At 43.9% G+C, this 144,179-nt stretch overlaps 2 protein-coding genes across 13 annotated transcripts; one reads left to right on the top strand and one right to left on the bottom strand.

Moving 5' to 3' along the window:
- Nucleotides 1-7,596: 7,596 nt before the first annotated feature.
- On the bottom strand, nt 7,597-19,762 carry DRD1 (dopamine receptor D1). 4 transcript variants are annotated; one of them, XM_077327017.1, is made up of 3 exons: nt 19,676-19,762; nt 11,954-12,777; nt 7,597-11,856 (listed from the first exon to the last, which is right to left on the bottom strand). In XM_077327017.1, the coding sequence occupies exon 3, from the start codon at nt 11,224-11,226 to the stop codon at nt 9,883-9,885; it is 1,344 nt and encodes a 447-aa protein (XP_077183132.1). In that variant the 5' UTR covers nt 11,227-11,856; nt 11,954-12,777; nt 19,676-19,762; the 3' UTR covers nt 7,597-9,882. The 4 variants fall into 4 exon arrangements, with proteins under 4 accessions (XP_077183132.1, XP_077183131.1, XP_077183130.1 ...); XM_077327016.1 differs by having other exon boundaries at nt 19,651-19,738; XM_077327015.1 differs by lacking the exon at nt 19,676-19,762 and adding an exon at nt 13,446-13,577.
- Nucleotides 19,763-64,183: 44,421 nt separating this feature from the next.
- Nucleotides 64,184-127,764, top strand: SFXN1 (sideroflexin 1). 9 transcript variants are annotated; one of them, XM_077327008.1, is made up of 13 exons: nt 64,190-64,338; nt 76,794-76,907; nt 78,181-78,225; nt 80,166-80,343; nt 87,169-87,339; nt 90,508-90,606; nt 97,864-97,939; nt 98,210-98,295; nt 99,923-100,050; nt 101,066-101,115; nt 117,106-117,155; nt 119,809-119,856; nt 122,335-126,299. In XM_077327008.1, exons 4-13 carry the CDS (start codon nt 80,180-80,182, stop codon nt 122,429-122,431), a joined length of 969 nt encoding a protein of 322 aa, XP_077183123.1. In that variant the 5' UTR covers nt 64,190-64,338; nt 76,794-76,907; nt 78,181-78,225; nt 80,166-80,179; the 3' UTR covers nt 122,432-126,299. The 9 variants fall into 9 exon arrangements, 8 of the variants coding, with proteins under 8 accessions (XP_077183129.1, XP_077183128.1, XP_077183121.1 ...); XR_013229287.1 differs by lacking the exons at nt 76,794-76,907; nt 78,181-78,225 and adding an exon at nt 121,769-121,844 and having other exon boundaries at nt 64,184-64,338; XM_077327014.1 differs by lacking the exons at nt 76,794-76,907; nt 78,181-78,225 and adding an exon at nt 127,662-127,764 and having other exon boundaries at nt 64,184-64,338; nt 122,335-122,463.
- Nucleotides 127,765-144,179: the final 16,415 nt, after the last annotated feature.

Here is a 144,179-nt window from a genome sequence, read left to right as displayed (position 1 = left end):
AATACTCTGCACTTGACTTCAGTCATATATCTGCTCTTGAAGGCTGAAGCCAAGGTTTGTTGTTGCTCTTCCACTTCCACTTGTAGCCCAGCATCATCTGTCACTAATTACATGAATAGTAGTTACTCAGAAACTGCTTTGAGGAATGCAGCTGCATTCTGGATTAGAAAAAACATCAGTTATCACTGGCCCATAAAGGCAACATTCTGCTTTTTTTGGTTCATTGTTACCAGTCATACAATTGACAGAAGACTTGTGTTATTTTCATAATTAAAGATCATGTGTTTATGGAACAATATCATGCATTTAAATTCTTCTTCTTAACTAAGTAGACTAAAATTATTATATGCCGGAACCCTGGCAGTGCATTGCTATTATAATCAGATAAATATTCTGGCATAACATATATAAACCTAACTTGACAAAAGGCTGTTAACACCTGCTCGTGCTTGTGTTTTATGTGTTTCCATATTCTCATTAGGCCCCACAAGGATATCCAGTAACAATTTAATATGAAGCTATTTTTGTGCTCGGAAGAAGGAATTGAAGGGCTGATTATTTCTAACACTATTTTTCTTTGTTACATATTTTCTCCATTCCACATCAAGGGAGTCTATTTCTCCCTTACAAAATGTTCATTGGTAACCGAGCAAATATCACATATGATTCTGTACTTTCTCTGCAGCTGTGTGAACTCAAGAGTTTTTATTTTCCGCTTCTGCAACTGTAATAATAACTAGAGGACTCTGCAATTTTCGTTTACCTAGAATTCATATTTTTGTTATTATAGGGTACAGGAAGGGTGGGGACATGCACTGTGGCTTGTTTGGTTTTGACAGCAGCGGTCTGCAAGCCCATTCAAATGGACAGGGGATGTATAATCTTCTCTAAGGATGGTATTTTGGAGGAAAGTTCGGAATACGGTACCCTGTTTTCCCACTGAATATTTAAACTAGTCTTCATTCTGCCTAAGAGAACAGAATAGTGATGATCCTAAGTAGCTAGTGCTGCCAAAACATATAAGGGAAATTGCTTGTAAACACCAAGAGATATTTATTGTGGTGTATGGGATGGCAAGAGAGCCAAGGATGGCGAAAGAATGTCAGCTTCACTGCCGGGCAATAGGAACAATAAGTTCTACAATGTTACTGGAGACAGACATTCAAAACATATTGGTGAGAAAACAGAAAATAAGCATCACCCAGGGAGGAACTGAAAAGTAGGTGTTGAGAAGTTACATTTAAGGTCTAGAGACGCTCTGGCCAACTCAGCTGAATGCTTAATGGTGGATCCAGGAAGAAGGAAAAACAAGCTAACTCTATTCCCTCAAGTTGAAATCCTAGGGCCATGAGCCAGTCTAAGAACAAAAGAAAGCAAGAAGGGGCAGATTATTAGTAGCACCTTCGTGAAGATTCAAAATAGAATAGAGCTAAAACCAACAAACATCCTAAAGTATTTATCATTGGAAGATTTAGAAAATGGCTTCTGTCCATGAGGTATTCTGCATAGAGCCAAATAAAACAGTTTAGACCGCTTCATTATATTACAATCCTTGTTCTGCACTGAATATAGTCTGTTGAAAAACTATGCTGCAATGTTATCTGCATGAAACAATTCATAGCCCTGCCCCCTGTAGTTTTGCCAACTCCGCTTTGTTCTCTAAAGCAGTCACTAATCTGCATAACTAAAGAACTTCTCTGCATGGCTAATAGTACGTCTCAGGCAGGCAGGAGAAAAATGAATCAGTGAAAAGCCTCTTTCAGAAACAATGCTTAAAAGACGCCAAAGCGCTTTAAAGCGCCAAAGAGGCAGTTCACCATGCAGAGCAAAATCAGTTTTGTGGAGTAAATTAACTCTTCTGTGCAGAGATCAGAAAAACAACAATGTATTTAGTGGGTTTTCATCAGCTTATCCATCATGCAGAAGAGGAGCATGTCTTGCATCTCCGTGTATAATATGTTGAATGTTTGGACCATGCCACAATGATGGGACCCAGGGAAAAGGTAAATACATGCAACACAGATAATAATCCAGGTGGGGGGCAGGGGAAAGAAACCCAGACACTACACCCAAGCCACTAACCTATATTATAGAATCATAGAATTATCTGTCCCTCTTAAACAGTAAGAAGGGTTGGGGTGGGCTCAGTCTGGGATGGGGGGGGGGCAACAATTGGCCCCTTGGCCCCGGACTGACAAGCACAAAGCGCCTTCCAATTAGGCCCTCACCAGGACAGACCAGAGTTCCAGGGCAATCTGGAGACATGGCTACCAGTCTGCTCCTGACCACCGCAGGGAGAGGAGGTCAGTAGGGCTGCCAAGGGGAATGATAACAGAGGCTTGGACAGGCTGTGCCAGCCCTTTTTGCCCCAAGGCTGTTCTAACTGTGATGTCCAACTGCAAATGGCCTCAGAACCCTGACAGAGCTGGCCGGAGGCTGCAGAGTGCTCCCCCCCTCTCCCTTCAGGCCTGCTATGAAGGAGCCTCTGACAGCCCCTGACTGAGGGAAGGAGGCATTTCCAAGAGTAACGCAGGGGAGACTGAGGGCCTTCCTTTTGAGGGGGGGGGGGCTTTCCCCTTCTGCCAAACAGTTGCCTGACAGGGAGGCCACAGAAAAGCCCCTTCTCACTTAAAATACTGCTCTGGCCGGAGGTTAGACACAGCCAAGCCATGTGTCTTTCTTCTTTGCAACTCTGCAGATTTGAAGCCTACCGCACAGCATTATTCTGCAGACAAAACCAGATGCTGTTGCCGAGTTTTTTTGTCTCCTGTTTCATCTGCACAACAACCCTGTGCAGTAGGCCTCAAGTCTTTCAATTCCACAACAACCTGTGTGGGAGGCCTTAAATGTTTCTTCTCTACCACAACCCTGTCCAAAGTAGCCCTTTCTGCCTGGGGAGCTGATCTTTATACTCTGCAGGTGAGCTGTAATCCCAGGAGCTCTCCAGGCCCCACCTGGAGGTTGGCTACCCCCGGGGTTGGAAATATTCCTGGAGGTTTGGAGGTGGGACTTCAAAATCGTACAATGCCTCAGAGTCCAGCCTTCAAATGAGCCATTTTTGCCTGCAGTTGGGAGGGAGTGGTGCAGGTGTGTCCCTCCTGGGCTATGGGCTATGGCCAGCCCTTACCAGCAACTGTTTGTATTCTGGGGCGCAGACAGGCAGACCAGCATCAGTACTGTGAATCTGGAACTTGCAGGAAGATCTAAATAAATATTTACTGTAAATTTACTGTAGAAACTGTAAATAGTGAATAATGGCTGGAGACACATGGGAACGAACTTGACTTTTTCCAACCTTGGCCTGGCAAAAAAAAAAAAAAAACCAGTATAAAAAACCTTACTAAGGTCAAGATTGCTGTGCACAGTATTCCTCTTAGTGTTTTCAGTTTCCATGTGAGGCTCTCTACCCCACCTCCCTCATGGGGAGTCTGCTATGGGGAGAGGAATGGAAGACAACTGGAAAAAGCTTTGAGACACCTGAGGCCTGCTGGGTCACTGCGGCCCATTTCCAGTTCCCTCAGACCTCTCACAGACCCACATCCCTCACAGGTTGACTATTGTGGGGAGACGAAGGAAAAAGATGTTTTAAAACCGCTTTGAGACTCCTTTGGGTAGTAAACAACAGGGTACAAAAATCCATTCTTCTTCTAAGGAGCAATCATGAAAGAAGCATGTGGACACATAACATATTATCAACAGTGAAAAAATGGAGAAGAATGAACAGGGTGGACACATGTGTACTGTGATTACCCCATGTGTAATAGGGCAGAGGGGCATTTTGGTGTCTGTGGCTTAATTCACACAAGAAAGGAAATGACGCAGAACTGGGAAGAATTGGTTGCCTTGTTATCTTCCCCTAAGAATAAGATAACCAGATTTTAACATTGGTAAAACGGGACACCATTGACCTGGGGGGAGGGGTCTTGATTAAAATTTGGTCTATATGGAGCAACAAAAATTTTCATAGAACACATAGAATGCAAAAATACTATTGTAATATATATTTTTTAATTTCAACATAAGTACAATTTGCCAGGTGCCCCCAGATGTTCCTCCAACAGTGGGGCAATCTGGTCATTTTACCTAAGAAGAGACTCCAGTCTGATTTTCCTTCACATATCTGAAGACATGGCTCTGGAAAGCTCATCTGTAACCACTATACCACAATTCCCAAAGATCAGTCCTCTCCCACACTCAACGAACATTCCATTGACACCCATATCTCCACACCCATGCCCTCATTTGCCACCATGCCACCACAATCTCCCACACAATACACACATTCAATCCCATGCCCTTACAGACTGGACAACTCCTCCCCTTCCTCTTCCTACTGCCAAGCTCTAGCGCCCATTGTATTTTTGGATAGAATCATAAAGTTGGAGGGTACCTCCAGGGTCATCTAGTCTAATCCCATGCACAATGCAGGAACTCACAACTAACTTCAAGTCTCCCCAGTGCTCAGTTGACATTGGAGGGAAATACATCATAAAGAACTGGTTCAGGTTGTATATTCTCCACTTCCTGCTGTAATGTAAGCTCCTCTATAATTGTCACACTATGGACTAATACACACAGTATGCTTTTAACTGTTCTCCTAAAAATACAATGTGTAAATGCCTTAACTGTGTGTTCACAAGCATATTTATCCTGTAGGTACACTCTGCTGTGTAAGTATCTGTGTTAAATATCAGCATGCAATGGGGCAATAAGAAGACAATTCAATTTTACCCATATGATTAGTGTTTTTGTTTATGGAGTCTCATGCATATGGCCCTTAGTTCTCTGTGTTTCAAGGCAAGTGAGAGAAACAAAGGTGGTTGGCCACTGCCTTCCTCTGCAGAATTTCTAACACAGAGGTGTAGAACTCATTTATTACAAGAGCCAGATCTGACAGAAATGTCCGTTTGTCAGGCTGGGTCATGTGTGCCATCAAATGTAATGTCAAGTACTAGAGATATAAACTTTAGAAAGGACACGGGTTAACCCAATTAACAACATTATTTTTATTCCAATTACAAACATGCTTAACACATTAGCACACAGTATCTCCCTGATGCCCACACTCCCACTTTCACCGTCAGTTACGAATTACCACTGGGATAGTATACAGGGACATAATACACAGCCTCTGTCATCTAGCAAGACAGCAGGTTATGAAAACTCACAGGCCAGATAAGAGCCCTGGACAGGCTGTTTCCAGCCATAGGCTGTATGTTTGACACCACCATTCTCTGTGCAGTGTAGCCTGACTTGGACTCTAACAGGAACTCTCTTCACCATAGCGAGATAGACAGGAACAATGACTCTCACCTTTGATCTCACTGACCTGTCCCTAGAGGGTAATTTCCTGTTTTCTGATTCATCTCTCCATTCCTCATGCCTGCAACATGATGGATCCAGAGATGCCTCCAGCATCTCTTCCCTTCCAGCTATTTAGATTAGTAATCTTTTTACCTCTAAGTGTGTAGGATTAAGTTCACTAATAAATAGTTACTGTATTAATTAAGTAGAACCTTGGAGAATGTGCTTTTTCTTGTTATTTTCTGACTGCGTACAGACAGCAGCCCGCTGCGCTTACCAGCCTAAACAGGTACTCTGCTAACTTTCAGGATATTAAGATTTTACCACAAGTCTTCCAAAAGTTAATATCCTTCAGTTCTAAGAATAAAACACGTGAAAGCATCCATGTAATGCCATGGTTTCCAGCTTTTACAAAAGGGCCAATGGGTTCTTACCCATGTAAATTCACATTACAGTATTTTTTGTCAAAGGAGCTCAGTGGCAAACCTGAGTTTACCTCTGTGTGATGAGATGGTCCTTTCTTATTGCTCCCATTCAAAAATGTTTCACATCTACTTGCAGTTTCCCCCTTCCTCCTCTTAAATCCAAAAGCTCCTTAATAAGGACTATGGACGGATCACTCAGAGTAGTATGTGGCTGCTCATTTTGAAGAAGATACCAGCTATATAAGGACTATTCCCCAGAACTGCCACAATTTATTTACTCTCTTACAAAGAATCCAGACTACATCCTTGACCAACCAATGTGCTTACGTTTTCCTAGTCCATTTCTGAAAAGCTCTGTTCATGGTCTACCCTACCCGCACCATGTTTGAATGTAATTGCTGCTACACCCTGTCAACAGGCATTGCAATGCACTCTTTATTTACATGGTAACAAAATGAATAACAGTCTCCTTCCAGTCCCCTCCCTCTTCCAAATATTTTCTCTCTGTAAAATAAAGAATTATAGTAAAAAGGAATTTAAAAAACACAATTTAGAACAGAGACAACAACTGAGGCCTCCCCTCTAGCTTAGCATTAGCCTCTCTACTCCCACACGCTCATTCTGGCCATACTGCCTACCTTCCCTCCTTCCCTCGCATTTTGCTTCTGATTTCTAGCAAGCTATGCTGCGTATAGAGCTGAACTCCACTTATAATTGTACTTCCATTTGATGATACAATGATAATCTTTCAGATACACAAGAGGCTTCTCAAGTGGAAGGAACAAAAGTCTGGAAGGAAAATGTCTCTTCCCCCACCCCCTTTGTTCCCATTTCAAACTGCCAGCAGATGCAGTACTGAGACTCCTAAAGGGTTTAAAAAGACTGGGTTCATGGCTAAAATGCCACCACACACTAAGTCGAGGTGCAGGAGGAGAGGGAAGAAATGCTTGAATGAAGTGTGCTCAGAGCAGAGAAACCCAAAATTTCCCCACGATGGATGGTAACTACTTTGGTACACTTCACTCAGGTTACGTGTATGCCCAATTAAATAAAACCTGAAGAGTTTCAAGTTTCCAGAAGAGGGTTATCATACTAATATTTGGGGATATGATTTGTAGGAATAAGAGAGTGTAACTGATGTGCAGACAGAATCCACTGAGAAAAAATAAAGTCTATAGCAGGAGGATTGAAAGAACAGAATATTTCCACACAACTCTAGGGATAAAATTTTACTCTGTGGTCTCTGGTATTAGGCACATAGCCTGCAGCTCTAGTGGTCTGAATACCAAGGAATGTAAATTGAAAAGACATGAGGAGTGGGGATGGAGTTCATACAATCTATTGATCTTTGAATTGTCAAAGATCTGTGATATGTTTGAACTACTTTTTACACTCAGTGAACTCCAGAAAAACTAAGTATAATGTACTCTGGATTTCTAAGAAAAGCTGCATGCAACATATTTGCAAGCCGTGCACCATATTAATGAGAAATATATTAGACTACAGACTGGTTAAAATCCACTCTTCCATCATCTCTTTTACACATTCATTAACTTCATGATTATTTTTACAAGGTTTCAACCTACAGCTTGTTCACTTTTTGCTCAAACCAAAATGTTTCATATGTTTCCAATAGACATAATTACTCAAATGTAAATGTTGGAAATGAGGAACAAAATAAACAATTGAAAATAAGACCCAGTGTAAGATTGAAGCTTGATTGTGATAATATAATTATAGACAACGATCCACACTTGATCATTTTTGATCCCTGTGATAAGACAAACCAGAATTCATACAAAATGGGGAAAACTTCAGATTCACAAGAGAAAGCAGTGGTGGCAATTCTTCACTCAGGATAAACCTATGAAAGCATCTTTACTCACCCAATATAAAGTTTCCTCAATCCTTTATTGATCTTTGTACAGTTTGTGAAGAAAAAAATCAAAAACAGAGGGACCTTATGCCAGAATCCCCACTATAGGTCATACTCAAATAATTTATTTTTTCTGCCTGGGTGTTTCAACAAGGGAAGAAATCAATTAGATCACTCTGCAATCCAGTTTAAAGGAGAGACAGATGGATGTTCTAGTGGGACATGTTCTCTGTTGGCAAAGGCCTAAGGAAAAATAATAACAATTGTTGCAACTAGACACTCCAAAGCAAAACAAAAATGGGAAAAATGGGGAAACACTATGGCTCTTATTAAAACAATATAGCAAAGCAAAAACAGATTAATAAATGCAATGGAAATTGCTTTATTTGACCTTATATTCACAAAATAATTTTATTATACATATATGAAAGCAGCTTACAGGCAATAAAATTATGAAAACATTCACAAGACTTGAATAACACAGACCTGATTCAGGATGAATATCTTTATTAGGCTTCTATGTTTTCTCTCTTGACTTTCTCCTGACTACATGTCTTGATTAATTTTATTGATGGTTTCTCGGAAGTTTTGAATTTTGCCAACATTATCCCCACACATACACTGACCAAATGACTCTCCTGGAATGTTCTTTGTATATTAAATGCTGGTGACTGTTTCTAGAATTAGCAACTTTCATTCATTTTATTTTAGATTACCAAGGAAGGTGGCAGGAATTTGTGTTTCAATTTTTGGACATTATCTCGGCAATTTTTTTCAAAGCTGTAATGTGGGTGGGGTTTTGCTGCACCATTCACTGTCTGAATCCAAAGTAGGATTGAGGCACTATTTATCCTGCAACAAACAAAAAACTAAACTTAATTTCAGCACCACAGTACCCCATAGGTGACTTTCTGAATGAGAGACTGTAGCAAGAACACAAATGCTTTGAAAGAAGTATAGCTTCACTGAAACAGGTGGTGTAAGTTTTTTTTTCCATTTTTTAAAACATAATTTTCATGAAAACATAAGAAAAACCACACTGGAGCCTTCCAGCATCTTATTCCCCACTGTGGCCAACTAGTTGCCTCTGGGAAGTGCAGAGATAAAGATGACGAAGACATAAGGGCAATAGCCCTCCCCATTGTTTTGTCTCCAGCATCTGTCAAAATGGAAGTTGTATTTAGCTATCATAAATGTATGTAGGAGGGAGTTTTCCCCAGAATAAAACCCCAAGCTTTGAAATAAGAAAAGTCATAGATAGGGTGGTTTTATTGTACAAAATGGCAAATACTTTTCTGAGGTGAACTAAGGTGGTATTCTGGTCAAATTAATTCATCTTTAAAATTGTATTCGTATGAAAAGTAAACTATATACGGTTTCACATGCTGACAGTCAAGCAAAGTCAACATAATATGAAACTTCCAAACAAATAGCTGTAATTAGTTTTGCTTTGTTAAGGGTACAACAACGACAAGTTGTCACTCAGTCAACTCTGGTCCTATATTTTTGCAGTGCATCTCTCATTACATTGCTTTTTTAAAAAATTCACTCTGTTTGCTGTGCCTTTCTACAACTACAAGTTTTTAGATATCCCAGCAGAGCTGACTTTCCAAATACTCATTTTATAAAGTGCTGACTAGTAAACTGGTCAAAATGGATTGTTGTGAGACCCTGGAAATATCTCACTATTTTGACATATTAAAATAAGATAAATAGATTTGTTGTAACATGTGAAAAAATAGCAATTTTAAATAATAAATAAATAAAGCCAGTATTGACACATTTGTCTGCTATTAAAAAATATTCCACTCTTGTTATAAGGCTTGATGTTCAGAAATCATTTATAAAGGCATTACCTACTCTGCCAATGCACTCAACTTTTCTCACAACCCAGAAACACCCATGAACAACCATGTTAGTCAAATGGAAACCTTATGTTTAACTTAATACATTTTAGCCATAGAGTAAACTTTATTTGCTTCCACCAGTTCAGTTTCAGCATATATAGATACAGCTGAAATTGTTTTCTTTGCAACTATACTGTGTCTATATCTTAGATCCATTTCCATTCAGGATGAACAACACAGAACAACTTTGGAATACAATGTTATGTAAACTGGAAATCCTTGTTTTAAATTTTATGGTTTATATCAAACAGTAGTTAATTTGAGCTCTGGCTTTTCACGTGATGGCTTTAATTCTTAAAATAACATACTTTCTCAAGTCAAACACCATGATTATCTTTCATATATTATTACAATTTGATAGTTTTACCATTTAGGTTTTGTGTTGACCATTTTGCGTGATGGGAGTGATCTTTTCCAAAGAAACATCAGCCTCAAAATCCAAGAAACCTGATAAGGCTGGAGACATTTTCTCCCCCATCTCCTCTTCTTTTTTCATAATGTCATCATCTTCTGGACATATAACAGCATGAGGGATCAGATAAACCAAATTACAATCTTTGGGACTAGATCCTCTGGGTTCAAACTGGCTGGAAAAGGCTACGCCCCCATTATTGTTTATACTAACTGTCTCTATGGCATTACTGGAAGCAGGACAGAGTCTGTAGCATCCCAAGAGGGTGGAAAATGCCTTGCGGAAGTCTGCATTAAAGGCATAAATGATGGGGTTCAGTGAAGAGTTGGCCCATCCAAACCAAACAAAAACATCAAAAGTGGTCGAACTAATACAAAAAGGTTCGGCTCCCCTGGATGGTATACCAGGCTCACAGAAGGGGACCATGCAGTTCAGTATGAAAAAAGGTAACCAGCAGCACACAAACACCCCCATTATCACTGACAACGTCTTTAAGACTTTTGTCTCTCTCTTGAAGGACATTTTGAAGGAACTTTCTGGTTGCTGACTGTCCATGCTGTTCCCATTGCCAGTGGTCGTCTGGCAGTTCTTCGCATGCACGGCGGCTCTTTCCAAGGCTGAAATGCGCCTTATTTGTTTCTGAGCAATCCGGTATATCCTTGTGTAGGTGACTATCATGATGGCCACTGGGATGTAAAAGCTAATGAGAGAGGAAGAGATGGCATACATCCGGTTTAAACTGGAGTCGCAGTTGCCCATGGCTACACCTGGGAAGCTAGCATTGGAGTCTAAAAAGCTTGCAGTCTTAGCCTTGTGCCAGTTCAGTTGCACTGGAATGAAGGAGATCAGCACAGACAAGGTCCACGCCACGCTGATCATGATGAATGCTGCCTTGGGGGTCATTTTCCTCTCATACCTAAATGGACTGGAGATGGCCCAGTATCTGTCCACGCTAATGACACAGAGATTTAAGATAGAGGCTGTAGAGCACATGATATCAAATGCTACCCAGATGTTACAGAATGATCCAAAAGGCCAGAAGCCAGCTATCTCTGCGACAGCTTTCCAGGGCATGACCAGGACTGCTACTAAAAGGTCTGAGACAGCCAAAGAGATCACAAAGAAGTTGGTCACCTTCGACCTCAGATGGCGAAACCTAATTACCGCTGCACAAACCAGGGTGTTCCCTAGGAGCGTGGAGAGAATTAGCAAAGAGAGGAAGCAGCCAGTGAGGATTCGGAAGCAAGAATCCCTTTTCACAAGCAACCCTGCCCCATCCATAGTGGTGTTGTTCCAAGTCATATTTTCTCCTGAGGCAATATCATATCATGGGGTTTTGTGATGACATCAGCTCTTGTCCTTGCAGAGCTCACAAAGTAGACATCAGGTGTCCGTTAATTACTCACCACCAGGCAGATCGCTAAGACTGGTGCTATAGTCTCTTCACCCTGGGGAGAGATCCCATCATCCTCAGGAATCTCATTAAGATACATCAGCTGCTCTGTGGCAAGTAGCTAGAACTGACTATCACAGTCATGTTTTTGCAGTGAGCCCTTCTGAATTTCAACCTAAAATAGAATATTCTAATGGGAACAGGCCAACAGGGAAGTCCTCAGAGAATCCTGTATGAATAAACTCAGCTGACCAGGGGCACAATCACTTTGCTGCATTCACGTATTCCCAGTCAAGCTATTGATTCAGCTTGTCCAGTGTCCATTTAACTAGCCCTTCAGATCTATCGAAGCATAACACATTAAGTCCTTTTGTTTCTAATTTAATTTTCCATCCCTCTAATTGGCAGGACATTTTTTAAATACCCTTCCAGCCTTCGTACCTTTCTGCTATGAAATTAAAACGTCAGGGCTCTCTCTTTAAAGGTAGCCTCAGGAATCAACTCCTCATATTGTTCCACACTGTTTAAGATTCACAGTCCTAGAGGCAAAGAAAATAAATTTACATTTTAAGACATTTCATGCAAAAGAAACCACAAGTTCACTTGTCTTTTTAAAGGGGAAATTCTGAGTCCTACCTTTTTATGACTGATGCTGTGTTCCAGTCCGGGAAAGAGCCTTTTTCTGTTCACTTGATTTAGAGTTTGGATTGCATAGCACAGCATAAAGATACACTCACAGCAGGCAGGTGGCATCACCTCTGGTGTAATCTTCTGTTGCCGTGAAGGGTAGAGAGAGACACGTGGGCCAGCAGGTGTTAATTTTTCAGCAAAAACCACCAGACCTGACTTTTCAAGATTGCTTCTGCAAAACTCGTCTTCCAAGTGCAAGGGCAAGCGCCTTCAATTTCCAGCCATCCCTTTATGATTCATGTGCAAACTCATCACCCAAGTCACACTTTGTACATCCCATTGAAGTGGCCCATCAGGATGTAATCACCCCAAAGCAAAGGCACAATATTCCCAGCTCTCTGGCAAAGATCATGGAGATGCTTTGGTCGCTTCTTAGTCTTCATTGGAAGAAAGAAATAAAAAGGACCTGAGCACAAATCCCTTTGGCCCCTGATGTAGACTTCCCACTGGTATGAGTGCAGTGCTAAGTTAGCTTCGGTTCTTTGTTGTCAAGCTACTTTTCCATGGCTCTCTGAGAAGAATCCACATTCCAGCTACATCTCATGGGATTAGGTCAGACTCATAATCCCTCTGCCTTTACAAATGCCCAGATACAGCAGTCGCTTCAGGGTCTCCTGCTCTGAACCCTAGGATTTATATCTCTGCTTTTAGGCACTCTCTCTTCATCCTGCTGAGCCAGGAACCTGGGCAGCACAGGCTTCTTTCTTCCCAAGAGAGGAGATAACGACATCACCTTGCTCTGAAAGGTCGCTTTGCTTTGGGTCTCTTTCCTGCATCGCCAAAGAGAAGACAAATCGTGATATGAGACTGTGACGCTAATAACAGAAGGCACGCAAGTAAACATCCTTAAAATCCAAGAAGCACAGCACGTGCAATCTTTTTTGTTACTCTTCTGTAGTATGTAAACATATGCTGTATTCCATTTATTCTAAACCCATGCAAAGGAGAAGCTGGGAGATCATCCAAGCATTCAGACTTCAAGCATGCCTTATTACCTGCAACTATCTACAATTTTATCGGCCTCCATGGGATTTTCTCACCCTTCCAAAATAGTCAGGGTGTGTTTGGCTATCCCGGTAGTCAATGAGCATGGACAACAATTACATTGCTTTGCCCAAAACATAAGACATACAGGAGACCCAGGAGGTATTCAGTACACATAAGCACTCCATTTGTAGTTATATTTTATATATGTGTGCTTAATATGCATAAATGTGTAAAGATACTTACAACACGCCCTGACAAAAATATAAGTACCAGCATAATAAATCTCCTAAGCAGCAATCTGCTAAAAACAAATGCTACAGAAATATACACACATCAGTGGAATTGAGCTCCCGCATCTAGCCCCGAACCCCAACTCCCACAAATAAAACACACATAATTTGAACTGACACCAAGGTTTGAGCTTTGTCTCTGCCCTCTGGCGTGAACTTACCAACAGAGAGACGTCATTTGTCCCACAGTACATCTGTTGCGGGATGCTGATGTTACAGGCACCCAGCCGAAAGAACAACACTCACCTCATCTTTTTGCTGCTGGTTTATTTCTGGTTTCCCTTCTCTCCCCCTCCTTCCCTACACACATACACAACCACTTTATTTCTTTGAAATTCATTGTTCACTAACTTCCAGCCACTCAGGCTTCTGTGTGGGCTTGGCTCCCTCTACTGGCAAAATGAGCTCTACTTCCTAACATTAATGGACAGTTTTTTTCACAATTTACAATTTAGGCATTTACAATATACCTTTTTGCAGCTAAAGCACCCACCCAATGAGGTCAAGAAACAGATCAACAAAGCCAGAAGGATACCTAGAGAAAGCCTGTTAGAAGATAGACCAAAAAGAGACAATAACAGAACACCACTAGTGGTTATATATAGTTCTCAACTCAAAACAATTCAGTGCATCATCAGTGACTTACAACCTCTACTGGAAAATGACAGTTCTCTTTCCCAAGCACTGGCAGGCCATTCTTTTTTGGAACACAGAACTCCCCCCCCCCCAAATCTCAAACAATTCCCCACCCACAATACATCTAATTTGAAAATGGGCATTGGCACCAGAGGTTGCAACAAACCCAGATGCCAAGTTATACAATGACACAATAACTGGACCTAACAATATCACCTACACCATCAAAGGCTTATTCACATGCTCATCTTCTAACATGGTATATGCCTTTAAATGCCAACAATGCCCCTGTGTTCCCTACATAGGGCAAACAGGTCAAACCCTCTGCCAAACAATAAATGGGCACAAGTCTGACATCAAAAATCACAGGACTGAGAAACCTATAGGGGAACACCTCAACCTTCCAGGACAATCAGTGAGGGTCCTCACAGTAGCTGTTTTATTGCAAAGGAACTTCAAGAACAGACTGGAAAGGGAGATTGCAGAGATGCCAGTTATTACAACACTCAAAACAATGGAATCTCCTGGACTCAAAAGGGATGTTGGTTTCTTATCTCACTACATATGCTAACCTCATTCAACTCTTATATCTCTATTATTTACAATCCCCTCTTCATTTCATTTCGGATAATGGGACTGTATGTAATGTAATTTAGAATCTAATTCCCTGATCTTCGGACAGGAGAACAAACGCAGCAGGGCTTGTCACTTGTGGGGATGCTTCCATGCTTGGGTGGAGACAGATGGGTTTAGCAACAAGTCTCTTTTAATTACTCCTTTCCACAACTGGGAAAGCATCTGCCATTAATCACTAACCTTAACCCCTATGTTTTTGTGAATGACAATTGAAACCAAAGGACAGATTTTGTTATTCTAGCAGGAAACTATCCAATCTTCATCATCATGCTGCATGTTTGTTGTGATGCTGTTTACTAATTTACTCTCTCCTTATATGTATACTCTTATGATTTTGTTCCATTGTCTGAGGAAGTGTTCCTGCGCACAAAAGCTTACGCCTTGAATAAAATTTGGTGGTCTGAAAGGTGCCACTTGACTCACATTTTGTTCTGCTGCTTCAGACCAACATGGCTACCCACCTTAATCTATATTAATGGATATTGTGTTTCATTTTGTATTCCTTGTATTACTATATATTGGGGTGGAAAGGATGAGAGTGAGAGAAAAGAAGAAAGTACACATTACTCCCAGCATACTTACAGTGCCATTCAATGCACACTTAACTGGGAGTAAGCCCCACTGAATAAAACGTGACATAGTCCTGAGTAAAACTGAACTGGTGGTAACTTTGATCAACAGAAAATCATCTTTTTCTCTATACAGCTTTAGCCCTGCACTTTCATGGCTTGAAGTAAGGAGGTGTAAATCTGCCAGTTTGCTACCTCTCTTTGGTAGATGACATCTAATATTATATTTATGCAAGTCTGTGATGCTTGTCTCTTGAAACAGAGAATTTCTACATATGGGAGGAGGTTCATAAAATTGTAACCACTGGTCTTGTGCATGACCTTAATGTTTTCAGAGTCATATCTACATGCACTTTCTATGCACTCACCCCTAATTTTTTAGGCTCTTTAATATACACATAATGTGTTCAGAGCCTTTGATCTCTGGGGACCTTGAAGGCATGAAAAGGAGGCACAGCCAGAAAGCAGTGCCAGTAATCCTGGCATCATATCAATCATGCAGAAAACAATGTCCACACAGGGCTTGCAACATGTATCCAAAGGAAAGAGACAGCGAGTATAATACTGCCATTAGACATAATCCCAGCCTCATTCCTTATCATGTATTGAAAATGTGTACATACAGGACTACAGTTAATTAAGAAAGGCTATGCACTCATTTAATCATTTATGCACCCATTTGGTTGCCAGAGTTTCCCCAACCCCCAAGTTTTCTGGGCCCTGCAATGGATGCATGTTTGGCCACCCATAACTGGCAACTGAAGCACAGGTTAGAGCACATTGCTTAAGATCCCTGTGATTAGAAAGTAATGTCAGGATTTAGAAACCCTAAATACAATTAGAAGAAGCAGTGCCACCTCTTTTAACCTCTGAAGCAGAAGGAAAAATGATCCTTCTTATGTCTAGCATGGGGTAGTAGTTAAGAATGTTGGCCAAAAGGCCAGATTAGATATGACTTCCAAATGCATGAGAGTCAGCATATGACAGAGTGGCAGGAGTGTTGGACTTGCCCAGGAAGACCTCAGTTGAGGGGCTTGCCTAGCCATGAAGTTCCATTGAGCTTGCTGACAGGGCTGTTGTGAGCATAAAGTAGGAGCAACCTATATAGAGGTCTCTGAGCTCCTTAAAGTATAGATGGACTAAAAATGTGATTGAATAACAGATATATTAACCCAATGGGCTAGATCCAGACTACAGTTTTCATTAATGGATGTGGTGTGGTACTTCCTATCAATTCCGCCTTCTTGCTTCAAATTCCATATTTGACTCTCATACTGTTCCTGAGGGTCTCTTATTCCCCCTGGGCCAGGCTTGATTACAACATTGGTTGGGGGGGGAATACTTGAAGCCCATTTGTGCACATGGAACTAATTGTCAGGTTCAATGGATCCCAATCCTTATGCCAAATATGTGAACCATGCATGACAATAATATGTTGAAAATGCCACTGATTCTGTGCTGAACAGGATCCTGTATCAAAGCAGTTAATGCAGAAATCCATCTTCCCCCACTCAGCCAAAAAAAATCCTAGGGCATTAATCAATCCTCAGTCTCATATTTTAGAGCATCTCTCTTTTAATTCCAGAGTTTTTCTGAAAATCAGTGTTTCATTCCAGTAGACTTTAAATGACTAAACTTTCAAGCCGCTTCAAACAGCAAGCCTTCAGAATTCCAACATGGAGTGATATTGACTTTTTAAACACTCTTCAAAAACCTAATAGAAAAATAAAAATTCTAAACAGACTTTTGAGCAGAAGAGATCCTTGCGATCTAATGAAGGGGGTAGCACAGCCACTCAACTGTCCATGTGGTGATAGGGAAACCAGCACATAGATCCACTCACCCAGAGGACAGTGGGAGAATGGCCAATGGCCAGAGAATGCTAAAGCTAAAGCTCCTGGGTAGAATTTGCGCTCACATTTTTTCCCACTGTAAATCTTGCCAAATTCTTGTCAATTTGAACCTGTATTTACAGCCTTCCTTTCCCCCAGTTTTCAACACATCACCCTTCTGTATTTGCATTGTCCCAATTTTCTGTCTCCTTCTGCTTGATAGTCGGGGGAGGGGGTTGGGTGAAGCTCCAGCTGGCATTAAAGGAGCGCAAGGCTGGAGAGTGCTTTATTTCCTGCCTTTTGACTCCTGAATCTACAGCCAGAGCAAACTGGGGGAAGGGCAAGTCTTTATTTTCCTCCAGGAGTGACGGAGGTGGGGGGAGGCAGCAGAGAAGGGAAATTAAATCCAAGCGGTAAATCTCTGCTCATATTTTACCCTATTATAGTTGTACCTTGCTTGGCTGTATTTGCTTCTTATTGTTTTATGCCAATAAAGGTTTATTATTATTATTATTATTATTATTATTATTATTATTATTATTATTATTATAAGTGTGGGTTTTTGGAGCACTATCACTTTAAAACAGATCCCAAAATGAGGGCAAAAATAATTCCTGCGAGGGAATGGCACTTGGGAACCAGGCAATCTTTGAACTGATGCCCTGACCAATCAGCAACAGACCACTTTGCTATGTCAACATTGGAGGTGCTGGGAAGAAAGTTCATATGGCAAAATGCAGTAATCTACACTTAATACTGGGGCTTTCAGAGCAGCTTTCTCAAAGGTAGTGAGTTATATCCACTCCTGGATATCACAGGGGAAAGGTAGTGTCACCACAGATTAATCATAGATGTTGCAGAGGGAAAATTTAAAGAACTAAATATCAAAATGGAAAATCGAATAACATGCAGATTAATTTACAAATCAAAGTTTAAGTTGTCACATCCCATAATTGCTGGCTGGTCACAGAAATGGCAGTAAAGGAAATATGCCCTCCTGCTTGTAGTCAAACGGGTAAAAAGCAAACATATTGGGGTTAACACACAAACTAGAATGTGGTGCTAGAGCTTGATAAACTAAACAGAGACAATTACTCAAACCATGGTTTATAACACTATCTGAAGGCAACCTCTGTCTCTGTGTGACTCACACCTGAGAATTCAGAGAACAAAGCTTTCAAAAACACATTCATTGATAATATATATAATCCTGATATGCAGAAGTATTCTGCAGGATCTGGGGATATTTCAGAATCAAAACCTGTGATTTTCTTTTGTTTTGCTCCCTGGCAGTCAAGTTAGTTTTAACCAAAATGTATACATATATACTACATAAGTAAGTAGACAGTTAAAAGTAAATCTCCTGTGCCTGCATCACAACCTTGCTCCAGCGAGGCTCATAAATAAAGACTTAAGAAACCACAGATAGGGTGTAGGAGGGGGGGTTAACTGTCATGAAAGAACAAATAAACTCACTGAACTGTCATGCACAATCAGAGATTAATTCCCCAGGGTTTAGCATTGGTACAGTTGCTTTTATGCCATCCATAATTTTTCTTAATGTCAGTTAGAACAGATAATGCCCAGCTAACCTTGAGGAGCTAACAGCAATGCTTGTTTCAATCTGTTGTTTAAAATGCAAAAAATAGTCCCATAGCATATGTTTTTTCTTCCTACAGCTTATGAATTGGTCCTTTCAGCATAATGCACATCATCCCTGAATAAAGAACATGGTATCAGGCAGTGAGAAAACATAATTACTAATCTCCATTAAATTCTTTATGGGCTATTTGGTGGGATAACATGCATATAATAAAATACATATTAGGCATCTTCCCCTTTGCAGCTGTAAACTACATTCATTTTCCAAAATGCAATAGTAAGTCTTCAACACGGCTCTGTTTAGACATTAAGCAAAATTGTGATTTAATTCCATTAACAGTTTAGTGTGATCAACTGAACACAGCCCATATTATTAACTATATTAACTGGGATTGGAAGTCAAGGTGTGCTGTTGATTTATTTAACCACAGTTAGTCAATTAAGATCTTGTCACAGTTAGACAACTATGATTCTTTACAATATACAGAAGCAGCAATCTTGGCTTGTTTGCCACAGTCCTCACCATAATATAGGTAGTGGGGAGGAGAGGGGAAATGGCAGAGTAGAGGAGGGAACTTCCAAGAAATAGCCTATTGGAAACTGAATATGTTATGAAATGTTAAGAGCAGGCAAGAATCGGTTAAAGAAATAAAGGAGAAGGATAAATCCGATGCTCAAGTCCTTGAGAATTAATAAAATCCAGACGATAGAGGAATTAGGGAGATGCATGTAGGAGTTCCAATTCTTTTCCCCTCCCATGATTCATTGCAGTTCCCCTAATGCTAAACTGGCCAAGTCCTATTCAGGTAGCAAAAGCAGCACAATGGTACTAGGTACAAAGATGAAAAGGGGTTCTGCATATCGGAGGGAATGCCCCAGTATACCGAAAAATACAAATATCCCCATCAATGGCAGTAAAGAGTATTGAGCTTGTGCAATATAACCACACAGGCATGAAAGTAAAACAATGAGAAAAAGTGCAGTCTCAACCCCACAGTGCCCATTATCACAATGAAGCGGTTATAAATAAGGGCACAGAGTAGTCGAACATTATAAACATTACAAAATAAACAGTATGCAAAACAACACACCTCCCAACCTATTCAGACACCTTACTCTGCAGCTGTCTTCTTACAAGAGCCAGAAGATCGGCCATCTCCTGCTCAGTCAGCCAGCCTGCATGTAACACTTTTTCTATATGCCCCCTTTTGCTTGCTTTGCCTGAGCTCCGTGTCCTCCCAGATGAATAGCAGGGTCCCTGCTATTAATCCCATAATGGAGCTCACTGGGGGTGGGCCCAGCGGCTTACCCTGCTCCTTGTTAGCTCTATCCCTTGCTGAATTGGGTCACATCTGCCCAGGCTCGCTCTCAGTCATTCTCTCTCTCTCTCTCTCTCTCTCTCTCTCTCTCTCTCTCTCTCTCTCTCTCTCTCTCTCTCTCTCTCTCTGGCAAATTAAAATAAGAGAAGGGACAGAGCACCAGCCTGGTGGGGAGCTGAGCAGCACAATTCTATCATATATCTAATTCCAAACCAGGCTATAGAGGAGCTGATCAATCTACAGTGATGCTGGGAACAAATAGAGAGACTTCTCTACGAACCTGAAGTAAGTCCTAGGTTTGCAGAATTATCTAATATGTAAGAGTGGCAATGGGGGAAGAATTGTGGGGTGCCGCAGGGGGTGATACTCTCCCCATGTTTTTTGACATCTATATGCACCCTCTTGCAAAGTTGATCTAGAGTTTTGGGCTGAGCTGTTACCAATATGCAGATGACACCCAGCTCTATCTCCTCATAAATGCTGTTATGTGTGACTGGACCCCACTCAATAGACTGGAATACTCTCCCCAATAACCAGTGGCACCCCTCAACAGTCTAGGCTTATGCCAAAGCCAGACACTGTGTTCATAGTCTGCCAAGACCCAGATGGGCCAGACTCAATCTTCTCTTCAGCTTGCTTGGCCCGGGAATGGCAGTCTCTAATTATAAACAAATAAAATAAATATAAGAAAAGATCATTTGTGGGTTAAATATCCCTCAAATAATAGAAAGAAGGCCTAAAGAATAAAGTCTGAGTCTGGCGGCACCTTTAAGACTGGAACCATAACAATCCAACTGATGACATTTAAGACCTTCAAAGGTTGAATGTCTGTATAAATGTTAAAATTATAAAACTTGGATTGTGCACAATTTTAAAACCCTTAGAAATTAAAACAGCCCATAGGCTATTGCAAAACAGTGTTCTATGCATTATCAGTGGTCCCCAACCTTTTTATCACCGGGGACCACTCAACGCTGGGGACCACTCACCTGGGACCACTCAACGCCTTTTACTGAGGCCCGGGGGGGGGGTAGTTTACTCCTCTACTCTCAACCACTGCCCTAGCGCTCTCTGATCACTATGGTAATGTTTAAACATCCCTTCAAAATAAGATACAGACACGCCACAACAATGAAGTGTGTTGTAAAGGGCTGGGGGGGGATGAAGTAAAGGGCCGGGGGGGGAGTGAGAAGGCATCCTTCAGGGCCCACCTCCAATTAGTCAAAGGACCACATGTGGTCCGAAGCCCACAGGTTGGGGATCGCTACATTATATGAACCAATAGAAAGATGCATTTTGGCCTTTAGAGGGCCTTCTTCAAAGGCCTGGTTTTAACACACACGTTCATTACATATGCATGTATAGCAGCCAATAAAAGCTCCAAAGTAAGAGCTATAAAGTATTAGTCAATGAATGAAGATATCTATTTATCAGTCATCAGGAGAGGCTGCCATAAATGTTAATGGTATGTTCTCTTATTAGTGCATGTATTGTATTGAGTACTGTAATGAGTGAAGTGCTTAGTTTCCATTTGTTTGGGTTGAATTCCAAGGGGAAACATAGTGAAGGAATAAAAGAGGTCAAAACTGAATATTAATAGTATTCTTAATTGTGGAATGCTGAGAATAATTAATTCTCCATCCAGTTTGGTGTAGTGGTTAGGAGTGCGGACTTCTAATCTGTCATGCCAGGTTCGATTCTGCACTCCCCCACATGCGCTAGCTGGGTGACCTTGGGCTCGCCACAGCACTGATAAAACTGTTCTGACTGAGCAGTGATATCAGGGCTCTCTCAGCCTCACCCACCTCATAGGGTGTCTGTTGTGGGGAGAGGAAAGGGAAGGCGACTGTAAGCTACTTTGAGCCTCCTTCAAGTAGAGAAAAGCAGCATATCATAACCAACTCTTCTTCCTTCTTCATCTCATCTCAAGCATGGAGGTGACCTTACAACAGCTTCTTCTTTGAACTGGGGTGATGGGCTATGTAGAGGTAACTCTCTTGTTAACTCAATTTTTCCCTTGTCCACAGACCAGAGAAAAATATTCTAAATTACTTTATATTCTACTATGCATTATATTACATTAAAACCTATTATCTCAAAGGTCAACTCCTTCCCCTGCTAATTCACTCCACTCCCTATATGGCCCATTATGTATGGAGGGGAAGGTCTACATTCGGGGTGAAATGGTGTTGCCTAAAATCACCGATAATGCACGGCGCCGGCTGCAACTGGCCGCAGATTCGGTGCATGCTGCCAAAAAAGCCGCGTTAGCACAAAGCGGAAGAAAGCAGAGCTTCCGAGTGACCAAGGCACAACCAGAAGCGGCACCGGGGTTGCCGCATGCATAATCGGTTACTCGGGTTGTGCTGCCATTGCGTCCAGTCCCGTGCGTAAGCGGTTTGCTTCGCATCTTCCCCCTCCACATTTTCCATGTGACCCGAAATCGCCGTTTCGGTGGCCGTGCATAATAGGCCTAAGCGAGGCTAAAATGGACACCAGCTCTTCAAGATTTAGTCAATGGGCGATTTCAGTTCAGGCTCAAACTAAAACAAGCCTTGTCCCACAAAGACTCTCCTTCAAAGATCATATATCTATATAAAATGATTTTATCAGCTCTTGAGTTCCGTCAAAATCTACTGGTAATTCTTCATCAACGTACTCTTGGTTTGATGCAAATTGCTACGCTCAGAAAAACATATATGTTAACTTTTTCATAAATTGCATTCTAGATACTCCATCAAGCTAGCATCTAGGTATTTTGAGATCAGAAGAGAATGCCAACTTCTCTGATCCCAAAAAGAATATGAGCATTCCACGACTGTTGATGGTGGTCAGATCAAGAAATATAAAAGATTTCTGGGCTGTGATCTTTGATCTAAATGCTACAATTAATATGACCCAATCCACTTCCATTCCTGCTGCAAATTGGGTTGAACACTACTCTTCAATGAATTCAGAATCACATGATTGCTGCCATGATTCTGCAAACCAAAGTGTAACCATCTTGGATTTTATTTAACTAGCTTTCCTGCTTTGGCCTTCTGTAAACTGTATTTCTGTAATGCTTTGTTCTTCTTTGCAACATTATCAGGCAGTCTTATCTTTTTAAGTGGCGGTAGCTAGTGGAACCAAGGTCAAGGAGGTTTGGGTTATCATCTTGGCTGTTTTCCCGGACGGCACCTGGACATGGGAGGAGGAACCCTCACTGGGAGTGAAAACATTTTTGGGCGGGAAACTTTGGGGTAAAAATATTGTAATTTGAAAGTGCAAGCCAGTTTCAGCTTTGAATGTCTAAGGTATTGATCTGCTTGGAAAATAAAACACTTTCTTTTAAAGAAGTAGTTGTTTCCAGTCTGTCAACCTGACAAATGAGCTGCCACTGATGGAAGTCTCAAAGGATCTTCCAATTCCCACTAATATTCCTGTCTGGCCTCCTGTGATCCAAGAAGAGATTTTGAACCTTATTACCTCTCGGAAGTCAAGTAAGGCACCTGGCGATGATGGCGTTCCTGCTGAGTGAATTAAAAAAATACCCTAAATGGTGGTCTGAACCACTGGCACACTTGTTTATCCTGACTGATAAATTTGGAATTCTCCCGAACTCATGGCTAAACTCCATCATTGTTCCAATATTTAAGAAAGGTAATCCTAACTTACCCAGTAACTATCACCCCATAAGCTTGCTGTCTGTTTGGGGGAAACTTTATTTCAAACACCTTCAGGGACGATTACTAGAGTGGATGGCTACCCACAATCTACTGGGAAAGGCTTTAAACCTGGCCACACTTCTCTTGATCATTGCCTTAAACTGCTCTTCTTGGTGGAGATGTACTTCCATCATCTAAGTGTCAAATTATACATAGCCTTCACTGCTTTATGGGGAGCCTTTGACTCCATCAACAGACCATTACTATGGAATAAACTAGCCCACCTTGGAATGGAGAAGCATCTGCTTTTCTTGATTCACAAATTGTATTAATCAAACAGCTGCCAAGTAAGATTCCCTAACTTCTAAGATACCTCTTCTTAAAGGGGTGAAACAAGGCTGTCTTTTAGCTCCATCTTTACTTCATCTATTTCTAGCAGACCTCCTTACTCATCTAGCAAATTTGGAGGGACATGCTCCTAAGCTAAATTCCCAATCTGTTCCCTTACTGCTTCATGTTGATGGTACCATGTTGCTTTCCTCCAAGATTAGCCTCCAGTGTCTACTATCAGCCTTCAACAGTCTGGTGTAGTGGCTAGAAGTAGGATGTGTCTCTATAATGATTTCCCCTCTAGTTAATTTTATTAGCCACTAACTTTTAATTCTTATTTTAAATGTCCTATAAATGCTTCATTTAGTTTAATTCATATTCTAAGTTTGTTATATCCCTCGTTCCATGTTTAGATTTTATTACTACTTTTACAAATACATATTTAAGAGGGCAAAATCACTGGGCAATTGTTCTCTGTGCAGGGCCTGTTCCAGATTTGGGAAGGCCTTTGGCACACAGTACCTAGGGACCATCTTTCCTCCTCAGGCTACCACCATGACCTCTGCTTTTGCTTTCCTTCTAGCCGACTCCCATCCCCACCTGCCTGTGTGTCCTTTGTTCCCCTGCCTGCTTGTGAGTCTCCACACTGACTGTATGTTAATGGTACTGGATGGTGAATACACATCTCTGATGGTGCTGGATGGTGGATACACATCTCTGGTCATGCTGGATGGTGGGTACAGATGGGAACTCCACCATTGCGCCTGCCAGGAGTACATTACCCACACCCTGCATCTCCTTCCCTGGCATTATAAGAACAGGGGGCTCTGTAAAAGTGGGTCTTGCCAGAAGCCATGGGCCCTGACAGTGACCCCATCTCAAGGTATGCTAAGGCAGCTTTGTTACGTGCTTCTTTTCCCATCAGGTATCACCCCCCCCCCCCAATGAAGCAACAGTCCCGGTGTTACCCGAGAGGTAGCCCATAATGGAAGGGTGCCTCACACAGAGATATCTTCATGCACAGAAGCCCATGACTGGACTCTGAGCAGGTTGGCACACACAGAAACCAGCCTGGCAGAGACTGACTATGGAGTCAGTAGGGCCCCTTAAGAAACCTAGGAAGCCAGGCTAAGGCTCCATCTTGTTTGGGCTTCACTAGATTTCTTACATTTCCTCCTTGCCCAACTGACTGAGCTAAATGTGCACGTTATCTAAATCACCCCCCCCCCCAGCCAAAGACCATTAGACTATCTACAGGAAAGGAATATCCCTTCAAGGTACTAACTGCAACTTGGTTTGTCTCTCTTGCCCAGTGTAATTTCTGTCTAGCACCATCTCTTATCCCCAAATGTCTTCCCCCAGTCCTTCCTGATAAAACAAAGACAAGGCCATTAGCCACACATTACACCTAGCCAAGGTATTATTCTACTTGATGAGATTACTCCACACCTCCCACTCTAGTGACCTCACAGTTCAAACTCACCTATCAGGTACTCATAATATCAGAGACCAATCATGGACCTCCCAGTGGGCAGTCTCTGGGGCTGGCCCGGGAATTTCAAACACTATATCAAGCCTTGTGCACACCCTGTGTGTGTGTGTGTGTGTGTGCTGTTCCTTCCACACCCGGCATCCTGTCCACCCCTGATGTCGTCAACCCTGTATTTTGGCTGCTTGGATCCAAGAAAGGTGCAGTATCTTGAACTTGTCCCCCTGTAGAACTTAGTGTAACTTGTCCTCCTGTAGAACTTAGTGTAACTTGTCCTCCTGTAGAACTTAGTGTATGTATGGTTTTTGCTTCTGTGTGTGTTTTGAATGTAACCCTGATATTTTCCCCAAATAAATCCCCTGAGTGTAAGCTTAATTGTCTTCTTCATTTAAAAAGGGTTTCTTCCAGGGAAAGGACCCCGTAAAAATTGGTAGTAAAGATCCTGTGTTACCCAGCCTCTTGCTATCCCCAGCAATTTGGGTAACACCGGAATCATCACACATACTATATTTGTGTGACATTACAAGTTTTATTTGGTCATGCTTTCTTTATGTTCATTGTGTGTGTGTTTAATATAATTAGTTCTTTTGAAAGTATTTATGGTAGCAAATACAAATAAACCTGAATTTGCAATTAAATGACACACAGCAGTCTGTTTTGCAACACGGTACCTGGCTGTTTCTTTCACTTTTCTGAAAAATCACTTTGCCTGTCAGCAGCCAGTGTGTGGCTATGTGTATAGTTAGTTCACTACTGGTTGGGATGGCTGGGAAACATCAGTAAAGCTTATGTAAACCTCTCAACAGGTTTTAAATTCTAGCATTTTATGCACTGTGAGTCCTGTGATATTAATAAAACTCTCTGAGGCATTTTCCCACTGAAAGAACCTCTGTGATTTAGTACTGATTTATCCCTTGTGAGTAATAATATGAAAGCCGTTAAAGCCCCATTGTTATTATTTAAGTGACTTTAGAGCCGGGGAACTGTGTCAGATTGATGAAACCCTGGAAATCATTTAGCCACAGATTTAGACTGAACAAAGTTATGTTTCCCTGCTAACATGCCTCACAGCACAAGAAGAGGAAATTAAATGTGGATTTTTAGCCATCAAAAACATATCCGCTAGCGCTTTGGGAATTGTCTGTTACAACACAATGCCAACAAGGTTCTAATTGTAATACTGTTTCATGAGATAACAATTGTTGTGTATGTAGCCTAATAGTGGCAGCAGAGACTGGTATTGTGAAATTTGGTCCCTAATTTGTCAGAATCCTGAAACCCTACAGTCATTGGACTATACTATGAACCAATCCAAGACATCCGTTCAAGGCCAATCATGGGCCTTGGTGGGATGCCTCAAACTGTATATAAGTTCTTAGTTGTTGTTCAGTGTTCAGTATTTGCTGGTTATTAAATAAAAGAGCTGATTGCTGATCATGTCTTGCTGAACCCACAATTTAATAACATTATTGTCAGATTTCAGTCGTAAAACTGTAAAAGTTCAAACAACACATACAATATGATGTATAAGCAAAGGGCTAAACTACACAGTATGACTTCTAACAAGTAGATTCCGGGTTATATCTCCTCCTGCACATTGCTTAAGGTAGTTTGATAATTTCAGGTACCATCAGAACACTGCAAACTCACAGAATTTTTTTTTCTATCTTGGAGGGAAAACATAAGTCTGTTTAAGCATGAAGGGTTGTGGAGGGGGAAGTCTAGAGATGATGGATTCCAGATATTTCCTTCCCCACACCGAGTTGCTCACAGGCTTCAGTGCATGAAGCGCATGAAGTCTCACACTTAATGAAACCAGCATGACAGACAAGCCACTTCAACTGATTCCACTTTAACTATCACATAAAATAGATTCAAGTGGGTGGGGATGGATGGGGCAAGCAACTAGTCTCTTTTAATTATTAACTCAAAAGGACTGATTAGCTGTTTTAGCAAAGAATTATGTGGCATAATATGGCATAATGTGGATACTATGACACAGTTTAATAATTTACTTTTTCTCTATATATGTACTCTCATGATTCTTGTTCCATTTTGTCTAAGGAAGTGTGCATGCACATGAAAGCGCGTGCCTTGAACAAATATTTGTTAAAGCTGCACTGATTCCGCACAGAGACATAAAATGCGTACCACCTCCTGCTTGCAAATATGGGATTGTAAACCTCGTGTTTGCAAGCTTTCTGATGGGAGACCCTCCTGTGTTTTCCTGACTCCTCGTCATGGCTTATCCCTTCCCAACGAGGGGGCGGAGAAACCGCTAGGGAGAACAACATGAACTTTATTCCCCACTCCTCACGTTGTCAAGCATTAGAGGCAATCAATCCCCTCTCAGTGTTGGTTCTGGAGACTTAAAAGTTGCCCCAAGTCCGGAAATTAATTTTTAAAGGAGACTTTCATATTGCTAGAGGAATACGCAACAACTTTATTTCTGATTTCTGGTGGTCTAGATTAATTTTTGGTTACCTGTTTTTTACCCAACAGTGCTTGCTGATTGGCTGAACACCAATCCATGCCCCTACCACACCCCAGGTGACCTTAAGCAACCTCCCTCGCAGCACACCTTTCCACCATTTTCCTTTGTTCTTGGACTGTAGCCATTTCTGAATTGCCAGTCGTTGACAGGAGAGTGCTGCTGTACCCCAAGAAAGCCAGATCTGTGTTTGCATGGAGGAACACACCTCCTCATAGATTTTTGGGAGGGACAGTTTATGTTGTAGGGCGGGGGTCATCAGCCCCCGGTCTGCAGCCCGGTAGCGGTCTTACAACACAATGGATGGAGTGGGAATACAGCAGCAAATCTGTATGCTCCTGTTTTTTCTTGGTTGGGTGGCCTTGGTTGAAGGTTTGGTTTTCTACTGCTGTTGATGTTGTTTTTTCAACATAAAATCTTGTTAAATTATTACCACATGAGCCTCATGTGCCTCTCTCCCACTGCTGTCATGGCTACCCTCCCACCAGGTCCACCTGTGAATATATATGCAGAACCACCAAAGAGGTTGATGGTGCAACTGTGTACTACTGTTTTGCCCTGCCTTGAAGACAGAAGCCCACAGTCTCAGCCCAAGTTGCCCCACAAAGACAGCACAACAATGTTGTTTATGAACAAAAGAACAATAACTTTATTGTAAAAAAAAATGGGGGGGGACTGGCTGGGGAAAGGGTTCAAGGAGACAACTTATCCCTGCGTTTGATCAGGCATCTCCAAATGTTGGTGGCATATTCAAGCCCCTCCACATGACGTCGCCAGCATGCTGAGGCTGGATGTGCCGGCCGGATGTGGGATCTCCATGATGTTTTAGTGAGAATCCTGGCCGCAGCATTCTGTACCAGTTGTAGTTTCCAGATCAAGGATGAGGGTAGGCCTGCGTAGAGTGAGTTGCAGAAGTCCAGCCTAGAGGTTGGATCCGTGTTCTGGGTCCTGGTAGGGCACTAGTAGCTTGGCTTGGCGGAGGTGGTAGAATGCCAGCCGCGCTACCTTTGTGACCTGGGCTTCCATTGTAAGGGAAGCATCCAGGATCACGCCCAGGTTCCTGCTGGAGTACGTTGGTGAGAGCTGCACACCATCCAGGGTGGGCAGACGCTCTTCCTCCCATGGTCCCTTCCTACCCAACCATAGGACCTCTGTCTTTGTAGGGTTGAGCTTCAGGCGACTCTGCTTGATCCGTTTTGTCACTGTTTCCAGGCATCTGGCTAAGGATTCTGGGGAGGAGTCAGGGCGGTCATCCATTAGGAGGAAGAGCTGGGTGTTATCCGCATATTGGTGGCAACGCAGCCCAAACCTCCACACCAGCTGAGCCAGAGGGCGCATAAAGATGTTAAATAAGATAGGAGAGAGGACTGCTCCTTGTGGGACTCCACATGTGAGTTGGTGTTGGTTAGATATTCTCTCTCCTATCACTACCCTGGTTGGGTAGGAAGGGACCATGGGAAGAAGCGCGTCTGCCCACCCTGGAGATCCCACATCCGGCCGGCACTCCAACAACTTGGCTGGCTCCCAGTTGAATTCCGGATTAAGCTTAAAGTTCCGGTAATCATCTTTAAGGCCAGACGCAGTTTGGGCCCAGTGTATCTGAGAGACCGCCTCCCAGCCTATACCCCCAAAGGAGTCTTACGCTCCGCCACCTCCAACTAGCTGCAGATCCCTGGCCCCAGAGAAGTGCGTCGGACCTCAACAAGGGCCAGAGCCTTCTCGGTCCTGGCCCCCACCTGGTGGAACGAGCTTCCTGAGGAAATCAGAGCCCTGCCCGAACTTCCACAGTTCCGCAGGGCCTGCAAGAGAGAGCTCTTCCACCAGGCATTTGCTTGAGGCCGACCGACTCAGAACACCTGCTGGTCCCCCCCAGACGCCCGCCCATGACTCTCCCAAAGTTACTGTTCATTGTTATTTATATTATAAACGTGGTTTTGTAATCTTTTGATGTAATCTTTTGATGTTTTATTGAAAGTTGTTTTGATGTTATAGTCTGTATAATGTTCCATGTAAGTTATATAATGTTCAGTGTAAACCGCCCAGAGCTGCAAAGAAATGGGTGTTATAGAAATCTAAATAAATAAATTCATTGGCCCTTAAATTGTGAGGCCCAAAAGGTCACTAGGCCTTTTATTATAGTTACAGGTATTGCTCAGCAAAAACATCAAGGGAAGCCCAGGTGGGCCCAACTGAATGAAAATGCTTGCTAACATCTCCTTGTTCTGCAGTTGTCCAGTTGATCTCCTCCTCTAACATTTTCCCCCACATCCCTCCAGCCCTGTGTCTTCAGTCCAAAACTGAGGGTTCTGCCAACATTTTCATTTCCATCCAGTGCCTTGTGTGGAGCTCTCCAGTAAAGGGAGGTGGGGGAACAACAAAATAACAATGATATTATTAATCAAGATTTTATTCAAATATTTTAATTTCATTTTCATCCTGACATTTGGGGAATGCATGCATCAAGCTAAGTACTCAAAATGCCACAGTCCCTTTTTAAAGTGCTGATTCCAACAGGTTAATTAGCAGAAATGAGATGAAATAAAAAATGGTAGAGAATTCATTTGAATTAAATTATTCCGAAACATAATCTATCTTCTGGGAGCAAGTAGAGACAGAATATTAGTACACACAAGTCACACATTGTTTAAGAAACAAAACTCTCTTTATATATAACTAGGGGCAAGGCCCGTGGTATCCAGGAATACAATGGGTGCTAGAGCTTTACAATGGGAAGAGGAAGGGGAGGAGCTGTCCAGTCTGTAAGGGTTGAATGTGTGTGTTATGTGATAGATTTTGGTGGCATGGTGACAAATGAGGGTGTGGGTGTGGAGAGATGGGTGTCAAGAACCTGTGGTTAGGAATGTTCATTGAGTGTGAGAGAGGCTGACCTTTGGGAATTGTGGCATAGTGGTTACAGATGAGCTTTCCAGAGCCATGTCTTCAGGTATGTGAAGGGAAAATTAGACTGGAGACTCTTCTTAGGGGAGATTTCACGGCAACCAATTCCTCCCAGTTGTGCATTCAACGTCATTTACCTTCTTGTGTGAATTAGGCCACAGACACCAAAATGCCCCCCTGCCCTAATCCACATGGGGTAGTCACAGTACACAGGTGTCCACCCTGCTTCTTCTGTCTACATTTTTTTTACTGCTGATAAAATGTTATGTGCCCACATGCTTCTTTCGCTGTTGCTCCTTGAAGAAGAAGAGCTGGATTTTTGTACTTTGCTGTTTACTAACTAAAGGAGTCTCAAAGCAGTTTACAAACACCTTTTCTTTTCGTCTCCCCACAATAGACAACCTATGAGGGATGTGGGTCTGAGAGAACTGGGAATGGTCCGCAGTCACCCAGTAGGCCTCAGGTGTCTCAAAGCAGTTCTCAATCGCCTTCCCTTCTTCTCCCCATAGTAGACTCCCCATGAAGGAGGTAGGGTAGAGAGCCTCACTTGGAAGATGGCAACCCTAAGAGGAGGTCTCTTTGTGCACAGCAGTCTTGACCTTAGTCAGGTTTATGCAAACCTAGGTAGTGTGAACTTCCAGAACATGAACCTACATCAATCTAGTAAACCTACCTTCTCTCTCCAATATTTTCTTGACCTTAAATATAGGTTACGGGGTGCTAGGTGGTACAAATACTCCCACAGACTCCTCTGTGATGCTCTTGGAAACACCTCTCTCCCCTCAGAAAGGGGCTGTCAGAGGCTCTTTCACATCAAGCCTGCAGGAAGGGGAGGGAGCGCACTCACCAGCCACCTGCCAGCTCTGTCAGTGGTCTGAGGCAAAGTAAGAGAAGTTGTTGGATGTGACAGTTAGGACAGCCTTGGGGCGAAAAGGGCTGGCCTGGCCTGTCCAAGCCTCCGTTCTCAACCCCCGCGGCAGCCCTACTGACCTCCTTTCCCTGCAATGGTCAGGGGCAGTCTGGCAGCATTGTTGGCAGATTGCCCTTTGCCAGTTGGTCCAAAGATCAGACTGGCCCAGTCCAGTCCCCACCCATCTAGGCCTTAGCTTTTTATTATACAGCGAAGCTATTCCAGATTGCAATTGTAATTCATTAGGAATAACCAGAAAAGCATTCACAGCTGTTTCCCCCCCCCAAACATTTAAACAACCTTAGTTGGCCAATATTGTATTTTAATATTTCTTATAAGAAGAAGTGTTGATTCTTATATGCTGCTTTTTTCTACCAGAAGGTGTCTTAAAGCGGCTTACAATTGCCTTCCCTTTCCTCTCTTCACAACAGACAACCTGCGAGGTAGGTGAGGCTGAGAGAAGCCTGATATTACTGTTTGGTCAGAACAGCTTTAACAGAGCTGTGGCTCAAAGTCACCCATTCACCTTCATAGTGGGAATTTGAGTGGCAATTTGAGTCTGGGCCTTCTACTTAATCCAACTACTCTACCACATTTCAGTCACTATTATGTAAAGTTTTATAGAAACCAAAGTTTGGCCCAGATTTCTAAGTCATGAAATTGAGCTCTGATGACACAGGAAGATTTGTTGTGAATGGGGAAGCTTAATTTGCGCTCTCTGAAGCAACAATCCATAAGCATTTTATTCAAAATAATGTAATTTGCTATAAGAGAGCTAACCTAGTTTAAGGTTCAGGAGCTCTCTCATTACCATGCATTTATTTTTATTTTGTTACATTTGATTGTGTATTTACGGTTTACATGTTTTATGGACATTTTAATTGACTTGGCTGTGTGACCAATGCCACCACTGTGCAACATATTGTATTTTCATGGTTCATCAGCAACAGAACAATTAATACAACTTGATTTGATTTAGCATTCTGTGAAATATAGTTTGTAGAAGGCTATTAAAGTGTGATTTATTCACAGTGAATGATCCTCAGAAGGGCATCCTGCTGTGTAGTTACTTTTTGTTAGTGGTAGCAGGAACACACCCAGAAAAAATAAACATAGATGAGAGGTTTCTTCAATTTGCTTTGTTTTTTTTTTAAGACATTGTAACCCGCCGCGAGCCATTTGGGAGTGGCGGGAAATAAATCGAAATAATAATAATAATAATAAAAAACACAATTCTTTGGCTGCATTTATAGAAAGCAAGCAAGCTAACCTGACAATTCCTTGTCAGAACTGAAGCATAGTAAAACAAGCACAGCATATAACCCCTCCACCAACACCTCCTTCCCTTAAGAACCAGTGAAATGTGGGAAGACTTCAAACAACCAAAACTGCCAAAAGACAGGCACCCAAGGTTGCATTCCAGAGGCAAATGGAGATGGATGTGGAGAGTTGTGAATATGAAAGGAAACAGTGAGAGTGCAGCCAGGGCAATAAAACATGGGCAGAAGATTGCTAAACATCATGGCAGAAGCATGGCACATCGGACATCAGAGTGCTTATGGGATCAGGAATAAAGGAATCCTGCTTGTTCTTCTGTGCTAAATAAATGAGACAAAACTGCTAAAAAAGCCTGAGTTCTGGATTTTTCCTACAATGAAAATTGAAGTCTATTGCTACCAACACTGTGAATTAGATTTACCTGAATTAGATTAGAACAATGTGTTTTTGGGATGAAGTTTCTGCACTACTCTGAGCAATCTCTCTCTTGAAATGAAATCATTTCTTTATTGTAGTCCTAATGAAATCTAGGCAGTCACAGAGTTGCTTCAATAGCCTTGACTCTTGTCCAGCTGTTGGTGATGATGTGAATTATTGGCTATTTCCAAGAAAGTCTTATGAGTGTCACTGTTTGAGAGCAACACCTTCCCATTACTGGCAATGCGCTCAGGACTTCATCACAAAGTCAGTAAAGTATGAATCACAGAAAACCTGGACGGTACCTCCTCATTCCTAAGATTCTCTTGTGTTGCTTGCTGTGGTACTTTTAAAGGGATAGAGTTTGTACTGCAGCAAATGAATCTCTTAGAGCCACAGTTCCTCGGCTTCGAAAATCCTCAGCACTATTGTGAGTTCCAGCATTGTGCAGGAGGTTGGACTAGATGCCCCTGGATTCTATTGCTGATGTACTTCATGTGACTCTTAAGAAACTACTATAAAGTTAGAGACAGTATGAAAGTTATAAATATATTAGGGATGTTCTGGTATCCACTGGTTTGACTCAAATCCTTTTCACCAGTGGCAAATAGGCATGTTTTTTTCCCAGTGGCTTTGCAGCCCATTCCTTGCAAAGAGGGGATGCTGGACAGGCACACCTGCCCCATGTACCCCATCTACAAGACTCCATGTACCCCAAGAGTAGAACTGGCTGATTCCTATACTGGGACAGCATTCTTTTGACCAGTGTCCCCCCCCTTTACTTTCCCTGACCAAATGTACAACTGACCAAATGTACACTGTACAACTGATGGTTGCTGGGAGGGTTTATACTGCTGCCTTTGTAAACTTTCTGGAGAGCTGCATGGCCTTGCGGTATGAGCAGAGGTACTAAAATGTCCTCTAAGCAGTGTGGTTGTGCTTGGACAGGGTGTGAGGACTGGCTAGAATGTTATTGTACTTTCATATTGCAGTGCAGATATGTACAGTGCAGCAAACGCTGGCAGGAGCTCATGGGAATTGTAGTCCATGAACATCTGGAGGACCACAGGTTGACTACCCCTGCTCTAGACATCTTCATGCATTTCTGGTAACCTAGGTCAAGTGGGAGGGGGCTCATTGAGTGAGTATAGTAATTTGTTGGGAGGTTTAATGTCATATATTTCTGCTGCCTTTTATTATTTTATTTACTGTATTTTATGCTTTTATTGTTTTTAAACCAACACAAGCCAGCTAGTCTGAGAGTGATAGTGAATCAAATTAATGAATAATAAATAGATATTTCTGTTTTTAGAAACTCTTACTCAGAATATAATGTATGCCTGTGACAGTCAAGCTCAGATAATCTGCTGGAGTCACAGTATCTTTGAACTCTAGAGATCTTGCTGCTTCCAAACTGGATTCTTACCTATTTGAAACTTCTTGGAGGGATGTGTCTTTAGAGTTTTGCCCTTTTTTCTGTGTAGTGTGTTTTTGCTTCTGGGGCACCACAGGATTCCACCTTGCCCACTTAATGTCCCATGGTATCTGCAATATGTTTCAGAAGAGACTGAAAAGCCTATAAAATAAATTAATAGAGCAAATGAACAAGAAAAATGGCTTATTCATGTTACAGTCAGAAGGATGGTTTTAATTAAGTCAATCAGTCTTTCTTCTTGTATACATATGTATACATACATGTATACATACATATGAACTTCTTTCTGAATTTCTGTTACTTACAGGGGCTTACATTATAAGCAGGATGAGTAAAGTCATAGCAGCAAAAAGCAACTAACTCACTCCACCCCTTTCTCTGCAGGCTGTAGAAAGTTTTTTTTATATTAATGTAATACTTTTTGTGTTGCTGTCAAGGGATGACCTCTTTGCCTACACTCCTCAGAGAGCCTTACGCTCTGCTACTACCAAGTGCCTAGTGATCCCTGGCCCCAGGGAAGCTCACTTGACCTCAGCCAGGGCCAGAGCTTTCTCCATCCTGGCCCTCACTTGGTGGAAAAAGCTCCTGGAGGAGATCAGAGCCCTAGCAGAACTTAAACAGTTCCATAGGGCTTGCAAAAGGGAGCTCTTCTGCCAGGCTTTTGGTTGAGGTCGACCTGAATTCAATCACTTCCCATTGGCCCTTGAGCCCCCTCCCATGAAAACCACTACTGACATGTCCATCCTATGAGGCTGTCAGTATGCTACAGTTAAAATTGGATGTTCTCACCATGTTTGTTCCATTATGTTACTGTTCTCCTGTTATGACTGTTTTGCTATTGTTCAGTTTATCATGTTATTTGTACTGTTTTTTCTCCAGTTCCATGTAAACTGTCCTGAGCCTCAGGGGGGGGGGGCGGTATAGAAATATAACAAATAAATACAATAAAATAAAATTACTGCCGTCTGAGGAGAACAGTTGGTTTTTATACCACGCTTTTCACTACCAGGAGTCTCAAATTGTTTTACAATCATCTTCCCTTCCTCTCCACACAGCAGACAACTTATGAAATAGATGGGGCTGAGAGAGCTCTGACAGAACTGCTCTGTGAAAACAGCACTATTAGGACTGTGACTAGCCCAAGGTCACCCAGCTGGTTGCATGTGGGGTGCAAGGAATCAAACCTGGCTCAGCTGATTAGAAGCCACCACTCTTAACCACTACACCAAGCTCTGCTTGGGGGCTTTTCCTCTTTGGAGGAATATATCTCTTTCCCTGCTTTGTAGATGTTTTCTACTATGTCCCTGAAAACTATGGGCAAGAGATATTAAAGCAATATGGTGAAAATTCCTGGAATTGCAAGATCATATATAGCATTCTAATACCATAGAGCAGAATGGGAACTCTGGTATTGGCAGCCAGCAGTGGCTGTTAAGCTTTGGAGGACTCCTCCTGATGTTTCCAAAGCTGGAAGATTCTTGCATTGAAATTTGGTAAACATTTTGATTGAGTGGACACAGACTGCCTGGAAATGGATCCATTCGCAAACCAACACAAACCACTTGAAAGTTCATGCCGGTTGATTTGCCATACACTTTGGTGTGCGAACCACAAACCAGTGAAAATTAATTACAAATGTTAGTTTGTGAGCTGGTTCAGTCCCATCTCTAGTAAACTGTGTTTTGTCCATATAGTGGAGAAAGTTTGGATATAAATATAGTAAAATCCTTATATAACACTCAGGAAGGGCAGATAAAAGTAGGGTGGTAACTGGGTGGAAAGGATAAAAGGAAGCAGAGAAAGGTGAACATATGGGAGTTGCCAGGAGGATGGAAAGATGAAATAGTGTGGGGATGGGGAAAATGAGGTACCTCCATGCAAGTCTTTTCCGACCCCACAACTGAGCCCAGCCCAGTGACTGGCACAGTTCAATTTGGTGAGACTTTCCCCAGGAGTAGAGAACAAGGGAAACTGAAGGCGAGAAGGTAGGTTGGCAGTGGGGTGGGAAGGAGAGAAGGAGGCAGGAGAAGGGGAGCATGGAATTCTTCAGAGACAGGGAAGAAGCAATAGCAAGGGAGGAGAAAATGAGATGCCCCACCAAATCCATGATTGTCCCCAGCTTTTGAAAATCCAGAAACCGAAACCATGGACAGACAAGAGTGATCTTTTTACAAACCTGAGAAAAGTCCCAAGTTTGCAGAAAAATCTGAAATTTAAAAAGAAAAAAAAATCAAAGACTAAAACCTTCTGCTTCTCTTCCCCTGCTCTTTGATTTAAACATGCTGACATTTGGAGACTTGGGATTCTTATTTTGGATTTTGTGACTCCTTACTTTAGGGGACTACAAAAATTAAAATGTACAATATATGTAGGAATGTACAAATCTGCACTGCAATATGAAAGATAAATTGCTACAGGAACCAAAACTGAATTGATCCTGGTATGATCAATGTGAGCTTGAACCTCTGTTGGCTTGAAAATATAAACTGAATAATTTCAGTCACTGCTGAACCTAAATTGCAACTGAGGTGCCACATTTTATTTACCAGATTTACTCTCTGGAATGAAAGCCACAAGAGCTCTCTATATCTTTAAATCTTTGATGACACTAAAGAAAGACAACTGGAAAGAACAAGCAGTTCCCCAATATTATCTTATAGTTCAGCCACCAAAGGAGTTTTCATCTATTTCACAATGTTGTGGTAGCTGCTGAAAACCTAGTCCTGCAGTGCCACTTACAGGACAGTTATATATTAACAGTGAACCATATAATGATATTTATATTTCCTGCCATTTGATTTTCCTTCACTAATGACATCATGAGAACAGCAAGCCTGATTGCTTAATTAATGCGTTGTGATCACCTTTAGTGTTGTGATCACCTTTAGTATATTTCTGCATATTTATATCAAAAGTTCTGCACTAAAACTCAGTAAGCATTTACTATTCTGAGACGGAAAGTTGGACTTCAAAGACAGAGAGTCTCAAGGGCAGTAGATATTCTGTCCTTCATCAGAAAACAAGAGGGTATGATGAAGATAAGGAGAGGGTCAGCAGGGACTTAGTCTTTATTCTCTGTATGTTGAGTCAAAGATATTAAGAGAAACCTAGAGCCCAGGCTAGCCTGTTCTTGTCAAATCTCAGAAGATAAGCAGGGTCGGCCTTGGCCAGAATTTGTATGGAACACCACTAAAGAATACCAGGGTCCTGAAGGGCAAACAGGTCATGGCAAATCTCTTCTGAACATTTCTGGTCTTGAAAACCCCAAATGGGGTTGCCATAAGTCAAATGGGGGGGGGGGATTCCTTACATGTGTGCATGTAGCTTCTCCTGTGCAAGCATGAGCCTTGTAAACATGAGCCCTTGATTGCATATACATACACTTGGGCACACATTAAGTTTATCCACTGAAACTCAGGGTGGGGACAGCCAGTGCAATCCCCCCCCCCTCCCGGCTCTCCAAGAGACCTAGAGATGTGAGATTTCCAGAAATGTTGAAGCTACGGGTGGGGGGGGAGATTTCTGGGAAAATGGAATGCTCACTTTTAACACTGAAAACACCCTCCTCGGCTTATATGCTGTTATATAGGTAACTGAAATAACAGCCTGCTCCCAGCCAGCCAATTGCAGCATTTCCTTTGCAATATGAGTTCCTTGTAGGGATGGGCGATTCGGGTTCGGCCGATTCGGGTGTTTCCGAGCCAGAAACGGTCCGAATCGACCCTCTGGCTCCCTCTAGCGGTTCGAATCGCTGAGATTCGGCGATTTGGCTGAGTCGGAGGCTTCAGGCAGCCGTTGCCTGAAGCCTCTCTGGCTGTCTTTTTTTTTACTTTATTTTTTGCCGCCTAAAATGGCGGCAGGGGGGAGGGGGGAATGAATGGCCAACCAGAATGCCTGTAGCTTTTCAGCTCAGGCATTCTGGCCACTCACAGAAGGGTTTTTATTTTTTAAATCCCCTTGCTTTGTAGCCTGCCCAGGAAGAGGCTACTTAAAGCAAGGGGCTGCTTGCTGGAGCTCACTTTGAGCTCTGGCTGGCTGGCTGGCTGTGTGCTGCTCCTAAGCTCCTGCTTGGTAGAGCGGCCTGCCTGCCTGCCTGCCTCCTGGACTCCTGGTGGAGCTCTCTGGACCTGGCCTGTGGACTGCGCTGGAGAATAGTTTGTTTTAGGGTTTTTTTCTTCTCCTTTTCTATTTTTCTCTATTTTCCCCTCCCTCTTCTCCCTCTCTCTCTCTCCTCTTTTCAAAAGTTTTTTGCCTTTGGGTTTCTGTGGGTGGGGGCCTGGGGGGGGTTGGGGAATTGTATTTGCTGTTTTTATTGTGTTAACTGTTTGCTGTTTTGTTTTTTGTAAATGTATTTTGGGGGTGGGGGTTGGGGCTTGTATTGTAAATTTGCATTGTTTCTGGTTGTTTTTTTTGGGGGGGGGTTGGTTGTTTTGGGTTTTTCCCCACAGGTTTCCTCAGTTGCCACCTTTGGGCTTCATGCCCTGGGTGGCAGCTGGTTGTTTGATAGTTGTAGGTGTTTTTTTGGTGGGGGGCTAGTTTTAGTTTAGGGGGGGGTTGTGTTTGTTCTTAGGTTGGTTTAGCTTAGGGCCTTGCAAGGCCAGTTTTTGCCAGCCACCTTTGGGGGAGTGCCCTGGGTGGCTGCTGCTTGTTTGTTGGAAGCTGTTTCTTTGGTAGAGTTAGCTTGTTTGGTTAGGGCCCTGCGGGGCAAGTTTTTCTTGGTAGCCACCTTTGGGGGAGTGCCCTGGGTGGCTGCTGGTTGTTTGTTTGTAGAAGCTGTTTGGTTGGCCTAGGCTAGGCTTGGTTTGATTTGGCAGTTTGGGCCTTGCAGGGCCACTTTTGCTTGGTTGCCACCTTTGGGAGTGCCCTGGGTGGCTGGCAGCTGGTTGGTGTTTTAGAGATTGTTTCCTTCCTGGGGGGAATTGCTGCATTCTTCTTGGGGTGTCCAATTAGTGACCCTTTAAATAGGCAGTAAAATCCATAGTGTTAGGAGAAATTATAAAGTGCAAATAATTTTTTAGAATAGATAGTTTCTTTCCTAAGTAGCCAGATAGGATTTTTATAAGAGAACAGTGATTTGGGTTTTAGGTTAAAATAGTATTTTCTTAATAGTTAAAAAAACATTTAAACCAGCAGGGGCTGTGCCTTATTGAAGGCCAGCTTTCCTGGTAGAGACAGGAATTGATTTAGAGGCCAACAGGTTTAGGTGTTCTTCTTAGCAGATCAGGTGGGGGCTTGGTGCACAAATCTGCTCCAGCCTTCCTTCTAGCTAGTAACACTAAGGTAGTTTAAAACACTTTAAAAGTCTAAAAAGGTTTTTTTTTCTAATTTTCCCCTGCTGTAGGTTAGGTAGGGCCAGTTAAACTTAGCTAGGACCAGAAAGGTTCCTTTAGTTTAACAAAAAGAGGGAGAGAGAACAGGAAAACTCCATAGAAGTTAGGTCAGCTTAGGGCCTACAAAAACTAAACAGGTAGCTGGTGGGAGGGTTTTATAAGTTTCAAGGTTTCCTTAGAAACAGGTGTTAGGGCAGTTAGTGGTAGGGCCTCAAATTTCCCTGTCTCTTAGATTACAGACAGTTAGTAGAAAAAGTTTGTCCAAGGGAACATGAGTGGGAAGAAGGAAGGTCAGGCTAGGGGCCCTGGGGGAAAGGCCCTATAGAAAACTAGAGGGGTAGAGGGGAGTGAGAGGGGAAAGGAAGTGTCCTTCCCCCCACCTGAGAAGAGGCCTGTCTTGGGTCGACCTTCCACCACTCCGACCTCTGGCCGGAGTGGTGCAATAAAGAGTGTCCGCAAGGGTCTCTTTATTGAGGCGGCTGTCGGGGCGCCCCCTTCTAAGGTGCGTCAGGCAGGGGTCTTTGCTGACACTTCTGCGGGGCCTGCTGATCAGGCAGCCCCTCGTGTCACTCCTTTTGCTAGCGAGGCATGGGGGCGTCAGGAGGAGTTGCCTGATCTCTCCCTTGGGGTGAGCCTTGGGGGCATGAGTGGCTTGTCCTTCATGTCCCCAGGCATCACCTCGGGGGTGCAGAGAGCCCTGGAGGAGATGGGTGAGGGACTGGCCCGCCAGTCTACTCCCCTTTCTCCTCCAGGATCCAGCAGGCTTCAGTTGGTGGGGGAACAAGAGCAGATGGTAGAGGTGGTGCAAGAGGGAGAGATGGAGGTGGCACCCCCTGCCCCGCCATCTCAACCCCTTCCCCCTCTCTCACCTCCTTCTGTCCCCACCTCAGGACACGGTGTGTCCGGCCCGAGCTCCTCACAGGAGGCAGCTCAGAGGACTTCGGAGGCTGCAAGCCAGCCTGCATCGTCCAAAGGCTCCAAAGTCTGGAATTACTTCCAGACAGTGGAGGGAACCCACCTAGCAGAGTGCTAGCTCTGTAGGCAGAGGGTTAGTCGTGGAAGGCAAGAGGGTCACTACAGGACTAGCGGCCTCATGAACCACCTGAAGAGGCACCACCAGGCTGTCCTGCTTCAGGGGGAGAGACAGGCTGGCAGTGAGGTACCTGCACAGGCACAACCTACCAGCATGGGGCTGGAGAGTCTACCTGGGACATCCACCTCGAGAGCTCTCCCTAAGAGTTCTTCTCAGGGGGCGGGTGGAGTTAGAGGGAGGCAAGCGACCATGGTGGAGATGCTTGCCCAGGCTGGCAGTGGCATGCCAAAAGGGGGGGTTGAGGCAGTTTGTAGGGCCACGAACCATGACCTAGCTGTGCTCATGGCCATGGGTGGGTGCCCCTTTCGTCTGGCCGACGACATGTACTTCCACCAACTATGCCGTCGCATATCCATCTGGTACACGCCTCCTAGTCGTACCACGATTAGCAGGACAGTGTTGCCCTCTCTTTATAGGGCAGCCAGGTGCCGCATGGAGGTAGAGATGTCCTGAGCTTCAGGGACCGTACACTTCACGTCGGACATATGGACGTCATGTCATGCGCAGGATGCGTACATCTCGCTGACTGCGCATTTGTGGGACGTACGGGAGGTGCTGGGTGGGGTTGAGCCTGTTCGGCAGGGTGAGGGCTGCCGGGCAGGCTATCGCCATGCCTTGCTGCACATCGAGCCCTTCAGACAACATGGCAGACAACACCGACGGCACCATTCGTAGAATGGTAGATGGGTGGGTAGGCAGTGGGACGGGGGTCACCAAGGGCTTCTTGGTGACAGATGGTGCCCTCAACATGACCAAGGCGGTCAAGGGCATGGGCCTGAAGCACATCTCCTGTGCGGCCCACCTTCTCCACCTCATGGTTAAGGATGCCCTTGGGATCGGCTCGAAGGGAACCGGTTCATCCGCCGAAGCCACTGACTTTCGACATCTCATCGAGAAGTGCCGGAAGATCATGGCGCATTTTTCTCACAGCTTGTACGACGTCTCGAGGCTGGAGAGAAAGCAGGTCCTGATGGGCGTGCCACAGCACTGACTTCAGCACATGCTGGAACTCCACCCGCGCCATGCTTGAGCGCTTGGTGGAGCAGAGGAGAGCCTTAGACGCCCTTGTCCAGGAGACGAGGATGTTTATGCCTGGGGAGTGGCTCACCCACCGAGAGTGGGAGATCATTTCTCAGACCGTGGAAGTGCTTGGGTCCTTCAAGACTTTCACGGAGATGCTCTTGTCTGACATGGCGAGTTAGGGTCTGGTCGTGCCCATGGTCCACAAGGCCTGTGTGGTGCTGGCCCCCTTCCTGGACCCGGCTCAAGGACGTGCAGATGCTGTTCCAGCCGTGCGCACTTGCGAGGAGGCTCCTGAGAGGGCTTGACAGCTGCTTTGAACCCCTCTGCAAGTCTGTGACATACAGGCTTGCCGCCATGTGTGACCTGCGCATCAAGGGCAGCTTAGCAGAGAGGGAGAAGAGCCTTCCTGAATGGCACGAGCTGCTCATTCAGAGGCTTGCCTGGTGGAAGTCCAAGGAGGCTGAGGTGTCAGGCCAGGCAGGGGAGGTGTCAGGAATCAGGCTGAGCCCAGCCTGTGGAGTCCCAAGTGAAAGCGCATCAAGAATCCAACAGTCAGTTGCAAATTCCAAAGTATAGCTTTATTAGGCAAAGTCCACAGTAAGCTAAAGCATGCCAAGATCTTCCTAAGCAAAGATCTTGATAATAACAAAGTACATAGGGGATAGGAAGGGTAGATATAGGGCTCACCAAATAAGGGAGGGGGGACCCAGAAGGTTTCGGCGGGAGAGTGGGTACAGGTGACAAAAGGGGTTCTGTTCCCAGGCTGCCAGATGGCCCGGAGCCTTATCGGGAGGTTGGCACATTGTTGAGACTTTGCTGTCTCCGCAAGGACACTTACAGTAAGATTGATACATTTGTTGGGGCTCCTCACCCGCTGGGAAAGGAAGGGAGTGAAGTTCTCAGAAGACAGGTTTATTGCTTTATGGCCTTGGCCAGCAGCGGCCGGAGAAGGCATGAGAGTGTGAGAATATGCAGGGTCGGCGGGGAGCAAGATGGCATGAAGCAGGGGGGTTCATGATACTCGCCTCCCCCTAAGGCCCCCCCCTTCCGTTCAGGCGCCTGCGGCGACAGGGGCCGGGCCTGGCTTGTCGGGGAAGCGAGAATGGAACTTGCGGAGGAGGAGGGGGGCAGCTACGTCCTCCGCGTCGACCCACTCGTTGTCAGAGTCGGGGAAACCTTTCCAGGAGACCAGATACTGTAACTGTTTACAGAAAAGGCGGGAGTCGACTATGTCGGCCAGCTCATAGTGGGTATCCTCCCCCACCATGACAGGGGGAGGAGGGCATGACTGCGGGTGCCAGTCGTCCGGCGGGGGGGCTTTCTTGACCAGGCTAACATGGAAAACGGGGTGAACCTTGCAGTAGGCCTTGGGTAGTTCCACCTGTATGGTGACCTCGTTCAGCGCCTGCACCACTTTAAAGGGACCCACGAATTGGTAGCTTAGCTTTTTACACGGCCGCCTGTTCTTGAGGTGTTTGGTGGAAATGTACACCTCATCTCCCACGGAGTAAGGCGGGGAGCTCTGGCGCTTACGGTCCGCCCACCGTTTAAAGTCCGCTTTTGCTTTTTCCAGGGACTCGGACACTTCCCCCCAGGCTTCCCGCACCCGAGCCGCCCACTCGTCCACCCCGGGCGGGGAGGCGGCGGGGTCTCCCGGCGGTTTTATTAAAGTCGGGAAGGGGGCGAGGCGTAGCCGTGCACCACCTCAAAGGGAGACCTCCCCGTGCTGGAATGTGGCGCATTGTTGTAGGCGTACTCCGCCAGGGGCAAGAGGGAAACCCAGTCGTCCTGGTGGTAGTTCAAGAAGCAGCGGAGGTATTGCTCGAGGACTTGGTTCACCCGCTCCGTCTGCCCGTTCGTGGTGGGGTGGTAGGCCGAGCTAAGCCCCCGGGACACCCCCGCCAGTGTCATTAAGGCCCCCCAGAATTTGGCAACGAACTGGGCCCCTCGGTCGCTGATTATTTTGCGGGGGAACCCGTGGAGTCATACCACGTGGGCAATGAACAGTTCGGCCAGGCGCTGCGCGGTGGGCAGGCCCGGGCAGGGGACGAAGTGGGCCTGTTTCGAGAATTGGTCCACTACCACCCAAATCACCGTCTTCCCCTGGCTGAGGGGCAAGTCCGTGATGAAATCCATGGTGATGATCTCCCAGGGGCGGTCCGGGATTTCCAGGGGTTTCAACAGGCCCTGGGGTTTCCCCACCCCTCGTTTGTGCGCGAGGCACACCGGGCAGCCCGCGACGTATTTCCCCACGTCGCGACGGGCCCCCGGCCACAGAACTGGCGTCGTAACAGCCCCCACGTTTTTAGGAAGCCAAAGTGCCCAGCGGCTTTGCTGTCGTGGCACAGCTCGAGAATCGATTTGCGGAGAGAGGCGGGAACGTACAAGCGGTCCCCCTCTCGTACTGGGTGATCCACCATTCCATGGCCTTGCCCTCCAGGTTGCAGCCCAGGGTGCGGACTAAGTCGGCCTCGTCCGTGAAAGAGTCCCCCCACTCCGCCAAGAAACCATCCACCATAATCAAAAAGTAGGTGAGTCTCTCCGAAGAGCCATCGAACTTCACCTTGAATTTCCGGCCGCCCAGATGGTCGTGGCGTCCCCCGCGGGCAGCAGCGTCGTCTGGCTGTCGCGGGGGCAGTTGTCGGGCCGGTGAAGGCGGGGCGGCGGCTGGCAGTTGAGGTTGAGGATGGTGGGGTCGGGTGTCCACGGTGAGTGGGGCATAGGTCCCCTGCCTTGGGGCTGTGGGGCGGTCCCACTCCCACGCTCGGTGGTCTCCCCGGGGCACCAGGGGCACCTCCGGCGGAGTGGGAGTCCGCGTCGGGGGTTCCCCCCATGGGCCCGATAGAAACGTACCGGGGTCCGGGCCCCCCGACCGGGAACGTGATGGTGAGGTTTCCCTCCTCGGGCGGCGGGGTTCGTGGCGTGGGGGCGGCTCGCTGAAGACTGTGATCCGGTCGGGCCCCGGCCGGGGCTCGGGTTCGGTGTCTACATCATCCTCCTCCAGCCAGGTCATCGTGCCGCCCGGGCGCGAGTAGGCCAGTTGCTTGGGGGGGCGAATGTGGAGAGGAGGCCCGTGGCAGCGGCCCCCCCAGGGACTCGAGAGTTCCGTACCCGAGCGAAGGGGTGCTGTGATGCTTGGGCCTGGCAACGGGGCCCACAGGGGGGCGAATAGCAACTCAGGTGGCCGGGGCAGTAGAATCGCCTGGCAGGGATGCTGGCAAGGAAGATCGGCCCTTCTTCCCCTTCTCGGAGGCGAGGTGGGCGTTCCAGAGTTCGCGGTAGGTTTCGGCTTGGCGTAGGGCCTCGGTCTCGGCCCGGCGAAGGGCTTCGATTTCTCGGCGTTGGTCCCCCACGCGTAGCATCAAACCCTCGAGTTCTTCGGCAGGAACAAGGTGTTGGCGTCCTTATCGGGTGAAATCAACTCCCACTTGATGGCCCATTTCGACCAGCCGGCCCGCATCTCCCGGGTCTTCGGTAGCTCCCTCGTCCTTGTCCGGAGTAGAGGGGGGAGGTGATTTCCCCGTCGCACTCGCAGTATCCTTCGCGGGGCTCGGGCATGGCGGGGTCCCGTGGTCTCCGGCGTCGGGAGGGATGGTCAAAGGTACCGTGGTCGCGCCGTCCTCCGCTCGTTCCTCGATGGGGACGTGGATGATCAGGCGCTGGCGGCCCCCGTCCGGGGACTGCTCCACGATGTCTAACCCTGAGTCCTCCGGGGCTGCCGCGGCCATGGGTAGCAAGGCGCACCAACGGATGGATTAACAGGGAGAAGTGGTTATTATCAATTTGTCAGGAATCAGGCTGAGCCCAGCCTGTGGAGTCCCAAGTGAAAGCGCATCAAGAATCCAACAGTCAGTTGCAAATTCCAAAGTATAGCTTTATTAGGCAAAGTCCACAGTAAGCTAAAGCATGCCAAGATCTTCCTAAGCAAAGATCTTGATAATAACAAAGTACATAGGGGATAGGAAGGGTAGATATAGGGCTCACCAAATAAGGGAGGGGGGACCCAGAAGGTTTCGGCGGGAGAGTGGGTACAGGTGACAAAAGGGGTTCTGTTCCCAGGCTGCCAAATGGCCCGGAGCCTTATCGGGAGGTTGGCACATTGTTGAGACTTTGCTGTCTCCGCAAGGACACTTACAGTAAGATTGATACATTTGTTGGGGCTCCTCACCCGCGGGGAAAGGAAGGGAGTGAAGTTCTCAGAAGACAGGTTTATTGCTTTATGGCCTTGGCCAGCAGCGGCCAGAGAAGGCATGAGAGTGTGAGAATATGCAGGGTCGGCGGGGAGCAAGATGGCATGAAGCAGGGGGGTTCATGACAGGAGGAAGGAGCCAGCACGTCCGCTGCTCCTCCCCCCCCTCCCAGCCTCTGCTGGCACATCAGCCACTGCAGGCCACCCCAGCGAGAAGGCTGAGCAGGGCAACTTCTTGCTGGGGTTCCTCCAGCCCACTCCTTCTCTTGAGGGCAGTGGGTGCCCGAGGGAGGACAGTGCGTCTGGGATGGTGAGGGCTTACCTCAGTGAGCCCCAGGAGTCCGAGAACGCCTGTCCCTTGAGATACTGGGCCAGGATGGAGGCGGTCTGGCCGGCCCTCTCCCACCTGGCCCGTGTCTACCTTTCATGCCAGCCAACGAGCGTCCAGAGCAAGCGGGCATTTTCTCATGCGAGCAGCACTGTCTGCGAGTATTGCTCCCGCCTGGCGCCCGAAAGAGTCCAGCAATTGGTCTTCCTCAAGGTCAACTTGCCGGCTCTTGGCCATCCAGAACTATTCTTGGAGGAGGACTGAGGTGAGCACAGAATTGCTGTGACTGCATCCTCTCTGAGTCTGTTCTGGGTGGTGGGGATGAAAAACGCTCGCCCAAGGTAAAAATTCTGACAGGACCAGTGCCCTGGCCAATCTAAATTGCCCTCCCCACCCCCCACACAGAAATTCTGCAATCACCAGAGGGCCAGAGATTAAATCTGGGTCCCTCAGTCATGCCACTGGGACTTTTCCCAGTCCCAAAGTGAGCCTTAGAGCTCATGTTAAATCCAAGAAGTAACTGAGCATTTCTCAGTGGGTGCCCAGGAGGAGTTTGTTGTTGTGCGCGCGCCGATTTGTCTTTTTGGTTGTTGGATACCCCACCAGTGTCCACTGCGCCGTGTTTGGACTTCTGGGGGGGGGGGATGTGTCTTTTTGCTGCTGCCAAAAATGATTTCAGAACAAGGAAATTGGCAATTTACCTGCTGAAATCATTTTTTTTCTCACACTTTTGGGAGCCCCTAGGTCCCATCCCCTTGGTCCAATCTTCTTGAAACTCGCAGGGGAGCTCTGGGGGGCTCTTCCCTCAGTCCCCTGAAGGTTTCAGGAAGATTGCACCAGGGGGTCCCATCCTGGGGGCTCCCAAGGAACATTCCCCATAGAAGTCTATGGAGAAACATGTTCAGCTTAAAGAATCTGATACTCCATTGTAACCAATGGAGCGGATAGGGGCACCCTCTTTGGGAGACCATAGGATTGGACCCCTTGGTCCAATCTTCTTGAAACTTTCAGGGGACTCAGGGAAGATCCTCCCTGAGCACCCCAAGAAGTTTCAGGGGTGCAACTTACACCCCCTCCCTCCCAGCCCCCGGGGAAGGCGGGGGAAGGATTTCCAATGCAAGTCAATGGAGACATTGACTTGCATTGGCCCCGAATCGGGGCCTCTCTGCACAACCCTAGTTCCTTGCTCCCAGCTAGCCAATCATTGCATTCATTGCCTTTTGCAAAAGCTGAGCTTGTTCTGGCAGCTTGCTGAACATCAACAGTTTGACTGAGGGACTTTGATATTTTTTCCCTTTTGCTTTCACTTTTCTTGTTCCTCTTAATCACTTCTTCCAAACTATTATTTTGGTTTCTGTGGGTGGGGTGGGGTGGGCTTTGGGGTTTACTGTTTCTCTAGTTGTTTCTTCTTTTATCTGAGAGGCAGCATTGTTTGCCTTTTCTTCTTGGAGTTATGTTTCTTTTAAAAGCTGATTTTTACAGTTCGGTGTTCAGTTTTACTGATCTTTATTTCAGTGTTTTGTTCTGGGGGGGACACTGTAGCTGTAGTTAGAGTAGTCCATCCTTCCAGCTTGGTAGCTGTTGTACCTGTTGTAGAGGTTGCCAACTTTGGGTACTGTTGTTCTGTTCTGGTTTGCTGGCCTTGAGGACACTGTTTGATTCTCCAGCCAGGGCTGTTCTCACAGCATTTCTGTCAGTGCTCTCTCAGGGTGTCTGGCATCAAGAGAGGAAGGGATTGTAAGCCGCTTTGAGATTTCTTTAGTTAGTGATAAGTGGGGTACAAAAAACAGGAGCTATTCATCCTCTTGACTTTTCTGTATTTGTTGGGGGGGGGGAGAGAGACTGGATGGGAGAGCCTGGGATGATGGAGCATGGATTAAGAGCTTAAGCCACCCTGTAAATTTACCAGTAGCTGTTGCATTTCTCACCCTCGGCTTATATGCAGGTCAATAAATTTGCCCAGATTTTGTGGTGAAATTAGGTGCCTCAGCTTATATGCGGGTCAGCTTATATGCGAGTATATATGGTATGTTTTCAGCATAGAAAACCAGCTTGGTGTAGTGGTTAGGAGTGCTGACTTCTAATATGGCAAGCCGGGTTCAGTTCTGCACTCCCCTGTCCTCCTCCTTTACAAACAACACAGGAGCAGCCATGTGTGCAGTGGCTTGCTGGATAAAGCCCCGGGGCTACATTCTTATCTAAAAACTTCTGCAGCTCCTCCATTTCTTGTGGGCTCATAGAATAAATCTTTGCCTTTGGCAAAGGCTCTCCTGGTTTAAACTAAATAACGCAGTCTGTTTTACAGTGAAGGAGAAGTTTGTCACATTCCTGTTTCTTAAGAACCTCTACAAAATCCCAATATTCTTTCAGGAGGGCTCCCCACTCCTCATGGCTCAGCCCTGCACATTCAGTCTGGGGAGGGGCCGCAATGTGAGATTTCTCCAAGAAGTTTCCCATTGGAGCTGCTGAGCGGCTGTGGTCATGGCACCCAGAATTGCTGATAGTCAATACTGGGGATCTCCAATGCACCCTTGGGTCATGCTGCCACAGCCAGCCCAGACCCAAAACAAATGGGAAGGCCACTCCCAGTGCCACCACAGGCTGGATCTTTTCCCAGTGCTCCTCAATGTCCAAATGAAGGGGGGTGTACGATGGGTAGCCTCCCCTCCCTTGGAAAGATATCCATCTATCTGGGCAAAGTGAATGAGTGGTGTCAGTTCCTCTAGCAATACCTGGACCATCTCTGGACTAAGTAACATCTGCGTGCTCCCTCAGTTCAGCATTCCTTGTACTCAGATCCCTACTCCCATCTCTGGAATGGAAAGAGTCACAGGGATTAATAGGACAGGGATGGGACTTACTGATCTCGTGCTCTTGGTAGGGATCTGCTGGTGGGGCTGTCTCACTGTCCCATTTTCTGCCACTTGTGGGCCTCGCTGGCCTCCTCTTATGACTCTTATGAAGAAGGTGGCAGGCATCAAATGCTTCATCAAGGGTGTCGAGCACTCGAGATGCCTGGCACAGGGCTTTCAAACCCTCAGTCAGTGTGGCTGGTTTCCTTGCTCCTGGCGAAATGCTTGTTGTGATGGCCCCCACAGGCGGCTTCACCTCTTTCTTTGAGGGGCATTGAGCGAGCATCCCAAACACAGACCTTTCTCCTGGTAACATTTGCACTCAGCTGTGTTTGAAGAAGTGTGTACTGGAGTGAGGTCGGTTTTCCATCCTGCACTGGAGACCTTCTTAGTGACTCCAGGTAAACAACATCAACTCTATTTCCATGATCAAGTAAGCCCATAATTTAGTCAAAGGAGGAAACCAGGTAGGTCTGGCAGGACCTGTTGGAGACTAATTTCTACTGACTTCCCCAGATCAACAAATTGTCCGTCAGATGATTGCATATCACACCCTTTAAAATCTGCTCCATTATCTTTCCTGCAACTGAGGTCAGACTCACTGGCCAGGAGTTTTGTGGGTCATCTCTCCTTCCTTTTTTGCAGATTGGGATAACATTCACTGTCCTCCAGACTTCTGGCACATCTTCAGTCCTCCAAGAGGTCCTAAAGATAATGAACAAAGCTCTCCAGAAAGTTCCTTGAGCACTCTCGGGTCTTTGCCATCTGGCCAAGGGGATTTAAAATCATCCTGTGCAGCCATGTGGCTCTCAACAATCTCTCTAGCCATGTCAACCCATCACTCAGATACTATACCTTGCCTACTACCATCCCTAGATATGGCCATATAATTCTGGGAAAAAATAGATGCAAAATATTTACAGATCCTTTCTGGTTTCTCTCTTTCCTCTGTCTGGAGTAAGAGTCTCTCCATCCTCACCCAACTGTAGGCTTATTGCCTTACTAGTAAGAAAAGCCCACTACAGTCAGGAATGAGCCGGCACTAGTGGGGTAGTGGAGGGGGGAGGGGAGGGGAGAGACAGGCAGACAGAAAGTGGAAGGAAAGGGGAGGGGAGGGGAGGGAGGGAGGGAGGGAGGGAGGGAGGAAGGAAGGAAGGAAGGAAGGAAGGAAGGAAGGAAGGAAGGAAGGAAGGAAGGAAGGAAGGAAGGAAGGAAGGGCCTCCCTAAGGTCCCCAAAGCACGGCTAGGATGGAGCAGACTAAAGGCAAGTTGGGGAGAGCAGGGGAACTTACCGCCGCTCTCTCCGGCTCACCTTCAGTGTGCAGCCTCCCAGCCAAGTCGCAGGATCCACGTGGTCCCCGCGGCATGGCTGGGACGGAGCAGACTGAAGGTGAGGCGGGGAGAGTGCAGGAACTCCCTGCCACTCTCTCTGGCTCACCTTCAGCGTGCGGCTACCTGGGCACACAACCAATGGCGCTGAAGAGGAGGCGGCCATGGTGGCCCCAAGGAGGCTGCGAGGCCACATTTGGCATGGCTGGGGGCTCCTCACAGGCTCCTGTGGGACGCCATGACTGCCTCCTCATTAGCAGCAATTGGGCTTCTCGGCCCAAGGTGGAAGGGGAATTCACACCCCCCCCCCGCCCGACAGGAATGGAGGCCCCACCCCCAGGGCACTTACATGTGTCCTGGGGAGCATCCGGGGCAAACTGCTGGCAATGCCGGCAGAGAGCCCATGACCAGGTGGGTAGGCGGGAGTGAGTGTGACATGTGCGAGGCAGGGCCCAATCTGAAAGTACCACAATTTGATTTTCCTGCCTATTTTGAGCAGGTTCTTTACTTTTTAATAAAAGAATTGATACAGATTTTTTAAAATATATTGCTGTATCACTATACCTGAAAAGATGGGAGGAGAAATTTAAAATATGTAATATCCGGAAAAGTGGAACAGTATTCAACAGAAACATACGATTCATACTCCAGTGTTTAAAATATCGTTTCCAACATCATTTTAAACAGCATCAGAGCAGAAAACTTAAAACAAATATGTGAAAGTACCCCTAGTGCTGTTATTCAAATGTCAAGCCCATTGAAATGAAATGGGTTGACATCATTATTTGGATTGAAAGTCCAATAAATATGCCAACCCAATGAAAATGACTAATTATACGTTGGCGATTATTAAGAAAGGGATTGAAAATAAAATGGTCAATATTATAATGCCCTTGTATACATCTATGGTGTCACTTGATTTGAATATTGTGGGTAGTTTTTGTCAGTGTACCGCAAAAAAGACATTGCAGAACTGGAAAAAGTAGATGGACCTACAGATGATTAATAGATTCCTATGAGAAACGGCTCATGAAACTAGGACTTTTCCATTTAGATAACAGACAAGGAGGGACGTGATAGAGATTTATAAAAATACTAGCATCAAAGCCCATTTTGAAAAATGGGCTTTGAAAGGGGTAGAAGTGGTAAGGGAAAGGGAACGGGGGAAGGGCTCCCCCTCGGGACCTTATCGTATTGGCGTAGTGTTTCCTGCCAGCGGCAGCACAACCAGGAGACCTGCCCATCAGGCTGTGAAGGCCTCTCGGAGCATCCTTGACATGGCAAGAGGCCATGGCGGGCTAAAGGGGCAATGGAAAGCTCAACAGCCCCGCCGCTCGTGGCAGCTGGAGAGCTGGCCCTTGGCGCACGAAGGTCTGTGGCCGTGGGTGGGACGCCGCGAGAGGTCCTCAGGGCGCAAGGGGTAATGGAAAGGTTCCCTCCGCATGGGCCGCGTGACTTGAAGGCCTGGGCATGGGCGCCCGAGGATGGGCCGCCCCTTGGCCATCTCTTACCCTGTGCGCTATTGCTGCCTCAGTTGTTTGTCAGCTATGGGAGAGCTGGGTCGGAGGGCCCTGGCCATGGCATCGCTGTTTGGGGCACTTTATGAAATCCCCAGATGATTATGAGCATTTTGCCAATGTGATACTACGACTATTACTATGACAGTATATTGGAAGAGCAACCACTGACGAAGATAAAACAGAAAGCGGGTCACTTAAAACAGAAAGCGGGTCACTAGGATCCCGTTTTGGTTGACACTTTATGTTTGATCATATATTTGACCCTTTAGACTTTTTGTTTTAACCTTTTCACCAATAAACATAGAGAAGACTACTATATCATTGTGCCTCGTGATTTCCTTTTTTCTTCTGAGTCCAAAATATAAGGAACAAAATACTGTTAAGGATGCATGATGGAATAAAGAGGATCAGCAGAAAGAACTCTCCCAAAATAATAAAGCCTAAGGATATCTGGTGAAGCTGATGGACAGAAGATTCAGGATAGACAAAAGGAAATGCCTCTTTACACAATGAGTGATTAAAGTGTTATCTGCTACAGTATGTAATCATGGCAACAGGTATAGATGGCTTTAATAGGGGAATAGACAAATCCATGGAGCTTAAGTCTACTGTCTTTTACTACTACCCAAGGTAACTAAAGGAAACCTCCATATTCAGAGATAGTAAAACTTTGAATACCAGTGCCAGTTATTTTATGTATTTATTTTTCGCATTTATATACCACCCTGCCTGAAGGCTCAAAGCGGTTTACACTGAAGAACGGAACTGAAGAAATTATACAGGAAATATTACATATAACTAAATATAATATTGATATTATTAACTAATAATAATAATAACAAGTAACTGTATAACATTAAACACTAACGATACAACAGGCCCAGGAGTCTTGGTGGATTTCAGGGGGGAAGAGGGAGGGGGCAAGGGCCCTGCTGATGTTGTTAATCGATTGTGCCTGGCCTCAACCAAATGCCTGGTAGAAGAGCTTCCTTTGACAGGCCCTGCGGAACTGCTTTAGCTCCGTCAGGGCCCTGATCTCATCTGGGAGCTCATTCCACCAGGTGAGAGCCAGTACAGAGAAGGCTCTGGCCCTGGTCAAGGCCAGGCGGACTTCTTTAGGGCCAGGGACCCTCAGCCAGTTGGTGGCGGCGGAGCGCAGGACTCTTTGGGGGGCATAGGCAGGGAGGCAGTCCCTAAGGTACACTGGGCCCTGACCGCATATGGCCTTGGCCACTGTAAAAGAGACAGGATTCTGGAGTAAATGGACCCCTGATTTGATCCAGCAGAGCTCTTTTTATACCCTTCTCAAAAATGAACTAATTATTTCTGTTTCAAACTGAACATTGAATGTGGAACCAGCTATATATTTGGAGTGAATGTACTTTTAGAAAGAGAAAAAGGCAGAACAAAGACTAAAAAGGCTGAGACAGAAGTGCTGAAATGATTAGCTGAATCTTAAGACTGTACATAAGAGAATTTATTTCTAACCAAACATGCCAAGAATGCTTCTTTTATTATTTCCCTTGGCAGGAAGAGAAATGGATGACAATTAAGATCTAAATTGGCTTTAGATAGGAATATTAATTGTCCTTTGTGGAACATTCTCTTATTATTAAAGCATTTCCTATTTACCTTTATACAAGAGCCTCTTGTGGTGCAGAGTGGTAAGGCAGCAGACATGCAGTCTGAAGCTCTGCCCATGAGGCTGGGAGTTCGATCCCAGCAGCTGGCTCACGGTTGACTCAGCCTTCCATCCTTCCGAGGTCGGTAAAATGAGTACCCAGCTTGCTGGGGGGGTAAACGGTAATGACTGGGGAAGGCACTGGCAAACCACCCCGTATTGAGTCTGCCATGAAAACGCTAGAGGGCATCACCCCAAGGGTCAGACATGACCCGATGCTTGCACAGGGGATACCTTTACCTTTACCTTTATTTACCTTTATGTTCTAATGATGCATGCATGTTTTCTGACAAAGCATTTGCTGTTATTCATTACCACCTTTGATTAATTTTTTCTACTAATTCACAGTTGTGAAATGTCATTTTGATTAATGCTTTTAATGTATGTTATGTATATGTATTTTTTGAACTACGTATTTTTATGTTTTTGTTCTGTTTATATTGTGACTTGTCTTGCCTTCCAGAAAGCAGGAAGTTGACTAATGAATATTTTAACAAAATTAATAATTATTTCCTGAGAATAGTGAAATAATTTTTTTTTTTTACTTTTAAAGGCTATTTTAATGCAACTGAAAGTGCAAGATGGCTACGAAAGCTACACAAAGAATGAGATATCTTTGTGGTGAAAACGAGTTCTGGATATCATCTCTCCCATATATTCAAAGGATACCGCCTGCCTTCTCTAGACAAGACACCTTAAACAAAGACACCTGATTCTAGAAGATAACACAGTATGTGCTCCCACCTTCTTCGTTTTCTTGATGCTTTGGATTTCGCAGTTGCAACTGTAGAGGTAGAATTTGGCTGCCTTTGAACTGCATGTATAGTTTGGCTAACTCACTGGCTGATCAAGTAGAGCTTGCTAAAAGTAGCTGTGGTGCTGCACCAACCTGCAGTTGTGCAGGATCAGACCTTCCTTGTTAGCAGTGGGGGCTTAGAAGATGGAAGGGACTTGCATGGGAGTGCCCATGCCTTCATTTTCAGCCCTCCGTAGTAGGGAAAATCTACATAAGGACTTGTTTGTGATTGAATACATGTATATTTGTCCTATGGTCAAGATATTGCAACTATATTTCTTAGCCTTTGTGAGTCTTTGAGAAGTGAAAGCTGGGTATTGGCTCGTTTTATTTTCATAAAGATAGAAATATAGGATGCAACATGAGTTATTGATACGAAAAGCAGTAAATAAAATATAATCATCATTTGAAAATATACGACCCCACATTGACTCCACAGTGATATAAACTTTTGCCCAAAACTCTAAGAGCCATGAGTCTAAGAGCCATCCACATTTCCACTACATTAAAAAAAAAGGCCTGTTTAGATATACAAAAGAAAAGTTATTATTAATCAACTTACTTGAGAGATCGTAGACCTCACGTTAACTGCTTGATACAATCTAAGAGCTATCCTGGCAGATATTTCTAGGTTTAAGTTAGATGCTTAACATTAAACATTTCTTATAGAACAGTATGAGTTTTGGCCCTGTATCAATACCCTGATGAAGGGAGAGGAAAGTAGGGCTTTGCCTTAAAGATGTACAAAGAAAAAAAATTACAAAAGGATTTCATAACTTCTCCTTATCCTTAATACAGATACATCTACAAACCATTTATACTTGACCCATTCTAAGAGCCATCCTGACAGGTATAAGTTGAGAGCTTTGCATTTTCTACAGATCAATATGAGCTTTGGCCCTATAACAATACACCAATAAAAAAATAAGGGGGGAAAGCCCCATTTTATATTTCCAACACTAACGATTATATTACCTATATGCCTACTAAGGAAAAGAAACAGGAGAGAAAAAAGGCACTGCTTCCCCTTTTTCATAAAAATAGCAATGTAGGATACAGTATATGTTGTTAATACAGAGAATAATAAGATTTCCAGGTTTAGATTAAATGCTTAACATTAAACATAGAACAATATAAGCTTTCAGTCTTCTATAGCTTCTCCTTATCCTTAATTCTTATACATCTACAAAACAATTTATACTTGACCCATTCTAAGAGCCATCCTGACAGGTATATTTTCAGATTTAAGTTGAAAGCTTAACATTAAACATTTTCTACAGGTCAGTGTAGGCTTTGGTCCTAGAACAATATACTAATAGAAGAAAAAATAAGGGGGGAGAACCCCATTTTATATTTCCAACACTAATGATTATATTACCTATATGCCTACAAAGGAAAAGAAACAAGAAACAAGAGAGAAAGAGACACTGCTTCCCCTTTTTCATAAAAATAGAAATATAGAATACAGTATAACATTAAACATACAACAATATGAGCTTTCGGTCTTCTTAAGGGGGTCTCATCTCGAGGCTTGCTACATCTTGTCGTTCCCGTAGACTTATATTCTGTCCCATTGGCCTTTGGCGTAGAAAGTGCAGTTGTACTCTTTCCCGCAGAATATGCATCGATAAATCTTGAGGCCGTTGCACCTCCTGGACTCCAGTATCAATACAATTTTTCCCCAAAGAGCTCCTTTAAATCGGTTACTTTCACTGCAGATCCATATTTCTTTTGATTGATTTTTGTACACTGTTGCTTTGAGATGGCTGTATGTCTTTTTTAAAAGGGTGTCCTTATCTGGGCTGCAGAACTCCGGCATCCTATTTTCCGTCTCCAGAATTTCAGATTTCTCTTCTACTGTTGGTTTTCCACCTTGTTTAGAGCTGTCATCAGCCACTGTTATTGATCCATCATTCCTGTTGAAGACTTCTTCCTTGGCATCTTGGATCTCCTTGAAGATATGAATTTCAGATTTCTCTTCTGCTGTTGGTTTTCCACCTTGTTTAGAGCTGTCATCAGCCACTGTTATTGATTCATCATTCCTGTTAAAGACTTCTTCCTTGGCATCTTGGATCTCCTTGAAGATATGAATTTCAGATTTCTCTTCTGCTGTTGGTTTTCCACCTTGTTTAGAGCTGTCATCAGTCACTGTTATTGATCCATCATTCCTGTTAAAGACTTCTTCCTTGGCATCTTGGATCACCTTGAAGATATGAATTTCAGATTTCTGTTCTGCTGATGGTTTTCCACCTTGTTTAAAGCTGTCATCAGCCACTGTTATTGATCCATCATTCCTATTGGAGACTTCTTCCTTGCCATCTTGGATCTCCTTGGAGATATTTTTGACCAATCCATCTATAAATACTTTGTAATCTTGGGTTTGTATCTCTATTAGATGAGCCAATCTTTTTAACATAGACATGTTTTTGACTTTAAAAAAACCCGGCCTCAAACAATTTTACAAGTGGCCAGTAGAGGTCCTCTGTTTTATCCTCTGGCATGTGACGTATTAAAGTCAGTTAAGGCAGGTATTCTCGTGCTGGCACAGAGTTCTCGTGAGATGTTCCCATTCACAGCTCTTATCTCTTATTTCCGAAAACCAAAACAATTACAATAAGAGCTTTTGCCAATTAATTTGAGTTGATTTGGGTCCTTCTTCTGCTTAGTTAGGAGAATTAGCCTGCCTCATAACGAGGTGGCTTCGGGCAGAGCAGAGTAAGAGGAGGGGGGAAACAAAGGGCTTTGATGCAGGAAGAGAGACGGAGAGAAAAAAAACGAGAGATACTTGCAGTAAATGATGTTTTGGAACTCAGCCGATGTCCTCCCCTCAGTTCAAAACGTTCATTTGTGGTAAATTATCGTGTAGGGTTGAAGCAGATACTTTAAGATTAAAGAAAGAAAAGAAAGTCCGAGATAGAAAATGGCAGTCGTCCTCTGGACCTGGAACGCTGACAGCCTATAATCCAGGAAGATATACTCCCTAAAGGATTGGAGATGGCCCCAAGAACTTCCTGGGTAGAAAGGTGAGGTGGGGTTTGCGTACCCCTCCTCTTTTCTGCCAATTGCTTGCGCAATTGACGCCTGTCAGGCTTCAGAGATAGCAGAGCAGATGCCCTGCCACCCTCTCAGGACGACATCTTTAGCCACACAGTCTAGTGAAATAATTTTTAATGCTATTATTATGGTCACATTTAATCTGCAAAACCATGTGCTTTGCTTTTTGAAACAATTCAATGACTGCAACATAAAAGCAATTTTCAATGACCTAGTCTTTTCTGAGATGTTTAGGCAGAGTTTTTGATATATTTATTTACTGCATTTCCAGTCATAGATTTCTAACTGGCATGAGCCATTGCTTTTCATCTGCTCCTTATGGATTGTACATGTAGAACTTGATGTGTGTTACATCACTAGGGTTGCCAATATCCAGTTGGAAATCTCCCACAATCACAGCTGAACTCCAGATGCTGGAGATCATTTTCCCTGGAGAAAATGACAGCTTTGGAGGATGGACCCTATGGCATTATACCCCGCTGAGGCCGCTGTGCAAACCCCACCCCACCCCAAATCCTACTAACAGGGTCCATCTTCAAATCTCCAGAAATTTTCCAAACTAGAGGTGGCAAGTCTATGTTTCACACAGAGAAAAATAAAAGCTTGGTAAAAATGTGCATATCCCTCTGCATATACATCAACAATGAACGTGTTTCCTTGAAAACAAGTTCGAGTGTAGGCTTGGACATTGTTCTGTGGAGTGATCATAAGACAGCAGCACTGATTTTTGTGCTATGATAATTCAGAAGATTCAAGTAGTACTTCAACCTGCTATATCAGTAAATAGTATTTTGGTTTTAACAGGGTCATCACCTTTTCAACCAGTTATAAAACCAAAGTGGAGCTTATGTAAGAGATACTAGTTGTGTTGTGTCCCGACTTCCACTTTGACCTTACATGTAGCCACCTCCACCCCCGGCTATTTAATGCTAGCAGTCAGGAAACCAATAATCAATCCCAGTTTAGCTAACAGCTATCAATTTCACTGACCTCATTCGCAACTGTAAAAAAATAATTTGATACTCCTGGATCCATTTCTAAATTTCCAGATTACAATCCGATGATCTCTCATTCCTGTTAAAGAAAATCTCTAAACATTTTGCCTCATGGAGATCTGGAATCGTAACAAAAATGTTTGCATTAGAAAATATTATTGTAGTACTGAACACAGCCATATATTTGAGATTTCATAACAAGCTTTCCCTGTGGGAAAGCTGCTGCAAATGCCACTTCTTACTGTGCCTCTTTGAAATTTTGCAAGATGTGGTAAGGCATGCGTGTCTTCCTTGCTCATTCTTAACTTTTCCCCTCTCTTTTTTTTGCTACCTTAATTCTCCCTGCTCTACCTCCAGCCCAGTTTTCCATGCTCTAGTACCTTTTCCACAGCCAGGGCCAAATCATGTGATGTCTCCTACCTGCGATTGCAGGATAATAATTTGCACTATTTTTCCCCTCCACACTCTGCCTCCCCATCTAACATTTCACCCTCCTCACTAGCAGTGAAAAAGGCATGAGAGAGAGAAACTCGCTCTTTCATTCACATCTCCTGTCAATCAATAGAGGCCACCGATTGGAGGTTTGTGGGTCTAGAGAATTTTCTTTTTGATCCTACGCGTGACAATGCATAATCGCTGCTATGCATATGCATTGCCATGGAAGGTAAAGCACCAAAAAAAAAAAAACACATACACTGACAGCCAGTGGAGGGAGGCATTACTGAAGCACCTTCTGCTCCTCCCCACCACCACCCTACTGCTCTGCCTGCCTGCTGCTCAGTCCCTCCCTTCCTCACTCACTGCTGTCCAGTCCGAGCTACATTCCAACGGGTCTGGGAAAGGCAGTGAGCCAGAGAGCCACTGGATTCTGCTGGTACCTCCCCAAAATCCTTAAAAGATTCCAGCCCTAGGACATCAGCTGGTGCTGTGCTCCTTGGCCGGGATGCAGGCTCGGCAGGGAAAGAAGGCTGATCCTGGCTGACTGGGGGCACTTTGGCAGGCTGGCCAGGGAGCCAGCCTGCCTACAGCTGCCCACCACCTCTGCTTGGGAGAGGAAAAGGACCGTTCCCCCTCCCAAGCAGAGGTGGTAGCCTCTGAATGTCTCTTGCCAGGAAATCCCAATGCAGACACCACAGGCCTGCTGGAACTAGATGACCCTTTCCAGCCCTGCAATAATCAACTGTGAGGCTGGAGGATGATCCTCAAAGGGGTCTGCTAAGGAAAGACTGGGGAGGGAGGGACACAAAGAGGGGTTTGCACAATTTGCAAGCAATTTGGAGGGTAATCAGCAGCCAGCTGTCAGCAACTGGAAAGGGGAGACTGGAAAAGCCTGCTCAGTTTTAGAGATCGGTCCATTTGAACGACAGAAAAGTTCAAAGAAAGGAAAGTATGGCGGCAGCCTTGGCCCCAAGCTCGTATGGCTGATGATCCAGAGATTGATTCTCCAGGGATCTGTTTAAGGCCCCTAGGAGCTCCTGGGGGGGAGAGATTCAGTGAAGTGAGTGTACCCCACCTGCTTCTGCCGCTCGCAGCCGCGTTCGGCCCCCACCTAGTCCAGGAGCTCACTAAAGAATGAGCTTATTCAGCCGCCATATTGATTTAGATAAATATTTATCTTTAGATAAATATTCCTTGTGCGAAAGTTTCCTATGTTCCCCACTCCCTCTCGTTTGGTTCACAGGAGTACCAATCTCCAGGTAGGGCCTGATGTTCTAATCTCCAAACTATAGAGATCAGTTCCCATGGAATAAATGGTACCATTTGAGGGCAGAATGTAGGCATCACCTCACCCCACTGCTAGCCTCTCTTCTCTCCCACATCCTGCTCTTCAAATGTCCAGGAATTTTCCAAGCTGGCATTGGAATCTTTGTTTGTGCACCACTCAGAGCAGGCATGCTGACCTTTTCAAACTTGCAGGCACTTTTGGAATTCTGAAATAGGCTGGTAAGCGCAACCATAAAATGGCTGCCACCAGATGTGGTAAAGGTATCCCCTGTGCAAGCACCGAGTCATGTCTGACCCTTGGGGTGACGCCCTCTAGCGTTTTCATGGCAGACTCAATACGGGGTGGTTTGCCAGTGCCTTCCCCAGTCATTACCGTTTACCCCCCAGCAAGCTGGGTACTCATTTTACCGACCTCGGAAGGATGGAAGGCTGAGTCAACCTTGAGCCGGCTGCTGGGATTGAACTCCCAGCCTTATGGGCAAAGCTTTCAGACAGCTGCCTTACCACTCTGCGCCACAAGAGGCTCTCTCTCTCCACCAGATGTGGAGCCAACCACAAAATACCAGAGATTAGGGTTATGCATAACCTATTGTTAAATATGTTATTATATACTTAAGTCAAGACATTTTATTGTATTACACTGTATTATAAAGGTTTTTGAGGTAAACTGCCCTGACCTGAAAAGAAGGCAGTATATAATTATTAAGGTAGGTAGGTAGATATGTAGGCAGGTAGATAGGTAGACAGATAGATAGATCTGATGGGTAACTCTTCAGCATTTCAGGCAGAAGTCAATCAGATCTCCACTGACAAGCCGGAACCCCTGCTGGAGAAAAGCTCTACCTGCCCATACCCACTGTCAAGTGGTGTGCTGCCAGGCAGATAGTCTCAATGGAGTAGAATGTGTGAAGTCCATAAACACAAGCCGAAAGTCAGAGCCAAAACAATCAGTCATATCAGCAGCCGAAGCAGAAAAGGGCAGCAGAGGTTCTGTAGTCCAGGTCACTAGCTGAGCCTTCGGGGAGGGCGGTATATAAATCTAAATAAATAAAATAAATAAAATAAATAATAAAATAAAATCCAAAGGACAGAGAATCCAATTAAAGCAAGAAAGCAGGAACAGGGAGTGCAGACTCAGGAATAGGTGATGCTACCAGCACAGGGAGCAATTGCCTCTACTCTGATTTTAAACTTGACACTCAGCTAATCCCAAACACCTGCCTAATTAGTCAGAGTCAGGCATCTTGCTGAACAGCGTTGCTTGCCACACCTTTGTTCTTTGGGCTAGAGAGATGAGGGTGGAGAATCAGCTGGTACTTCTGTCACCAGCTGGGTGTCCAGAGGCTGGGTGCTTATACCTAGTTCAGGTTCTAAGATGGACTCTTCAACCAGTTCTGAGTCTGATGGAAGTTCCTGTGGCTCTGGTCCTGGCAAAACTCGACAAATTGTTTCTTCCTCAGAATCTGATGAGGAAGAGCTTTGTCTTGCAGGCCCTGTGGAACCCAGAGAGCTCCGGCAGGGCCTTTAGCTTGTCCAGGAGCTCATTCCACTAGGTGGGGCCCAGGACCAAAAAAGCAGATTCATGCCTGCAGAGCAAAGTGCCCTGCAGGGAGCATAAGGAGATAAGCAGTCCCACAAGCAGGACCTAGGCCGCATATCGCCTTAAAGTTCAAAACCCGATACCTTGAACTTCATCTGAAAGCAAACTGGCAACCAATGCAGCTGTCTCAGCAACGGCTGGACATGGGGTCACCAAGAAGACCTAGTGAGGACCCGTGCAGCCGTATTCTGTACCAATTGCTATTTCTGGGTCAGGGACAGAGGTAGGCAAGCGTAGAGTGAGTTACAGAAGTCTAATCTGGAAGTGACCGTTACATGGATCACTGTGGCCAAGTATTCCAAGGACAAGTAGAGTGCTAGTAGCCGTGCCTGGAGCAGATGAAAAAACACCATCTGGGCTACCTTCATGACCTGAGCCTCTATAAAGAGGCATTAAGGATCACCCCCAAATTCCTGGCCATTGGTGCAGACGTAAGTTGCACCCAATCCATGCAGGAAAGTTGCGCTACCTGATCCTGTCCCCTTCTACCCAGCCACAGGACCTGCATGTGATCCCCCACCACCAAAAATCTCCAGAATCCAGCCTGGCCTGGAGGAAATTCACCTACCATCCCACAGTGATGATCAGCAATTCCCTGGGTATGCAAGGAAGGGCCACAAGAGGGAAACATTGGCACATCCCTTCCTGGTCACCCATTCACAATCTGCCTAAGTTCATAAAATGAGCATTTCTTTCAAATGACTATCCAGCCTCTGCTTAAAAAACTTACAAGGAAGGAGAACCCACCACCTCCTGAGGAAGCCTTTTCCACTGAGGAACCTCTCTGTCAGGAAATTCTTCCGTATGTTTAGCTGAAAATGGGTTTGAATTAATTTCAACCCATTGGTTCTGATCTGACCCTCTGATGCAACAGAAAACAACTCTGCTCCATCTTCTATATGACAGCCCTTCAAGTATCATATCTCCTTTTAGTCATCTTCTCTCTAGGCTAAACATATCAAGCTCCCTCAATCTTTCCTCACACAACTTAATCTCCAAACCCCTCACTATCTTGATAACCCTACTCTGGATATACTCCAGTTTCTCTACATCTTTCTTCAGTTGTGGTACCTCCAAGTGAGGTCTTACCACAGCGGAGTAAAGCGGTAAAATTACCTCATGTGATCTGGACACTATACTTCTTTTAATACAGTCTTATGGTGAGTTTAGGGTGGCCCAGTGCAAAAACCCTGAGAATCCACAAGGATTCTTGCTTTGAAATGATGTTTTGCTGCCTGGTGTTGTCACACAGGCAAGGATCTGCGATTTTTGTGGTTTATACTGTGGCTATTGATGGGTGATTTTATCGTGAGTTTGGGTTGACCAGATGTAAAAACCCTGAGGATCCATGCTTCAGAACCATGATTTTGCCCTGTGGTGTGGCCACGAAGGTGCAGATGTGATTTTTGTGGTGGATGCTGTATAGATCAGTGATCTTATGGTGAGTATGGGATGATCTAGTTCAAAAAATCATGAGGATTCATGTATTTTAACCACCTTTTTTTCACCACTGCAGCCCCAGGACACTGTGGATGCATTATTTTTGTGGGGCTATTTATTGTCTAAGACATGGTCTACAGTATAAACGTGGTTTTATTTCATTTCAATGTAAAAGAGCATATAGATCCATGAAGATCCTTTTGAAATATCCACATTCCTCCTTTTCCTGCTATAAAGCCCTTGTGTAAAACTGCTACACGTAGAGCTTCTTCCCCCACCACGCAGTCCCCCCCCCCCATAGCGCAGAGGTCCCCACTTAGGAGCACTAGAACCGGCGCCAGAATGGCGTGACAAAAGTGCTTTCTCTCAGCGCCTTCACCTGCTTTTCGCTTGCTATTCTGCCTCTCCCTCGCCCTCCTCTTCCTTTCACTCCCCTCCACGGGGCGGTCTCGACGTTTCCGCCCCTCCCACCTTCGTCCGCTGCCTTTGCCCGCGCGGCTATAGCTAGCTGGCTGCTGAATTTCTTCCGGCGAGTTTTGCTGGGCTCTATTTGTGATTTCGGCGGGAGGCAGCAGCGGAGCGGTGGTCGGGCTTGAGCGCAGCGGGCGCTGTGAGTACCCTGCAACCAAAAGCGCCCTTTCCATCCTGTCTGTGGGGTTTAAAGCGGCGGGAGTCAGCTTCTTAGAGCGGCGGGGTCTCCCTTTCTCTCAGGCACGTGAAGCGTGGGTCAGGCTTGCGTGAAAATATTGCTCCCTTCCATCCAGTCGCTGCGGGGGACTCCGGGGGAAGTCGTTTTCCCTTCACTTCTACCTCATGCAGCCGCCACCAAATGGGGCGCCTGGTACCCGTTTAGAGGCTGTACTCGGTATGCAGCAAGCTTGCCTTGCTGAGGGGAGGGCGCAGTGGGATGCTACAATGGTGCAGGTATTCCCAGAGCCGTGCCGGTCGTAAGCGGCTTGCCCCGACACATTGCTGACCCGTACCTCTGTAAATCGCTGGATTTGTCACCCCAGAACGTAACTGCTGTGTATGCATTCCCTCATAAATCGATGTACTGCGGTGATACTGAGAGATGGGGAGAGTTTTTTAAAAGCGCCTTTTAGGACAGACGACCGACCCCTGAAACCCATCTCTACTTTCCACCCTCATCCCATTTTGAATTGTGAACAATTTGAGAGAATATAATTAAATGGAGACATCCAGGCATGCAGATTTGTTTTTAAAAATATTAACTGGGGTCACCTTGGGTCTCTCGGGAATGTTACAATTGCCTTTGGAAACACAATTAAGAGCCCCCAAATAAGTGCTTTTTAGGGGGGAGGGGAATGGAAGCAGATATGATACTTGAGAGGGTTGCATTGCAGAGGAATGGAAATGTCTTGAGTCGGCTGCTGTGCTGACAGTCACTGTTCTAAATCTCTAACATCTGGAGGTGACTTAGCATGGAATGATGAAATCCTCCTATAACTTACACACCAAAGATGGCTGCCTGGTGAAGAGGCTGCCTCAGCAGTAGGCACTATCCATGGGCTGTAGTTTTTGTTGCTAGGTTACATCAGGACTTATCCCCCCCCCCCCAGAAGTAAAGCTTGCAGTGTTGATATTTCAGACTCCCCCCTCCCCAAGTATTTCTTTACTGATGCTTCCGTCCTTCCTAACGCATTGTAGAGAAGTGAACATTGCAGACAAAGCAGCTGATGCACATGAATGCTAGGACAGCTGTTTTCAAATAAAAGAAAATTGACAGCTACCCTCCTTGTTTGATTAATGTATTGCATCAGTCCTATCTCACAACCATTGGCTCTGCTGCCTGAGTTTTGCAGACTGGGGCTGCAGGCAGGGAGGACAGCAGTGCTAAATAACACAAATTAAGTTTGAAATGCAGAGCCTTAAATTCTAGAATGTTTGTTTTCAAAATTGCCATAAATCTAGTTTCAGTCAGCATAAAATGAAAGCCTCTGAAATTATACAGAGGAGATTGACCCTTATGTTTCCTGCTGTCTCTCCTGCAAAATCCATTGCATTGACCATCATTGTTCAGTTTTTTCTGACAGTGGACAGAACAGTACATAATATCCAAAGTATGCACTCACCATTAGTATAACATACCTTGTCATTGAAATTCTACCTTTTACTATTTTCCCCTTCTTGTGACCCCACACCAGTAATCATTGTAATGCAGTGTGTTGCATGGATATTTTTGTGGTATTTATCAGTAATGACTTCCAAGTTATGAGATTCATATTTAAAGCAAATTTCCTTGCAATTATTATAAATAATGACCCACCAATGAGATTTTCCAAAATGTTTTGTTTTATACAGTGGGACTACTCACTGTACCTAGTTAATTCAAACCCCATTCAATAAGCTTCATATGCATATTTTGAAAGGCAAGTATTGCAATTTAGTGACAGCCAGTTTCTCGCGCTACATGTTACAAGACTAGTAGATAAATATGCATGTGTGAGAACTCAGTATGCCTGATAGAGTATGAGTATTTTGTATGTACAGTTATATATGAAGACAGTACTAAGGAGTCATGCATTACCTCAGTCCTGTCTCACAACCATATGTACTATGCATAAGGTAGGATTTTTCTGCTGGAACAGCCTTTTAATTGAGCATTAAATGTGTTTCAGAAAATAACATTAACTTTCAATTTACAGTCAGAGTACCTATTATACTGTCACTTTCATGAAATATACTGTCACTTTAATAAATATTGGAATTATTTTGCAATGGAATTTAGAATAATTAGTGAATGGGTGATGGTGGACAAACCTTTCATCAACAAGAGGAAGGGCAGTGTGAACTGGAGTGGTATAAAGCTTCCACATCAATTATGGAGGTGTGCCTTGGCCTTGGAATTGTAGATCAAAAACCAGGTTGTTTTGTTCATAGCTTCTCTCCATTGCTAAAGGGAAGCCAATGCCAAGTATAAAATGCAGAACCGCATTTTTGAAGAAAAAAAGGTTTTCCTTTTCATATTGATTAATTAAGCTATTTTATAGCTGTATCTTTGTTTTAACTCTATTGCTGGAATAATAAACAAAGGGAAATGGTTCCAAAGGCACACTTACACAAAATCATTCTTTATATTATTGCAATTTTTACAATTATATGTCTGATGGCCTGTGAGTTTTACAGTCCTTCAAAAATAAACGAACAAATTTAGCTGCCGATGTTCTATGTTGATTAACAAGAATCTTGGAGTGGAATGTTCATTTGAAAATGACTCATGTTTTCTCATATGCTTTCCATCAGAAGTAGACCTGGACTTTGTCAGATACAATGAGAGCTAGAATATTGTGAATGCTGAGTTGTAAAACAAGAATTCCCTGGTTCAGCGCTTGCCATGACTCAGAATCACAAAATCCCTTCTCTCCTCATTTGTCTAGTGGCGTGCATATACTAATTTATAATCACTGTAATTGTTAAATATCTGGGCTAAATCTGGGTCTCACATCCTTTATACAGGTTTTAAATGAGACATGGTCCTTCTAACTCACTATGGCTATTGAATAGCTTCACTAAACCTATTATACATTTATTTTTGGATTTTATATGCTAGTTTTCACCCTGTGAAAACAATTCACCTTTAGTGAATAGATTTGAGGGTAGATTTGGCCTAGTTGGCCAGTTTAGCTGATCCTACTCAGAATGGATTTATTGCTTTTTCCCCCCTAACTGTAGTTTGGTTTTCTTGTGCCCCATGAGAGGCTGTGATCTTTGAATGAACTGTTTCTCACATCCACTGTATGCGAAAACATTCCAGTCCCTTTGACAGGGACTCACATGTAATCTAAATGATTTATAATAGCTATCTTTATATTTATGATAAAATTCTTCTCTTTACCACCCCCTATTTTTAGAACTGGTTATGAGGGTGTCTGCAAAATTGCTTGCATTTGATGGAAGTGAGGAACAACTTATAAAACTTTCCAAGATTTGAGGCTGACCTCAAAAGATTTCTGAAGGCCATTATGTCTCATTTCCCAGGAAGGTCACATCAGGATAAACTAGCATTATTTCTGGCAGATAGGGACACATTCACTTCTTTCTGAATCGCAATGTTTGTGACCACTGTCATAAAGAGAAATACAAGGCTTGCTGGTGTAAACACAGTTGACCAACACACCAGTTGCTGCATTCTCGGTCATTAGCCATTGGACTGTAGGGTATATTGTCATGGTTCTATTTTGAGATATTTTCAAACAAGTTATTATGTATTTTAAATTTTTTCATGAATGTCTTATTTTTACTGGAGCAGTCTGCTAACAGAATTATTATATCTCAGTAATGCTTATAGCTCTATGGAATAAGAAGAGCACTGAATGCATCAAATAGCTATATATATATGACAAGCGGGAACTCAAAATAATTTGTGGGGAGCATCTCATTTCCCCCTCCCCCACTATTTCCTCTTTCCCTTCCCTTTCCTGAAAGCTCCATAACCCCCTTTCCCGTTCTTTCTTCTCTTCCCAGGGGGGATGGGAGCAGTCCATAAACAACTTGTTTCTTCAAATGAAACAAAGTCTTCTGGGCCAGATGAATTGTATATAAAAGAATCTGCAGATGTCATCTCTGAACTTCTGTCCATTCTTTTTGACAATTCTTGTAGAACAGGTGAGGTGCCAGATGATTGGAGGCAGGCAAATGTCACAATCTTCAAGAAAGGGAAAAACGAGAATCCATGTAACTACTCACCCATCAGCTTGAAAACTCTAGCTGGCAAAATTTTGGAACAAATCATCAAATAGTCGGTCCCTGAGCAGCTGGAACAGAGCTGTGATTTCTAAGACTCAGCATGGGTTTCACAAGAACAAGTCATGACAGACCAACCTTATCTCTTTTTTCGAGAAAGTGACTACCTTGCTGGATCAGAGGAATGCTGTGGACATAGTTTATCTGGATTTCAGTAAAGCTTTTGATGAGGTTCCACATGATATTCTTGTTGACAAGCTGGTAAAATGAGGTATGGATCCTAATTCTGTCAGGTGGACCGATAACTGGTTGACAAATCGTACCCAAAGGGTACTTGTTAATGGTTCAGCATCCTCTTGGAGAAGAGTGACAAGTGGAGCACCCCAGGGATCTGTCCTGGGGTCTGTGTTGTTCAACATATTTATAAATGATTTGGATGAGGGGTTAGAGGGGGTACTTATTAAATTTGCAGATGATACTAAACTGGGAGGGGTAGCAAACACAACAGAAGACAGAATCAGAATACAGGGTGATCTTGATAGCCTCAAGAACTGGTCTAAACTTAATAAAATGAAATTCAATAGGGACAAATGTAAAGTTCTACATTTAGGTAGGAAAAACCATATACACCAATATAAGATGGGAGAGAATTGTCTTGGCAGTAGTATGTGCGAAAAGGATCTAGGAGTCTTAGTAGACCATACATTGAACAGGAGACAGCAGTGTGACTCAATGGCTAAAAAGGCAAATGGGATTTTGGGCTGTATCAAAGGGAGTATTGTGTCCAGATCATGGGAAGTGATGGTACCGCTTTACTCTGCTCCGGTTCAGCCTCACTTGGAATCATCACTGAGGAAGCTCCCGGAAAATGGGTTTATTACCTTGTTTTGATTACTTTATATTGGAATAAATCTTAGAACATTTGGGATTTTGAAGTGTTGAACAGTAGCAAGCAACCAGGTCTGGGGAAAGCAGAAAAATCAGGTGGTATCATCACTCAGTGATTGCTGTCAACCCTGGTGCCAATAAGGCCAAAAATAGGCCTCGAAATGATCCTGCCGCTGCTCCTGCCTTTTATTGTCCGAAAGTAAGCCTAGAACGTTTTATTTGTCCGGCAATTGTGATTGAGAAATTCCATTTGATTTTTTAAACTATTTTATAGATTTCATATTTTTCTGCAAACTTGAGATATTTCTTGGTTATCAGATCACTGCTCCAATCACTGGATTTAAATATCCTCATATTTGACTGACTTGTTATTCAAAGACTAACAAGAAACTCAAGGGAAAATTCCCCTACTGGATACTGCTTAGTCCTCTAGTTACTGACATTCTCAGCCACCTTTCTATACCCTTTCCTTTCGTTACTACCTTGCTGCTCTGCCTATCTAAACCCTACTCTTGGCACTCCACTCACCCTCATTGCTGTGCTTACCTACCTCCGTGGCACTCCACTCATCCCTTTCATCCTTACTGCTCAACCTATAATCTGGCAAGCCGGGTTTGATTCCCCTCCCCTCCTCCACATGCAGCCAGCTGGGTGACCTTGGACCTGTCAGGAATCAGGCTGAGCCCAGCCTGCAGAGTCTGCGATAGAGACACATCCAAGACCCAACAGGCAGTTGCAAATCCAAGATGAGCTTTATTTGACAGAATGCTAAAGCAAGCCACAGAACGCTAAAGCAAGCCAAGATCTTCCTAAGCAAAGATCTTGATAATAACAAAGTACAAATGAACAAGCAGGGCAGTTATAGTGCCCACCAAATGAGGGAGGGGCATGTAGGCATTTTGGTGGGAGAGCGAGAGAACAGCAGAAGTAGGTAGATTCCCAAGCGACCAGATGGCCAGGAATCTTATCAAGCAGTTGGCACTTTGTTGAGACTTAGAGTTGTCTCCGCAAGGACACTTACAGTAAGATTGATACATTCGCATGGAGCCTCTCCCGCTGGGAAAGGAAGGGAGGCTAGGAACTCAGCGACAGGTTTATTGCTTTATGGCCTTGGCCAGAACTGGCCGGGGAGATCTGAAGGGGCGCTGGAAACAAAACCTAGATGGCATGAATCGGGGTTCATGACAGGGCCCACCACAGCACTGATAAAGCTGTTCTGACTGAGCAGTGATATCAGGGGTCTTCAGCCTCACCCACCTCACAGGGTGTCTGTTGTGGGGAGAGGAAAGGGAAGGCGACTGTAAGCCACTTTGAGACTCCCTTGGGTAGAGAAAAGTGCCATATAAGAACCAGCTCTTCTTCTATCCCACTCTCCCTATCTATCCTGCCATGACTCTCCATTGTATCTCCATTGATACAGGACTAGCAGCAACTCCCCCCCCCCCACCATTGCTGCCAGGGTGGCATCTCCCCACCATTGCCAGAACTGCTGCCATAGCCAGGCAGCCCTCTGCAGCTGTTGGGCCCACGGCATCTGTTGGCCTCCTTGTCACCAAGCTTATCCCACCCCCACAAATCACCCATTGAATCTCAGAGCCTCCTTGCTACTGAGCCCACATACTCCCCAAGATCACTATTGAAGCCAGGTAGCCCTCTGTGGCTGCAGGACCTACTGTGGCTGCCAAACTCCTTGGTGCCAGGCCCACATCCTTCCCAGCATAAACAGAACCACCACCAAAACCAGGTAGTGGTCCTGCACAGTTGTCAGGCCCTCTACAGCTGCCAATCTCCTTGCTGCCAGGACCATCTTCTCCCAACATTGCCAGAGTCACCACTGAAGCCACGTAGTCCTCCATGGCTGCCCAACACACTGTCAACCTTCTTGCTCCAGTCTGCCTCCCCCCACAACATTGCTGCCAACATTGCTGCTACTGCCCGTCAACCCCAACAGGGAAAGCAGGTGCATTAAATGCACATGCACAGGCAGTGCTCTTAATCTAGATGAATCTGAGGGACTACTTGTCTGTTTATGCCCCCTCGGGGCTCTTCGCTTTGAGGATACTAATCTGTTAGTGGTCCCTGGGCTCAGAGGGATACACCTGGCCTTGACCTGATCCAGGGTCTTTTTTGTCCTGGCCGTGACCTGGTGGAAGCTTCCGGAAGAACCAAGGGCCCTGATGGAGCTGGCAAAGTTCCTCAGGGCCCGTAAAATGAAGCTCTTCCATTAGGTCTTTGATTGAAGCCATGTTAGCAAGATCAACGGGCCCCCTTCATGTCCCACTATAATATCTAGCATACCCTTGGTAGCTGACTGCAGGAGGTAGAACAGATCTTGCCATCTCAGTATGTTTTAGATTTGTGCTGTTTTAAGACGGGGTTTTATGGGGATATTATATATGTAACACCTTGATTCCGAGGAGGAAGGCGGGTTAGAAATTTAATAAAGAAATAAACCCATAAGATAATTTTTGAGTTTTCAGACTTTACTGCAAACCAAGGAAGCCCCTCAAGTTTGGAGGAAAATCTCCTTTATTTTACTGTGGGGTTGATCCATAGATGATTATGGAATACTGAGTTAATGCAGCATTGGTTCTGACTAAGTATGGTAGCTCTTGCAATTTTAACAACCTGAAAGAACATTAATATGTAAAATTCATTTTAGGTTGGCAGTAGAGTAAATCCAAAACACATTAATCTGATGTTATTTATTTAGGGTAAGCCACTTTGCCTCTCGAAGCAGCCAGTTATTTTATGTCAACACGTTGTCAGCATCTGACATTGGAAATGAACTTGGCATTACCAGGCACACAAGATTTTGTATGTGTGAGAATCCCATTTGAAGTCTGGGTTATATACATACACCACTGCATATAGCTTTTTCACAACATAATATTGATGTGGGGCCTCCTATATGTAGATGGAAGGTGTGATTGCTTACAAGGACTTACTTATGCAAAGATAGAACAGTCCAACACATATTAAATGATACATGTATGGTACATCAGTTTCTGTTTAAGTGAATGGGAATTGCTCTTTAGCTATGTTTTACCAAGCAACCCATATATATGTTATATATTCTGCTAAATGATCTCACAGTGACATATATTCAACACAAAAAGACTGCTTTCCTGTCACATTTCAGGGTATATATATCTTATTTTTAATCAAGTTGCAATTTGTGATTCAGGTTTAATGGCTGGGGAACTTTTATGTACAGGAACACTGCTGCTATACTGTTGACCTTTAAACAAAGTTTAAAGTCTTCCTGCTCCCATTAAGAATGAGTGTACTTTGTGCTAAAAATGCTCAGTTGAACTTTGCTCGCAATTGCATTTCATTTTCAAAATTGGATTATATTTTACTATGTATTTGAACTTCTGTTACAGTTTTGTAACTTTGTCCCTGTGAAATATTTAACCTTTAAAACCAAAAATTTCTGCCAGCTCAGAGAAAATAGAAGAAAGGATATATCAAAACCTTTTCAGTATATTAGCAGAGAAGTAGGTAAACTCTTATATGTGAATCCTGACTCATTCTGAAGATTATCACCCAGTATAGGTCATAACTGAATCCTCTTGGAGGTGCTCACACTTGTCTGAGAAGCAACTATGATTAGACTAAAATGCTTATCCATGATTTGTAGTAACCTTTGGCTCATATTGCCATTTCTAACCAGGCAATAGTAAATGCATGGAACGAACTCAGAGTCTCATAGTTCAGGAGGTTGTGACTGGGGTAATTTCAGAATTTAGAAATAGAAGGTGCTATTTGTTGGCCACTATTGACACAGGATTTATGATTATACTGGACTTCTGGACTAGAGTGGATGGACCACTGGACTGATCCAGCAGGGCTCTTATGTTCTTAAGAAAAGCAAGGTTTATTTAATTTAATTAGTTACTTATATCCTCCTTCATACCTAATATCCCCAATGAGGACCTACAGCAGCTTTCTTTCCTCCCCGATTTATCTTCAACGACAACCCTGTGAGGTAGGTTAGGCTAAGAAAAAATCACTGAGAGAAAAATCACTCAGCAAGCCTCCATGGGGATAGAGTTTAATGGTAGAGCATCTCTAGGACCGAAGCTTTTTCCAAGTATGCTGAGAGTTGGACCATGGCAGCTTTTTCAAGCATTTTCCCAAGAAACATTAAGTGTGTGACGGGATGGTAGTTGGATGGCTGTTTCAGGTCAAAAGAAGGTTTTTGAGTAACAGACAAACCACTGACTCTTTTAGCCCCTCCAGGAATTCTCCTGGTGAAAGGGAGAGGTTGATTATCTCCCAGAGGGGGGCTACTGTCAGATGTTTTTTAGTAGCCATGACGGATATGGATCTAGAGAGAAAGTGGTTGGCTTCGCTACTTTTTGCAACTTGTCCACTTCAGTCAGCATGAGTCACCTGAATTTACTCAGTGAACTCTCCAAAGATGGCCAAGGGGCCTCTAATTCACTTTCTGTGTCTAAAGTAGGAGGGAAGTCATGGCGGAGTATTGTGATTTTATCTGCAAAGTGACTTGGAAAGGCTTCACAGCTGATGTCCATTTGGTTATTATTTTGGCGCCATTCCTTTTGGGTGGTAAGGGATTGAACTACCCTAAATAATTGTGCTGGACATGACATACTCAAACTCAGAAAACCCTTATTGGTGTACACAATCACAATCCAAGGAAACAAAATGGGTTAGACAAGAATATGTTCTCGCACTAACAAACGTAAATTATTTATTTGGAACATGCTTCCAAGGGAATTGGCTACCCTGGCAAGTTTAATGAGATCCTTTTCTGAAAACATTAATTTGATGATGATGGATGTAGAATTGACTTTGGAATTTAAATCCATCAAATATGACTGGATAGAACCTCGTTGGGAAGAGAAGACAGGACATTCCAAGACAATATGTGGTAGTGTGTCTGGGACTTTACAACCATGTAGACTGAGTCTTTTGAAGGCAGGAATCTGATGGAATCTTCCCCAGAACACACGTGAGGGAAAGGAGTTGATTCTGGCAACAAGGAAGGCCCTCCTAGCCAAATGAGAGTCCAATCTGGTCAGTGCCCAACTGAGGAGGGGGTGGCAGCCTTAGCCAGGCCTTTAGGGTATAGTGGTCTGACCATGGCATGGATGTAGCCGAAACAAGATTCATATTCAGCCCTGCACCAAAAATGTGGTCCAGGGTGTGGCCTGTTTTATGGCTAGTACCAACCACAAATTGCAAGAGCCCCATTGTCACCATGGCTGACACCAAGGTGAGTCTGCACGGAGCTTTTATTCCAATACCACGTCGATTCAGTCCCTGCCATCTTCACTGAATGCAATTTCCAGTTTGATTTTGTCCGATTTAAACTATCCCTCTGCAACAAGCATGATTGATCTGGAGTGACCCTACCATTATCCTGCAAGATTCTAGAGTAGTTTTTAACTCACAATATTTGAAGAATCGGATTGAAAAAGCATGAGAAAGCTTGCAGAGCTCTGGCTGCTTCAAATTTGTTGCTGACTCCGTCATTGAGAAGCCCTGATTGGCCAAGGCAGCCCAGGTGACAAGCTTGCCTTAAAGGGGAAGACCCTAATTTCTCTCAGCAGAAGCTCCCAGAAGCCCTAACTTCTGTCGGTAGAGATTTGCCTCTTGGTTTTTTTTCTCCCTCCTCTGCTGTCTCCAATCCTCTCCCCCCCCCCCTTCAAGAAAAGAAAGAAAGAGGCTCCGGCTGTGCTTGGCTCCCCCCTCCCCTTCTAAACTCCCCTAACCATGTGCAGAACACTTTTCTGCTTCAATGGGGACGGGGGGAAGAGGAAGACCCGAGTTCAAATCGATGTGGATTCAGCAGGATCCACAACGGAATAAACAAAGTAAGTGCAGATTCATCCCTGGTCCAGGCCATTCCTAGAGGGCAGCAGCTCAATGTGGACGTTACCATCACCCACAACTAAGAATTCAACACTTTAGAAGCTAACCATTGATGAACAGTGTTTTTGTATTCCCATTTCTTTCACAAGTGAAAGTATTAATACTCTTGTCTTGAGACTATTGTGAACAAAGATGTCCGCCCTCTTTCCTTTTTATTTATTTTTCTTCCGTACTATCAATTGTTCTTAACTTTAAATTATAAACTTGTGGATAGGTCATGTTTTTATTTTTCAATTTTTGTATGGCATCTACCCATTTAAAATGTGTGTGTGTGTTTTTTTAAAGAATACTTTTGTTAATCAGCTGGTTAATACACACTGGGCCAAGTGATCCAGTGCTACTTTTGTTGTGTCCCTGTAATAGAATAAGAGTTTATTGCATAGTAGTTGCATGAATCAGTAGAAGAATGAAAAGCATATATGCAAACATAGCCCTGACCTGGATAGGCCAGGCTAGCCAGATTTCAAAAGATCTCAGAAGCTAAGTAGGGTTGATCCTGTTCAATATTGGCTGTGAGACCACCAAGGAACTGCAGAGTTGCTACTCAGAAGCAGGTCACCATAAATCAGTTGTGACTTGACCTGTGCGTTTGGGCCTACTGGTGAGCGCCGCGCGGCAACCGCCACTCTCCGTCTCCCCCCCCCCCCTGGTCCCCGGCCTGAAAAAAGTTGGGGACCACTGGGTTTGATTCCCTTCTCCTGCTCCACATACAGCCAGCGGGGTGACCTTCAGTTTGTCACAGTTCTCTTAGAGGTCTCATCCCCACCTACCTCACAGAGTGTCTGTTGTGAGGAAAAGGAAGATGATTATAAGCTGCCTTGAGCCTCCTTTGGGTAGTAAAAAGTGAGGTACAAAAAAAGCAGCTCGCTTCTTCTCTGGTATTCTGAGAATCTGAATAATAGTATGCTTCATTACTACTAATTAATTTATTTTAGATTTATATCTTGATTTCCTCCTCAATGGGGACCGAAAGCACCTCAGAATGTCACTTTTTGTTCTCCCATTTTATCCTTATAAAGCAACAACTGTCTGTAAATTACTCAGTGAGTGTGCATAGGAGAAGGGGAATTTGAACCTGGATCTCCTGAATCACTGTCAGTGCTCAAACCACTGTACTGCATTGGCTCTCCAAACATAGTAAATAACTGGGGTATGGTTGGAGGGCACTTGCAGAACATGGGCCAATTCATTGCACGGAAGGAAAACTTCTGAGAATCATTAGCAAACTCCTTCAGTTCCACAATGAAAAAATGCTAGATGTAACTGTAACTAACAACAATAATAAGTAAAGATACTTCTTTGACATTTCTGTCATGTTCTTCAGTTACACATTACAATGTGTTAATTAGAAATTGTTCCATTGAAAGTTCAAAGGTCATGGCTGTTGGCACAGAAAGTAAGTTTTGAAAATGTGCATGTTAGACAGTTTTTTTTAAAGTGTCTCAAGTTTTTAGTTACCCTGTGCAGATCATTAGGAAGTTTAAGGACACAGTAGAAAGAATGCATATGTATATAATAGATTCATGTAATCTGTCATTTGAAATCCATAAATTATTTTTTTCCCCAAAGGCCTTCCTGAAGAAACACATCTTTAATTTCTAGTGGAAAGTCAAACTACATAGTGGCAATTACTCCTCCATGAAAACGTCAGAGAGCAGCGACACGGAAAAGGTTCCCTCAAAGGTTGCTACCATCATCAAACGTTAAGCATGTTCCTATGAATTTAGCAACCAGACAAATTCAAGTAAATTCATATGAGTGGAGTTGATCCAGCAGATTTTTTGGCCTCAAATAGGGTTTTCAAGTTGAAAAGTAGTACCGTATTTGCCGGCGTATAAGACGACTGGGCGTATAAGACGACCCCCCAACATTTCAATTCAAAATACAGTACTATGGGCCACTATGGGCAGCTATGTCTATCCCAACTGAAGTGCACCCGGCATATAGGACGACCCCCCCACTTGGAGGCATGTTTTTCAGCAGGAAAAAGTAGTCTTATACGCCAGCAAATACTGTAATTTGAAATGGGTCTGGAGCCAGTTGTTAAAGCACTGTGGTAGACTTACAGCTCTGGAGTTCGATTTTTTGTAATAGTTATGTTGCCCAAGATGCATCAAATATTAATTTTATCAGTAAAGAATTTTGCAGGATTGTCACAGTAAATTGATTCTGCTTATGTTATTTCCTCCTCAAGGCCAAGGTGTAAAAAGCCCAGTCCTCACACTTAATTTAAAATGAAAACCCTGTGGAGGGAACACAGCTTAATCCTTCTGCTTTTACATTGTGCAGGTGTTGCATGTCAACTGAGTAGTATTCCTCCAGGGCTCTTCTGTGGGGAGGCTGGAAGCAGAATCTAATCTTGTAGCTGTAGAGTTCTCCCTCAGACACCCAGATCTTCAGGCTTTTCTGTCTGGAACTTCCTTGTGAGATACCTTGCTCGGCTGTACTAAGCAGGTTAGAATTCCTAACCACTCCTGTTTCATCCTCCTCCTATTTTTGCTTGTTCCTTCAAGCAGCAGGTTCTAGGCTGATTCCATTTTTATGTAGTTTCTCCAGTTTTCCAAAAATTCATGCAGAAAGACCCCGAAGAGTGACCTTTTGAACTCTGGCTAGTAAAACCACAAATTGTTTAACAGAACTTCCAGAACACGTCTGGGTCTCGTTTAACCACCGTTTAGCATGTTTTATTAGGCACTTCTATTTTTCTCTCCTGTTTCAGTATTGAAAAGTAAAAAGCGATCACTAGCCCCCTTCTCTTGGCTTCCTGCTGTCTTTGTTCTGGAGCTGCATCAGCTGCAGCTAGCCTGAGCGTATAATCCTCCTGCCAATTCAGCTGCCTCAACTTTCTCCTTATGACTTCAGGAAGAAGACGATGTGGTTTTATACCCTGCTTTTCACTACCTGAAGGAGACTCAAAGCAACTTACAATCACCTTCCTTTCCTCTTCTCACAACAGACACCCTGGGGCTGAGAGAGCTACGAAAGAACTGACTGGCCCAAGGTATTTATTTATTTATGTTGCAGTTTATGTCCTGCTGCTCTCAGTGTGTCACATGGTTTCAGTTTCCGCCTCCTGAAAGCATATCAACCCCACCCTTCTCTCAGCATCCTGCCTGTCAGCCGTCCACTGCCAGGGGAGCCAACCATGCCTCGGTGCTCTCCCAGACTTGGGGGCCATCTCAGGTCCCGTCACTCCATGTGGCAGTGGTCCCATGGTTTCTGCTGGCTCATGGGCTCCCAGCCCCAGCATCCCCAGATGCAGGGTCTTTGGATGTTGCACCACTCCCATGGGTGGTGGAGAGGCCAGCATGACCTGCTCTCACCCCCACTCTTGCATTCCAGCCTCTATTCCCACTCTCTGCCACTGCCCAGGGTGCACAGAAAGGGCTCACTGTGGGTTGGGCCTCCATGTCCAGTGCTGGGCTCACCAGAGTCAGAACCTGAGAGTCTCCCAGTGCTAGCGAGGAACCCCAGGTAAGAAGGTTGCTGTGTCTGGGAGTCCTGACCTCTCCCCCCCCCCCCCGCCAGGGTATCCATCATATAGGCAAGGAATCAAAATAAAATCTCATAAAACATGGTAAACACCACAAGGTTTTGACAATTTGACACTAAAATGTCATAAAACGATAATGCGCACACCATAAAGTAGCTATTTTTGTATGCCTAGGGTCCTTCCATACATAATCCAGACTACCCAAATAAAATATTCAGCAAATATGCTTCATGCATTGGAGGTCTCTCTAAATCACTCTAAGTAACAAACTCCAAATTTCTCCCCTTCCCTCCTTAAGACCCATTATGCACGGGGGTTTTAGCGCACATTCGGGGTGGAATGGCGGCGACTAAAATCACCGATAATGCATGGAGCCGGCCGCAACCGGCCGCAGCTTCGGTGCATGCCGCCGAAAAAGCCGCGTCAGTGAAACGCGGAAGAAAGCGCAGCTTCCGGGTGACCGGGGCGCAACCAGAAGCGGCGCCCGGATCGCCGCGTGCATAATCGGTTACTCTGGGTTTTGCCGCCGTCGCACCCCGCCCCGTACATAACCGGTATGCGTCGCGTCTTCCCCCTCCGTGTTTTCCATGTGACCCGAAATCGCCGTTTCGGCGGCCGTGCATAATGGGCCTAAAAGATGCTCACCAGACCAGGCTCCCTCAAAAGCCATGGCAAACAGGCAGATTCTTCAGCATCTCCTGAAGATCTTTGTTGGAAGAGGGTTCACCTCTTCAGGAAGCCCATTCCATGGAGTCAGAGCCACAGTGGGAAAGGCTCAAGCTCTGGTTGATTCTAGACATACTCCCCTAAATGGTAGGATAGCCAATAGATGTTTGCCTGATGGCTAATTAGTGCACAAGGACATATGGAAATAGACAGTCCTTCAAAAAATGAGAATACATCAAGTTCTTGCTATCTGCGTATGCAGAAATACTGTGAATTTAGTGGGAATTTAATGATAATCTCAGTAAAGTTCCTCTAACTTCTTCATCCATGACAGATTATTAATTAAAGTAATGCAATAAAGCAGCCTGTGATCAATCAAAATTTCATTTTCTTAGTTTGTATGCAAACTTTTGTTATCTGCTTATGTTAAGTTTGCTTTATGAATGACACTATTAAACCATATATGTAACATTTTTCCTGCTATTCAGCACTATTTCCAATAGATGTTACCTAAATGATATCCAGTAAATATTTTGTGATCAGTACATGAATAGCTATTGATGTACATGGAAATTTATTCCTGGTCAACTTGTGCATTGCTGACAGAAGCCCAAAGGGAGATATAGAAACAACAATATTCTTTCAGGACTGCTATCTTGTGGGCCTCACAAGTGCTTTTGTGCTAAGTTCTTTCCTGCCAAGTTCTTATGAGAATACAGAAATTGGTGCCATGAAGAAATCTGTAACTGAAATCTACTTCTGTGTCTCTATTTTATATTTAGTGTTCTCGGAGAAGATGTCAGCAGACTTACCATTAGACATCAATATCAAAGAACCTCGTTGGGTTCAAAGCACATTTATTGGACGAGCCAGCCATTTCTTCACTGTAACAGATCCCAGGAATATTTTGCTGTCCAATGAACAATTAGAAAATGCAAGAAAAATTGTGCACGATTACAGGTATGAATCTGATTTTGACGGTTGTCCTATCTCAAGGGTTCAAGCCGGGTATTAACTCTCACAGTGTACATTAATAAAGCTAACAATAAAGTAACCATAGAAAAAGTGGTATCCAGGCTTCAAGGAAAAGTTTTTTGCTTGGGTTTCCAGTTAAGTAGCCATTTATGGGAGCTTGAGAAAGGTATTTACAATTATAGAAATTACTGTAGAGGTCTTTGTATAAGCAACTGGTTTTCCATTTTATTTATTTCTTTATATTACATTTATATACTGCCTTCCCTTGTGGCTCAAGATGATTTACACTAAAATTCATGGTGCAATATAAGGAAACGTCACTGAAAATGTATAATATCTCCATGTAGAATCTATGACAATAGAATATTTAACTTTTAACATTTAATATTATAAAATTGTTGTTAGGTGCGAAGTTGTGTCCGACCCATCGCGACCCCATGGACAATGATTCTCCAGGCCTTCCTGTCCTCTACCATTCCCCGGAGTCCATTTAAGTTTGCACCTACTGCTTCAGTGACTCCACCCAGCCACATCATTCTCTGTCGTCCCCTTCTTCTTTTGCCCTCGATCGCTCCCAGCATTAGGCTCTTCTCCAAGGAGTCCTTCCTTCTCATGAGGTGGCCAAAGTATTTGAGTTTCATCTTCAGGATCTGGCCTTCTAAGGAGCAGTCCGGGCTGATCTCCTCTAGGACTGACCGGTTTGTTCGCCTTGCAGTCCAAGGGACTCGCAAGAGTCTTCTCCAGCACCAGAGTTCAAAAGCCTCAATTTTGTGACGCTCGGCCTTCCTTATGGCCCAGCTTTCGCAGACATACATTGCAACTGGGAATACCATAGCCTTGACTAAACGCATTTTTGTTGGCAGGGTGATGTCTCTGCTTTTTAGGATGCTATCTAGATTTGCCATAGCTTTCCTCCCCAGGAGCAAGCGTCTTTTAATTTCTTTGCTGCAGTCCACCTCTGCAGTGATCTTGGAGCCCAGGAAAATAAAACCTGTCACTATCTCAATTTCTTCCCCATCTATTTGCCCCATCTATTGAGAGGGCTGGGTGCCATGATCTTTGTTTTCTTGATGTTGAGTTTCAAGCCAACTTTTGCACTCTCCTCCTTTACCCGCATTAACAGGCTCTTTAGTTCCTCTTCACTTTCTGACATTAGAGTGGTATCATCTGCATATCTGAGGTTGTTGATATTTCTCCCTGCAATCTTGATCCCTATTTGTAACTCCTCTAATCCCGCCTTTCTCATGATGTGCTCCGCATACAAGTTAAATAGGCAAGGTGACAGTATACAACCTTGCCGAACTCCTTTCTCAATTTTTAACCAATCAGTGATTCCATGTTCAGTTCACACTGTTGCTTCTTGACCTGCATACAAGTTTCTCAAGAGACAAATAAGATGCTGTGGTATTCCCATCTCTTTAAGAACTTGCCACAATTTGTTGTGCTCCACACAATCAAAGGCTTTAGCATAGTCAATGAAGCAGAAGTAGATGTTCTTCTGGAACTCCCTAGCTTTCTCCATGATCCAGCATATGTTGGCAATTTGATCTCTAGTTCCTCTGCCTCTTCGAAATCCTGCCTGTACTTCTGGAAGTTCTCGGTCCACATATTGCTGGAGCCTAGCTTGTAAAATTTTGAGCATATCTTTGCTAGCATGAGAAATAAGTGCAATGGTGCGGTAATTAGAACATTCTTTGGCTTTGCCCTTCTTTGGGATTGGAATGTAAACTGACCTTGTCCAATCCTGTGGCCGTTGTTGAGTTTTCCAAATTTGCTGGCATATTGAGTGTAGCAGTTTTACTGTATCTTCTTTTAAGATTTTGAATAGTTCTACTGGAATGCTGTCACCACCACTAGCTTTATTGTTGCTCAGACTTTATTGTTGCCCATTTGACTTCACATTCCAGGATGTCTGGCTCTAGGTCAGTAACTACCCCATCGTGGTTATCAGGGATGTTAAGCTCACTCTTCTATAGTTCTTCTGTATAATTTTGCCACCTTTTAAAAATCTCTTCTGCTTCTGTGAGGTCCCTACCATTTTGGTCCCTTATCATGCCCATCTTTGCATGAAACGTTATCTTCATATCTCCAATTTTCTTGAAAAGATCTCTGGTCCTCCCCATTCTATTGTTTTCTTCTGTTTGTTTGCACTGTTCATTTAAGAAGGCATTCTTTTCTAGCTTTCCTTTGGAATTCTGCATTCAATTGGGTGTATCTTTCTCTTTCTCCCTTGCCTTTCACTACTCTTCTCTCCTTAGCTATTTGTAAAGCTTCCTCAGACAGCCATTTTGATTTCTTGCATTTCTTTTTCTTTGGGATGGTTTTAGTTGCTACCTCTTGTACAATGTTGCGAACCTCCGTCCATAGTTCTTCAGGCACTCTGTCTATCAGATCTAATTCCTTAAATCTATTTGTCACCTCTACTGTATATTCATCGGGGATATGATTTAGTTCATACCTGAGTGGCCTAGTGCTTTTCCCTACTTTCTTCAATTTAAGCCTAAATTTTGCAACAAGAAGCTGATGATCTGAACCACAATCAGCTCCTGGTCTTGTTTTTACTGACTGTATAGTACTTCTGCATCTTTGGCTGCAGAGCACATAGTCAATCTGATTTCTGTGTTGACCGCCTGGTGATGTCCATGTGTAGAGTCGTCTCTTGGGGTGTTGGAAAAGAGTGTTTGCTATGACCATTGTATTCTCTTGACAAAATTCTACCAGCCTGTGCCCTGCTTCATTTTGTACTCCAAGGCCAAACTTGCCTGTTATCCCAGTTATCTTTTTGCTTCCTACTTTAGCATTCCAATCCCTCGTGATGATAAGCACATCATTTTTTGGCGTTGCTTCTAGAAGATGTTGTAGGGCTTCATAGAACTGGTCAACTTCATCCTCTTCAGCAGCAGTGGTTGGGGCATAGATCTGGATTACTGTGATGTTGAATGGTTTGCCTTGGATTCAAACTGAGATCATTCTGTCATTTTGGGGACTGTATCCCAAGACTGCTTTTCCTACTCGCTTATTAATTATGAAGGCTACTCCATTTCTTCTGCGAGATTCTTGTCCACAGTAGTATACCTGATGGTCATCTGAATTAAATTCACCCATTTCTATCCATTTTAGTTCACTGATTCCTAAAATGTCGATGTTCGGTCTTGTCATCTCTTTAACGACATCCAGCTTGCCTTGATTCATGGATCTGACATTCCAGGTTCCTATGGAATAAAAATCTTTACAGCATCGGACTGTCTTTTCGCCTCCAGTTACCTCCACAACTGAGCGCCCTTTCGGCTTTGGCCCAGTCGCTTCATTCATTCTGGAGCTACTTGTACCAGCCGTCTGCTCATCCCCAGTAGCATATTGGAGACCTTCTGACCTGAGGGGCTCATCTGTGTCAAATCGTTTTGCCTTTTTTATTCCTAATTTTTTAATTTTTATTTGTATGTAGATACAGAAAAGAACAAAGACATAATATACCCCCCCAAAGTCCCCATTTGCTTGAAATTTTGTTTTGCCAGATATTCCAAATATTTCTGTTGCCTGTAAATATAAAAACAAGGCAACAACAAAAAAAGCCCACTTTTACAAACATTTCCAACACTTACAATCAACCTTGGGTATTACAAAAATTATCCTTAAACTTGAACCATGGCCTATCCTTAAGCTAGGAAATCAACTGGCTCCTGCACTTGTTCACAATAACATATTTTATGTTCTTAACATTAAATGTTTCTTATAAAACAATATGAACTTTAACCCAGTATTTATAAAAAAAAAGAAATGAAAAAAGGAAAAACCCAATTTATTATGACATTTCCAGCTCCTTAGTTCTTTGATTCAGATCATTTTTATACTTTAACCCAGTATTTATTTTTTTAAAAGGAAAAAAGGAAAAGCCCACTCTTTCTCCAAGATGATGTCTTGACCTTAGCCCAAAATTTATAAATTTTCTCACATAAGAATTCCACAGTTCTTGAGATTCTTCAGCTAATTTTCTGTTGGCTATAGATGTAACCTTGTTGCAGTGATTGCATAGAAAATTAGGTTTTTAACACCATCGAAGAGCCTTCCTGACAGATATTCAACACCATATTTCCAGGTTTAAATTAGATACTTAACATTGAACATTTCTTGTAGAACAGTGTGAACTTTGGCCCTATAACTATACACTGATTTAAAAAGAGAGAGAGGGGGGAACAGAAAAAGCCCTGGCCTTGCTTGAGGCCAGACAAACCTCCCGGGGGCCAGGGATCACCAGCACTTTTGGTAGCATAGGTAGTCAGGGAGTCCCTCAGGTACTCAGAGCACAGACTGCGTATGGCCTTGAAGGTGATTTCCAGAACCTTAAGCCTGATTCAGTATTCAACTGGTAACCAGTGCAGCTGTTGGAGTGTGGGCCCTCCAAGTTGTTTCCGTGAATACCTTGGCTGTTGCATTCTAGACAAGTTGTAGTTTCCTGATGAGGGATAAGGGTAGGCCCACATAGAGTGAGTTGCAGAAATCCAACCTAGAGGTGACTATCACCTGGATCACTGTGGCTAATTGTTCTGGGGCCAGGTTGGTGTTAGTAGCGTGTGACCTTCATGGAGAGGGAGGTGTCAGAGATCACACCCAGGTTCTTAGCAGAGTGTAACCAGTAGGTGCTATCCCATCCAGGTAGGGCAGTTGTGCTTCCTTGCCTGGGCCTTTCCTACCAAACCACAGGATTTCCATCTTTGAAGGATTAGAATCATAGATTAATAGAATAATAGAGTTGGAAGGGACCTCATGGGTCACCTAGTCCAACCCCCTGCACTATGCAGGACACTCACATCCCAATCGCCCATCTACTGTAATCTGCCACCCTTTTGCCTTCACAGAATCAGCCTCTCTGTGAGATGGCTATCTAGCCTCTGTTTAAAAATTTCCAAAGATGGAGAACCCACCTCCTCCCGAGGAAGCCTGTTCCACCGAGAAATCGCTCTGTCAGGAACTTCTTCTGGATGTTTAGATGGAATTTCTTTTGAATTAATTTCACCACATTCATTCTAGTCTGTCCCTCTGGGGCAAGAGAGAACATTTCTGCTCCATCCTCCATATTGCACCCTTTTAAATACTTGAAGATGGTTATCAGATCCCCTCTCAATCGTTTCCTCTCTAAGCTAAACAGACCAAGCTCCCCCAACTTTTCTTCATATGTCTTGGTCTCCAAACCCCTCACCATCTTTGTTGCCCTCCTCTGGACACGTTCCAATTTGTCAACATCCCTCTTCAACTGGTGTGCCCAAAACTGAACACAGCACTCCCAGTGAGGCAGAACCAGAGCAGAGTAAAGCGGTAACATCACCTCCCTTGATCTGGACACGATACTCCGTTTGATACATCCCAAAATCCCATTTGCCTTTTTAGCCACTGAGTCACATTGCTGATTCATGTTCAATGTATGGTTTACTAAGATACTTAGATCCTTTTCACACATGCTACTGCCAAGAAAAGTCTCCCCCCCACCACCATTTTATATTGGTGTATTTGGTTTTTCCTACCTGAATGCAGAACTTTACATTTGTCCCTATTGAACTGCATTTTATTCAGTTTAGCCCACTTCTCGAGCCTATCAAGATCATCCTGTATTCTGCTGCTGTCTTCAGTTGTGTTTGCTACCCCTCCCAGTTTAGTATCATCTGCAAATTTAATAAGGATCCCCTCTAATCCCTAATCCAAATCATTAAATGCCACAAGTCTGACAGTTAACCCAAGTATGATGGAAGAGGCAGGGAACTAACACACACCACTTTGTAATTTTAACAATAAGAAATGGAACTTTATTAACTAGGCAGTTATTCTTAGTAAATGAAGTTTCAATAGATTATTGTGAAGCAGGCTTTGTTACAGAGATAGAGTTGTACTTTCTTCCTCTGGGAAGTTTCACAGCCTTGAAGCAGTCCCCTCAAATGAATCCAGTTTCCCTCAAGGCTAGAGAGTAGTCCTCTCACTGACACAACTCTCTTTTCTTAGCCCAAATTTCCCCACTTCTTAAATTCCACACTCCCTCAGAGCATCCCTGAATTCAGCCACTCAGCTCTCTAGAACTTGGGTTGGGAAGACTTCTTTCCTCAAGACTCTTCCCCCACTGGACACCAGAGTTTGGACTTCTCCCAAAACTCCTTTTCAGCTTGCCCCTTAGAACATGACCGTTCTCTGAATTCAGATTTTTGGCTCAGGCTTTTCCTGCTTGAGTGTCTCTCACTAGACTCACACGCCTCAGTATCCTTTCAGACTGACCCCCATATCCCCCTCCTTTTCCCCCCTTGCCCTGCCTCTTCTTGTCCTGACAGTTCAGTCTCTGCCTGGCATTAACCCTTTATTGGCCAGGATCTGCATAGAAACAAATAAACCTTGCATTAATTTCCTCCCCCCCTCCATTTTTCTGGATTCTGTTTCAGATGGCTCCACTTGAGCCAGCCTGACAATGCTTCCAGACATCTGGCCAGTGAGTCTGGGGATGCATCAGGGTGGCCATCCATCATGAGGAAGAGCTTGGTGTCATCATCAGTTTGGTGACATCTCAGTCCAAACCAGCTGGGCAGGAGGGCCATCAAGATATTAAATAGGATTGGGGAGAGAACTGCTCCTTGTGGTACTCCGCACAGGAGTTTTCAGGAATGTGATTGGTTCTTTCCAATTGGTACATGATGCTCTAGAGACTTTTTCCATAGTTACACAATCATATGGAGAAAACACATGCAACTTAGGTACCACAGTGCATTAATACTGGTATATTTTATGAATACTTTTTATTTATTAATATTTGTATATACTTCTTTTTATCCCAAGGCAAGGTATTGTGCCCCCTGGACTGACAGAAGATAAATTATGGAGGGCAAAATATATCTATGATTCAGCCTTCCATCCAGATACTGGTGAAAAGATGGTTTTGATTGGCCGAATGTCTGCTCAGGTGCCTATGAACATGACTATCACTGGCTGCATGATGACCTTTTATAGGTAAGCAATAAAATCTAAGCATAGATTTTTCACTGCTATCCTAAAAACTAATTATGTCCCATTAAAATTAAACGGGAATTGATACTATAAATTGTTTTGGCACAGTAGTCAAAGAAATATTAATTTTAATGTTTTATATATCAAACACTTGACATTTTGCAATTCTTTTCTGCATATTTATCAGCTATGTTGATTATAAATTTATCATAGACTCATAAGTAATGTGAGATTTTTGTCTCCTAACCACCTCTCAAATAAATCCTACCTTACTTCATCGCCATGAAGAAGTTCATCTTGGGAATTTTTAGTTTTATAAATACACTAATATAAAGTTCATTGTGTGCTGTAATGCAATGGGCACTAGCTCATAGTTTGGTGTAGATTTTGTGTCTCACACTGTAAGATAAGGTCTCTCAGTGCACAACAGTCCTGACCCAAACCAGGTTCAAGCATACCTAGGAAGTGAGGAATTCAACAACATGAACCTACACCAATCTGACAACCTTACCACTTCTCTACCACATATTTCTTGACTTGAAATAGGCCAGGGGGTGCTAGGTGGCTGGTCGGGTGGCTGCAGAGGCATTAGGTCCTTTTGAGGCCCCACTTTCAAATCTCAAGGAATATTTCCAACCCAAGGGTAGCCAACCTCCAGGTGGGACCTGGAGATCTCCTGGAATTACTGCTCATCTCCAGACTATAAAGCTCAGCTCCCCAGGTAGAAATTACTGCTTTGGACAATGGACTCTGAGGCATTGTACCCTTTTGAAGCCCCACTTCCAAACCTCTCTTTCACTGGGCTCAGCTAGCACAGTCTGTTGCTTGGCTGGTGATGTCCGCCGTTCTGAAGCCTAAGGCCTACTGTTAGCAACTGAAGTTCCTGTTGTTGTCCGCAAAGCCAAAACTGAAAAACCTAGTTCCCCTAAAGTCTCACTCTACTTTTCTCTAAACTGTTTGTATGAGAACTCCCACGCTACCTTCACGTGAAATTCTGGGTCACTTATGTCTTTTGTTTTGTAGGCCCCTTGTGGCAAATACTGATTTTAATTTATTAGACCAGGCTTGAGAAAGTCTCTCTAGCCAGTTGCTTGTTCACCATTTACAGTTACAGGGTCTAAATATTCCTTATTTATATCTTCCTGCATTTTCCAGACTCGCAGGACCCTTGTCGGTTTGTCTGTTTGTGAAAAAGTAAAAAACTGGTGCTGGTAAGGGCTGGCCAAAGCCCACAACCCCTGTGCCACTCAACCCCCTTCAGCCTGCAAGCCTCTACCATTGTCTCTACTATTGCTGTTTATTTCTAGACTATAAAGATCAGCTCTGCAGGAAAAAAAAATACTGCTTTAGAGGGGGGACCCTGAGGCTTTGTCCCATTTTGTTGCCCCATCTCCAAACCTCCAGGAATATTTCCAACCCAGGGGTAGCCAACCTCCAAGTGGGGCCTGGAGATCTCCTGGAATTACAGCTCATCTTCACGCTATAAAGATCAGCTCTACAGGCAGAAGAGACATGCATGGCTTGGCTGCAGCTGCCCTTGAGCAGCGAGGCCATCCACAGCAGTATTTTAAGTGAAAAGGGGCCTCCCTGTCAGACAGCGTTAGTCAGAAGGGGAAAGCTTTCCCCCCACAAAAGGAAAGCACACCTATGCTCACAGACTCCCCTGTGTTGCTCTCAGAAACACATCCCTCACCTCAGCCAGTTGATGTTAGAGGCTTCCTTTACAGCAGACTTGAAGGGAGGAGGCGGGTTGCGGAATCCAGAGCAAGAGCAGCAATTGGCCCTGGGGGAGGGGAGATTCTACCAACAGGACTCTTTTAAACCTTCAGTATGTTTATTATTTATGTATTTATTTATTTAGATTTTTATACCGTCCTTCCATATGGCTCTGGGCGGTTTACATATAACATCATGGGGTAATTACTTAGAATGTTGCAACAAATATAACAAATATAACAATCAGGAACAGGAACATTGACACAGCTTTGGGTTGGTCAGATTACTCAATAGAGGAGGAGCTTCTTTACTCATTTGGGAAGTTGCCCAGGCCAGAACAGGATGCAATCATAGCACGCCTATCTTCCCTTACAGTAGCGATCCCCAACCTGTGGGCTATGGACCACATGTGGTGCTTCGACTAATTGGAGGTGGGCCCCGAAGGACACCTTCCTCCCCCCCCCCCCCCCCGGCCCTTTACAACACACTTCAGGTGTCATTGTCTCCCATCACTCCCAGATGGGACTACCTCGTTGCAGAGAAACAAGCTCAGGGTTCCCATTGATTTGTCATTGTCATGAGTTAAAATTTCCATGAAAATAAAATGTTCCTTATGTTCATTGTTGTGGCATGTCTGTATCATATTTTGAAGGGATGTTTAAACATTACCATAGCGATCAGAGAGCATTAGGGCAGTGGTTGAGAGTAGAGGAGTAAACTACCCCCCCCCCACCGGGCCTCAGTAAAATGCGTTGAGTGGTCTCCGGTGAGTGGTCCCCGGTGATAAAAAGGTTGGGGACCACTGCCTTAGAGGGTTGGTCAGATTCTTCAGTTGTGGGAGGGGGCGGCTTTATGTATATGATTATGTGGCATGCTGAAAGTAAAGCATTAAATCTCCCTTAGCCTGTCTATCATATTTTATATAATTCTGTGCATAAAATTATAGGGATTAATTTTTCCCTTGAAGGAAGGAAGGAAAACCAAAGCAAATAAGTGTGTCAAGTAATAATGAGAATATTAGAGAAATCAGTGCAAGAATTCCAACATTTTAGTACCTGAGATTAATCTAAAATGATGATAGCTTACTCACTATTAAAACTCTAACACTTCGCTTTTTAATTTGTATTTTCTTGTGCTGGAAAATTATCATTTGTGAATGATAGGGTGTCTTATTCGATATTTTAAAACAAGTTTGTTTGATGGTACAGTGCCTATGTTTCCATTTTGAACTTTTTCACTCATTATTATATTATCATCTACTGATTATTGTATATGTATCTACATATGTCTCTTAATCCACTAACCTTTATTCTTTATTTTTATTATCAGATTTTTATTCTGCCCTTCCCCAAGTTCTTCCAACTAGCTCATATAGCATAGAATACTTTTTCTTACCAAGCACTGAAATTTGGTTGTAACATGGGAAAAAAATTAATCTAACTTTCTTGTTTTAAGAACGACTCCAGCTGTGATCTTCTGGCAATGGATTAACCAGTCATTCAATGCCATTGTAAACTATACCAATAGGAGTGGAGATGCTCCAATAACTGTCAGGTAAATTAATGAAAGTTAACTCTGATATGTGTGTTCAGTAATTTTCTTTGGTTTAGATAGAGTTCAATAATAGATATGAGCAGTCAAATAAATTATTAAATGTTTTGCAAACAGAGTGGCTATACATTGAAATATGTTCTAACTTTTTGAGTCTCACATCAATAGCATAGTCTTGATAAGATCTAGGGTGTTCCATTATGCTGGTAGAATGAACACTGGCCCACAGAATCTTCCCCAGAAAGTGAAGAATGGATGAGAATTTTAACTGGCTGTGGAATCAGCATGATGCTCTAGATTTTGATCAGGGGCCAGGCAGTCACAAGTTTGAAAAGGCTCGGTTCTTTTGGGAGTGCTTGCTGTGAGCAGCATAAATACTCCTTTTCATGAATGCCTTTCAACAATTGTAATAGTGACAGAATGCCAAGTTTAGATTTTTATTAAATTTGCAATTTGGTCTTTCTTAGAATTTCTTGACATGATGACATGTAAGCACAAGGTAAAATATAATGGGAAACAGAATTTAATATAAATATTAATATAAATAATACTTTGTTGTATATATATCCATATATGTAGAACATTTCAAGTCCTTAAATCACTTCTCATACATAATCTCACTAGGACACATGATGCATGACTGCCAAGTTACTTCTGTCTGGTACTAAAAGTGCAAACTAAAAATATCTTTGCATGCTGATAATCACATTTAGTTCAGTAGGTTAAACAACTAATTAGGCTGTTAATGAGTTCTAGCTGTTCACTGTAGATTGTGGTGGGTGGAAATCACAACACTTCAAACTGGCACATATGATTGGTATTTATAGCCTTGGCCATTTCTGATAAAGAATACCATAAGGATATTATTATTATTATTATTATTATTATTATTATTATTATTATTATTATTATTATTATTATTATTATTATTAAGATATAATTTAATTTATTTCCCGCCACTCTTGAGGCCAGCTCTTGGTGGGTTACAAACATCCAATTAAAAATCCCATTAAAACCCACCACAAAATCACAGTAACAGACACATGGTGAAATACCTCCAACTCCCCCACCCCCATCCCTACCATTGGATGGAAGGAAAGAGGTCAGATCACAATAATGCTGTTTAACACCAGAGGAGCCCATCAATATTCCTCACTGACCCTGGCCCCAATCAGACCTGGCGGAAGAGCTCAATTTTGCAGGCCCTGCAGAATGATGACTGGGCTGGACCAGAGGGTGCATAAAGATGTTAACTAGTGTGGGGGAGAGGATCACACCCTGAGGGACCCCACATGGGAGTTGGTAGGAGCACAACAACTCCTCCCCCACGGCAACCCTCTGGTCTGGTTATGGAGAAAGGAGCATATCCAGCTAAGAGCTGTGCCCTGTATCCCCATCCCGGTGGACCAGCAGTTCATGGTCAACCATATCAAAGGCAGCCGACAGGTCTAACAGAACCAACACAGCCAACCCCCCTCAATCCAGTTGGTGGCGGAGAACATCCAACAGGGCGACCAGCACTATCTCTACCCTGTGGCCAGGATGGAAGCCCGACTCATGTGGATCAAGAGCTGCTCAAGACTGAAAAATATTGAGCTGGATGAAATAAAGGTAATGCACATAGATGACAGGGAGAAAACATAGGAGCTGTTTGTTAGACTGAGGACAGATATACCTGTAGACCAGTGGTTCTCAACCTGGGGGTCGGGACCCCTTTGGGGGTTGAACAACCCTTTCACAGGGGTCGCAGCAGGGTGAGCAGCTTGGCCGAGATAGCTCGAGATAGAGCATTCATCTGTCTGGAGCAGCGGAAAAGAGCATGATGGAACAAGAGGCAGAACTGAACTGAGAAACGCTGGGGGAAAAAACAGTTTATATCCCATCCTGAACAATGGATCTTCATGCCACTGGTCAGTTTTGGTTTATTTCTTTGAAAGAACATTTGCATAATCTTATGGTTGGGGGTCACCACAACATGAGGAACCGTATTAAATGTTCGCGGTATTAGGAAAGTTGAGAACCACTGCTGTAGACAGATAAGTCTCAATACAATTGATCACTGTAGGGCCATTCAGTGCTACTTCACATCCCAAGGCTACATTTAGAGTGGAGGGTCATGACTACATAGAAGAGAATCTTCGTAGCCGCTTCATTCTTCCAGTTGCTGTGTTAGATCTAGATCAGGGCTGAGGGCATAGTCTGATAGCATATGGTGCTTAGTTCTTCATTAAGGTTGCTGCAGGTCTGCAGGTACTCAATGCTATATGAGACACCACTGAGAACCCTATATCCTTCATTTTAGGTTCCATGAAGAAGAGACAAGACATAAATATAATTATAATAAACTGCACCTGTCTTCTCCCAAGTGATATATCTGTCAGTTTGTGAATCTAGACAACACTGTTCCTGTGGAAGCCAAAACTTTTTAAGGGTTTTGACATTGCTGTAGGCATTTTAAAAATTAGATGTGTAGAGTGAAAGGGTTCTTGAGGCCAGTTTTTTTTTTTGGTACAAGACGGCTGGTACAAGTAGCTCCAGAAGCTAACGTGTAATGCCTTTCTTTGTGTTTTCAGTTTTTAAATTATTATTATTATGTATTGAATTGACCGCCACTCTCAGAACACAACCGGCTCATAGAGGTTTACAATAAGACTCAGTAAAACGACAGGTTCTGTTTTGCACAATAAATATATCAGAAGAGATTCCTCTATCCTAAGGAATCTCAAAGCAGCTTACAATTGCCTTCCCTTCCTCTCCACACAAAGGCACTTTGTGAAGTCAGTGGGACTGGGAGAATTCTACAAGAATTGTGATTGGCTCATGGTCATGTGGGGGAATGAGGAGGGAATCAAGCTTGTTCTCCATGCTGGCCCTCAGTAGTATACCATTCTTGCAACACTGACAAAAAAGAGGAACATAATGCTATTTCAAATATATAACATTAAAGAGAAAAACTATTATCCCTGAGGTCAGGAGGACATCCTGGTGGTTGTTTACCATCTCTCTTCGAGGGAGGCAGGACTTAATTTGAATTTCCTGTCTTTCAATGAGAATTGCCCTCCTTCAGTCTTCCTCCTGCCTCATGAGGGAGTTCAGTGAGTCTAGGCTTCTCTCTACCTTCTACTCTAATTTCTATTACTTTCTTTTTCAATTCTCATCCTTCTATCTCCCCTCTAATCCCTCTCTTCTTAATTGTAAGAGTGAAAGTTCTGAGAGCTAGAATGGGAGATCACTGCCATACTTTGTTTTTTCTGTCAGCAGCAAGTAGTCACACCATAGTTCCCATCTTTTCTACTGTGGGTACCATTTTAAGATGCCTCGTTACTGGAATGGAATGACTGGCAAGCCCACTATTAACAGATTTCCTTGGATGAGGGAAGGAGGATGCCAGTTGCCCTCAAAGGGCCAGTAGCGCCCATGGAAACTCCGGACTTGGCAGCTGTGGCTCCCATTGTAAGGGAAGTGGATTGGGTGAAGATGCAGACCCCCACACACACAGCAAAAAGAAAAAGAAAGAAAATCCATGTGGCAGCCCCAAGCTGACTAAGTCAACCACAAAAGCAATGGTCTCTGCTGCTAGCACCTCCAGATCTGCCCACAAGTCTTCCAGCATTCCTGACAAACAGACAAAGGAGACTGGTAACTCAGTTTCTGGCCCAGGTCAATTTATTTTACCTCCTGAATAGTTTACCTACCTGCAAAACACTGTAAAGGTGGAAGTTTCCAATTCAGTTAGAACAGAGATCACCAACCTGTGTCCCCTGAATATACTCACTACATACAGGGTTCCAACCCCAACCAACTCAGAGGATGGAGACTTTTCATACTCATACAGCAGAAGCAGATGGCCAGGTCAGACTAGGAATACAGGTCTAGATTTAAAGAGGGAAGAAGGAAAATTTATTTCAGATGAAGAGATGGTTGAACCTATTCAGGTTCCAAGGCATCTTGAAGAAAATGTATATGATCCCAGAGTATATTGAAACAATGTTGCAAGTTGCTGCTTTAAAATCCTCTGGACTGGTCTTTGAGGATGGGGAAGTCGTATATAAGAGACATCATAAGTCATTCACAGCCCTGCATAAGGCCCATGAGGTGATGGCAGTGGTCATCAGATCCTCTAACACTGCTGCTCTGCTGTAAAGGGGTGCCCTAGCCTGGTGTAGGAAGCTGGTAACTCTAATTCCTGATCCTGAGGCCAGAATAATACAAGGCACCAACAGGTTACTCAAGCCTTCTGCTTACAGAGCAGACACATCCTTAGACTCTATTGTTTTCATGGCTAGGGCCATGGCATCCAGTATTGTCACCATACACTTCCAGCCTACACCTTCCAGAGAACGAAATAGTTTGGTAATGCACTAGACAGGGTCCTCATAGAAACTAAGGACAAGGCCCTCCCTCGGCATATATGCAGAGATGGCAAGTCATTTCTCTCCACCTTCTGATCACAACAGTCTATCCCAAGCTTCCGGTCAGAATGAAAAAAGTGTTCCTGGGGGCAATACAGACAAGGATTCCACAGGGGAGGTTTTTACAACAGATCTCAGAGGTCCCGCCAGGGACAAACAGAGCTGATGAAGGCAACAAGTCTCCTAAGGCACGACTTACTGCAGTGGTCCCCAACCTTTTTATCACCGGGGACCGGTCAACACTTGACAATTTTCCTGGGGCCCGGGGGGGGGGTAGTCTTTTGCCGAGGGACATTGCTGCCGCCTGAGCCCCTGCTCTGCTTGCTTTCCTGCCACCCAATACTGAGGGGCACTGCCAGCAGCAGCTGCGCAGTTCCATGCTGAAGGGGAGCCCCCGAGGTAGCAGCCGAGGAGGAAGACAAGGAGGAGCCACGGCCCGGTACCAGTCCCCGGACCGGGGGTTGGGGACAGCTGACTTACTGGAATTCCCAGTGGGGAGTTATTTAGAACATTTCAGGAAACATGTCCACAAAAGAAACAGAGACTGGAGGGCCATTTTGGACCTCCAGTTTCTAAACTGGTTCATTTCCCTAAAGCATTTCTGTATGGAAACTCTATGTTCCATTGCAGAAACCATCCAACAGGGAGAACATCTGACCTCCCTACATCTTTAGGAGGCTTATGTCCATATCTTAATTTACCCCTCCACAGAGACATCATTGTAGATCAACAATACTTTCAAATTTGGATCCTACCCTTTGGACTATCCACGATCCTGCAAGTGTTCTCAATGTTACTGGGTGAATGTTTTGGTATTCCTCTGCAAGGAGGGTATACACATTTATCCTTACCTAGATGACTAGAATCATAGAATCATAGAGTTGGAAGGGGCCATACAGGCCATCTAGTCCAACCCCCTGCTCAATGCAGGATCAGCCCTAACCATCCTAAAGCATCCACGAAAAGTGTGTATCCAACCTTTGCTTGAAGACTGCCAGTGAGGGGGAGCTCACCACCTCCTTAGGCAGTCTATTCCACTGCTGAACTACTCTGACTGTGAAATTTTTTTTCCTGATATCTAGCCTATATCGTTGTACTTGAAGTTTAAACCCATTACTGCATGTCCTCTCCTCTGCAGCCAACAGAAACAGCATCCTGCCCTCCTCCAAGTGACAACCTTTCAAATACTTAGAGGGCTATCATGTCCCCTCTCAACCTCCTTTTCTCCAGGCTGAACATTCCCAAGTCCCTCAACCTATCTTCATAGGGCTTGGTCCCTAGCTCGTATGGGCTTCCTCTCTACACCAGTCCAACAGTTTTACTCAGAGGACCATCCACATATTGGAATCCATTGGATTTCTTGTAAACACATCAAAGAGTTCCCTAACTCTGACTCAATGGATCAAACATTTTGGGTACTATCCAACTTTCCTTTTGCTTCCTGTAAGCCAAAATAAAAAAAAAAAAGATACAACAAACTCAATCTATGATAATGGCAAAACATTCCTCCCTAATGCATCCGGCAAGTGTTGGGGGCTTTTTGATTTCCAATTTGGAGGCAATCCAATGGGGTCAGTTTCATGCTCAACCATTGCAATAACTCCTGCATGCCTTTCAGGACAAACGTGCCTACATTGAGGAGATCTGTAGGGCCACTATGGTTGTTACCCTCGACCTTCATCAGGCATTATAGGCTACATTTTGCAGCAGCAGATGATGCCTCCTTTGGACATAAAGTCTTACAACATGTTACGGATTCTGGTACTGTTATCCCATCCTAAATAGGGACTGCTCTTGAGAGTCCTACCCTGACCTCGGGAAGAATAACCATTGGTTATTCGCCAAGAAGTATACTCCTCTGAGGTCTTGTTCCTCCCTAATCCAGTATCTTTCTTAACAAAGAAAAAAGGAGGGGGGGGTAAATAAGTTCGATTTTATTGGGCCCCTTTATCAGTTATGAGGGTCGCTATTAATATTCACTTAGTTTCTTTCCCGTTGTTGAGCCTTCCTTGCTGGTGGTATTACATATTCAATAGTTGTTCAAATTCTACCTTATTCTCTTGGATTATTCAAACTGAAGGAGGGCGCTTCCCACCGGGAGACAGGAAATTCAAATTAAGTCCTGCCTCCCTCAAAGAGAGGTGGGAAACACCAACCAGAATGTACTCCTGACTTTGTAAGAGAAAGACCCTTTGCGGTGAGTAACCAATGGTCAATATAATGCAATGTTTGTCTTTGTTGTAGAAATAAGTTATTTTGAAATCAATCCCCTGATCGAAGGCCAGTTTGTCCATACAGCAATCATAAATGAACCTCCATAGTCATGACAGCTGAATCACTATGTAACTCAGTCAGCAACTGAAGTGCTCCAGATTAGTGATGAAAACCAGACACACGCTACAGATTTATTCAGTGAACACTCAGCTGTATGAATAAATTCAACTGTCAGATTATTGGTCTATTTAGCCCTGTATTAGTATCCCTGGAATCTGCTCCTCACTGTTGGAGAATCATCAGAAATATTGTGGAAAGGGAGATTGCAGGAAAGTCCACTTCTGCTGGATCACTCAGACCAATTCCTTTATTGGGTCATCTCAGATGTAGCTTAGTCAGGATGCAAATGCTATGTGTTAGTTCTTGAATCCCTGATTTAGAGAACTCAAGACCACCAGTGACATTTTTGACTAGTGGAAGTCTTGGATTTGGATACTTGTGTTAGTGGGTAGCTCAGCCAAAAAACAAGTGTTTTTCAATACTGTGCAAACTGTGATTATAAGATCTGAAAATATTGGATATTTAATGTACATTGCTGCTGTGCGTATGCAAACATTTCCATTTTTTATTTTAGCCAGCTGGGAACAGCCTATGTTTCTGCCACTACAGGTGCTGTTGCCACTGCTCTAGGACTTAATGCTCTAACAAAGGTATTTGTATGCTTTTCCTATTTTTTAAGACAGAATTTTTTACAAAGTTTTCTAGTGCATATACAGATAATTAACTAAAAATCTCTGAGTCTTGTCTGTATTATCAAAGATTCATACTGCATGTACACAAATTTCCTAATGTTCATGTGCAAATGCTTCAGAATGTCATGGGATGAAACAGAAATGTAAATGAGCCCTTTCAAAGATTAAGACAAGCATCTAAAAATTCCCAAAGTTGTACCTGTTAACTTTCTTTTCCTTGTTTCACAGCATGTCTCTCCACTCATAGGCCGTTTTGTTCCTTTTGCTGCTGTAGCGGCTGCTAATTGCATAAATATCCCATTAATGAGGCAAAGGTAAAGAACAGCATGTGGCCTATTACAGAACTCCTTGGTCATTGGTAGCATTTGTACGCTTAGCCTTATCTATTTTGGAAGGTTGGCAGCAGCTCAGGACTAGCATTCATGCAGTAGATATGAGTAATTTGAGAGGTGGACTCCAATTAGACAATGTTCTTTTTCTACCCTGCCACTAACATACTACCATTTGTCTGTTTTGTGGCTGAGAACAGGAAGCTCCTCATACTATTTTCCCTGACTAATAGCACCTTGGGGATGGGGGGGGGGATTTCTGTCTGGAAAACAGCAGAGGGAGATAGAGTTGCTGTCGGACTCAGTATCTGAACCCTTATCCAAATGGAGTCACCCCATTTAAATGAAATTGCCTTTAAATAAATCGAAAAACATCTATTGAAGTATTGTGTCATTCTTCTAAACACATCATGCATAAGATAAGGCAGAACAGTCATTTTGAGCAGTTACTCATGGATAAAGGGCCAAAGTGGAGCCTCAGCTACTTTATGGGACACCTGTTTGACTTGATAGTTGTGATCCAGACATAGAGAGGATACAGACTTATTTCCTCAGCAACAGTGGCAGTTATGAGTCCTGAGGTGAGATTATGTTAATTATAGCACCTATTGTAAGTCTTAAATATCTGGCTGCCTATTTGCCATAGAGAACCATACTTTATGCCTATTTATTACTAGAAGATACACATACAAGTAAATGAAATTAAGTTATAATCCAAGAAACTAACATTGCTGGATTTTTATTTATTTACTTTGCTCATTTTTATTGTCTCACAAAGTAAAGAAGGCCCAGGCATTAGTCAGTCTATGATAGTTTGCCAGAATGTCTGTGCTGTGGTACACAGACCTTATTCACATATAACTTGAAAGCTAAACTTTCCAGTAAAGGAATCTGTAAACTGTTTAAAAATCTTAAATCTGCCAAAATATAGGAAAGCCTTCAAATTAACATGTAGTAACATCTTACAAGGATGCTTACAAGGAAATTCCTTCAGATGATTGATTGGTGCACCAGCTTGGTAGACTTTAAATAATGGCTATCTGCTCCTTCCAGTATCACAGGCAGTATGCTTTATGTCTCTTGCTGGGGAACATGGGCAGGAGGATGCCATTGCAGGTATTCTACTCAAGGGCTTCCTAGAGGGAGTTGGTCAGCCTCTGTGTGAACAGAATGCTGAACTTGATGGGACCTTTGGTCTGATCCAGTGTGGCTTTTTTATGTTCTTAGGATTATGCCATTGTGATACAGGGGTGAGACGTTCAACATAATGTCCATATTATTTTCCAGAGCATAGGCACAGAACAAATGTAGAAAAATGCAGGCTACAGCCTCTTGTCAAAATAAATCCCTTCTTGCCTTCCAACAGGTCTTGTGCACTGGTATTTTCCAAAAATATGAAAGGGGTGTCCAGATGCCTCTACCAGTACCTTCTGCAAAGATTAATCCTAAAGTAGCCCAGCCCAAATAATGTGAATATGAATTTAGTAAATATAGAGTAGGGCTATAATTAAAACACTCAAAATAGTAATAGATTTGCACATAAGCAATTATAGGAATAAAAAATAAAATAGTTATTCAGCTGATCTCCTCTCTCTTTTTAAAATTCTGACAGGGAATTAAAGCATGGTATTCCCATTACAGATGAAAATGGAAACCGATTAGGTGAATCAACCAAGGCTGCTCAACAAGCCATTCTGCAAGTGGTTGTCTCCAGGATTCTTATGGCTGCTCCCGGCATGGGTTAGTTCTGCTTCTATTAAGCATAATGCTTGACTAGTCACAATATAATCTTTGGCTCTGCATATACTATCTACAGAGCAACTCGCATAACTTTTTGTGCTTGTCAGGCTGCCACTGTACCAGGTATGCAAATAGCTGTACTCATTGCTAGTGTTGTAGGCATGGAAAAGAATGAGCTGCCACAGGGTGCAGAGTACAGTTTGGCCTCTGTTTGTATTGGATAGACTGACCATGTGAGACTAATTGTTTTATTTAAAATGTCTTGGTTTAATGCGATTAATTGTTTAATCATACTGCAAAATTATCACCCAAGGCTCCCCATTACAGAACCCTCTTGACTATTGTTTCCACTAACTACAAAATAATTTTCTGACAATTCTAAACTCAGAGTTCTTTGTTCCTTTTCCATGACTATAAAATTTTTTGCTGCAGTTACCTGCCATTGTTGATTTGATGTACCTTTCATGTATACTGAACTTTGTGTACTATATGATAATGGAAGAGGTTTATCTAAGGAATTGCATATTAAAGGTAAATGAAGAATGGGAGTTGTGTGATAGTCAATTGCAACCCAAATAATAGAGTCTAGTAATACCTTAAGCCTAGTTTATTGTCACATAAACTTTCATGAGCTTTTAGGTAGGTTTTTGGTGTTGGACCTTTAAGTAAAAATCTTTCCACTAGCTGAACACAATATTTGGTGTACTTGATTAAATAGACAATGGCTGATAAAAACTGCTGCCACAGTAAATTAATTGTGAAGCATACTAAATATGCTCCAGAACAGTGTTGAAAGCAACTGGGTGCCAAATGAAGGGGGGAAGTACATGTTGTGTGGGGGCAGGGAATCGCTCTGTTCCTGGAGAGGAAGATTTTTGGGAATGATGTCCATCATAGTCTCGCTGCTTGTTCCCCTTCTCAAGTCTATCAAGGGATAATATTATTAGCTACTGTTGTAAACAAGATATGATTTCCTGAGTTTTAACCATGTGGCTTTTATTTTGTTACTTCTTAGCTATTCCCCCCTTCATAATGAATACTTTGGAAAAGAAGGCATTTTTAAAGGTAAGCCTAAATTTCTAAATATCTACTACGTAATTTCCATATTACAGATGATTAATGGAATGATTAGTAAACCTCAAATGTGCAGATAATAGTCAAAGGAGTTTACATTCCCAATCACTTTTAGTTTCTGTTCAGGGAACACTTGTTGGTGAACACAAGTAATCATGTGAAAGGTTTCATTATCCAGCTGGGAAAATTAGTGCTATGCGTCCAGTAATGACAAGGCTGCTGATTGAAGCATGTGTGCTAAAAGTCAAGATATTTGCAAATGCAAATCTTGTCCTCCAAAGTTCTCTTGTGAGTTCAAGGATTTAACTCAAGGTGGGTAAGTACACCTGCCATGTCAAAGCTGCTTTTTATTGTTCCCTGTGGTGAGGTGTTTTTGCAGAAAGCTATTTGTAGATGACATGAGTGACAACAGACTTTTTCTTGTTTTGTTTGGGGAGAGGTCTGCAGTGGTATCAAGAAAAATGGCTTGATATGCAGTTTGAATACAAGTGATGTGTAGAAGCACCCATTTCTTACACACAAGCTCGTGTTTTTTTCTTCTATCAGGGAGGGATGAAACAGCAGCAGTTCATTACACCAACATTATGTTCTGTGGTTAGTGACACTGGGAATTTGCAAACTATGGGAGCTAAACCTCCCCAGCTGGAAAATCCCAGTCCCAAGATTTAGCAAAGTTCAAAATCCTTCCAAAGGCTGGCCCTTGCCCATATTGAATTGCCTACATGCCTTTCCCAAGCAGCAATAACTTTTTGAAAGGAGAAATCAGCAGCAGGGAAGGCTTGCTGAAGACATTAGAAACTTTCCTGGTCTCATCCTAAGGCTTGTACAATCGTGTCACTTTCTGCTGGAGCTCATGAGAATTACCATATTTGCCGGTGTATAAGACGACTGGGCGTATAAGACGACCCCCCAACATTTCAACTCAAAATAGCGTTTGTTACATTACATTACAGTACTATGGGCCACTATGGGCAGCTTTGTCTATCCCAACTGAAGTGCACCCGGCGTATAGGACGACCCCCCCACTTGGAGGCATGTTTTTCAGGGGGGAAAAGTAGTCATACGCCAGCAAATACTGTACAATTTAATTTGCAACCCAGGCCAATTAATTGAGTTGGAAGGCATACGTGTCATGTTCCTAGGAAATCAGCCTGCAGGAAAATCCCTCTTGAAGACAGAACCACGATGACTCCATTTAGTCCAAAAGCAGTACAGTCTTTATTGGGAATTACAACAAAGCGAATATCTTCAAGAGTTACACATAGCAGAGAAATTGGTGGAGACAGGAAACAAAGGGGACAGGGTTTATATCTACTGGTGGAAGCTTTCTTAATAAAACATGGGAAAACTAGTTCCCATAGACTGCCCTTTTGATCTAACATGGCATGAAAACCAGAGATTAAATGTCTGGGGTACCCAAGTATCAATCCAGCTGCTAGGCCAGCTGGAACTGGGAAACTTCACGCTTCCAAGGACAAAGATAAGCAGGGGAGCTTCAAAGGAATGCCTGGTGCAGCACCAGAGCACAGGGGTCAGACAACAAAGCATGGAAGGAATAGTGAATTTATTATCATCATCATCATTATCATCTTATTTATATCCCGCCTCCCCCCGGAGGCTCGAAACTTGTTACATAAAACAATCCCATTAAAACAATATCATGAAAACATGAACCCACAACTAATCCTTAACAACATAGTTATAGCAGGCCAAGAGTGGTGGCAAGGTTCAATAACTAACCTGATCTCTACCCCCACTAAAAGGGAAGTGGAGGGGACCTGCTGACATACGCAACCGCCGCTTCGTGAGGGGGGTGTCAAATCTTCATTGCTTCCCAGCCTCAACCAAAAGCCTGGCAGGCCCTGCGGAATGTTGAAAGTTCCCGCAGGGCCCTGAGCTCTTCCGGGAGCTCATTCCACCAGGTAAGGGCCAGGACCGAGAACGCTCTGCCCTGATGGAGGCCAGGCGAGCCTCCTTGGGACTGGGAACAACCAGTAGGTTAGCTCCCGCAGAGCGTAAAGCCCTGTGGGGGCATAGGGCGAAAGGCAGTCCCTCATATACGCTGGGCCCAGACCGCGGGTGGCCTTGAAGCTCAAAACCAGAACCTTGAACCTAATCCGGAATATAACTGGTAACCAGTGCAGTTATTTCAGCACTGGCTGAATATGGGTCCTCCAAGGTGTAGCTGTGAGGACCCTAGCAGCCGCATTTTGGACCAGTTGCAGTTTCCGGATCAAGCCCAGAGGCAGGCCGGTGTAGAGCGAGTTACAGAAATCTATTCTGGAGGTGACTGTCATATGGATTACAGTGGCCAGGTGTTCAGTGGACAAATAGGGCGCTAGTAGCCGAGCCTGGCAAAGATGGAAGAATGCCTGGCCAGGTACCTGTTTGACCTGAGCCTCGAGTGTTAGTGAGGCATCAATGGTCACCCCCAAATTCCTGCCCTGAGACGCGACCAAACGTTGCGTCCTGACCAGGGTGGGTAAACGCATTTCCTGATCTGCCCCCCTATGGCCCAGCCACAGAACCTCCATCTTGGAGGGGTTGAGTTTCAGGCAACTCTGCTCCAGCCATCCAGCTACGGCTTCCAAACATCTGGCGAATGGTTCCGGGGGAGAGTCCGGGTGGCCATCCATGAGGAGAAAGAGCTGAGTGTCATCAGCATACTGATGGCAAGCCAGCCCATAACTCCACACCAGTTGAGCCCAAGGGCGCATAAAGATGTTAAATAATGTGGGGGAGAGCACCGAGCCCTGTGGGACCCCAGAAGGGAGCCAGTAAAGGCCCAATAACTCATCCCCCACTGCCACCCTCTGTGTCCGGTTTTGGAGGAAGGAGCGTATCCAGTGCAAGGCTTGTACTCCTTATCCCCATACCGGTGAGGCGGCTCACTAGCAGTTCATGATTGACCCCGTCAAACGCGGCCAAAAGATCTAAAAGAACTAGCACAGCAGGGCCGCCTCGGTCAAGCTGGCGACGGAGGTCATCCAACAAGGAGATCAACACTGTCTCGACCCCATGGCCAGGACGGAAGCCTGACTGGTATGGAACGAGTGCCGAAGTATCTTCTAGGAACGCTAGGAGCTGGTCCGCTCCTATACTATACTTAAACTATAAGACGAGCTCCCGGGGAAAACAGCAAGTAGCATGACATTCTGCCAGCTTTAAGAGAAACCTCCCCCCTTCAAGTGGGTTTATCAGGATACATAGCATGAAACCTACCAATCAATTTGGAAGTGGCAATATCCTCTGCGACTTATCAATTTGTTTGTAGAGTCAGGGAAACCATTCCATGCCACATAATATTGCAGGCAGCTCCAGGAGTACCTAGAACCCAGCATGGTAGAAAGTTCATAATATGTATCCGCCCACACCATCACTGGGGGGGGGGAGCAGAGGAGCAGAGGGATACCACTATCTGGAGCTGGGGCCAGCTTTAGGCAACTAATGTGAAATACAAGGTGGACTTTGCGGAAGGAGGAGGGCAATTCTACCTTAGCCGCCACCTTGTTTACCATTTCCAAGATTTTAAATGGCCCCACATGACAGTAATTCAGTTTCTTAGTGGGGCGCCGAATTTTTAGGTGCTTCACGGAGATGAACAGCAAATCTCCTACTTTGTAGTCAGTCTCTGGAGCATAGCCCTTACCTGCTCACCTCTTCTCATCTGCTTTAACTTTTTCAAAGGAATCAGACACCTCCCCTCCATGACTCATGAACCTGTACTGGCCACTCTTCTACCCTCAAGGTGTCTTGGACAGATCAGCCAGAGGCAGTTGGAAATCGGGGAATGGTCAAGGAGCATAGCCATAAACAACCTCAAAGGGGGATAGACCAGTACTTTGATGTGGGACAATTATAAGCATACTCAACAAAGATAACATCAATGTCCAATCATCTTGATGATAGCTTATGAGGCAACAGAGATACTGTTCCAGGATCTGGTTCACTCCGTTTGTCCATTGGTGGCAGGGTGGTAGACCAAGCTAAGGGCCTGGTCCACCATAGCTAGCCAGAGGAAGGCCCCCCAAACCTTTGCTACAAATTGGCTCCCACAGTCACAAATTATTTTGTCTGGGAAGGAGTGGAGTCTCAAGGTATGCTGTACAAAAAGTTCAGTGAGCCACTGAGAGGGAGATCCATGGATCGAAATGAGCTGGTTTGGAAAACATGTCAACCACCACCCAAATTACTGTCTTTCCATTGCTAGGTGGAAGATCTGTGATGAAATCCATAGCAATGACTTCCCAGGGCCTTTGGGGATTCTTCAGGGGATTTTACAATCTTGGAGGCTTTCCCACCACCCATTTGATGGTTGTACAAATGGGACACCCCCTGATGTACTCCTCCATGTCCTGTCATGGGTGGGTCTACCAGAATTGACTGTGCATCAGTGCCAAGGTTTTTATAATTCCAAAGTGTCCTGCAACCTTACTATTGTGGCATGCCACCAGAATCTCCCTCCTTAGATCAGCAAGAACATAGACCCACCCCCCATGGGTTAATAGTCCATTGAGGTTGGTAAAGGAACGCTTCAGTTTGGGTAGTTCCAGGTCAGTGTCTAGCACTCTTCAAAAAGTATCTTGGCCCACCTCTTTCAGGTCTGTAGTGGAAGGGGGACTGCAAGTCTACAGCATGAGACTCAACTGGTGGGGGTAAACACAGTGTCCACACGCACTTCCTGTTTACAGTCACGCTGGGGAAGGCGAGATAGAGTATCTGCTAGAAAGTTTGAACAATCAGCAATGTGACTCTGTGCGAAGTCAAAATGAGAGAAGAATTTAGCCCATCAAATCTTCTTAGCATTGAGTTTGCACGATTCTTGTAACACTTCCAAGTTCTTATGATTGGTCCAGACCTGGAAAGGCTCTGTGGACCCCTCCAGAAAATGTCTCCAAGACATCGATGCCGTTATAACTGCCGCCACCTCTATTTCCCAAATCACCCAATGACATTCAGCAGCAGAATATTTGCAAGAGAGGTAAGCACTGGGGCGTAATTTCCCATCTCCCTTCTGTAACAACACCCTGCCCACCACTGACTTGGAAGCATCTACTTGTATGATAAAGGGGTGTGTCAGCTCTGGGTGAGCTAGCATGGGCTCCATAATAAAAAGGTGCTTGAGTTCATCTTAAACGTTTTGCCAGGAATCAGACCAGTTCAGGTGGTATCCCGGCTTCTGGGCCTCCTCCCCCTTCCTTCAAGTTTTCAATTAGTCAGTCAGAGGCAGAGCCACGTGCAAGAATCTTGGTAAGAAATCGTAGAAATTGGTGAATCCAAGGATGGATTGGAGCTGCCATCTAGTATGAGGGGTGGGGAGGCAATATAACACATTCTAGACCTTAGCGGGGTCCATGCGAATGCCTTCGGCAGACACCCAATACTGTTGGTAGTCAAGACTACTTTTGTGGAATTCACATTTCGATAGTTTAGCTTACAGTTCATTGTCTAGTAACTGCCGAAGGACCTCCCTCACTAGGAGGATAGGCTCTTCCACATTTTGACTATAGATCAGCATGTCATCAAGCTAGGCCACCACCCCCTTGTACAACAGGTCATATAACACCTGTAATTTTATTTGTTAGTTTGTTTATTTATTTTTATATACTGCCCTCCCCAAAGGCTCAGGGCGGTTTACAGGAAACAGGAAAAAGATACAGATAACATATGGTAACAACAGTTGATAACCACAATAACATTATAACAATAACAATTAACATAATAACAATAACATGAGAGAATAACAGAATTGCAAAGAGCCTCAGCTTAACTATTACTGAGACCCAGTGGGTTGTGTAGATTCATAGCAGTCATAGTAGGAGGGGGGGCTTGGGGGCCAATTGGAAGCGATGGCTTGGGTCGACCTCAACCAAATGCCTGGCAGAGGAGCTCCCTTTTGCAGGCTCTGCGGAACTGTTTAGGTTCTGTCAGGGGCCTGATCTCTGGGAGCTCGTTCCACCAGGTGGGGGCCAGAATGGAGCAAGCTCTTGCCCTGATTGAGGCCAAGCGAGCTTCCCTTGGTGGAAGGTAGTAGAGCACAAGGCTCTTTGAGGGGTGTAGGCAGAGAGGCGATCCCTCAGGTATATTGGGCCCAGACTGCGTATGGCCTTAAAGGTGATAACCAAAACCTTAAGCCTGATCCGGAATTACATTCATAAACATGCTGGGTGTTCTGCTTAAGCTGAACGGCATGATGAGATACTCAAACTGGCCCATGAGGGAGTTGAAAGTTGTCTTCCATTTGTCCCATGGGGTATTCCACACCCTGAAGTAAGCTTTCCTTAGATCCAACTTGGTAGACACCTTCATGCTCAGGAAATCAGGGCAGCAGGTCATGAACAATCCATACACAAAACCACAGAATATCCAGCCACTGGGGCTAGTCATTGAAATACACTCACTGTGGGGGCCCATTATCAAAATGTTGGCAGTAGCTTGGATAATTCCCCCACACACGGCTTCCCATCCATTTGCTCCATCACAATGGGGAATTTCAGTCTCTCCATACCCAGCCCCCTTACCAGTTCAGGCATGATGAGGCTGGTGCTGTAGCCACAGTCCAAGCACACCTGCATGTCCAGTTGCACTCCATAGTTTTCATTGATCAAGCATGACTGAAGTAGCACGTGGGGGGGGGGGTAGATTCAACATGGAGGTGTTGGGGTTGCTTCTATGACCTGCTGAGGAGTGCTTCTCCCATCAGGTCTTCCTCATTTCCCGAGAAAAGGTGATCTTGGCTCCCTTCATCAGAGGTTCTGTGGTGGGAGCTAGTGAATCTTCCATGACAGGTGCAAGCTGCACCCTTGTTTCTGGCCCCACGGCCATTCTGGGGGGTTCCTGGCATGATGTAAGGGGAGAGGCCACACTTTTCTGACCCCACTCGGTGCCCATGGGCCTGACAGAGGTTTTTCTACATTTTGAACAGTCAACCACAAAAGGCCCCGCCACACCAAACCCAGTCCTTGCTGGCAGCGCCAGTCCCGATCTGTTCCTGTTGGGCTTGAAGTTGGCCATTCCACAGACAAGCCCCCAGGGCAGGTGGCTCAGGAAATTTGTGCCTGCTGCTGTTGCTTATACAGCCTCAGGTCACACAAGTTAATTTCCATCACCCCAGCGGCCAGGAACCAGATATTAATATTGCCCCCCGCTCCAATTTTAGGATGCCTTTGATGTTTGCATCTAAACCCTTTAAAAATTGATCTGGGAGTCCTCATTGAGGTCGCCTGCTTGGCCGAGCAGGTGCGAAGCTCATGTACTGTGCAAGGGGTTATCCCTTCTGACATTTGTTGTTGTTGTTGTTGTTATGTGCGAAGTCGTGTCCGACCCATCGCGACCCCATGGACAATGATCCTCCAGGCCTTCCTGTCCTCTACCATTCCCCGGAGTCCATTTAAGTTTGCACCTACTGCTTCAGTGACTCCATCCATCCACCTCATTCTCTGTCGTCCCCTTCTTCTTTTGCCCTCGATCTCTCCCAGCATTAGGCTCTTCTCCAGGGAGTCCTTCCTTCTCATGAGGTGGCCAAAATATTTGAGTTTCATCTTCAGGATCTGGCCTTCTAAAGAGCAGTCAGGGCTGATCTCCTCTAGGACTGACTGGTTTGTTCGCCTTGCAGTCCAAGGGACTCGCAAGAGTCTTCTCCAGCACCAGAGTTCAAAAGCCTCAATTCTTTGACGCTCGGCCTTCCTTATGGTCCAACTTTCGCAGCCATACATTGCAACTGGGAAGACCATAGCCTTGACTAAACGCACTTTTGTTGGCAGGGTGATGTCTCTGCTTTTTAGGATGCTGTCTAGATTTGCCATAGCTTTCCTCCCCAGGAGCAAGCGTCTTTTAATTTCTTTGCTGCAGTCCCCATCTGCAGTGATCTTGGAGCCCAGGAAAATAAAATCTGTCACTATCTCCATTTCTTCCCCTTCTATTTGCCAGGAATTGAGAGGGCCGGATGCCATGATCTTTGTTTTCTTGATGTTGAGTTTCAAGCCAACTTTGGCACTCTCCTCCTTCACCCGCATCAACAGGCTCTTTAGTTCCTCTTCACTTTCTGCCATTAGAGTGGTATCATCTGCATATCTGAGGTTGTTGATATTTCTCCCTGCAATCTTGATCCCAATTTGTGACTCCTCTAATCCCGCATTTCTCATGATGTGCTCTGCATACAAGTTAAATAGGCAAGGCGACAGTATACAGCCTTGCCGAACTCCTTTCTCAATTTTGAACCAGTCAGTGATTCCATGTTCAGTTCTCACTGTTGCTTCTTGACCTGCATATAAATTTCTCAAGAGACAAATAAGATGCTCTGGTATTCCCATCTCTTTAAGAACTTGCCACAATTTGTTGTGCTCCACACAATCAAAGGCTTTAGCATAGTCAATGAAGCAGAAGTAGACGTTCTTCTGGTACTCCCTAGCTTTCTCCATGATCCAGCGTATGTTGGCAATTTGATCTCTAGTTCCTCTGCCTCTTCGAAATCCTGCCTGTACTTCTGGAAGTTCTCGGTCCACATATTGCTGGAGCCTAGCTTGTAGGATTTTGAGCATAACTTTGCTAGCATGAGAAATTAGTGCGATGGTGCGGTAGTTTGAACATTCTTTGGCATTGCCCTTCTTTGGGATTGGAATGTAAACTGACCTTTTCCAATCGTGTGGCCATTGTTGAGTTTTCCAAATTTGCTGGCATATTGAGTGTAGCACTTTTACTGCATCGTCCTTTAAGATTTTGAATAGTTCAACTGGAATGCTGTCACTACCACTAGCTTTATTGTTGCTCAGACTTCCTAAGGCCCATTTGACTTCACATTCCAGGATGTCTGGCTCCAGGTCAGTAACTACCCCATTGTGGTCATCAGGGATGTTAAGCTCGCTCTTGTATAGTTCTTCTGTATAATTTTGCCACCTTTGTTTGATCTCTTCTGCTTCTGTGAGGTCCCTACCATTTTGGTCCCTTATCATACCCATCTTTGCATGAAACGTTCTCTTCATATCTCCAATTTTCTTGAAAAGATCTCTGGTCCTCCCCATTCTATTGTTTTCTTCTATTTGTTTGCACTGTTCATTTAAGAAGGCATTCTTATCTCTTCTAGCTTTTCTCTGGAATTCTGCATTCAATTGGGTGTATCTTTCTCTTTCTCCCTTGCCTTTCACTTCCCTTCTCTCCTTAGCTATTTGTAAAGCTTCCTCAGACAGCCATTTTGATTTCTTGCATTTCTTTTTCTTTGGGATGGTTTTAGTTGCTACCTCTTGTACAATGTTGCGAACCTCCGTCCATAGTTCTTCAGGCACTCTGTCTATCAGATCTAATTCCTTAAATCTATTTGTCACCTCCACTGTGTATTCGTCAGGGATATGATTTAGTTCATACCTGAGTGGCCTAGTGCTTTTCCCTACTTTCTTCAATTTAAGCCTAAATTTTGCAACAAGAAGCTCATGATCTGAACCACAATCAGCTCCTGGTCTTGTTTTTATTGACTGGATAGAACTTTTCCATCTTTGGCTGCAGAGCACATAGTCAATCTGATTTCTGTGTTGACCGTCTGGTGATGTCCATGTGTAGAGTCGTCTCTTGGGTTGCTGGAAAAGAGTGTTTGCTATGACCATTGTATTCTCTTGACAAAATTCTACCAGCCTGTGCCCTGCTTCATTTTGTACTCCAAGGCCAAACTTGCCTGTTATCCCGGTTATCTTTTGGCTTCCTACTTTATCATTCCAATCCCCCATGATGATAAGCACATCATTTTTGGGCGTTGCTTCTAGAAGGTGTTGTAGGGCTTCATAGAACTGATCAACTTCATCCTCTTCAGCAGCAGTGGTTGGGGCGTAGACCTGGATCACTGTGATGTTGAATGGTTTGCCTTGGATTCGAACTGAGATCATTCTGTCATTTTGGGGATTGTATCCCAAGACTGCTTTTCCTACTCTCTTATTGATTATGAATGCTACTCCATTTCTTCTGCGAGATTCTTGTCCACAGTAGTATACCTGATGGTCATCTGAATTAAATTCACCCATTCCTGTCCATTTTAGTTCACTGATTCCTAAAATGTCGATGTTCAGTCTACTCATTTCTTGTTTAACCACGTCCAGCTTGCCTTGATTCATGGATCTGACGTTCCAGGTTCCTATGGAATAAAAATCTTTACAGCATCGGACTGTCTTTTCGCCACCAGTTACTTCCACAACTGAGCGTCCTTTCGGCTTTGGCCCAGCCGCTTCATTCATTCTGGCGCTACTCGTACTAGCCGTCTGCTCATCCCCAGTAGCATATTGGACACCTTCCGACCTGAGGGGCTCATCTTCCAGCGTCATATCGTTATGCCTATTGGAACTGTCCATAGAGTTTTCATGGCAAAGATACTGGAGTGGTTTGCCATTGCCTTCTCCAGTGGATCACCTTTTGTCAGAGCTCTCAGCTATGACCTGTCCGTCTTGGGTGGCCCTGCACGGCATAGCTCATAGCTTCACTGAACTACGCAAGCCCCCTTGCCACAACAAGGCAGCGATCCTTGAAGGGGGCCTTCTGACATAGTTGTTTCAATTCTGCCCAGGCTTTCTGCTCCCAGAACAGGTCCCCAAATTGAGCCTGCAGCCTATCGTGGAACCAGAGAATACGAGTTAGCTCTTACCTCTGGAGCTCATATAGATTGGCCCACCACTCACCAGCCACCCCCCAGAGTACCCGCTGTGTCAGCTTACGTTGGGAAGGAGTATCCCCAGTCCTGCATGAAACCCACTGCTTGCACTAGAAAGTAAGCCAGTTTGACTGGGGATCCATCAAACTTGGCATGAAACTTGTGCCCTGGCACTGGTCCCAGCCCAGGGAACTGAGGAGTTGGTTGCACCCATGGGTATGGGTATGGCATCAGCTGGAGTGCCAGTGTGAATGTTGTGGCTCAAGGAGTGAACTTGAGTACCTGTCAAGATGTGGGGACGTTCGCAAATGTGGCTGGAGAATGTCCAGCAGTGTAGCCAGTGCTCCAGGAAGCTCTTGACAGTGCTTGCAAATAATACACTGAGAGATGGCATGTGGGGATCACATGAGTTGAGGGCAGCAAGATATAGTCTGAAGTCCATGATTTGCTGCACACCAGCACTGAGAGGGGAATCATGACCCTCTCCAGAGTAGAACCGAGGAAATGCCAGGGCACCTGGCCAATGGGCTGCTCCCTGGAAAGTTGTCAGAGTTACAGGAATTTTAAATAAATAAATACAACAGCAGATATGAAAAGCTCATTGATTTGGGATGCAAGTAAAGCCTTTATGAGAGGTAAACTAATTCGTTATAATTCAGCATTGAAGAAAAGAAGGCTTGAATTAAATAACAATATTGAGTCAAATTCAAAATTTAGGAAGTCAACTTCAAGTATCAGTCAAAGGCAACATGGAAACAAATTAAAGGACTAAGGCTACAAAGAGGTTTAACTGAGACAAGAAATGAAAAAAATCCCACTAGATTTTTAAAAAACAGTTAAGCAGATAAGCCAGGAAAGTGGCTTGCTTACAGATTTTGAAAAAGAGTTAAAGAAAAGAAATATTTCATGGTTGAAACAAGGCAGTAATGATTATCACACAGAGAAGGATATACAAGACTGTTTTTTGAGATTTTCTCAGAATTATACAAATTAGAGGCTTCACAAGGATATGAACATTATGACTCTCCAATGGACTATCTTAATAATATCCCACTAAAAAAATTTTTACTATTGAACATCAAAGAATTTTAAACCAGGTTTCAGTTTAAGAACTGAATAATCCAAAAGATCATGCATAATTACAACACCCCTCTCCCACAAACGTAGGAGCAGGTCTATTTAACTATGATACATGAAGAAGGCTCAGATCCATGCTTGCCTCAGTTTTACAGACCCATCTCTGCTAAAAATGGATTATAAAATCTTTGTGAAAATAATGGCCGAGAGACTTAAAAGATGTATCAGTGAAGGGGTATCAATGAACACATGAAGATTAGACATGTTTTATGGCCAAAAGATACATGAAGCATAACATTGTTCATCTTTAATGCCATGGATTACAGACATAAAAAGAAATTATAGACAGTATGTATGTTTCTGGAAGCTGAAAAATCATTAGACAATGTTAGATGGGACTTTTTCCAGGTGATGTTACAGATTATGGACTTTATGAAATTAATCCAACAAATATACAGAAGACAAGATACCAACATTCTGGTAAATGGAATGATCGCGGAACAAAAAATAGATATGCAAAAAGGAACCAGATATGCAAGAACCAGATATGTGATGGATACTTATAGTAACCAAAATTCAAACTGCTACAGAATTACCAGGAATGCAGTTGCCAGGAGGCAAAGAATTTAAGATAAGGAGTTATGCTGATGGACACAAAAACCACACTCCCAAAATTAATGGAGAGTCTCAAAGACTGTTCACCTTTCCTTTCACATGTTAGTTGACCTGGCCAGGAAGCAGTTACCTGGAGTGTGTGTGTGTGGGGGGGGGGGGAATGACTTCTTCCCAGAATTCCTAGGTTGGTGGCTTCCTGTGGAAGGGGACAAAAAATTATATATGATGCTGATCCCAGGAAGGTGTTTTTTGGTCTTTGGCTCTTGGCCTTTAGCCTGCTGAACATCAAGGAAGAAGCTGGCTCTTAGGCAAAGAGATGAGCAGCTCCCCCACCTTGGAAATGCTAGCCTATTGTAAAGGGAAGACCCAGAGAAGGGTGTACCCTTGCAGCAACTTGTCCCCAATGGTGCTCAGGTGCTAGGACTGCGAGACTACAGAGGCAAGGTCTCACAGGTGAGAAAGGGGCAACTAGGAGTTCTCCCAGCTGAGAGCCTGTACTTTAGACAGGTGTTGGCAGTGGTTACCCAGACAGTTCCTTTTGGCACCCAGCCAGAACAGTGGGTAGGCAAGGACAGGACTGGGCCTGCAAGTCAGAAGCAGGCTGGTTCCTTCACAGAAGGGAAGGCAGCTGGGTTCAATAAACTCTCAGGATCTACACATCAAACTAAATCTACACATCAAACAGAATCAAAACAGATAGCAGAAGTGCAGCATTCTGACACTTCTGCCAATGGAAGTTCCATTCCATCAATATAACTGCAGCTTTGGAGACATCCCAGTAAGAGGGTACACTGCAAGAAAAGTTGTTGTTATATGAGATTTATAAACTACCACTCCCTGCCAAGGCTTAGGGCAGTTCACAACATGTGCTCTCTACATTACAGAAGTATATTAATTGAGCTTTTAAGCTTTCTCAGCTGCAATCCTTATTTTAGTCAAAGCCTTTGGTTCTTAAATTTCCAAAAACATAGGCTTACTGTTTCATAGTTCATAAAACGCTGTGCTAATCTCTCAGTCAAACTCTTCAAACATATTCTTGTTTTCTCTTAATTAAAAACAATCTCTCCTTTTCTTCACCTTCTGTATAAAGCAAATTTACTGCAAATGTTTCTCTTTCATTGTCAATGTTGATGATTAAAGTTTTCTTAAATCAAGATTGTATTTCATAGGTCAAGGTTTTCTTAAATATTCATTTCTATAGAACAATTCAAGGAAACTATCTGGTACCTAGAAATTGATTTGGGATTGGCATTTTAAATTGGCATTTTTCTGCTACCTTGACTCATATCTCATATTTCAGTACAAAAGCTATCACTTCATGCTTATGGCTTTGTAAGGCTCCCAATTTCAGCAGCAATTCAAAGGGATGCTTTTGACCGAAAAATCATAATTGTACTTATTGGCTGCAGTGTATAAATCCAACTACTTCAGTAAATGACATGTAAACATTATGTAAATCTTTTGGAGTGATTTTAGTAAGAACAATATCCAATACACAAAATTCAAATACCATTCAAATTCAACTAGAAATTTTATTCATTATTAGATTAGTTTTTGAAAATGTAGTTGATAATGTAACAGTAAATAGGATTCAAACTATGTGAAAGTGATATTAATTTTTTAAAGATAGCTGTCCCTATGGAAAGAATAAAAGATTGGAAATAACTTTGATGCATTTGTGCTATAAGATTTTTTCTGAAAGTTTAAAACAATAACAGGCAGTAGGTGGTGCTGCAGGTTAGCTACAGGAGCTACATTCTGATGCAGGAATACTATCCTCAAATTTTCTTTTTTATACAATTTCTGTACCTTTTATTCTTTTGCAAATTTAAAATGCAATTTACAACACAGTCTTTTTGCATTGTTCATATCATTTCAATAATTCCCTGAAAATATTTATTATCATATGGCATGTGTGTGATATAGCTAGGAGCTCCTAGGATTGCCTGGCAACCAGGAAAGAGACATTCAAAGGTGGTTTGCCATTGCCTACTTTCACATCATGACCCTACTGTTCCTTGGAGATCTCCCATCCAAATACTAGCCAGGCCTACTTAGCTTCTGAGATCTGACAAGATCGGGATTGCCTAGGCTATTTCAATTCCCTGAAACTGCCTTGCTTTGTTCCATTTCTACCATAGATACCTACATTCCTTTTCCCTGTTCCAGACTCCAGTACATATCATCTGAGGTGCCATAAATTCTAGGCAGAAGTAAATAATCTGAAGCAGTTATCTCTTGGATAACTTGTGTCAAACTGCTAGCTCCGTATGTGTTCTGGTGCTTTATAAATCCCTTTGCAATTTATTGATGGAGGTCTGAATTTCCTCACAGCTATTTGCAGTTAGTGCATTACACATTACTAAAGAGTCCTTTCTTTTGGCGTATATCAATGCTTCAAATTAATACAAAAACATTCTGAAAATTTTTGATCTTGCTTGTGCCATTAGAAAGCCTCCCTCCAAGTTATGATAGAAGGGGTCACCTATTTTTGCTTTGATTTGCATAAAATATTCTAACTAATCCATTGCTATTCTGATCGCTAGCACAGACATTGTGCAATTTTTTCATCTTGAAAATTCTGCAGGTAGTTATACAAATTAAAAATAGCCTCAGTATGAGAAATTCTTCTGCTGCTAACCTTTCAGTGTAGTTGACTGTAATAATGTATAGTTCTGTAAGTATTTGGGTGTTATATGTCACTCATGGCAAACAGGTTACTCATCTGCATTATTCACAAGCAAACACTAGACAATCTGCTTGAGCAATTACGTCTGTCAAAGTTAAAAGTTCCTGCCACAGTTCATATTTACAGAGCCAAAGTAATTCTTCAGTGATTTCATGGGATACTTCTCTTGCTAGATGTTTGTAATCTGAACATAGGGATGGATTAAACCAGCTCTTCTGATGGCAGTGAAGGAGAGATTCCCTTTGACCATAATACTTCAAAGTATAAACACAATGTAGTCTCTGGGGTAAATTAAAGAAGAGAATTGATTGAGATGGTGTGAAAATAGCTGGCTGGATCAAACCCACAGAGGCTCACAGTACAAATATTGCAAACTACTTGTTTTAATGACTGTATTGCATTTTGAAAGTGCTCAGTTGACAGTTTTAATTTTTAAAAATGGAATAGTAAAGCATTCCTATCCACTATCCATCTTACAGAAATATTACTGTAATGGCCCAGAAGAGTTCCTTTCATTCTTAACTACCGTATTTGCCGGCGTATAAGATGACTGGGCGTATAAGACGACCCCCCAACATTTCCACTCTAAATATAGAGTTTGTTACATTACAGTACTGAAGTGCACCCGTTGTATAGGACGACCCCCCCCCACTTGGAGGCATGTTTTTCAGGGGGGAAAAGTAGTCTTATACACCAGCAAATACTGTACTCTGTATGAGCAATGCAACCTTACTTATATGACTGTCTGCATTGTTAAATACTCACTTATATCCCACTATTGAGGATAGACAAATCAGTAAGCTTTGCAAATTTTTTATTAACAGAAAGTTGTTACAGTAGGAAAGTTGACAGTTGCCAAATGGTAAACCATATTTACTTTTGCCATTTAAAAGTGCTTTATCCAAAATCTCCAGTAGTGTCTATACAGTGAATTTGAAACATGTTTACCCTGTATCATTTGTTTTTGACACAGCGGTTCCCGTGGATGAGTGCACCCATTCAAGTGGGATTAGTTGGGTTTTGGTGAGTAAAAAAATTCAAAGATTAGTTTACTGTTTCCCACTTATTATTATTATTATTAGTAGTAGTAGTAGTAGTAGTAGTTATGAGCCTCTTGTGGCGCAGAGTGGTAAGGCAGCCGCCTGAAAGCTTTGCCCATGAGGTTGGGAGTTCAATCCCAGCAGCCGGCTCAAGGTCAACTCAGCCTTCCATCCTCCCGAGGTCGGTAAAATGAGTACCCAGCTTGCTGGGGGGTAAACGGTAATGACTGGGGAAGGCACTGGCAAACCACCCCGTATTGAGTCTGCCATGAAAACGCTAGAGGGCGTCACCCCAAGGGTCAGACATGACCCGGTGCTTGCACAGGGGATACCTTTACCTTTACCTTTAGTAGTAGTTAGATTTTTATTCCCCACCACTCCCGGAGATGGCTCGTGGCAGGTTAGAACAGTCCTTTAAAAAAACCCAATTAAACCCCATTAAAAATTAAAACAGGACATGAAATTACAACATGAGGAAGAAACAACACGGCGGTATAAACAACTATCCCGCCCCTTAAAACATTCCCAAAAGGGGTGGGGGTGAGAGGGAGCCATAACCCAACACTAATAGGTGACCCTAGCATACTGCTGCTTTTAGTTCCGGGGTGGAGGGGTGGACCAGGTCTTCCTCCATCTTGCAGGCCCTATGGAACACAGAAAGCTCCCGCAGGGCTCGCAGTTCTCACGCCACCAGGTGGGGGCCAGGATCAAAAAGGCCGGTCCCTGGTCAAGGCCAGCGAGCTTCTCTAGAGTCCGGGAACAACCGACAAGTCACTTCCTGCAGATGATAATGCCCTGTGAGGGGCATAGGGCAACAGATGGTCCCTCAGATATGTGGGACTAGACCAAATCCAGGCTGCCAATGGTAACCAGTACAGCTGCCTCAGCACAGGCTAGATATGGGCCTGACAAGGTGTTCCTGTGAGGACACTAGCAGCTGCATTTTGTACCAGCAGTTTCCAGATCAAAGACAAAGGCATGTCCACATAGATCCAGTTACAGAAATCTATTCTGGAGGTGACTATTGCATGGATCTCCATGGCCAGGTGATCGGGGGACAGGTAGGTTGCTAGTAGCCAAGCCTGGTGAAGATGGAATAATGCCAAGCAGGCTACCTTCTTGACCTGTGCCTTCTTAGTGAGGCATCTATGATCACTCCCAAATTCTTGGCCTGGGGCGCAGTCACAAGTTGCGCCCAGCCAAGATGTGTAAGCACACTTCCTGTCCTGCCCTCCTACTTCCCAGCCACAGGATCTAGACCATATTTACTTTTAGAATTACCTAACAGATTTAAATGTTGAATTAGTGAGACTGCCCAAACTCCTTAAGTGTAAGGCAAATAACAAAGAGCAAGTAAAGTAAGAACATCTAACCAGCAACTGGGATCAAGGCAGAAAACAACTCAGGCCTCAAGGATAAGGCAGATGTAAGTTCAGATATAGAGTTGTTTTTATGAACTTAGGGAGACGTGGGTGGGTGGGCAGGAAGAGATGTTTCAGTGTTTGTCTCTTGTGGCCCTTCCTTGCATACCCAGGGAATTTCTGATCACTACTGTGGGATGGTAGGTGAATTTCCTCCAGGCCAGGCAGGATTCTGGAGGCTAATGGTGGAGGGATCATTTGGGTATGTAATTGGGGTCACTGTGGGTTGGCAGGTAGCTGTGAGTTCCTGCATTGTGCAGCGGAGGTACCCTCCAATTCTATGATTCATCTTGGGTTTCGGATCAAACAAAGCAAACAAAGACACAAGGAGAAAAGACATGTAGGTTCAAGCATGCTAAGCTGAAAAGGTCATATTAGAAGAGAGAGACTGAAGTGAAACAAAAACCTTAAGAAGAAGAAGAGTTGGTTCTTATATGCCGCTTTTCCCTACCTGAAGGAGGTTCAAAGCGGCTTACAGCGGCTTCCCATTCCTCTCCCCACAACAGATACCCTGTGGGCTGGGTGAGGCTGAGTGAGCGCAAATATCACTGCCCGGTTAGAACAGTTTTATCAGTGCCGTGGCGAGCCCAAGGTCACCCAGCTGGTTGCATGTGGGGGAGTGTGGAATCAAACCTGGCATGCCAGATTAGAAGTCCGCACTCCTAACCACTACACCAAACTGGCTCCCTAACTCCAACCCAGTCAGAAGTGCCTCCCTAACTCCAACCCACTCAGCATTGGCAATGAGCAAAAGAATTATGGGCCTATTATGCACGGCCGCTGAAACGGCAGCATGGAGAACACGGAGGAGGAAGAAGTGAAGCAAACCGCTTACGCACGGGACGGAATGCAGTGGCGGCAAAACCCAGAGTATCCGATTATGCACGCAGCTACTCTGGAGTCGAGTCTGGTTGCGCCCTGGTCCCGGGAAGCTCCACTTTCTTCCGCATCTCGCTAACGCGGCTTTTTCGGCGGCATATGTTGACTCTGCGCCCGGTTGCCGCCTGCAGCGTGCATAATTGGTGATTTTAGCCACCACCATTCCACCCCGAGTGCATAATGGGCCATGGTGTTGCACTTATTGACTGGTACAGGGATATATGGCTGCTTACAACAAAATTCAGCTAATCCTGTTGATCCACCCCCAAAGAAACTTGCCTTATCATTTAAGAATGATTACTGCAAGTAGCTTAAGCTATTGTTTGTCTTTTCCAGTTTGGTGTTTGCAACGCCTTTATGCTGTGCACTATTTCCTCAAAAAAGGTATTGTATGCTTTTCATATTATTGTTTCTATGGCAAGAGTTACAGTTGTGCCATGTATTCAACAGATGAAAACATGTGCCCTGCTTTTTAAATCTCAATTCAGCCAGAAGTTACCTGTCTACACCTTAAAAAAATCTATGTTGTAAGCTTAAGGAAGTAGATGGCGATTAGCAACTTCTTCATACAGTGTGCCTTCCTCTGGCATCTATAATTTTTCTCCCTTCCATTACTTATATCCTTCCTGTGTAACTTTCCTGGAAGGGCAAAACAAGCAATGTATTTCTTCCCACACCATTATTGTTTCTCTCTTTGTTTGCCTTCTTTTTATGTCACCCATACTGTGCCTCTGTTACGTTACCTCCATTCCCATTTTGTTTTTCTTCAGCCTTTCCTGTGACATTTGTTCTTTTTTTCTGAATGTGAACAGAGGGACAGTCCACAATTTAAAAGTCTCCTTTCCTTAGAATATTAGAAGCAAATAGTTGGGAAATGACTTTGTGAAAGTAGAATTTCTGTGCTCCCAGCCTGTCCTTGCGTAAGTTAGAAAGCCCTGGTTATTCCCCATAATAAATTTGCTTCTCCTTTCCTTCTTGCTTATGAGTGTAGGGAGTATGTGTGTTTCTGTTTTAGGAAGTCCCCCCCCCCCCTTGCGACAATAGCATCTCCTCTCATAACAGAGGAAGTTCCTTTACTGGAGAGATGATCAGGCTGATCTCCTGATGGTCTGCTCAGTCTCTGCTTCAAGGATATTCTTCTGCTGATATCCTCCTCCTCAGAAAGGAAGACCTGCAATGTAGACCTAAAGACAATTACACCCTTGTAAGCCTCTTGATTTCAATAGACTCAGAAAGGTGTGACTCTAGTTAGGAATACACCTTGCTTCCTGGCTAATCAATCTTTGCAAAGGGAATCCCATCACATCTTCTACAAACGTATCTCTCATTCTTTTCATTTATTGGTCCATAGTTTTCTGTGATCTAGTTAAAATTTTCCTGGCTTTATGCCTTTGCTCTTCCAGACTGAGTAAGAAGCCCCTTACCACAAGGTTAGGTTGTTCTTTACCTTCCTACCCCCAAGCAAAAAGACTTTCTGCTTCCAGAATGTCCCTCTACTAAAGCACAGAGAATATTCTAAAGCACAGAGATTGATCAGGTAAGTAAGGTGAATATCACCCTCTGTCTGTTTTCCCTCAGCTGGCTGCCAAAAATACTATCCTGCTGGGTGTTCTCACTCCACTCCAGTTGATAAATAATAGATGTTGAGAGGGGGGGATTACCTGTAAAATAAAACCAAGATGCCTTAGAATTGATATTAGTGAAACAATAATGGGATGAAATATAATGGATAAGTGATTTTATGTGAGCTGCCCTGAGCACCCAGGGGAGGGGTGGCATACAAGTGGAAAAAGAAAGAAAAGAAAAAGAAAGTGGAATCTAAGCATGAAACAGAAGTGTGTTCCCTGTTGCAGCTCACTTTTCAGCAGATGATATCAGAACAACTTGCTTGGAAAGGCAGTGGATCTGATTCAAGAAGAGGCTGAGAATTCCTTATCTGTTTATGTTTGTTCAGTTGTGGCTCATGATCACCTATGCAGAGTACATGCATGTACACATCTACAACTTGCTGCAGATATTCAGGTGGTAGGGCCAATGAACTTCATCTGGAATGTGTGTACTTTAAATAAGTGAGTTGGGCTACAGCCTGCCCAAATAGATCAGAGGCTGGGAAGTGAACTCAGTTACAGAGATGTTCCAAACAAAGTATGATTCTTGTCTGTTGGCAAGAATTGACATCTCATTTCATGGAACGATCAAAAATATTAATGGAAGCTGAAGTCCTCTGCTTCTTTTGTGGTAGAACTTTGACTTGTATTGAACTCTAAAATGATGTAACTCAACCCTCTTGGCTTAGAAAACACTTAGAAAAGCTGTAATAGCAAATGCAGCTCCACACTATGTTGAGATGGATCAGCATTCATCACACCTAGGTGGGTATCCTGTAATGCAGATATATTAACAGTCCTAAATGTTGTACTTGCTGGTTTTAATTGCATGTCTCCATACATCCTAAATTCATTTTATTCATTCTTAATATATAAAACATAAATTGATAACAGTCAGTTTAAATGTCTCCCAGTAATTCATGACTCACTGTTTCAATCTCAGTTTACAAGTGAAAGTTTAACAATTCATAAAAAGTGTATGTTCCTGGCTGACATATTAACATACTACATCAGTTATCCTTAGCCAAGCAAACCACTGTTTGAAAAATGGCTTATTTTGTGGTTCACAATGTTGCACAGAAGCTAACAATTTGATAAATCCTTTTAATAATATTTATAAATCTTTTTTCATACTAATCATGTTTATTATTTAATAGATTGAACTCTTCTATAAATAATCATATAGCCTTACCACTAATTAGACTGCATAATAATAATTAAATAATATGTAATCTCTTTATTTTCTTTTGCTCAGTTCCATGTCTGTAACTCGTCTGGAGTCAGAATTAGAAGCCAAGATCCGGGAGGTCAACCCTGAATTGGACCGTGTATATTTTAACAAAGGATTATAATTTGTAGCAAACTGTCCCTCAGTGGCAATTAGGTGAACTTATTTTTGAATTCTGTGACAACTTTGAAGACAGTCCTGATGTGTTCTTTCAGTTTTATCCAATTTTGAACATTGAGATTATTTGATAACTGCTAGAGGATTTTTATAGTTATGATTTGTATTCTTTACCACTTTGCTGCATATACTTCAATTCATTCTTGGCTGCAGGTGTTCAAAAAAAATCAATTCTCATCTAGCTAAAAATTAAATACATTTAGAAAATGTCACAGGCAGAAAAAAATCACACTGTTTTGTTTTATACTATCTTCCTGTTTTAAGTTTCCCTTAAAAGCAAGTAACTGAGAAGCTCATTTTTGCTAGTGTTTTGCATCTACAGTTTACATTGTAACTCCCCTTTCATTACTTTCTCAGGGCCAGAGTATGATTTCTGCATCCATGCCTGAGTTCATGAATTGCTGTATCACACTTCTGATTTAACTGCAACACTGGTAGGGTAGAATAAAAGAAGTAACTCATGCAACATGGTGTAGTGGTGAAGAGTAGCCAACTCAAATCCGGAGAACTGGATTTGATTCCCCACTCCTCCACATTAAGCCTTCTGAGTGACCTTGGACCAGTCATAGTTCTCTCAGAACCCCCTCAACCTTACATTCTTCACAAGGTATCTCTTGAAGGGAAAGGAAAGAAAGGAGATTGTAAGCCACTTTGAGATTCTTAGGATAGAGAAAAGCAGGATATAAAAACCTACTCTTCTTCATCTACATTCCAGTATATCATTTAAACTCAGTTCTTGGTCACTATACATTCATTATTAGCATACCAGAGATCTAACAGTGTCACATTTAAATTGGGACTGGCTTAGGTAGTTCAGGGAAGCTGGAAGGATTAAGAGTGATAGGTGGCCTGGGTGTGAATGGAAAATATGAAGTAAGGAAAGAGATCTTATCAATAACATTGAGGCCAATTCCCATAATTACTTTAGTATTATTGCTTGAAAGCTGTTTGTGTAGAGGAAAACTTGTAATAATTGGTCAGCCCTCTTAGATTATATATAAGTATCTAGAAATTGAACAAGCAAGTACAAGGTGAATCCAAAGGTTCCCTTCCACTTATGGAAGAAACTTTCAAAGAGGGATTCCTCCTATGCATAGAGAATAGCACTTATAATTCTAATTAACATCCTATTCAAGCATTCAGCTAATTGGCTGGTGCCAGCTGTGATACTGAGACTTTACTATGACCCAAGTTGTGCAGCAGATGTGATAAGTGCATTTTGCCCTGTTCAGCAGTGGGTTTGCTTTCAGTCATGGTGCTTAACATCCTGCAGTGATGGGCAGGATTCTACAGGAATTTTCTAATGGCTGTCTGACTAGCCATGGCCATATTCTGCAAAAATCTAGATGGATTTATGCACTTCATTAATTAGTTACAATTGCCTTATTTATTATGTTTTTTCTGGAAATGGCATTTTATTGTTATGATTAGCCTTGTTTTATCATATCTTTCAGTCATCAAACCACATGACATTCTCAAGGCACTTTTTAATTCAGTCACATGGAAACACTAAACTGCTAAGTGGAATTGCATGACTGCCCTGTGTTTCCAAGAGAGGTATATAATCACAACCTTTAAAATTTTTTACAGCTGTTGGTTAACAGTTTTGTTCCAGAAGTCACATGGGCAAGAAGCACTTTTAATCAATTGCTTTAAGATGCCTTAGTGTGCTTTGTAATTAATACAATGATCCTATGAAGTAGGTTACTATTATTTCCCCATATTCAGATATCGACACAAGTAAAAGTTACTTGTAAAAAAAAGTCCACCAAGTCTGGGGCTGAATTTGAAATCAAGTAATAATCTTCTTTTTGCTGAACCATGCTGCCTCGCTATATCATTAGAGAACTATTCCCATCAGCGTTCTGCTGTAATTTCAGTGTTTGTTTTACCTTCATGCCATGGGAGTATGCCATTCATGTATAGTATCCCAAATGTAATGTACTGGTACATACAAATAGATCTAGCTCTGTACTCAGTGAAGTTGTCACTCAGTAGAGAACTCAGCCCTTGTACATGTTCAAAATAATATTCATAATTGGTGAGTGTCATACGACCAATATGGTATTTACTTTATAAAATAGCTAATGTCTAGATGTGCTAAGCACAGTGTAGAGGTCTATGTTTTCTGTGATTGTAGTATCAGAGTCAGATTCCATAAAACAGATTTGTTTAGGGGCAGATCTTGATATTTTAACAGAAAGAGAGAAATCAGATTGTATGTTGGAGGATGCATCCTATAAAATATTTTATTTGAAAGACATCCACTTAGCGGGATTTGTAGAACAATTGATTCACAAACTATGTTCCAAGCAGTCATGAGGTTGTTTGAAACCTCATTGAGTTCCTTGGCAATGAGACTAGTACAAACATGTTTTTTCTTGTGAGCCACCGCCAGTCTTCCCTCACTGTATATCCAGAGAAGAGTGTTAGATTTTTTAAATAATATATAATTATATTTCTTTACTGCCACTCCCAGTACAGCTCTTATATGAATATACATCCTAGAAAATACTCCAGAAAAGTGTACATTAACATGGATTTCCTTGTCTGACAAATTGATATAAAAAGAAACAACATAGAAAGTTGGAACCACTGGACAAAGCAACTTTGGGGTATTAACCTTGGGGTTATGTTAAAACGTTTCCTGCAGCGTTTGTTTCCTGCAGTGTTGTCAAACCTCATGTTAGTTTCTTAAACTGCATCTAGAGTGCCATACTATCACAACACCTTCCTTTAAACAGGAGACAGATTACTCCTGTAGATAATGTATTACTTATGCACCCATCTGCAATGCAGATGGGTGTAAGGGGTAATTTTGCAGTACGATCAAAGGATCCTGTAGACTGGATGTGCCTTGGCCCTGCAGATTTGTGCTGGTGTGCCAAACAGCCTTTTGCAACTTTATACATGTCTACTTCTATGTAAATCCCACTGAATTTAATAGGCCTTTACTCTTAGTAAAGAGGCCTAGAATTTCATTTGACAGTACCATCCTAAGCAAAGTTATACCCATCTAAGTCCAATAAAGTCAGTAGTCTTAGAAAGATATAACTGTACTTAAGGCTGCACTGTTAGTTTCCTTGGAGAATTTCAACAAAATTATGGCAATAAGTATTTCTGAATGAGAAAACTTATATAAAAATATTACAAATCTGTATGAATGAATGAATGGTAGGTAAGTCATATGTTTTACCTGCAGAGACTACAGGAAGGAATTTAATAATTTCTATCTCCTGTTTAAGGGTCTTGGTGTGTGTTGTTTTTTAGCTGCACATTTCCATTAGCTGCTTTTTTTTCTATTTGATGTAAATCAGATCCATTTTATGTGACCTCAGATTATTTTTTAAATTATATTTTGAAAAAGTTATGTATTTGCAAGAAGTATACTTGAGAAAATATAACCTAGCACAAAAAAAAATGATTAATAGATTTTACCAGAAATACAAGAAGATTCTTTGAGCCATGTATAAACCTGAGGACAAAGAAATACATTGCGAGTGGTATTTTTTAAATTTTGGTCATTTAATGATTTTCTACGGGATTGGTAATTTTCTTGGTATTATTAACTAGAACAAAATAGTGTTAATGTCAGTAAATTTATACTGATACGATAGAATTTTTTAAAAAATATTTATGATAAAATTGCAATAAGTTAGTACAATAGAATGGCTATTAATATTTCCAGTTTGGGAAAAATGATCCTTGTGACTTAAGTACATTTTAAATGTAAGTATTAGCACACTGTCTTGCCAGTGTTGATGGCATTTAATGTCAATTTAAACTGAATGAAACATTAAAATCAGTGACTGAAATGGATATCATGTCCTCTGTGTGAAGCAGACTTCAGGGGGATCCGTACATCAGCTCATAATGATATTGTTGTAACTATTTATGTCTACTCTGTCTACAGGAATTTTCTCATTAGACAGTTGGCTGGATTTTGCCAATCATGTTTGCACAAGTCAGAGCGGCAATTTTTACCAATTCCAGTGTCCCATGATAGATCTCCATTTCTCCCCTCATGTTCTCGAGGGTCTCCATCCCCAAAAAGCAGTATTTTAAGGAGCACTTTGGGCTGTGTGGAGAGGCCAAAGAATCACACTCAAGTCTCCAGATGAGAATTCATTGTCAGCTGAGATTTTTTGTGGGATCCAAGTCCCTATGTAGATCAGGATACATGCATGGTGTACAGGAAAGGCGCAGCACACTCTTTAGTTTCTCCCTTTAGACTGATGAGTGAAAATGAATCAAGTCTGTGTGTGTGTCTTTAAAAATGGAAATGATGCTCTGTGCTGCTCCCTTCATATATGATATGACACAGATTTACAAATAGATAATGGGGTGGGTACATTCCTTCTCAACCCCCTTTGATTTGAAGTGGAGATTAATTTAGATATTAGTTTCCTGTCTCTCTGGCCCAATGTCCTAGCTTCCCTTTATCATGTAATATTGGACTGAACTTCATGGACACATGCTTATATGCCAAATAAAGCCAATGAAAGTGATGGTTCTGGCTGTTCCTCTTCATTTTTCCCCAGCATCACTTCAGAATAGTGGAATCTCTAGCCATTTACCGTCTTCCTGCCTAGAGCCTTGGTGCAGGAAGTGAATTTCAGAACAGGGCACAATATTTTAGTCTTTGTGAGCCCTGGATGTAAAATAGCATTGCACCAGGTAAGTTATAGGAGAGCTTCCTCCTCTTAAAAAAATTAATTAAAATTCTCTTTTCAGAAAGTGAGGAGGAGAAATTATTTGTGCTGAAGGAAAATGAATGTTACCAGTGGGAAGAGAAGAAATTAAGGAGAGGAAGAGTTGTAGTAATGTTTTCATTGATGACATTTTGAAAGAAAGAGGATTCAGATTATCCCCAAGGCTCTTCCTACTTAATTGCTATTGAGGCTCTCTCTTGCTGGAGAAGGATATTCAAGTTTCCATGAAATCTGCCTGTGTGATTTTCCCCTTAGTAATAAACTTCAGATACAACAGTCATATTCAGGAATTATGGGAGTTTATTTTATGGATTGACTTTAATGACCCAGTTTGGCCTTTATGCATCTAAAATTAATCTCCAGTTTTGCTAATATTGGGACTTCCATTCTGCTGTTTGTCTACAACGGATCTCAGTGTGTGGATACTGAGTAATCAGCTGAATAACATCCTCTGTATTTTTTCAGCCACTGCTTACTTCTTTGCCAAATATCTCTTGATGCCTGACCATATACAGTATGTATAACACTGTGTGTACCCTATTTTAAAGATGTTGCAAACTGTGAACTGAGTTTTTTCCTTTTCCTGAAATCTTTCCTCCCCTCCTTTGCTCCTTTTTTCAAATCAAAGATCTAGTCTGGAAAGGCATGCTACCTTTTGACACCTTAATTGGTCCTAATAAAAGGTATTCAAATATGGTTTTTTTCCCCCCGAATGGGGCCTTCCCTTTTAATCAAGAACGGACACTAGAGGCAGCATCTTCCAAAGCAGTAAACACCTCTAAATCTACCATTTTCCTCTTTTCCTCAATTTTCTGTTTAGCAGGAAATATGCATGATATTTGTTTTACCAGCACATTTCTGATACCTTTGAAAGAACAATTCACAGGCTAAAAGAGTTTGGGTGTAGAGCCTATGATAGAGAATAATAACAACAACAATGTCCTGCCATTTTTGACCTGTCCCATATGCTCTTATTGCTCTTCAGGTTCCACAAAAGAGCACTGAGGCTATGGCCCTCCCCTGGTAATGCCCCTGATGGACCTGTCCTCCATGAATCTATCTAATCCTTTTATTATAGCCATATTTGTTAGTGAATTTTGTATCATAGTAATTCATTCAGGAATGGTGTTCTATTGTCTGAATGAATTGCCCAGCAACTTCACTAAGGGTCCCTGCATTCTAGTATTATGGGAGGAGGGGGGCAAGATATCCATATGGCTGGATCCTCACACACAGTATGGTTGGTCCACTTCATGCACATTTGATCCCCATCCTGAGTGTCCACAGACATGCAAGACTGTATGTGCCATAATTATTGGTGACATGGTTAAACTACAGGGGTAACTACTGCTACTTTTCTCTTTTAATATTATGGATACCCAGATATCTGTTGGAAGGCCAACTTTGCTAAAAATGCAATCCGTTAAATTCTTAACTTGTCTTGCCGACAGCTTCATTTCCCAGAAAGTAGAGAGGGGAACCAGGGGTTCTGCTATTTTAGACTTTATTCTCATCAATAGGGAAGAACTGGTAGATGAGGTGGAAGTAGTGGGCACACTTGGTAGCAGTGACCATGTGCTTTTGGAATTTTCAATCATGAGAAAAAGAAAATCTTTATGTAGTCGTACGTATAGACTGGACTTCAGGAAAGCTGATTTTCACAGACTTAAAGGTATGTTGCGTAGAGCAGTGGTCCCCAACCTTTATTAGGCTGGGGACCGGCAGGGCATCGGGCCGCGCCCACGGGGACCGCGCCCGCGCAAGCCACGCCCACGCTTCTGGTCGCGCCTGGCCGCGCCCGCATATCGGGCCGCGCCCAGAAGCCGCGCCCGCGGATCGGGCCGCGCCCGCGAGCCGCACTCACAGATCGGGCCGCGCGGGCACAGCCCGGCCCTGATTCCCTCTCCCCGCAGCCCCCCGCAGTAAGTAGCTTCCCGGGCCGCAAGCTTGCGGCCTGGGAAGTTTTTTACTGTGGGGGGGCGGGGAGAGGGAGCCGCGGCCCGGGCCGCGGCCCGCAGATTGGGGACCACTGGCGTAGAGTTCCATGATAAGAAAGATTTTAAAAGATGGGAGTCCAAGAGAGCTGTGAGTTTCTTAAAAGTGAAATACTGAAGGCTCAATCACAAACAATTCCCTTGAGAAGAAAAGATTGAAGGATCCTAAGGAAGCCAAGTTGGTTCCATACGCAGTTGTCAAAAGATTTGAGGAATAAAAAAGAGTCATTTAGGAAATGGAAGGAAGGCCTTATTACCAAGGATGAGTGTAAACAAATAACCAATAATTGTAGGGGTTGTGTTAGAAAAGCTAAAGCTAAATATGAGCTTAGGCTAGCAAGAAATGCTAAAGATAACAAAAAAGGCTTCTTTAGTTATATTTCAAGCAAGAAAAAGAATAGGGACACCATAGGGCCACTGCAAGGACAAGAAAGTGAAATTATAACAGATGATGAAGAGAGGGCTGAACTGCTTAACTCCTATTTCTCCTCGGTCTTCTCTTGTGAGGGAAATAGTGATCAATGTGGCAAAAATGTAACACAACATAGGGGAAGGGAATGGTGGCCTAGGATCACTGTTGGAACAGTCCACAAAAACCTAGTTTCATGAAACAAAGTCTTCTGGGCCAGATGAATTGCATCCAAGGGTACTAAAAGAACTTGCAGATGTCATCTCCGAAATTGTCCATTATTTTTGACACTTCTTGGTGAGGTGCCAGACGATTGGAGGCGGATAAATGTTTTCCCCATCTTCATGAAAGGGAATAAGGAGAATCCAGATAATTATGAACCCGTCAGCTTGATATCTGCAGCTGGCAAAATTTTGGAAAAAATAATCAAACACTTGGTCCTTGAGCAGCTGGAACTGAGAGCTGTGATTTCTAAGACTCAGCATGGGTTTCGCAAGAACAAGTCATGTCAGACTAACCCTTATCTCTTTTTTTGAGAAAGTGACTACCTTGCTGGATCAGGGGGATGCTGTGGACATAGTTTATTTGGATGTCAGTAAAGCTTTTAATAAGGTTCCACATGATATTCTTGTTGACAAGTTGGTAAAATGCGGTATGGATCCTAATTCTGTCAGGTCGATTAATAACTGGTTGACAAATCGTACCCAGAGGGTACTTGTTAATGGTTCAGCATCTTCTTGGAAAAGAGTGACAAGTGGAGTATCCCAAGGATCTGTCCTGGGGCCTGTGTTGGTTAACATATTTATAAATGATTTGGATGAGGGATTATAGGGGATACTTATTACATTTGCAGATGATACTAAACTGGGAGGGGTAGCAAACACAACTGAAGACAGCAACAGAATACAGGATGATCTTGATAGGCTCAAGAAGTGGGCTAAACTGAATAAAATGAAGTTCAATAGGGACAAATGTAAAGTTCTGCATTTAGGTAGGAAAAACCAAATATACCAATATAAGATGGGGGAGACTTGTCATGGCAGTAGCATGTGCAAAAAGGATCTAGAAGTCTTAGTAGACCATACATTGAACATGAGTCAGCAGTGTGACTCAGTGACTAAAAAGGCAAATGGGATTTGGGGCTGTATCAAACGGAGTATCGTGTCCAGATCACGGGAGGTGATGGTACCACTTTGCTCTAGTTCGGCCTCACTTGGAGTACTGTGTTCAGTTTTGGGCACCCCAGTTGAAGAGGGATGTTGACAAACGGGAATGGGTCCAGAGGAAGGCAACAAAGGTGGTGAGGGGTTTGGAGACCAAGACGTATGAAGAAAGGTTGGGGAAGCTTGGTGTGTTTTGCTTAGAGAGAAGACGACTGAGAGGGGATCTGATAACCATCTTCAAGTATATAGAGGATGGAACAGAATTGTTCTCTCTTGTCCCAGAGGGACAGACCAGAACGAATGGGGTGAAATTAATTCAAAAGAAATTCCATCTAAACATCCGGAAGAAGTTCCCGACAGAGCAGTTTCTCAGTGGAACAGGCTTCCTCGGGGGGGGGGGGGGGGTCTCCATCTTTTGAAATTTTGAAACAGAGGCTAGATAGCCATATGATAGGCTGATTCTGTGAAGGCAAAGGTGGCAGATTATACTAGATGAGCGATTGGGCTGTGAGTGTCCTGCATAGTGAAGGGGGTTGGACTAGATGACCCATGAGAGGTCCCTTCCAACTCTATGATTCTATGACTACTGTTGTATTTTATAGTGTTTTAAGTCTGCAATCCGTAACAAAGGTAACTGCTTTTGAATGTCATTGTGGCTATTTTACAGTGTCAAAAAAGGGCCTTTAAAGCTGTTACTGAGCCACTAGAACATCACACTTTTTCAAAGCACAGCAAATTGTTTGCTTAGTACCACCGGTGCCCTCTTAGATACTACTTAACTAAGGTTAATTTTCAAATGAATACTTCCTAAAGGAAATAGTCTGTACAAAGGCAAACAATGAAATGAAGTGGAATTTACTCTGTCATCCTAGTACAGTGGCCAAACTACCTCAGGTTGGTTGTACCCTACAGCTGGGGCAGATGTTTGGTAAAATGCCCAGCAGTAACCTCTGTCACAGACAAGAGGTGCATATAAACACCCTCTCAAACAATGGCAACATTGGATTCTGCCATTTGTTATTGTTATTGTTATTGTTATTATTATTACTAGAAAAAAAGCCCATTTATAAAAATGGGCAGAGTGCAGGCATAGTGTCAGGGCTCCGTACCTGGGAGCTCGCAGGGCAGCTGGTGGGGACAGGCTGGTAAGCGGCGCGGTTTGGAGGCCCGGTGGTGCAGGCGATGGGGAAGGGAAGCACGCGTGCTGGAGCTAGGGGCGGGGGGCGGGGCGTCGGGGCAAGCAACCAGGCATGCGTGTGAGTCCGCGCATGCCTGGTTCATTCGGGTGGCCTGCCGGCCAGTGGGCAAACCGCACTGGCTGGCGGCGTGGCTAGCAGGACAAAGGGAAGAGAGGGAGAGGGAGCAGGAGGCCCGGCAGAAGGTGAGCGCGGAGCAGGGAGCGGCCGGGGGAAGGGTGAGTTGGTGTGGGGTTCAGAAGTGTGGTGACAGGGGCTGGTGTAGAGGCGGCAGATGCTTTTTGGGGCGTTGTAGCGTGTCGGGAAGGGGTTTGGGGAGGGTGGGAGGGTGAGCGGGCTGCGGGTGGGAGGCGGGGTGGGTTGTTTTTTGTTGGGAAGCGGCGGGAGGTTGCGCAGGGGTCTGGGGAGGGTTTGGGGGGTTGGGTGGTGGCGGGTGGGTGTCGGAGTGTGTGGCTGGGTGGGTTTTGTTTTATCGGGAAGCGGCGGCGGGTTGGGAAGGGGTCTGGGGAGGGTTGGGTGGTTGGCTGGCGAGCTTCTATCATTGGCAGCGGGCTGACGCGGCGAGAGGCGCTTAACGCCTCTCGCCGCGCCAGCCCGCCAGGCAGGGAACCCCCGGCTGCCGCGCTTCGCGTGACTGCCGGGGGCTCCCTGGGTCGGTGGCCTGACGGGAGGAACTGCGAGCCGCGCTGCGCGCAGCTCGCAGTTCCTGGAGCTGGGACTCGGAGGGACCAATCGGCAGGCGCTTCGCACCTGCCAATTGGTCCCTCCGATTGTCTGTCGTGAGGAAGGGTCCAATCCGGACCCTTCCTCATCACGGACACATCCCGCCTCGGCAGGCCTTACCGAATTATTTAGTCCATGGCGCCCGTGGCGCCACGGGCGGTTTAAAGATTATGATTATTATTATTATATTTATTTCCCGCCTCTCCCGATAGGCTCGAGGCGGGTCACAACAACTAATCCCATTAAAATTCCCATTAAAACATCAATCTACTAATATGGCGGCTAAAAATCCCATCCCTCCCCCAATTATTAAGAGGTGAAGAGGAAAGGATAAGGGAGTAGCGTACACTCCAACTCCTAGGGGGGGAGCGATGTCCCTGATTTGCTGACCCCAGCCTCAACCATAGACCTGGTGGAAGAGCTCCGTTTTACAGGCCCTGCGGAAAGCTGACAAATCCTGCAGGGCCCGCAGATCACCCGGGAGCTCATTCCACCAGGTAGGGGCCAGGACTGAAAAAGCCCTGGCCCTGGTCGAGGCTAGGCACGCTTCCTTCGGGCCGGGGACGACCAACAGGTTCTCACCCGCAGAGCGTAAGGCCCTGCGGGGGGCATAGAGCGGTAGGCGGTCCCTCAGGTATGTGGGTCCCAACGCGCGTATGGCCTTGAAGGTTAAAACCAAAACCTTGAACCGGATCCGGGCAGCAATTGGCAGCCAATGCAGCTGCCTCAGCACCGGCTGGATGTGGGCCCTCCAGGATGTTCCAGTGAGGACCCTGGCAGCTGCATTTTGTACCAGCTGTAGTTTCCGGATCAGGGACAAGGGTAGGCCTGCATAGAGCGAGTTACAGAAATCTATTCTGGAGGTGACTGTCGCATGGATCACTGTGACCAAGTGATCAGGGGACAGGTAGGGCGCTAGTAGCCGGGCCTGGCGAAGGTAGAAAAATGCCTGGCCCGCTACTCTCTTGACCTGAGACTCCATAGTCAGGGAGGCATCAATGGTCACACCCAAATTCCTAGCTTGGGGCACGATGGTAAGTTGCACCCCTGCTAGGGTGGGTAAACGCGCTACCTGTTCCCGCCCCCTTCCCCCCAGCCACAGGACCTCCGTCTTGGAGGGGTTGAGTTTCAGGCGACTCTGCTCGAACCATTCTGTCACTGCTTCCAAACATCTGGCAAATGGTTCCGGGGGGGAGTTCGGGTGACCGTCCATTAGGACATAGAGCTGGGTGTCATCAGCGTACTGATGGCAACCCAGCCCAAAGCTCCGTACCAGCTGGGCCAGAGGGCGCATAAAGATGTTAAACAATGTGGGGGAAAGGACCGCACCCTGAGGGACCCCGCAAGGGAGTCTATAGGGCCACGAGAGCACTTCCCCCATAGCAACCCTCTAGGACCGGTTCTGGAGGAAGGAGCGTATCCAGCACAAGGCTGTGCCCCGTATCCCCGTACCGGCCAGGCGATGGACCAACAGTTCGTGGTCCAAGATGTCAAAGGCCGCCGATAGGTCTAAAAGGACCAACACGGTTGACCCGCCTCTATCTAGCTGGCGACGGAGGTCATCCAGCAGAGCGACCAAAACCGTCTCCACCCCGTGGCCAGGGCGGAAGCCAGACTGATATGGATCGAGTGCTGAAGTTTTCTCCAAGAAAGCCAGGAGCTAGTCCGCTGCCGCCCTCTCTACCACCTTGCCCAGGAACGCTAAATCCGACACTGGGCGGTAGTTAACAGGGTCCAGCGGGTCCAGCGATGGTTTCTTCAGGAGAGGGTGGACCACCGCCTCCTTGAGCCGCTCAGGAAACTCTCCCGTACTCAGGGAGGAGTTGATGATGTCTCTGAGCTGGCCTCCTATCTTCTGGCCACCTCCCTTGAGGAGCCAAGAAGGACAGGGGTCGAGGGGGCAGGTGGTCGCCCTGACTGAACCTAGCAACTTGTCCACTTCAGAAGAAGAGAGCCGTCTGAAGCCATCAAACCTCACTACCAATGGCGGCCAACAGGTCTCCAGTTCATTCACTGTATTAATTGTGGCGGGAAGGTCACGGCGGAGTGACAAGACTTTATCCGCAAAATAGCTCGCAAATGCCTCGCAGCCGATTTCCAATTGTCTAGTGTTTTGGCGCCCCTCAAGAGCGGTAAGTGATCTAACTATCCTTAATAACTGGGCCGGGCGAGAGCTTGCGGATGCGATTTCCGTGGCAAAAAACTCACGTTTAGCCACTTTCACCGCCATCTCATATGCCCTCATAAGCGTGCGATAAGATGTTCTTGTAGCCTCGTCACGAGTCTTCTGCCACACTCGCTCCAGTCGTCTCACTTCCCTTTTCTTCTCCTGGAGCACCACCGTGTACCAGGGGGCCCGTTTGAGTCGAGGGCAGAGAGGACGTTTAGGGGCGATCTAATCCATGGCGGCCGTCAGGCGGGACTGCCAGTCCCCCACCATGGCCGCAAGTGAGTCGCCAGGAGGCATCAGGTCCCGCAGAGCATTCTGGAAACCGAGCGGATCCATGAGTCTCCGCGGGCAGGCAAAAATACGCCCGCCGCCCAACTGGGGAGGGGGTGGCATCTCGAGCCGGGCCCGCAGGGCATAGTGGTCTGACCACGGCACAGCCAAAGCTGTATCCAGATCCACCTCTATCCTGGAGCCAAAAATCAAGTCAAGCGTGTGGCCGGCGTAATGGGTGGACCCAGCAACAAATTGCGAGAGCCCCAGTGTCGCCATGGATGACACCAGGTCCCCGCCAAGTCCTGAAGAGGGCGCGTCCGCGTGGACGTTGAAGTCACCCAGGATTAGAAGCCTGGGGAACTGCAACGCCCAGGCGGCCGCCGCCTCCAGCAGGCGGGGCAGGGCATCTGGCTGGGCTTTGGGCTGATGATATACTAGCCAGATAGCCAAGCTCTCGACCGAGCCCAACTCAATACTGTGAAAGATAAATAGATGCAGATCCCAGTATTGTCTCCTTTTGATAACCCCTGTGCTTGACAAGTACTGGCCTGAATAGCCCATGCTGGTCTAATCTCATCAGATTTCAGAAACTAAATAGGGTCAGCCCTGGTTAGCACTTGGATGGAGACCACCACGGAAGTCCCAGGTTGCAATGGCAAACTTGGAAAACCCTACAGGGTTGGAATAAGTTTTCTGCACTTGGTGGGTTGCCACTCATGCTGCTTAGTTTGCCAAATACTTGCAAGTGCATTGTGTACTTCTGGCCCCGTACATAATAAAGGTTTGAGTGAGAGAATGATTGAAGAGAGTGGTGCAGAATGTGTAATCTGAAAAATGTCCTCTTGTCCCACTGCTCTAGTGCAGGGACCTTTATGTCTGGAGACCAAAAGTTATTAAGACAAGAATACTTTCATACTCCCAGGAACTCTGTAGCAGTGGGTCAAAAAGGGTTTGGGTCACCCACCTATAAAACACATTGTAAGGACCAGGGATTCCCCTGCAAATTTATTGTAGACATAAGCTTCAATAATCAAACTTTGCAATTGCCACAGTGGCAAGCAACATAACACTGCATTTAATTAATTGCCCATAAACAGCACTTCATTCCTTGTACCTGCACAGACTAGTAACGTAAGCAGAAATTGTATATATTTTTCCCCAGAGGTCATTTCCAGTTTCCTAAATTATCACTTTGATTTTAATTCCTTTATCATTTCCAAGATAATATACAAGAATTATTTTCCCCAAAGAGTAAATGATTTGATGGGAATCGTATTGTAGAAGCACTCTCAACACAGCTGTTACAAATGGAGTAATTAACATAAACCTTTGTTTGATGATCCCCAGGTGGAAGAATAACATATTTGACTGAAAGCATGTAATCTAGCCATTCTGCAATAACATTAACTAATTCAATAAAGACACTTTTCTGAATCAATACTCTAAAAGAAATTGAGAAAGCTGGAGCATTCTATAGCCTTGTAGGCTAATATGTAATTTAATGAAGCATAAGTCATCATTTAGTTAAGATGATACCAAAAGTCTATCAAGTCCAAGATCTCTTTTCCAATCATAGCCTTCTAGCTCCTTCCAGGAAGCCCACAGGCAGTGTAGGAAGGCTACAGCTTAGTTTTGCAGTTTCTTCCCACCAATTGCTATTTAACCTCTAAAGCGATAGCTTCCATTAGCTATGTGACTTATAATCATTGATAAACCAATACTCAATTTGGTTTTTTAAGACCTCTAGGCTGCCTATATCTGGTTACAGCATCCACAGCACAGCTGCCCACATCCCTCCCTGCCAGCCCCCCCCCACCCCATTGGTCTTCCAGGAGGAAATTCTGTGAATGTCATTGGGAGTGGAAGCAGGAAGGGTGCAACTTTGCTGCCACCACTGGAAAGGCATTCAGGCACAGGCAGCCTTGGTGGGGGCAGCTCTCCTCGCCACCACCAAAGCCAGTGCCACACTACAAAGGAGGACCCAGCCCTGCCAACGTCCTCAGCTATAGAAATGAAAAGCCTCAAGCCCTCCGAGTCAATGTCCTTCCCCTGCATTGCCCAGGTGATCCTCACCACCACTAAAAAATCTCCAGAATCCAGCCTGGCCTGGAGGAAATTTATCTACCATCCCACAGTGGTGACTAGCAATTCCCTGGGTATGCAAGGCAGGGCCACAAGAGACAAACACTTAAACATTCCTTCCTGTCCACCCACTCACAATCTGCCTAGTATGTTCATGAAAAATCAGCATTTCTGTCAGTAGCCTGTCATGCTGGACTACTTCTGGACTTCGTATCTGAAGGCTTAGTGGAATACTAAGAATTGCCTTCTTCCTGTATCAGCTGAGTCCCATTAAGTAGTGATTCAATTTTTGATGTGGAATACATCTACTGCCGTGCTCCCTGTAGCAGAAATGATAACAAATGTGACATCTGTTGTCCTACCTCAGGGAGCACACCAGTAGATGGTGGAGGTGGTGGCAGAGCAGTGAGGTCCAGTTCTGCCATGGCACCACCTGAGCATGGGAGTCCAAACTGCCTTGGAAAGGGTTCCACACATTTCCCTTGTCATGTCCTCTGATAGAGGAGGACTTGCTTGGAGATATATTTGGCAGCAACCTCCTGAAGCTTATTACTAATACGCCCAGCAGCTGCTGCCATCATGCAACTGGGTTTGTTTGTTTGTTTGTTTTATTGTTAACCCACCCTTCCTCAAAGGCTCAGGGTGGGTTACAACAAATAAAATGCACAATTCAAATATATGAAATATTAACTTTAAACCTACTATAACTGGACTGGCCTGTTGATGGTCCAGTAACAGCTACTGCATGAGTGGACCAGGCCTGCCCCAATGGCAACTGGGTCCAGTATCTGTAGCCACCATATAACTGGGCAGCAGTCAGCAGTAAATCCACCATGGTGGCAACCACCAAACAACTGTGCTCAGCATTACCCTGGTCTCAGCTACCATATAATTTGGCTAGTTCAAGGCGCAGCAACAGCCACAGTGTGAATGACTTTGCTACCATGCAACTGGACCTGGCCAGTACTAGCAACTAAGGCACAACTCAACCAGACTTTTCCAAGGAATAGGCTGCCAGGAGTAGGGAAGGAAGCAATGAGGCAAGGGGAGAGGCTAAGTGTGCTTCCGGGGAAGGGAGAAAGGAAACAGTGAGTGAAGTGCTTGCAAAACCATCACTTGGAGTTTACATATATCTATGGGTTGGCAGCTATAAGGCTAATAGATTTATAACATCTAGTATGTCTAAAGCCAAGAATATCAAGAATTTTTATCCATACATTCTACTTGGGCCAAAATAGTATCTGATTAGAAAGATTGAATCTATTGATGACTCTGTTTCAATGAAAAAAGTAGAACAGCACAGATAATCAATAGTCAAATAACAAATGTAACTGGTGTTCATCTAGATAAAAGCTCCAATAAAAGGAAACACATAAACCTAAACAAAATTAGTTGTGGCATCATTATTTACTAGCTCATATAGTTTAATAAAGTGCCTCTTTTGTGCTCAGAAACCGTGTCATAATGAAACTTTTTCATTAATAAGTGTCCTTGATATGGAAAAGATTAAGTTGTCAACTGCAGATGGGCTTATATGTGGATTCACACATTTCATGTTCTTTGCAGCTGCTACAGGGACTTTGATAACCTATGCACTGAGACTTCTGTGTTAAGGATCTGAGCTCTTGACTTACAAGTATATGCTCAAGATAAAAACAATTTGGCTTTACACTTCATTTAAAGTGCAGTCTTGTACATAGTGTAATTTCATGTGAGTGTATGTATTGGGATTTGATGGTAAAAATATTGAAGTTGATACTGGGATTTTAATTTCTAGCAATATCTTAGCTGAGGAAAAATAAAATATGATAGTAGTATATGGGGTATACCCTTCTTATCAAAAACATTGACAAGTTCTGGAAATGGCTGACGCAGATGTTCGTGTAGATATCATTGTCTTATTGTAGCATGTGTGTTTGCCCAGGAAGTGTGTTTTGATGTGATTAGTAGATGGAGGGGTGAGTAATTGTTTTCCTATTGTGGGGATATCAGCAGATTCATGCAATAGGATATAGGGATTCTATAGGCGCTCTTAAAACTGATCAATTAAACCAAAAAACGGGAGTCTCCTAGCAGAATCACTTAGGTAAAGAAGCAATCAGAATGTCCATGGTTGGCACTTAAGCATTGGTTGAAGTATTTTATTCTTGTTAATTTCAAAGTATCAAGGGTGATTAAATCAAGGAGCTATTAAAATAACAAAATGAATTAATTTGGGATATTTGATGCTGTAAACCGACCCCCTGAAGGGTGCTCTTACACACTGTGGGTGCTCTGGGGCTCCATGACTTCTCAGGGAGACTGGAAGGAGTCTCAGAGTGTGTGCCAGAGGGTGGTAGGAAAATTTGTGGGGCACCAGGGGGTATGCATGCTACCGGACTCCTTTGACAGAATTGGTGTATCTGGTGACATTTAAATGTGCCAATGAGTGTAAGGGCTCTGTCTTAGGATTGCCTTTAAAATAGGAGAAAGGGGAGGCATCCTGCTAGCTTTCTCCTGCTGCAGGACCCTCTGTCCCATGGAAACTACACCAGCATATCCACTGTAGAGACAGGATGAATATATTTCAGTTAAAAAAAATATTTAATACATAGCTCATCCTGTACGATCTAGCTTAGGAATGGCTCAGGCAGTTAGTCTTGCTGGTTTATACTGCCTAGTGAATAGCTTCTATATGCCCGAAAAGAAAGGCGGGTTAGGCTCCCCCCCACCCCCGAATCACTACTGTGTACTTTTGTCTTATATTCTTGTGTTAATACCACTTCTAGGGCCATTCCGCACTCGTTCAAAATAGCACAATGGTTACAAATTGAAAGCGCTACAGTTTTGCCATTATGCACAACGTCGTTGACAATCTGCAACACTCCTGAAACCGATCTGCAAAAAGCGCTTCATTGTAGTGCTTTCAGGGAAATCCCAAAAAGTGGATTCACCCTCTGGAAAGCGCTACACTCTTGCAACCAATTAGCAACACTAGCGAAAAAGTTCTGTGCGTTACCATTGTTGCGGTTTCTGCAAAGTCCCGTCCCCTAGCTCTCTCCTCTGATCTTCCGGCGAACCAATCGCCATTTTTTTTTCCGAGCGAGCGGAGATCAACGCACTGGCGAGCCTTCATTTACCCAGCGAGGCTTCCCTGGCTGCAGAGCTGTTTTAAGTCACCAAGCACGAAACAACACACAGCCCCGTTTGCTGGTTTATTTTCCCTTTATTTTTTACTGTATTTTTGGCCAAAAATCGTGCCTGTACCGGGGGGGGGGGCGGTTCATTCAAGGGGAGCGTGGCAACGATGAAACGGCAGCTCAAACACCACCTGCTACCTAGATGGGTCTCTCCGTTGCAACGAATCAACGCATATTCGTTGCAACGTGTTTTTTTTTTAACTTCCTTAAAGGGAAAGGGGCTTTTTGGAATCATGATAACGGCCACCCATTGGCTGCTTGACGGCCAGGGATGGGACGAGCTCGTCAATATCACTTCCTGATTAGCGATTTTTGCTGAGACCGGAAACCTGTGGGAAACGATAGAAACGCAACTGGATTCCACTACAAAGCCAGGTATGCATAACGACAAATTCCACTATTTAAAATGGCATTTTTTCGTCCCGCAACCAATTTGCCACATAGATCCTGGTGCGGAATGGCCCCTAGTATTGGCCAGAATTCACAAAATAATAAATATCAGAGTTGAAAAGAGCACCCCCCCCCCAAATATTCTCAACACATAATGTTTAAACAGGTTATACTCAAAAACAGCAATGTTCCTATGTGTTCTGAAAACCTGCTGACAACAATCTGAACAGTGGTTTGTTCAGATATATAGAGTTCGGGGCAACTCAGCCTGTCAGTTTGATATAGAGGTCAAAGTGCTAGACAGGGATTGGAGACTCTGCTCTGAATCCGCACTCTGCTATAGCAGCATGCAGTGGTGGGGGGCTAGGGCCAGTTACGCCCTTTCAGTTTGCCTCACAGAGGTGCTGCAAGGGTACAGTTGTAGAGAAAAATTAAGGCAACATGCTTGCTTTTCAATTGCAATTTGGGTTGCTTTAGAATAATCCAGGAGTTTGGGGGAACATCTCACTAATAAAATAATAGCCAGTTAAGCACTTCATTCATAGGGACTGTCTTTAGTATCCAGGGTAAATCATAACAGCATTGACTTCCAGGCTCACACGGTTTTTATTCCATTCTCCTGTTAAAGCTTTAAAAAACAAAAAAAAAGGACTCCCCATGATACCAATATTCTATGGAAAACCACAATATGAGCATTTTTCTTTGGTATAACTGGTGAGCAGGATGCATTAGTAGCATCTCAGGGGTTTTCTTGGACTTGTCTCTTTCTTGTCCCCTGAAATGAAGTGTAGTGGGGCTTAAAGGTAAAGGTATCCCCTGTGCAAGCACCGAGTCATGTTGGACACTTGGGGTGACGCCCTCTAGCGTTTTCATGGCAAACTCAATACAGGGTGGCCTTGCCAGTGCTTTCCCCAATCATTACCGTTTACCCCCCAGCAAGCTGGGTACTCATTTTACCGACCTCGGAAGGATGGAAGGCTGAGTCAACCTTGAGCCGGCTGCTGGGATCAAACTCCCAGCCTCATGGTCAGAGCATCAGACAGCATGTCAGCCTGTGCCACAAGAGGCTCTTCTGCAGTGGGGCTTATTGAGTCTTAAATAATAGACTTTAAGATTCAGTTATTTTAATAATTGGATATGCGTTCACCTAAACTTTGAATTCCCTTAGTAAATATCCAGGCAGTCTCAAATGCAACCTTACCACATGTCTAAAAGCAATTTGTGGATCTAAAGGAGTAACAGTTTAAAGGAAGACTGTCATGGATGAACATTTTTCCTCCTGTTCTTTCTTTTCTTAGCATGTTTTGGGTATAAAATTGTCAACTTGCTTGTTCAATGAAGGAATTTAATCACTAATCAAACTTCTGTGAGGATAGATGAGGCAAAGATTTTTTCCACCAGTGGTATATACCTGTGTCTTCAAACTTCAACTTTAACCTTTAAATACATGCATTCCCCAAATTCTCTGAATTTTGGTTTTTGGTTTCAGGTTACAAAAACTGGAATTTTGTGGAACATTAGAAATTTAGAAGAAAGCAGCTTCACTGAACTAGCCAACTACTTTCTGATAGTTGCCACCGTCAGATGTTTAATTTGTGTAAGGCTTATTCCAGCTGTGGAAAGAAAAGAGAATGCCACTAAGAATGCTTAAATACTTGTTTCATAAACATTCTGTATGTTACAAAGCTGTTTGCTAAACCAGCAGATTGACTAATACTAATAGGCTTTAGTTCTGGTCACCGAGCATTGTGAAGCATATGAATAATGTTAATTGCAGGACTTGATATTTCATCACATACCAAGAGGCTTCATATCTTTTTGATGATGCTACAGAATTGTGTGTGATATATACAGTATACATTGTTAAAGGAAGTAGGCTTCATGGAGTAAGAAAAGATGAGCCATACATGACATTTTATTGAACACTAAAATACCTCAGACATCTGATCTCACAACAGTTCTTGGGTGGAAGGAAACAGGAAAAAGGAAGATGCAATAACAGAAACTATTTGGGGTGCAGTAGTATCATGATTACAAGATAGCTCTCAAAGAAGCATTGTTTCTGTATGCTTGGGGAGATAAGGAAAAGGACAGAAAATCAAAGTATCATCTAAGTTTTTGGCAAGCAGTCGTGTGCTTGCAAGTAAAATTTTAGCTGCTAGCCAAAACGCTGCAATTAAGAGGTACAGAATGTATATTCTTCAAGTTCTTGAGTTCAAATCCCCTGGGCCAGATGAAATGCACCAGACAGTGCTCAAAGAACTTTCCAGAGAACTTGCACAACCCTTGTCCATCATCTTTGGGACCTCTTTAAGGACTGGAGATGTCCCGGAGGACTGGAAGAGAGCAAACGTTATTCCGATCTTCAAAAAAGGGAGGAAGGATGACCCGGGAAACTACAGACCAGTGAGTCTGACCTCTGTTGTGGGTAAGATAATGGAGCAGATATTAAAGGGAATGATCTGCAAACATCTGGAGGACAATTTGGTGATCCAGGGAAGTCAGCATGGATTTGTCTCCAACAGGTCCTGTCAAACCAACCTGGTTTCCTCTTTTGACCAAGTGACAGGTTTGCTGGATCGTGGAAATTCAGTTGATGTCGTTTACTTGGATTTTACTAAAGCTTTTGATAAGGTTCCCCATGATGTTCTGATGAATAAATTGAAGGACTGCAATCTGGATTTTCAGATAGTTAGGTGGATAGGGAATTGGTTAGAGAACCTCACTCAAAGAGTTGTTGTCAATGGTGTTTCATCAGACTGGAGAGAGGTGAGTAGCGGGGTTCCTCAGGGATCGGTCCAGTACTTTTTAACATATTTATTAATGATCTAGATGAGGGGGTGGAAGGACTACTCATCAGTTTGCAGATCACACCAAAGAGACAGTGTTCAACGAGATCTGAACACAATGGAAAAATGGGCAAATGAGAATAAGATGCAATTTAATAAAGATAAGTGTAAAGTACTGCATCTGGGTCAGAAAAATGAAAAGCATGCCTACTGGATGGGGGATACGCTTCTAGGTAACACTGTGTGTGAACGAGACCTTGGAGTACTTGTGGATTGTAAACTAAACATGAGCAGGCAGTGTGATGCAGCGGTAAAAAAGGCAAATGCCATTTTGGGCTGTATCAACAGGGGCATCACATCAAAATCACAAGATATCATAGTCCCATTGTATACAGCACTGGTCAGACCACACCTGGAGTACTGTGTGCAGTTCTGGAGGCCTCACTTCAAGAAGGACGTAGATAAAATTGAAAGGGTACAGAGGAGAGCGATGAGGATGATCTGGGATCAAGGGACGAAGCCCTATGAAGATAGGTTGAGGGACTTGGGAATGTTCAGCCTGGAGAAAAGGAGGTTGAGAGGGGACATGATAGCCCTCTATACATGATAGTATTT

Source organism: Paroedura picta, chromosome 3 (genome assembly GCF_049243985.1).
Source record: "Paroedura picta isolate Pp20150507F chromosome 3, Ppicta_v3.0, whole genome shotgun sequence".
Classification (NCBI taxonomy): Eukaryota; Metazoa; Chordata; class Lepidosauria; order Squamata; family Gekkonidae; genus Paroedura; species Paroedura picta.
Note: the sequence above shows the minus strand (reverse complement) of the source record. Positions and strands in the feature narration are given on the sequence as shown.

What these genes read in the sequence shown, in the direction of transcription:
- DRD1 (XM_077327017.1), bottom strand. Translation starts at nt 11,226, where the DNA reads ATGACTTGGAACAACACCACTATGGATGGGGCAGGGTTGCTTGTGAAA.
- SFXN1 (XM_077327014.1), top strand. Translation starts at nt 80,180, where the DNA reads ATGTCAGCAGACTTACCATTAGACATCAATATCAAAGAACCTCGTTGG. An exon ending in AAAATTGTGCACGATTACAG is followed by an intron (nt 80,344 to 87,168) that starts GTATGAATCTGA and finishes TTTTATCCCAAG; the next exon opens with GCAAGGTATTGTGCCCCCTG. An exon ending in TATGGCTGCTCCCGGCATGG is followed by an intron (nt 100,051 to 101,065) that starts GTTAGTTCTGCT and finishes GTTACTTCTTAG; the next exon opens with CTATTCCCCCCTTCATAATG.